Source organism: Haliotis cracherodii, unplaced genomic scaffold, assembly GCF_022045235.1.
Source record: "Haliotis cracherodii isolate W230 unplaced genomic scaffold, xgHalCrac1.p SCAF_7, whole genome shotgun sequence".
Taxonomy (NCBI): Eukaryota; Metazoa; Mollusca; class Gastropoda; order Lepetellida; family Haliotidae; genus Haliotis; species Haliotis cracherodii.
Window position 1 is genome coordinate 37,853,893 of NW_027266330.1, and position 121,505 is coordinate 37,975,397.

Sequence of the window (121,505 nt, forward strand, 5' to 3'; positions counted from 1 at the left end):
GTTGAAGCATGTCATCGTTTCCCAATTGCGTAGATCGATGCTCATGATAAATTCTCAATTACTCTATTGTCTGGTCCAGACTCGATAATTTACGACCCCTGTCATATAGCTGAACTATTGCTGAGTGTCGCGTTAAACAACAAACAAACAAACACACATTTGCTAGTCCATGAACAAGACCGGGGTGATTGAAGGTTTCGTTTTACAATGTGGGGAATCCACGCGGTGACGTGACGACTGAACGATGTATTCAAAAGAAAGAAGCAAACGCCAGCACAATATTTAAATTTTAAATTTAGATTAACCCTATATGTATTGTCTAGCGACTCTGTAATTATATATTAACGTTCGATAGCAATATTAACGTCATCAAACTGTATAAATATAACGTCAACGCCAGGATCCATTTTCTGTCCTGCATGTAAGCATGCCCTGCTCTACTGGCAGAACCCGCCACTCACACAGTTCACACGACAAAGCAAGTGGCTGCTGTGTGTTGCAATACCCACCAGCATGACAGAACAACTATAGTTCTATGAACAAATCGGATGTTTCCTTACTTATTTTGAGAAGTATATTTATTTCCCCGAAAAGAGGAGCCAAACATCTTTCTCGGTCCCAAAACACATTTTTATTTCTCGGCTTGCAGTGAATAGTTTTACTTTCTTTATAAAACTTGAGGCAAGATAATTTTTTCCAGTATTTTCTAATCTGAATTATAATACTGGGCATATCCAACTCATCCCACAATGTCAAATGGTGGTTTACCTCACAAACACTCATTTCAACAGCTCTTAACATCCGTGTCTATCAGCAAATGTCAATAAACGGGTCCTGGGAGATAGCATTATGTGTGTGGAAGTTTTGATCAATAGTAAGTATATACCGACAGGTTTCAGATACTGCGACGACGTTCTGAAGCCGATAGAGTGGTTGTGTGCTAACAAGAAGGGCCGCCTTCTATTCTGAACACATATACAGGTTGGGATGTCCTGCGATTATCAAAATAAAATTCACTCAAATGGTGACGTGTGGATTACGGAAAAGAATGGGGACCCAATACCCAATACATGTCGTTCGTAAAAGTCAACAAATATTGGAATCACACAATGGTAATACGTGACCATAATGGACCTACACGGTTATACAGTTACACGTCACATACAAGGTAATACAGGTACATGTGACATACAAGGTGATACAGGTATATGTGTCCTAGACGGCAATACAGGTACATGTGACATACAAGGTAATACAGGTATATGTGACATACAAGGTAATACAGGTATATGTGACATACAAGGTAATACAGGTACATGTGACATACAAGGTAATACAGGTACATGTGACATACAAGGTAATACAGGTATATGTGACATACAGGGTAATACAGGTACATGTGACATACAAGGTAATACAGGTATATGTGACATAGAAGGTAATACATGTATATGTGTCATAGACGTCAATACAGGTACACGACACATACAAGGTAATAAAGGCATATGTGACATACAATGAAATACAGGTACATCTGACATACAAGGTAGTACATGTATGTGTGACATACAAGGCAATACAGGTACATGTGACATACATGGTAATACAGGTATATGTGACATACAAGGTAATACAGGTATATGTGACATACAAGGTAATACAGGTATATGTGACATACATGGCAAAACAGGTATATGTGTCCTAGACGGCAATACAGGTACATGTGACATACAAGGTAATACAGGTACATGTGACATACAAGGTAATACAGGTACATCTGACATACAAGGTAATACAGGTATATGTGACATACACGGTGATACAGGTATATGTGACATACATGGTAATACAGGTATATGTGACATACATGGTAATACAGGTATATGTGACATACATGGCAAAACATGTATATGTGACATACAAGGTAATGCAGGTACATGTGACATACAGGGTAATACAGGTACATATGGCATACAGGGTAATACAGGTATATGTGACATACATGGTAATACAGGTATATGTGACATACAAGGTAATACAGGTACATGTGACATACAAGGTAATACAGGTATATGTGACATAGAAGGTAATACATGTATATGTGTCATAGACGTCAATACAGGTACACGACACATACAAGGTAATAAAGGCATATGTGACATACAATGAAATACAGGTACATCTGACATACAAGGTAGTACATGTATGTGTGACATACAAGGTAATACAGGTACGTGTGACATACAAGGTAATACAGGTATATGTGACATACAGGGTAATTCAGGTATATGTGACATACAGGGTAATACAGGTACATGTGACATACAAGGTAATACAGGTACGTGTGACATACAAGGTAATACAGGTATATGTGACATACAAGGTAATACAGGTATATGTGTCATAGACGTCAATACAGGTACACGACACATACAAGGTAATAAAGGCATATGTGACATACAATGAAATACAGGTACATCTGACATACAAGGTAGTACATGTATGTGTGACATACAAGGTAATACAGGTACATCTGACATACAAGGTAATAGTGAGTGAGTAAGTGAGTATGGTTTTACGCCGCTTTTAGCAATATTCCAGCAATATCACGGTGGGGGTCACCAGAAATGGGCTTCACACATTGTGCCCACGTCGGGAATCGAACCCGGGTCTTCGGCGTGACGAGCGAACGCTTTAACCACTCGGCTACCCGACTGCCCCTACAAGGTAATATAGTTACATGTGTCATGCAAGGTAATACAGGTATATGTGTCATAGACGGCAATACAGGTACGTCATACACGTCACATACAAGGTAATACAGGCATATGTGACATACAAAGTAATGTAGCAGGGTACATGTTACATACAAGTAAATACAGATACACGTGACATACAAGGTAACGCGGGTACCTGTGACATACAAGGTAATACAGACACACGTGACATACTAGGTAATACAGGTACACGTGACATACAAAGTATATAACACAGGTACATGTGACATACTTTGCATATTTGATATGCTAGGCCCCGTGGGAATGCAGATATGCAGGTTTGTGTAATATTGCGGCAGTGATAAAACAGCAGTATGTGCAATTGCCCTGTCCTTGTGGGAACACAGGTATTCGTGATAGCGCCGTGGCTTTTTATGAACACAGATACCGTGACAGCGCAGTGGCCTTGTGGGAACACAGGTACATGTGACAATGCCTTGGCCTTGAATGATTTGTTTGTCTATTTGTTGTTTAACGCAGCACTCAGCAATATTACAGTTATACGACGGCGGTCTGTATGTAATCGAGTCTGGACCAGACAATCCCATGATTAACAACATGAGCATCGATCCACGCAATTGGGATACGATGACATGCATCAACCAAGTCAGCGAGCCTGAATTTCTGATCTCGTTATTTGCCTCTTACGAAAAACATAGTCGCCTTTTACGGCAAGCATGGGTTACTGAAGACCTATTCTACCCAGGATCTTCGCGGGCCGCCTCGAATGAAGAAATGTAAACGTGACAATGCTGTGGCCTTGTATGAACAAAGGTACACATGAAAACGCCGTGGCCTTGTATCCAGAAAAGTAAACGTGACAACATATGGCCTTGTATGAACAAAGGTACTCATGACAACGCTGTGTCCTTGTGTGCAGAAAAAGTAAGCGTGACAACATGTGGCCTTGTATGAACAAAGGTACACGTGACAACGTCGTGGCCTTGTATCCAGGAAAGTAAACGTGACAACATGTGGCCTTGTATGAACAAAGGTACACGTGACAACGCTGTGTCCTTGTGTGCAGAAAAGTAAACGTGACAACATATGGCCTTGTATGAACAAAGGTACACGTGACAACGTCGTGGCCTTGTATCCAGAAAAGTAAACGTGACAACATGTGGCCTTGTATGAACACAGGTTAACGTGACATTGCGTAATTCTTGTGTGCAATCACGCGGCATAGCTCTGGCCTTGAGTGAAGGCAGCTGCACGTGGGATTCCGATGACCTTGTGTGAATAAGCAGGGTATAAATTGTTACCATAGGCTCGTTATGCGACAAGCACTATGGACAGACGCATTTTGTGTTTAAGACTGTAAATGACCGGTGTATCCCGAGGCAGGGACGACATGTCATTAGTCTTCTCCGAGAGAGACAAGATAACACTTTACGACCGTCCTATGTTCTCATGCGTTAATGTAATTAAGGTTATGTCTGGGGAATGAAATGTAGAGTCACATGCTTGTTGAACAGGAAGAAGTCGTAAAAACGTCTGCATGCGTCATTATTTCCGTCTATTTTAAAAAAAATATTGTACACAAGTGCAAAACGGTCAATTTGAAGTCTTGGTTCACATTGTCCCTACTAAAGCGATCCATAACCTCATTTTTATGTTGAATCGTCAAAACATATTTTTATTTTTCACCAACTTGTTTTAAGTAAATATGTTATAGCTTGTTCCGCGGGTTATGCTGCCCTTCAGTGACATTTATCAAACAATTTTCATCACGTGATACTATGGCTGACGTCACTTTTAACTCACTCACTTATGGCATGGACTAATTTATGTTTTCAATCAACCTCACACACAGAAGGAAATAGGATATCGGTCCCTTTCTCGATAAAACGTGTGGACATGTTGGTCACCGTAGAACTGTTGTTGCAACCATGCCAATGTGTGCATAATGATGTTATCATCGTCGGAACGTGTGAACAACTCTATCGTGGCGTGTGAACAATGACATGGCAGCATTAGTACAATGTTGTCACCATTGTAACGTATTACCAATGTTGTTGTCATTGATTTAGCTTATGAACAATGCTGTTGTCATCATGTTAGCGTATGGACAATGTTGTCATGGTGATAGCGTATTAACAATGCTGTTGTCATGTTAGCATATGGACCCTGTTGTTGACATTGTCTTAGATTTTGGACAATGTTGGTGTCATCATGTTAGTGTATAGACAATGGTGTTGTCATTGTGTTAGCCGGCTAACAACGTTGTGATAGTGAATGTACAATGTCGTTATCATCATGGTAGTGTATGTACAATGTCGTTATCATAATGGTAGTGTATGTACAATGTCGTTATCATCAAAGAAGCGTCTGTACAATGTCGTTGTCATCATGGTAGTTTATGTACAATGTCGTTATCATCATGGTAGTGTATGTACAATGTCGATATCATCATGGTAGTGTAAGTAAAATGTCGTTATCATCAGGGTAGTGTATAACAATGTCGTTATCATCAGGGTAGTGTATGTACAATGTCGTTATCTTCATGGTAATGTATTACAATGTCGTTATCATCATGGTAGTGTATTACAATGTCATTATCATCATGGTAGTGTATGAACAATGTCGATATCATCATGGTAGTGTATGTACAATTTTGTTATCATTACGGTAGTGTATGTACAATGTCGTTATCATCATGGTAGTGTATTACAGTGTCGTTATCATCATGGTAGTGTATGTACAATTTTGTTATCATCACGGTAGTGTATGTACAATGTCGTTATCATCATGGTAGTGTATTACAGTGTCGTTATCATCATGGTAGTGTATGTACAATTTTATTATCATCACGGTAGTGTATTAAAATGTCGTTATCATCATGGTAGTGTATTACAGTGTCGTTATCATCATGGTAGTGTATTACAATGTCGTTATCATCATGGTAGTGCATGTTCCATGTCGATATCATCATGGTAGTGTATGTACAATGTCGTTATCATCATGGTAGTGTATGTACAATGTCGTTGTCATCATGGTAGTGTATGTACAATATCGTTATCATCATGGTAGTGTATGTACAATGTCGTTATCATCATGGTAGTGTAAGTAAAATGTCGTTATCATCAGGGTAGTGTATTACAATGTCGTTATCATCAGGGTAGTGTATGTACAATGTCGTTATCATCATGGTAGTGTATTACAATGGCGTTATCATCATGGTAGTGTATGTACAATGTCGATATCCTCATGATAGCGTATGTACAATGTCATTATCATCATGATAGTGTGAGGAGACTTTTGTTGTCATCATGGAAGCGTATGGGTAATGTTGCTGTCTTTGTGGTAACGTATGAACAAAGTTGTTAAGATAATAACTTTCTTGTCATTGTCAGAATGTTTTTAAACGGGCGAGAAATAAACACACGTGAATTTGAATCGTCAAATAGACAGACCGATTGCATTAAGCCACATTGACTAAGATACACCAACTGATAGTTTAAGGATCAATTAACACTAGACACCAACCATCAAACAGAAGCATTAAGGCTTCAAGTAGGCAACTGGATAGAGAACTCACATAGCGTGAGTACGTATGTACAGGGGGCTATACACAAGCTAGCAGCACTGGTTGTAACTAGTCACCTCTAATGCACAACTGACCCAATCTTAAAGAGCGGAATGTATTACAAATCTGTACAGGAAATAAGTCGCCACGACGCCAGTCTAAACATACGAGCCTCAAAAAGAAACCGTGTGTCGTAAAAAGTAAGTTTCACAATAGAACATTCATCTGTACACAAACGTGAAGAACAGTATATGACGTATGTTTTATGTCAGAATGGCAGTATTACGAAGAGGGTCGGTCACACCTGTAAGTCTTAGACTCGGTATCACGAATGACCATCGGTTGCGTCAACAACAGCTGTGTATCGACGCCTCATAAATGACTCTAGTCTGGCATGAAAAGCTTGTGGGATGTTAACCCCTGCTTCGGGCGCACCGACCCTGCAGTACGAACTCAAGTTCGGGATTTTAACCCCGAGTATATTTAGCATGAAGCTTATATACGTGAGATGCGAACATGCACGGACGTCGGACTAGATAACTGCCGCTAGGTTAGTCTTTCAACCCGAACGTCCAGACAAGACCATTAAGTGTGTTTTGAACAAACTTTAATCCGACACACCAGATTGACAGTTTAACAAAAATAATAATACCATCACAATAAGGTGCAGTGTTTGCACTTTAAAAACAAGTTTATATACAATATAGGCCCAGGTGTTTTTTAGTTACCGTCTAAGAGGTGATCGTAAGTCCCATACTTTAACATAGGTTTACGATCATCGTAGCGCTATGATCGCTTTAAGGAACGGGGCCCATAAGTCGGGTAGACATAATGTTTCCAAAACTACGATATCGAAGCAGAATGATCTTATGTCACTCTCTGACATCTACACATCTCTCGGTGGAACATTTAACTGGCTACAATGAAAATGAACGCTTCCCTCAGCAATGTTCCATCTATATGACGGTGGTCTGTAAGTAATTGAATCTGGACCAGACACTCCAGTGATTGGCACCATGAGCATCGATCCACTCTATTTGGTATGGACAAAGTCACCCGATCCCGTTAGTTGCCTAGCATTGGTTGCTGGAGACCAATTCTAACCCGTATCTTCACGAGCGTAAACTATCAGTCGCTAACGCAGACTATCCACAGCAACTCTTGCGTATGATGATTAAAGAAATTATAAATGATTAATGAATGACATTTGAACACCATACGCTGGACGACCGAGAGTATCTACCACGGTGCCAGTGTTTCTTTTTCTTAGATCAAGTGTATTATAAACTCACTGCGTCATCACCGAAAAGCAGTCATTTAATAAGCTCATAACTTTAGTTGCAGATAGTCTTTCTTCGGAAATAAGCTTGGCCAATTTGTCTTTAAAATGTTCTTGGTGTCACGTAATATATACTAGCTAAGAAACACATATATGTTACTTGATCTGCCAGAAGGAAAATATCACAAAGGCAACGTGAGTATAATTTTATTGCTTCTGAAATGAAGCGGAAATCGAAAGTAATTATATGTCAACAATAATGAAAAGCACTGGATATAATTTTCTGACAAATAAGTGTCGTGTCGTGTCGTTTCAATACTGAATGGTCGCAATGACTGTGAATTGTCGGGCGGTGGGGTAGCCTTGTGCTTCAAGTGTTCGCTCCTCACGACAAAGCCACGGGTTCTATTCCCACATTGATATAACGCGTGAAAGTCCATTTCTAGTGGACCCTGTGCCTTCCTTACGGATATTCAAAATACGTATTGAGAAAAACATTCTCATTCATCGAGTGGAGTGACTTCATTCCAGTGACGATTAGTTGCGTTAATTATATTTGATCGCGTTAGACTTGCCAGTTAAGATTGGTTGACTGAGCTATCAGCGAATATTTCAAACAATGTTTGTGTTAAATCGGCGGCGGTAGTGATGATTGCTTCATGGGACGTACTGTAATTGCTACAGATAAAAAAAATGTTTGTTTGAAGCAGTGATCCATAAAATAATATCCTGTATCTGTCTCCCCTCTACATCCCGACCAGAATATTGAACGATTATGTTTAATCACGTCATCAACAGATTTGCATGTGAATACAGTACAGTAAGTGGTTAATCTGGGATAAAATATTTACCACCTACATTTCTATCAAACTATTGACATTAACGATACATCACGAGACAAAGGTAAAAGGTCGTTGATAAGCCATTGAACCTTTTCTTGTCAATGAAATGCATCCATACAATAGCATCTGCTCTTATCTTGATCCAAAGTCATACAGTGGATGTGTGAGATAATTTACACACAACGAAAGAAAAATAATGCATGCCTGTCTTTTATCTTTAATAAACTAGCGGCCAAAGAAACGCCAACAAATAAATAATTGTCGCCAGTTTTCAATAAGTTTGCCAAACAGCACGAAAACAGTAAGGAACACATATGTGGAATACAACTTACCTATTCCCTGTGAATATTTGCACGTGCTTTACGTGATTTGCGATAAAAGTGAATTTAATCACTAAAAATGCAAAATGTGCATAAAAGTTACTCGTATTAAATTCTGGTATAAAACATGAGCAGGGTTGTACTCTCGCATCACAGGTAACCGTTTAAAACAACGAACATGCCTTGTCTAACCGCAGAACAAATGGAGAGAGCCATGGTAAGCTGCAAATAGGAGCGACGCAGGAACTCGTTGCCAGGATCATGCCGAGGAGTGGAAGACCCAAGGTCACGACCTCACAGGAAGACCGGTATTTACTGATGCTACACCTAAGTTCCAGATTCCTAACTGGGACATCGCCATCCGCAAACAGCCTTGGACATCCAGTCAGCAGAAGGACCGTTGCTAGACGACTCCTCCTGTATGGTCTGCGCGCCTATCGACCTTTCAAGGGCATGACGTTAACGTTTCTACACCGACGTCACAGACTGAGATGGGCCAGGTCTGTACAGCAGTGGCAGCAGAGACATTGTCGAAGAGTGCTCTTCAGAGACGTGAGTGGTGACAGCTCTTCAAGTCTGATCGGCGGGTTCGAATCTACCGACGACGTGGTGAACGAACGGCACGTTGTTGCGTCCAAGAAGTGGAGCCTTATGGAGGTGGTAGTGTCATGGTCTGGGGTGGCATCTGCGGGGACCAGAAGACAGATCTCGTCATCTGACTGCACGTCGTTTCTATTGATGAGGTTTTGCGGCCTGTGGTACTGCCTTTCCTGCAACGACACCCACGGACGCTTTTGCAGCAGGGCAACACCACCCCTCGCACGGCTCGAGTTACTAGCGACTTTCTGACAACGTGACCGTATTACAGTGGCCAGCCAGATCACCGGACCTGTCGCCCATAGAGCACCTCTGAGACCAAATTGGCGGCAAGATGCGGAAACGTGAACAGCCGTCATTGACGAGGGATGCCTTGGCTTCCTGCAGGAAGAATGGGGTAGGATCCCTAATCAGGATGTCAGAAGACTCGTGTACTCTGTTCGACGTCGTGTTAGGCCTGCATCGTTGCTGGATGGGGTCACATCCGACATTAAGCCATGTGGTATCGACGTCGATTCTGCGGGTGTGATCGAATACTGGACAAGTGCACTCAGCATGATAACCGTGTCTGCAGAACTAGAAGGTTCATGTTTTTTTAGCTTGGCATTTTCAAATACTGTTTTTGAATAATTGTCTTTTGATAAGAAAAACAGCAACTGTTACTGAATTTCGTGTCTGTTTTGTTTTAGAACAGAAATCTGTTTGGTGGCGTTTCTTTTGCCTGTTAGTTTATGTAAGCACGTGAACAAGAATAATCTATACGTGTCTTCATCATGTGTCCCCAAGGCGTACCAGAAACAGATCGTCCGCATCGAATCTCAGAGTCGCCTTCATTATACTTCCTTGTAATTAGCACCAAAGCGTAAATGACTGTAGCCTCACTCACTCACTCACTCACTCGCTCTTACTAACTTAACAATGATATGGCCATAAATTGACATACGATAGTTAATATCCACGTCATCCAGGCCGTTATCGACTACGGCCGTTACCGACTGCCAGTATTTTAAAACACGTGCAATGTTTTTTCTCATAAATAACACCCCATCCTTTCATATCTTTTATAGACTTAACACGTAGATATACTTAATCAGGTCTGACTATTCCTATTATATCAACGTCTTTCTATTGTCCGATGATACATCACGACAAAGATACAAAGGTATGGAATCCTAGAAGGGCCACTGTCGCGCGACTATACGACAGCGCTACAATGTCCCTTCTCGGATTCCATGCAAAGTACTTCCGAGGAACTACCGAAATATGAATGTATAAAGTATGACTAATATTCGCTTCGGAATGGGACCACCGCGGCCATGTGATCACAACTCATCAACTGAAAACGTAGCTTCACCAACGTAGCGTTCGTCGAGACACATTAATCAGCGGAATAAATAGATGACGAGATTGCAAGTCGCAGAATTTCGAGGAGGCAGAGTGGTCCTTTATTATCGTACTTTATGATTCCACCCTGGAGAGATATAAAAATTCCATGACATTTTCAAATGCCAAGATCCGACCTTGCAAATGATACCGCTAGTGCTGTAACTAAACGACCTCGACTCAGGCGCCAGGAAGATGATATTCATCTTATAGGAGTTTCAGTGCAAGCACTGTCGGAATCACATTTCTTTTTATTACGTCTGCAGGCGTAAGTAAGAAAGAAGTAATGGTGAAGTGTATTCATGTAAACGTCCAAGGAATCAGCACAATGGATGTGCGTTGAATCATGAAACCTATTCGAAGTGACTTCTGTTAAGTATGATCGAACGTGAATGAGAGCTTAATGATTTCACGACGTAGATGTTTCAATTTGAACAGATTAATAGAAGATGCAATTTTATATCCTGACACCATGGTTGAAAGTTATTTGATATTTATTATATCGCATATGGTGGCCAGATTAGAAATGACTGTTCGCGAATGTCTGTCATTTTACTCTTGGACTACACAGTCAGATCCGATACCATCATGTATATGACGTCATCACGAGGTTTGAGTTGTTAATTATGAATCCTCATCTGTCGTTAAAGGTGTCACGTACGTGACGAACGGCGGAACTAGAAACTAAATTTTGTTTGTTTGCTGTTTAACGCCGCACTCAGCAATATGCCAGCTACATGACGGTGGTCTGTAAATAATCGAACCTGGACTATACAATCCAGTGATTAACACCATGATCATCAATCCACACAGTTGGGATACGATGGCATGCATCAACCAAGTCAGAGAGCCTGACCACCCGATCCCGTTAGTCGTCTTCTACGACAAGCATAATTGCCTTTTAAGGCATGCGTGGGTTGCTGAAGACCTATTATACCCCGGATTTGCAAAGGTTTAGAAACTAAATAACTGAATATGGTTCGGTACGCGTGGAGCACATGTTCACTTTCGGTATATTGTTTTGGAAACGGCTTAACACCTCCAACCAGTGAACTGCCATATTCTGTAGAAAACTCTTAATTTTAGTTAATATCCGTTGGAGTTGATCGTGATCTGTTGTTAGCCGATATATTGTACTACTACCACTAATAATAATAATATGTGCATTTATAATGCGCCAAATTCCATTTGACAAGTGGATGTAAATGTGTATCATTTGTCGACTGTCAGTTTTTCAAGTGTGACTCGTTTGTTGACCGTAAATGTGCTTCTCATTTATCGCCTGTTGCCAGTGACGTATTTGTTGTTATAAAGTGTGTCTTATTTGTTTCACTAATGTGTGTCTCATTTGTTTCATTAAAGTGTGTCTCAGCTATAACATGTGTTCAGTCAGCTATAACAAAGTGTATCTGATCTGTCTTACCTACTAACTGCCCCATGGCCAGAAGCTTCATTTGCTGATTGGCCAAGCTAACACCTATTGTTAAACTGCATGCTTTGATTACACTGCTTACTCTCTCAGCACATAAACTGACAGAACTGCTCAGACCAGCAAAGTGTAAAGAGACAATATTAAATCAGGTGAGTTAAATGGTTATAATCTCTATCCTATGTTGTATTTAAATAATACAGTATGTTTAAAGTGTTATATGAAGTAAACTAAATGTATGTAATGTAACATAAATGTTGATTATGTCTAAATATTTAAATCTGCTTAAGATAAGCTAAACACCCATACTTTATCAATGAAACGTGTGTATTACTTTTTTCAATATATTTAATGTTAAATAGTGTTTTAGTCTATGTATTGTTTATTCAGATAATCTATGGTGTTGCCATACGTGTGGCAGTTGAGACCCACACCCTTGTATCACTCACAGGGTATGCATTGTGTTATTTATATTTGTCTAAGACTTACAATGTAATCTAATTGTGATGTCCACATTTAATGTAAGATCATGTCATTAATTTCTGTCTTAAAGTATTGTATATGTTGATGCAGAATGTGTAAGCGTTATGTGTATATATTATAGTCAAAAGAAAGTCAAGACGTTATCTCCCTTGAATGTCGGTATTGTTGATCATGTATATTACTGTATATGTTCTAGTATAATCGTTTAAGGTTAAGTCTATCTTATTTTTAATGGATGACTGATATATATAAATATTTACTTGTAATAAGCATATGCTATGTATCTAGCATTAATGATAATGTTTTACTCAGTATTTATTATGTAATTATGTGTTTCAGGGTGTATGATATATAGATCCTTATCACACTCAACGCATCGCAATAAAGACCTCAACCCCGTAGTATGTTTTGTTCGATCTAAAAAGACATACACTAAACTGCTACAAAATGGAGCCCCCAGTGAAGATCTTGCAGAAGGATGCTTGTGTGAGCCACTACCTGGGATGTGCACCCATTCATTCTTGGAGGGTCCGGGTCTGTCAGTTCGTCCACTCATCATGTGCTCTACGGTTCACTAAAGTGTGTCTCATTTTTTTCACTAAAGTGTATCTCATTTGTTTCACTGAAGTGTGTCGCATTTGATGACTGTAATGTGTTTCTCATGTGTTTTAATGAAGTGTGTCTCATTTGTTTCACTAAAGTGTGTCTCATTGGTTTCAATAAAGTGTGTCTCATTTGTTTCAATAAAGTGTGTCTCATTTGATGACTATAATGTGTGTCTCATATGATGAGTCATTACCCGATATTACTGCGCTCCATGTGTTTTTTCTGTGCCCCATATTCTTGATTGTCTACACTCACTACATTGATTTTATTGATTTCTATACTCAACCAGTTGATTTCCGAGTTCAGTATGTTGATTGTCTGAGCACCATCTGTTGATTTATATACTCATTCTCTTGATCTGTGTTGATTAATGTGCTCCATCACTTGGTTTCAAGGGCGGTCGGGTAGCCTAGTGGTGAAAGCGTTCGCTCGTCACGCCGAAGACCCGGGTTCGATTCCCGACATGGGTACAATGTGTGAAGCCCTTTCCTGGTGTCCCCCGCCCTGATATTACTGGAATATTGCTAAAAGCGGCGTAAAACCATACTCACTCACTCATTGTGGTCTAGAGGAAACATTGATTCCTTCATTGATTCCTACATTGATTCCTTCATTGATTCCTACATTGAGGGGCAGTTGGTTAGCCTAGTGGTTAAAGCGTTCCCTCGTCACGTTCATTGCCCGGGTTCGATTCCAGTCGATTTCCAAATTAAATCTGCTGATTGTCTGTGCACGATCTGTTTGTGTTCTACACCCCATCTGTTCCCCGCCGTGATATTGCTGGAATATTGCTAAAAGCGGCGTAAAAAGCATACTCACTCACTCACTATAAACCATCTCTTGATTTTCGGTTCCCCACGCGCTGAATTCCTGTACTTAATATTTTGGTGTTCTGTTCGCCTGCCTGTGCCTGCAATGACTGACTGCCATTTAATGTCTGTGTCCAGGTCGTGGCTACAGCATCACTACTTCACTGACGACCTTCTTCCCTACACTGCACCGTGCTGTAGTTCATATTACTAATCATACTGAAATACATCGGGTTAAGTTAACTGGCTCACATTTATGTTAAAAGGATTCAGTGTCAGAGTGAGTCACTGTGCAGAGGAGGACGGTATACATCTATTTTGTACTAGCCACAGACGAGAAACATATCGGGTGGCCTTAAAGCTTGTACACGTTTATCGTTGGTTCTATAAGTGAGTGAGTATGGTTTTACGCCGCTTTTAGCAATATTCCAACAATATCACGGCGGGGGACACCAGAAATGGGCTTCACACATTGTACCCTTGTCGGGAATCAAACCCGGGTCTTCGGCGTAACGAGCGAACGCTTTCACCACTAGGCAAACCCGACCGCTCCTGGTTCTATCATAAACGTATCCTGTATGCACCAATATATATATATATTGTATACAAGGTGCACCAATGTGTGGTAGGGATGGTACAGCACATCTAAACTGCTGGGAAAAGAAAATATACACCCAGATTTGATGATGCCTAATAATGAAACAAGCATGAAATGGTTATTCGAAAGCTAAGTTTTTTTATACGGGTCTCATAGTTGTTGTTTGGACCTAAAGTTTGCAGTGTTTCGGTGACCGTTTTTAGCCTAGCAACGTTTTGATAATTACGTTTTTGGTCAAATCCAGTTTTCCAAAAAAAACTTTCTTTCGTCCGTTTATGCAGTTTATTTAACCCCGAGGGGACTTCTGGTTGGAATGCATCCTAATCAACATACAGTGTATGCTGGTCGTAATATATCAAGTGGTCAAGCACGATGAGGAGGCGCGGGTGGTCCAGTCGCCTAAGGCGCCGCGATTCGCTGTGCAGAGTTGCCTCCCATCGGCACGCGAGAAACCTATGATTGTGGGTTCGAATCCCGGTTCGCCGCGATTTTGTTTCTTGGTTTGTCAGCACCATACCCGTGCTCGTGGGTTTCACCGAAGTGGTAAACGTCTGAGACCTGCCCGTCTGACTTTGGGCTTTCCTCCCACATTAAGCTGACATGCCGCGATATAACTGGAATACTGTTAAAAGCGGCAATAAACCCAGCACACTCACTCACTCAATCACGATGACTTGGTTTATAACGTGTCATCGTACCCAATGGATCGTATCGTTTTTCGAAATTATATCACTTGTTTTCTTGTTCCCTTGAACATGAAGTCCTTTACTGCTCTGGTCAAATCAAGTTTTTTATTCGCTTGAAGGCCACTGAAACATATACAAATAAAGTGCGTATATAAATATTACATTGGTACATGAATTCATAAAAACTTATATCATAGTGTTCTAGTGTCCCATTTCATAACTTTGACATAGATATTTCCATAAGTGCTTAGTAACCTTACATCGTTCGAAGACAGAAGCGTTCTAAATTTATACATATTAGGATAATGGCTATAAATTTGGGGCAGACAGAGGTGTCCTTTGTTCTTATAGGAATTACATATTAATCTTATATCTTCATCTTATATTCGGTCGGTCGGGTAGCCCAGTGGTTAAAGCGTTCGCTCGTCACGCCTAAGACCCGGGTTCGATTCCCGACATGGGTACAATGTGTGAAGCCCACGTCTGGAGACCCCCGCTGATATTGCTGGAATATTGCTAAGAGCGGCGTAACACCATACTCACTAACTCACTCATCTTATATCCCTAGATCAAAAAGAGGACATATACCGAAACTTTAATCAATCCCCAATCATCTGCCTTCGTTAACTTTCAGGCCTATCAACCCCGTTCTCAGTGTTTATCAACACATTATGTTGTTTTCTATCTGTTAAACGGCCGAGGCACTTCTCAGATTCGATTAGGCTTTAAATCATATCATGAAATATGTTCTATAATATTATTCCTTGATTGATGACACATATCAATTGCAACCTTTTAATACAGTCTAAGAAAAGCAAATTTATTTTTAACACTATGAACAATTCAGGCCTATCAACCCCGTCCTCAGTGTTTATCAACACATTATGTTGTTTTCTATCTGTTAAACGGCCGAGGCACTTCTCAGATTCGATTAGGCTTTAAATCATATCATGAAATATGTTCTATAATATTATTCCTTGATTGATGACACATATCAATTGCAACCTTTTAATACAGTCTAAGAAAAGCAAATTTATTTTTAACACTATGAACAATCCAGACAAATCCAAGTCCTTGTGAAAACAATACGCTGCGTGCTGCAAATGCACAGGTGAGTTGAGGTGCAATGGGATTTAACGTAGCGTCGAGGATAACTGCACTTATAAGCATATCATAGACTTTCGTAGACATTCTAGCGTTGTGCATTTCGTTATGTTTAAGCCAATATTTTTATACAACGGCACAGCGCATTAATTAATATAGACGTATATCCGCCACATTCTGCACATGCAATTACATTAGGCTTCTGGGGACCAGCGTTAAGAAATTTCTTTCAAGCAATTAAACGAACAATTTCAGTCTTTTCAAATCTGTTTATACCCCACACCTCAGAGCCATGTAATAGAACACCGTGCATCATTCATGACAAACACGGCTCTCCCCTGCGATGTGCCAAAAACATAATGTTCCCCAAAATTCAATGCTTGTCGTGGGTACCAACGGAAATAAAAAATGGGTAGTTCCAGCTTACGATCTGGGTAACTGAGCAGCATCCTCCACGCCAATCACGGGCTTGTCTGGATTAGACTCGAGGCCGTTAAGAAACAGCTGGAACATTGCTGACTGCGACGCAAAACAACATTCGCTAACCAAACGTGACGTCACTACTTCTATTACTATGGCATAGGGGATACAAAAATATAATCCGAACGAAAAGAATAAAAAGTGACTATGGTTTTAACAAAGAAAGAAGCTTTCCTTTGAAGTATTAAGCAAACAAACGAAACGAAAGCAAGGCGACATTGCTATTGGCGAAAGTTGTGTCATAGGAAAAAGAAAAAGACTTAAGCAAAAAACTCATGCCAGTAATCCAATGGTTAATACATCACGAAAAGTCATCCTGTCTCTGCGGCACCATTAGTTTATTGAAAATGACAGAGTTGTAAGAAATCTTTTCATCACCTGAGGATCCCAGGAAGGCGAGATGGAGATGTACTATTACGTTACGCCATCTTAATGTCAGCTCGGCTTAAAGAGCTATATCTTGGGTGCTGCAATCATCCAGATTAGACCGAGACAATTACACTAGTTCAATAATCAGAATCATACAAATCTAGAAACCAGCAAGTAATTAACCGTATTCTGGATCTTCAGTGCACGGAGACTTGATTTAGATCGATTAGTTTATTGCGAAGTAAAGCAACTTTTAACCACATGCATTACAGTAGTCAGGTTTCGTTCGGCGCGTATCTTACCGACAGTTCATCTAGCGATGGCTCCTCGAGGTAACGCAGATATTATTGCAAGCAATGGAATGTACGGTTTGTTTTGTAAAAATTAAACACGCCTGTCCCGCTTATAGCAAAATGCACTTTCATCATAATTTCAGTGAAGATATATACTTCTTAAGAGGCATTTAGAAGCTGGGAGAACTCCATCGCCTGATATAGGAGCAAGAAATAGCTCTGAAACGTCGTGTCAAAGATTAAAAGAAGTTCCTATCCATAAAAAGTGTCATGTATTCATGATTAAAACATATGTCCTGATAAGAGTGATTGAACTGGATTTTATACCTCTTTTAATGATATTCCAGCACGATCACAGGGGCAGACCCCACACATGGGCTTCACACATTTTACCCATGTGGGATATAAAACCCGGGTCTTCAGCGAGACGAGCGATTGCTTTACCCTTGGCTACCCTGATGAGGCATGGCATGACAGATGTTACTATAGCAGTGTGAAAGAATCGGGTGATCCTTAACCTCTTTTGAGTAGTATATATCAGACAAAGAACGGTTGTGACTAAAGAAAGACTAAATGTCAAAGGATGATAATACAGACATTGTAGCGACGGTTCGTTGTGTGCAGGATGAGGAATATGGGATATTGGATGAGGAATGTGGGATATTGGATGAGGAATATGGGATATTGGATAAGGAATATGGGATAGTGGACGTGGGATTAGGGATATTGGATGAGGAACATGGGATATTGGGTGAGGAATATGGGATATTGGATGAGGAATATGGGATAGTGGACGTGGGATTAAGGATATTAGATGAGGAATATGGGATATTGGATGAGGAATATGGGATATTGGATGAGGAATATGAGAAATATTGGATGAGGAATATGGGATATTGGATGAGGAATATGGGATATTGGATGTGGGATTAGGGATATTGGATGAGGAACATGGGATATTGGGTGAGGAATATGGGATATTGGATGAGGAATATGGGATAGTGGATGTGGGATTAAGGATATTAGATGATGAATTAGGGATATTGGATGAGGAATATGGGATATTGGATGAGGAATATGAGAAATATGGGATATTGGATGAGGAATATGGGATATTGGATGAGGAATATGGGATATTGGATCTGGGATTAGGGATATTGGATGAGGAATATGGGATATTGGATGAGGAATATGGGATATTGGATGAGGAATATGAGGAATATGGGATATTGAATGAGGAATATGGGATATTGGATGTGGGATTATGGATATTGGATGAGGAATATGGAATACTGGATGAGGAATATGGGATATTGGATGAGGGATTAGGGATATTGGATGAGGAATATGGGATATTGGATGAGGAATATGGGATATTGGATGAGGAATATGGGATATTGGATGAGGAATATGGGATGGGGATGTGGGATTAGGGAGGGGGATGTGTTGAACAAGCAAACTATGCACACATGGTTTCTGGGTTCATACATATTATATACGTGATGTATCATGTTTTTTTTCATTGTTTGTTGTTTCAGGCCGCTCTCCTTAAAATTCCAGCTGTATGACGTCTGTCTGCAAATAGTCCAGTCTGGACCAGACAATGCAGTGATTGACATAATGACCATCGACCTACGCAGTTACGATACGATGACGTGCATCAACCGAGTCAGCGAGCCTGACCATCCGATATCGTTAGTTGCCTGTTACAACGAACATTGGTTGATGTAGATCAATTATAACCCAGATCTTCACGGCTATGGAACGGGAAGAAAATAGTGATTAGGTGAATCAGGGAGTGTTGAGTTCACGCTGATATGAATGTGTTGTTCTATGTTTCTGCTTTATTATCTTATTAACAGCAATACGTCATTTCTTTAGGATGAAGAAATGACCAAAAAATACTATCTGTCAGGAATGGATGCCTTGACAAAATGATGACACATCATCAACTATAATTAACTTTTCATGTATGTATATTTTGAAGTTTAAGTAAGATACTCAGCGCCAGAGCTAGCCCTGCACCATGACCGTGGAATATATTTATTTTATGAAAAAAAATAATCTAGAAATGCATACAAAAGCAAGTCTAGCCAGTTCCGAAATCAGCATAGGGAATATTTGTTTGTTTTAGAGCCAAGAAGGATATTGTGTAAATATAAGATTTCAGAGACTAAATGTTAGTCTACGCCAGAGCCAGCATTGTGCTATACGACCGAGGTCAACTGTCGAGTATGGACCTGATATTGTGAGCAACGCTTCAACCATCTGAGAACGCTGTCACGTCATCATCTGAGTCACCTCGCCTGACCACCAATCCATTACATGGCCTCTTAAATGACATATATTGTTAGACATTCTTATATACTGATAAAACATTCTTTATGTGGAGTTCCAGTTCAATTTTCAGAAACCTTGCAATATAGAGATATGTCTAACACATAAATGTATGCACGTACTCTGTACATAAATATATGAAGGCATACCAAAACCAAACATAATTTTGTGGTTTGACCATATACAAGACCACTCAAGTGCTTTTTGTAAAAATAAAATTTTCCTTTGGTCATGTGGCCTCGAAAACGTGTACAAGGAATCTGAACGTTAATCATAACCCGAAATCCCACTTGTTCCTGACCTATTAGCATCTTACTCGGTCTCACAGAGTGCCGGGGACTCATTCTACAAGTTAACTCATACCACTAGCAAATCTCATGTAACATGCCCGAAAACAACATCTTTTGCAATTATATGTACTTAGCAACTCGAGCCTATAACATTTCAGTACGCGAGAGTATCAGATGTTTCTGCAGAGCTCGTCCACTGAGTTCAATCAACAGTAATTATACGGATGCAACCCGACCTTCCCCATTGGGCATCAATCAGCCTCCACGACCAGCTGCAGTGGATATATATCTGATTGTACATCCATGTAACTCTTCAGTCAATGCAGACAACTGCTTTAGCTTTGACCATAAGCAAGAAGTCGTTATGCAGCATTATCACCAAGGGTAGGATTTTCTGCTACCAAACTTTACAACACTTTATGCCTTATTTCTCAAATTCTGACGTCTCTTTTTAGCACTTTTGTTATGAGTAATCGATTTTTCGAAAAAAACATTACAGAACGAGAAAATTCAATCTAGATCCTACGTTAATTTCCGTTGTAGCGGCAAAGAAATATCAAAGTTCATTGCTAGTCTCCTGGTTCATTTTGATGTTGGGAGACGATTACAAGAACACTGCGTCAACATGATCCACGATCCATTACAATCCAGCACTAATGGACATCAGCGCCATCTGTTGCAAATCTTAGAAAACAGGCTTTTAAGGTGTTAGTTTTCCGACTTTGGTATTGTGCCATATACTAATGAATTAATAACGATCACGAAAAATGTTGACAATTTGACCCTTTATTTTTACGAAATCTTAACAATTACGTCACGAGTTGAGTGAAACCAGAGCTAAAAATATTATACAAAACAGGGATTACTGTATGTCAAGACATATGAGAAATAACGTATGAACGTTATCAAGAAGATTCGAATATATTCTGCAACTTGAGAGTTTTGATAATAATCAAATAGATTAAAATATATTGTGAAAAATGAATGATTAGATTTATATCAAGACCATTCGTATTGTCTTGAAGCTACACACGAGATTATAATCAGTAAGATCCTGAAACAAATACGAGTTCAGATTACTATCAAGAATATTTGTACATGCTCTGAAACACAATAGTTTAGATAGTATACTTTATCAGACAGAGATATATATGATAGACTTAATCCGGTATATCCATACATATTCTATAACGTCGTTGTGTGTAGATCACTATAAAAGATTCATTTATGACCTTGGAGAGTTTTTATCCTTGCACTTCTAGCTCTATCAAAAATAAATGAAAGCAATTAGCTCTCAATTGCGATGCATTATGTACTATCCTAAGTCCTTGCTGTGGTGCTCATGCATGTCATGCTACGTTTGAACACTGAACACTGCAGGCTGTTCCATGTATACACTCGATGCCTTGCAATAAAACGTAAATGCCCGGGGAAAGCGACATGTTAATAGGAGAGGATGGATTAAGTTTTATAGCATGTTGTCGGATACTCTTGAAAACCTAACGAGACTAATTGGAAGTGGAAATAACCATGCACATGGAAACGTCAATAACCAGATGTCACAGCTAGAAAATGTATTGATATATTGACATATGCAAAATGGTTTAATATCGACACTGTGGATAACACTGCTCAGAGAAGTGTTGATGTTTTGCATTTGTCAAAGCTCGTTATTCCCGTAGTTCCTTATAAGAAACCCGTGAAGACCCGGGGTAGAATAGGTCTTCAGCAACCCACGCTTGTCGTAAAAGGCAACTATGCTTGTCGTAAAAGGCCGTGAAACCCGTGAAGATCCGCGGTAGAATAGGGCTTCAGCAACCCATGCTTGTCGTAAAAGGCAACTATACTTGTCGTGAAAGGCGACTAATGGGATCTGCTGGTCAGGCTCGCTGACATGATTGATGCATGTCATCAAATCCCAATTGCGTGGATCGATCCTCATGATGTCAATCACTGGGTTGTCTGGTCCAGACTCGATTATTTACAGACCGCCGTCATATCGCTGGAATATTGCTGAGTGCGACTTTAAACAACAAGCAAACAAACAAACCCTATAAGCATATTTACAGCATATATACAGCACATGGATGGGACCAAACAAAACCAAAAACAGTTGGTTATATCCGTCAGTTTGTTACAAGTGTGTTCGTTATAAAGCTAGTTTACTGTATCTTCTACCGTAGTTTGACCGCATGACGATGTACTTGCCATAGGAATGGATTTCGTACTACAATTACACGCTGGCGATTTGGTGATACATCAACATTCATCACATGAACATTCATGGTCAAGACTTCATGATCAGGAGGGCAATTTACGTTTACAGATTCGAATAGTGAGAGAGTGAGTTTTGTCGCCGCCTTGAACATTATTTCAGTTGTATCATGGGTAGAGTTTAATGTGGGAGGAAAGCCTGAGTGATGCAGGTATTTCATGGGGGCGTCCCTGTGGTCACACCGACCAGCATGGTCTGCTGTACTGGAAACATATTGACGGCGAACTCGCTACTTGACCTCTGTTTCTGACATCCTTAAGGGACTCACTCTGCACAGCTAATTGATCACTGACCCATCCACTCCCCTCAACCCCCTTACTCATAGACTAACGCCTCATCTTTGAAACTATATAATTTTGACAGAGACATGCATTTCCATTTAAATTGAAAAGGAAGCCTTGTGAGATTGGATATTTCTCCACCTGAGGATAATCTGTGGTTTCATTGAGGGCTTTTGCATTAAAGTGAGGGCTTGGCAGAAGGGAACATTATATGGTGAGTGGCGGTGACACAGACTATTTCTCTCCCTTTTAGCATGGCATAAACTATCGCAAACAAGCCTACCCCAATTGAGCCTAAACTGTCAGTGATACACACTAACCTGTTCACATGAATGCAACATGCATGCAAGGCATGGTTATATCTGGGCAAAGCCTGTGTACTACACATGGCATAGTGCCAAGAGAACAATTTACAAGAGGAGATTGATCATGATACAGTGTTGGAGAGTGTGACCTGTCTATGTACGTTCCAATGCATTTAGGGTCGTGGTAATTAACAAGCTTGAACCCGGGGCCATTGAAACCAGGTTCTTGTACTATCTCCCTCCCGAGGAACCGTTTGCCAATGAAGCCAGGTCATTGTACTTTCTCCGTCCCGAGGAACCGTTTGTCAATGAAGTCAGATTATTGTACTTTCTCCGTCCCGAGGAACCGTTTGCCATTGAAGTCAGGTTCCTGTATTTTCCCCCTCCCGAGGAACCGTTTGCCAATGAAATCAGGTTCCTGTTTTTTCTCCCTCCCGAGGAACCGTATGCCAGTGAAGCCAGGCCATTGTACAACCTCCCTCCAGAGGAACATTTGCCAATGAAGCCAGATTATTGTACTTTCTCCGTCCCGAGGAACCGTTTGCCAATGAGGTCAGGTTCCTGTTTTTTCTCCCTCCCGAGGAACCGTTTACCAATGAAGCCAGATTGTTGTACTTTCTCTGTCCCGAGGAACCGTTTGCCAATGAAGTCAGGTTCCTGTATTTTCCCCCTCCCGAGGAACCGTTTACCAATGAAGCCAGATTATTGTACTTTCTCCCTCCCGAGGAACCGTTTGCCAATGAAGTCAGGTTCCTGTATTTTCCCCCTCCCGAGGAACCGTTTACCAATGAAGCCAGATTATTGTACTTTCTCCGTCCCGAGGAACCGTTTGCCAATGAAGTCAGGTTCCTGTATTTTCCCCCTCCCGAGGAACCGTTTGCCAATGAAATCAGGTTCCTGTTTTTTCTCCCACCCGAGGAACCGTATGCCAATGAAGCCAGGCCATTGTACAACCTCCCTCCAGAGGAACATTTGCCAATGAAGCCAGATTACACACACACACCAAGAAATCGTTTGACAATAAACCAATAACTACAACATATCTTACGACAAAATTATTCTTAGGCACAGTTTACTTTTTAGGTTAACCTTTCCATTTTGTCTCTTATAATGATGCTTTTATTCCATTAGAGCGGGACGTTTGTATGAAAGGTCACACCTATTCTCAACTCAACATTGTATGTGATCCATGCTTCATTGCCGCTGACGTCAACGTTGCGTGAGGAACACTATGGAAATATACAATTTTAATCACGGAACATTGTATGTATAATCATAAAAGGAACTCTTCTCCATGCCCTGTGATGGGTCTCCTACTATTATCTCCAATGATGGTGGAGCCGGAGCTACTGATCATCTGTGTGATGAGCAGCAGATCGTTTCTTTGTTGTCAACAAAACGTACGCCAGTTTGTATCATATTTTGTAGCCAATAAAGGATATGTGTGGCAACTATTTCAGTTACTTCCATGTATGATAATTAAGTTGCAATATCTTGGGAAGTATCATTAGCAGTGCGGGGTCTATCTGTGTTTCTCCTTGCTTGACGGATGACACATTACTGAAAGATCAACGAGTGATAGAATAACTCTCTCTTTCGATCGATTGAAGAAGTCGATTTTGGCATCGTTGTAGGAATCAATGTAGGATCCAATGTAGGAATCAATATAGGAATCAATATAGGAATCAATGTTGGCATTGGTGTAGGATCCAATGTAAGAATCAATGCAGGAATTAGTGTTGGAATCGATGTTGGATCAATGAGGAAATCAATTTTGACATCGATGTAGGAATCAATGTTGACATCGATGTAGGAATCAATGCAGGATTCAATGTTGGCATCGATGTAGGAATCAATGTAGGTTATGATGTAGGAATAATTATTGGAATCAATGTAGGATCCAATGTAGGATTGAATGTAGGATTCAATGTGGGAATAAATGTAGGAATCAATGTAGGATCCAATGTAGGAATCAATGTTGGAATCGATGTAGGATTCACTGTTGACATCGATGTAGGATTAAATGTAGGATTCAATATAGGAATCAATGTAGGATACAATGTAGGAATCAATGTTGGTTGTTTGGTTGGTTGGTTTGTGAATAATCGAATCTGGATCAGACAATCCAATGATTTACATCATGAACCTCAACCCACGCTATTGGGATCGATGACATGCATCAAAAAGTCAGCGAGCCTGACCACCTGATCCCGTCAGTCGCCTTTTACGACAAGCATAGTCGCCTTTTACGGCAAGCATGGGTTGCTGAAGACCTATTCTACCTCGTATCGTCACGGGTCAGGAATCAATGTAGGAATCAGTGTGGGAATCATTGAAGGATTCAATGTAGGAATCAAAGTAGGAGTCAGTGTAGGAGTGAGTATGGTTTTACGCCGCTTTTAACAATATTCAAGCAATATCACGGCGGGGTAGACCAGAAATGGGCTTCACGCATTGTACCCATGTGGGGAATCGAACCCGGGCGATGAACGTGACGAGGGAACGCTTTAACCACTCGGCTACCCAACTGCCCCTCAATGTAGGAATCAATGAAGGAATCAATGTAGGATTTAATTTAGGAATCAATGTTTCCTCTAGACCACAATGAGTGAGTGAGTATGGTTTTACGCAGCTTTTAGCAATATTCCAGCAATATCACGCCGGGGGACACCAGAAATGGGCTTCACACATTGTACCCATGTCGGGAATCGAACCCGGGTCTCCGGCGTGACGAGCGAACGCTTTAACCACTAGGCTACCCGACCGCCCCTAGACCAAGAGTTGCTGTCAAATGTGCAGCACGAGAGTGATTGGTGTTTTACAAAATACTCTCTATGAATAATTGAGTAAATACGTGTGTAGTTCAAAAGACATAAGAGATAAACCATGTTTTCAGTGTCCGATTACTTCATCAGTCACGTGAGACATTGTCACCACCCGATCCTCATTCAAGTCATCTCAAGAAGGGACACGGGTTGCACAGTCTAAGATGTCGGAATTCGCTGTGCAGACTTTCGTCCCTTGAGCCAAGTGCCAACGGTAATGTTTCTAGGTTAATCCCCCAAATAGCCCCCTCGAGTGTTTCACCGTGGAGTTAGTGTGAGGCCTGCATCACTTCGGGCTTTCCTCCTACATTAATCGGACATGCCGTGATATAACTGGAATACTGTTAAAGTGGCGTTAAACCCAAATCACTCTCACTCAACTGTCGACATGGGAAACAATGCTGCCACAATGGGTCATGACACATCTGAGCACCACGCACAATTTAAGAGCATAGCTGACGTCAGTAGCTGTAGCCACAGGAACTCGGAAAGTCCCCTGAAACAGGTGATGGATGTCACTCGAAACGCAGCACCTAGTAACTGATAATTGATAAATAAGAAATGGTGACCGACATTGCATGCAGACACCCAGTTAACGTCTACAAGCAATCTCAATGCGTGCACATCGTTTGGGTGCTCGTGGACTAAAGATCAGCGAGGTTTCCGGCTGATGCACGTGTTCCTGACGTGGAGCTGTGCATGTATGTACACGTGAAAGATGATACCGTGGATCCTGAGTTTGGCCGTGAAAGAAACAGATAACTGATGTAAAGACGTAGGACGGTAACATCAATCTGGGGACAGGTGATCGATTAGTCAAACAGTCTATTATATGAGTACGAATGTATGCAGATATGACGACCATGCCATCAAATAGTTCAGCGAAAGGTCATCGAACAGAACAGGATTTGTTAGAATATTCGTCAGGCTGAACGTTTTCGGGATTTTGATAAGCGCCTTCGGTGATTAGTCATAGAATGGGTGATCATGATATCCTATAGAACACGTGTAACTAATGTATCGGTCATGTTATAGGTGGTAAACATACCAGTCAAAAAAGCATGGACGATTTCCATAATTTAGATCATGGCGGATCAACATCCTAGGCCAATTATTTGGTAACAAGGGTATCATTTGATTATCAGGATATCATTCTGACCAATGGGGAAAACAATTTCAATTAGACATTATTCATAGCATAATAATTACTGCATCATTATATAACTGCAAACATGCATGTTTAAATATAGCCAACAGAAGTAGATCCATGTGGTTCAGTGTTACTGTTCGATCAACAGATATACGATATATCGATTTATAAATACAGCTAATGCTGCATATTTGAGGCAATGTCAGCAATTCGAAGTTTTTGCTGTAAATTCCTTCAAATTAAATATCAATAGTAGCGTTATTTTGGTAACCACTGAGCGGAACTTTGCATGGTCCATTGGTTTGTTAAACAATATAGGCGATTAGGTAATTCAGTGGTGCTTCAATGATTACTGTAATGAACGGTGTAGAAGTGATCAGGGGGCATACACAATTCATGTGTGGTCATTGGAGTACACTAGGTGTGTGAAAAGCATTGCCCCATAAATAATGAACACAAGATACATGGGATAAACAATGATTGGTTGATAACTATAACAAACGATGCATTTGTAATTTTCTTTTGAAAGGTTCCATAAATGAGCTGTAAGGTAAACGGTGAAAGGTTAACTGTCTAAATATCAGTTCAGGTGAGTACCATGACGTGATGAGGTGAGGTGCGGTAAGGTGAGGTGAGGTGTGGTGTGGTGTGGTGTGGTGTGGTGTGGTGTGGTGTGGTGTGGTGTGGTGTGGTGTGGTGTGGTGTGGTGTGGTATGAGGTGTGGTATGAGGTTAGGTGAGGTGTGAGGTGTGGGGTGTTTGGGGTGAAGTGAGGTGAGGTGAGGTGAGGTGGTGTGGTGTTGTGTGGTGTGAGGTGAGGTGAGGAGATTTGATGTGATGTGATGTGATGTGATGTGATGTGATGTAATGTGATGTGAGGTGAGGTGAGGTGAGGTGAGGTGAGGTGAACTGAGCTGAGGAGATTTGATATGATGTGATGTGATGTGATGTGAGGTGAGGTGAGGTGAGGTGAGGTGATGTGATGTGATGTGATGTGATGTGATGTGATGTGATGTGAGGTGAGGTGAGGTGAGGTGAGGTGAGGTGAATATTAACTTATAACGACGTGCATGCACGTGTGTGTACACGTGATTGCGTGTGACTGCTTGTACTAGTATAGTATACATTTTAGTGCAAGCACAACGTGATACCAAGCTTTGATAAATGAATACCCAACTGATAAACTGTCTTTGAGCCGACCAGTCCTTGTTTTAGGCCCATCAAGCCGAGCGCCAGGCAACATCAGCTTTGAACGTATCTTGGTATGACGCGGCCCGCAATCGCAGCCCCAACCTTCCTATCTCCGGGCAGACGCCTTATCCACTACACCACGGAGGCGATCTTTAGCCCAGATGATTGGTTTATGTATCATACGAATAGTTGATCAGCTCAATGAAGAGTATCATTGCAAACGATGTTTAATTCATAAACAATACGTGTCTAGTTGAACAAGCCGTGCTTGATGGGGAGCTGGTAATGCTGACTGAACGTCAGTAGGTGTGTGAGTCAGTCCCTTACTGTGTGCTGAAGTATCCGGTTTCCGTGAATGTACTGCTTCCACTACCCTAGCTTGGAGTCAGGTTTTACATTATGAATGATGAGCTAGTTAATTTTTCAAAACGACTAGAACACAAACACATACGAAGTAAACAATGTTAGATACTCTTCGGAGAGAGATTGTGGCGTGGTGGCGTGATGGCGTGATGACGTGGTGGTGTGGCGGTGTGGTGGTGTGGTTGCTTGGTGGCGTTGTGACGTGGTGGTGTGGTTGTGTGGTGGTATGATGACGTGGTGGTGTGGCGGTGTGGTGGTGTCGTTGCTTGGTGGAGTGGTGGTGTGGTGGTGTGATGACGTGGTCGTGTCGTTGCTTGGTGGAGTGGTTGTGTGGTGGTGTGATGACGTGGTGGTGTCGTTGCTTGGTGGAGTGATTGTGAGGTCGCGTGATGGCGTGATGGTGTGGTGGATTGGTGGTGTAGCGGTGTGGCGATGTGGTGGTGTGGTGGCTTGTTGGCGTGGTGGGGAGCGGGCGTGGTGAATCTGTGGAGACACATTCATCACCACACCCCCGCATCGACACACCCACACCCACACCGACACCCAAACCCCAACTGCAAATGAGTACTTGGATTTGTTACTCAGAGGCGGATCCAGGATGTTTCAAGGGTGTATGTCATGTACAATAGGGGAGGGGGGGGGGGGGGGATGGGGGGGAGGCTGTTGCATGCTGGCATTTAGCAACAAAGATACTCAGTACATGTTATGTATATTTTTATAAAGGTTCATTTGGGGACAAATGTACTTGAAGTCCTACAATGCTGCCGAATGGGGATTATTTAAAGCAACACTGTGGCATTTGTTGGTAAATATGAAATAGACATTGTGTTTGGCAATTGCGGAACACCCACGTGATCAGGCACCGGAATGAACTGACGATGGGCTCGTTACAGATGCGAATTTTTGTACGAGGTCATTTGGTGCTGGTTTCTGTAATCTTGCGCTGAATCCCGAGCACACTGGGAGATATTTCTTTGATGTATTACGGTTCGTGACCTTCCAGCGTGGGCAAACTGCACCTACTCCGCATCCAGTACAATTACCCCCTGTCCGAGAGGACCGCCTCCGTGGTCTAGTGGATAGAACATCTGTCCGGAGAGTGGAAGGTCAATGGTGCGATCCCCTGGTAGAATCATCAAATATGTTACTTGTTGTTACCCTGCCTGGTCCTCGGCGATATGGGGATAAGGAAGGACTGGTCGGCTGGGAGTCAGTGTTAAGCTTTTGATTGAGGTATCCTTGCTAAACTGCATGGTATTTCAGTAGGCCAGCACTATAAAACCGGTATTAGCCATCGGTGATGGGAAATGGGGTTTAACCTAGCATTCAAGATTATTGCACTTACATAGCGACGTGCATACACACGTGTGTGTGTGTGTGTGTGTGCGTGCGTGCGTGCGTGCGTGCGTGCGTGCGTGCGTGCGTGTGTGTGTGTGTGTATGCGTGCGTGTGTGGCTGCGTGTGCTAGTGCAGACTAATGCCGATTTATAGTGCTAACCCACTGAGATATCATGACACAGTTTACCTTGAATACCCGATTTAGACACAGTATACTGACCCCGAGCCGACCAGTCCATGTTGTACCCATGTAATACCGAGCGCCAGGTAGGGTAAAAACAAGTACTTAGGTATGACGCGGCCCACGGCCTTCCCCAGAAGACGCAATAATAACAATAATAACGATAATAACGATAATGATGACTTGGCGACGTTAAACCCCATTTCAACTTACCTCCCCGTGTTACAACTGAATTGTGTTGTCATGTAGCGTATAATTAAGTTCATGTTATTTGTTCTACAACGCAAACGAGTTATTCCTAAACTGCTTTACAGTGGAGGGGAAGTAACTCTAATGCACTCATGCTAACACTGTTCTGCGGTAGAGCGCGTGTTTGGCCTAACCTTTCATAAAGCCAGAGCGTCTTTGTGTTTCACATGCGTAACAAACCGAATTGTAAGGTAAACATCCGCTGCCAACGACGAAACATTGTTTCTATCATTGACTGTTTTTTACATAATATCAATACATGTGTATCGCCAGCGGGATTCGGTTCCTTGAAGTCCTCACCGAAGGCTATCAGACGTGTGTTTTCATCGAATGCTGTCGCATGTGTGTCATCTAAGGTTATCAGATGTGTGTCCTCACCGACGGCTATCGAATGTGTGTTCACACTGAAGGCTATCGGATGTGTGTTCCACGGAAGGCGATCAGATGTGTGTCCCGCGGAAGGCGATCAGATGTGTGTCCCACCGAAGGTTATCAGATGTGTGATTTCACCGAAGTCTATCGAATGTGTGCTCTCATTGAAGGTTTTCGGATTTGTGTGCCCACCGAAGGCTATCAGATGTGTGTGCCCACCGAAGGCTATCAGATGTGTGTGTCCACCGAAGGCTATCAGATGTGTGTGCCCACCGAAGGCTATCAGATGTGTGTGCCCACCGAAGGCTATCAGATGTGTGTGTCCACCAAAGGCTCTCAGATGTGTGCTCTCGCTGAAGGTTTTCGGATGAGTGTTCTCAGCGAAGGCTATCAGATGTGTGTTCTCAGCGAAGACTACCAGATGTGTGTTCTCAGCGAAGGCTACCAGATGTGTGTTCTCAGCGAAGGTTATCAGATGTGTGTCCTCACCGAAGGTTATCAGATGTATGTTCTCAGCGAAGGCTACCAGATGTGTGTCCTCACCGAAGGCTACCAGATGTGTGTTCTCAGCGAAGGCTATCAGATGTGTGTCCCCACCGACACTACCAGATGTGAGTTCTCAGCGAAGGCTACCAGATGTATGTTCTCAGCGAAGTCTATCAGATGTGTGTCCTCACCGAAGGCTACCAGATGTGTGTTCTCACCGAAGGCTATCAGATGTGTGTCCCCACCGAAGGCTACCAGATGTGAGTTTTCAGCGAAGGTTATCAGATGTGTGTGCCCACCGAAGGCTCTCAGATGTGTGCTCTCACTGGAGGTTTTCGGATGTGTGTTCCACGTAAGGCAATAAGATATGTGTCCGTCCGAAGGTTATCAGATGTGTGACCTCACCGAAGTCTATCGAATGTGTGCTCTCATTAAAGGTTTTACGATTTGTGTCCCCACTGAAGGCTATCAGATGTGTGTGCCCACCGAAGGCTATCAGATGTGTGTGTCCACCGAAGGCTCTCAGATGTGTGCTCTCACTGAAGGTTTTCGGATGAGTGTTCTCAGCGAAGGCTATCAGATGTGTGTCCCCACCGAAAGCTATCAGATGTGTGTTCTCAGCGAATGCTACCAGATGTGTGTTCTCAGCGAAGGCTATCAGATGTGCGTTCTCAGCGAAGGCTACCAGATGTGTGTTCTCTGCGAAGGCTACCAGATGTGTTATCTCACCGAAGGCTATCACATCTGTGACCTCACCGAAGTTTATCGAATATGTGTTCCCACTGAAGGTTTTCGGATGTGGGCTCTCACGGAAGGCTTTCACACGTGTCTCCTCACCGAATGGACCCGTGGAGATCCGAGATAGAATAGGTCTTCAGCAACCCATGCTTGTCGTGAGAGGCGACTAACGGGATCGGACGGTCAGACTCGCTGACTTGGTTGATGCATGTCATCGATCCCAACTGCGTAGATCGAAGATCATGATATTAATCACTGGATTGTCTGGTCCAGACTCGATTATTTACAGACAGCCGTCATGTACATGTAGCTGGAATATTGCTGAGTAAAGCGTTAAACAACAAACCTCACCGAAGGCTATCAGATCGTGTTTTCACCGAAGGCTAATAAGTTCAGTTGGGATGGTAGTCAGACTAGCAAACAATTGAGTTTCAGGAAAGATTGGACCTGTCACTCAACATTATAATTATATACATGTTCATAAGCTGATACAACAATCACATGACTGTTTAGGAGACCCTTGTGATACGTCCACGGCATATACTTTTATCTACTGCGCTGAAGCCATATACACTGAGCGCAGTTGTTGCAAAGTTATGTCGAGCTGTACGTTAATATGAAGTGTATAGGCCTGCCCACAATCCGTAGCGGGGCGCATACAAACCTGCACAAAATAATGCATAGTTATTATTAAATGAAATGGACCACATCCTAAATTATTCTCCTGGTGTAATCATTGTGTAGTGTTGCCACCTGGGCAGACACCACAGTCAAAAATAACCTGCGCGAGCTAGTGCAGTATTATCGTATTATCTGTCGACAGAGCGGGTGACCTATCTTTTAGCAACGCGCCATTGAAGGGCACAGTCTGACACACACGTTGCACCTTCAACTACCTGATTCGGGTCAGTTATTACTTTTGAGAAGGGAGGGTCTCAGTCGAGACAGGTTTATCCAACAGGCAACGCAAGACATCCATATTGATATTATATATTACCGAGAACAGGAAGGGTAAGTTTGCACATGTTTCTAAACCGTGAGTCCCATCCAGGTAAGTTTTGAACAACTGGGTCACACTATGTCTGGACTTTCTATATACGAAATAACGTCTATTGACAGAGTAAGCAGTAATGTAATAATCGATATCGTCTTAAATGTAGGTTGATATAGTTTAGCTTATATGTATTCACTTTATGTAAATGTGTTGTCTTTTCTGTGTCGTTCCAGTGGTTCGTATAGGATCATATATCATGGCGTCTAAAGCTCAGTGTCCGCATTGCTGTGTTTGTAAGAAGCCATACATGTACAAAGGGATAGACCCGTACCTCCTTCCGTGTTTACATGCAGCCTGTGCTGGGTGCATTAGCGTTCAACGTGAAACAATAACATGCCTGTTATGCAGAGAGTCATTTGACAAAGAGCAATTCATTTTCCTAAATGATACCGTCACTCAAGTAGAAACCCTTGCCACTACCCTAAAACATAAGCCCTCGGAGATCAAATGCACCAACAAAGATCATAGCCTGGATGCAGTATCCTGGTGCAGGGATTGCGAGTCCTTCTTCTGTCAATCGTGTCAAGCTGCACACAATCAGGTGAGGAGTTCCAGCACCCATGGGATGGTGTCTCTGAAGGACATGAAGCCAGCGGATGTGCGTTCACAGAAGTCGCTTTGTCCAGACCATGAATCGTATGCTCTGGATCTTTACGATGAAACGTGTGAGATTATCATTTGTTCAAAATGTGCTCGGTCAAATCATAAGCATTGTAAGACTGAGGAGTTAGACGAGGCTGCTGGTGCCGTGGAGGAAGACACAATAGAAGATAAGAGTAAATTGGCAGCCAAATTACAACATTTCAAGGATATGATCGACGAATCAAACACAAAACAGGAGACGATGAAGGAAAGGCACAACGGTTTGAAGGATTTGTTGTCACAAAGATTTAACAGCCTCCGTGACTTGATTACAAAACGAGAAGCGGAATTGAGGAAAACCCTGGAGTTCAGACACCTGTCTGAGATGGATGAGGCTGCGAGGGTCAGTAACAAACTAAGACGGATTGTCAGGTTATGCAAGAACACCCATGATTACACAGAGAAACTGCTGGAGCATGGCAACACGAGCGACATCCTGATGCTGAGGAAGTATGTGAAGTTCAGGACAGAAATGGCTTTATCTGAGGAGGCCGAGATGTTTGAAATTGTACCAGTTCATGTTACATTTTCGAGGGAGAAAATACAGTCACTTGAAAATGTTTTACAAACCGTGTGCGACATTGAGACCAAGGAGGGGGATGATGGCAGCTTTATGAATTTGTATGCCAATTTTGAGGGACCAAACAGTGATACTGAAACTTCTGAGAAAGGTATGGCTTGAATTTTTGTTGAATTGCATTGAAAGCCGTCCCAAAAAGATAACATATGTTTTTTTTTCTGAAATAGCATTGAATAATAATATTTCATATTGATTTGGTCGTGAAATAGCACAGGAGCACTGGAACATATTATGTTGCAAAAGTATCATCAATAGAGCATTACATCAAGATAGTTGTGTGTGATTTAGAAGTAAATACATCAGGGATATTTTACAAATCCCTCAGCATTTCTCTTTTTAGGATACGTGTAAAGTCCCTATATTTAAATACTTGTACATTCTGCATTTTCATAGGTAACAGTTGTCAGTATTACCTTTCCGATTCATGTCATATGGTAGAGAAATGCTTTAACATCGAGTTGCAAAAACAACATGTAGTTTTTGTTCCAGTCATGAACAATCCGCAATCATGTTTATGGGTTTTTGAGAACATTTGTGATTTATGTTAACAGCTGTCGCTTACAGGAGGAGGACCCAGACACGTGAAAGTTGATAATATTTTATGAAAGCAACGATGATGACATCCTTTAAGATTTACCTTGAAATGAAAACATAATACATATATAAATGTCTGTGTGCGCTTTCGCATCATTGACATGCACAATGTTTCAGATCCCCAAGCACAGGGAAACTATCTTCCAATGTTTTCAACGGTGGACGAGAGTAAGCTTTCAGACATGATATCAGGTACTGACACATCGACAGAATCTGGACTGATTTATTGAACTTTTGTTTTTTCAAACCTCGTGCTGATTTGGGAAAGGATAATTTCAACAATATGAATTGTGCATTAAAGAAATGCAAATAACTGATATTTAATATGACAAGGATGCGCACCTAAGTATCACAAAACGTTCTCTGAATTGGTTTACATAACATAAAACATTTTGATGATGCAGAAACGGAGCCCCTTGACATGGATCCAGACATCGAAGAAGAAACGAAAAGAGAACACAGCAAAGAAAACGTAGAGGACAACGGTGAAGAGTTGATCACTGGCATTCCTGCTTTGTCATGTAAGTAGATGCGCAGATGATCAACAATGGTTATCACAATATTACCTTCATCTCAGTAGAGAATGATTAATAAATAATATAAATGTAAAGATAAGAGACTACAGTTTAGAAAACAATAATGATACTCAATGATCTACAAAATCAAGGTGTTCTACAGAAACAAGGTCTTGGTATATTGCAGATCCTGCTTTGTCGTTTGACGTGGAAAGAATCAACAACAATAAGGTCCATGTCAACAACAAAGGGTTCCTGGTTAATAGTAAAGTCTCCCAAGAAAGGAAACTAGGTCAGTATGTTGGAACAACGACTATTACACCTCTACCCAAAGACAAAGTCAGCTATTGGGAGGTGGAGTCGGACTTCAACGTGGCCTCTGAAATGCAACAACATGGCCTACTTATGGAAATAGGTGTGGCTAGGGGAGCATGCCTGGACAACAGCTACTGCATGAGCGGGCAGAAAGGATCCATGTGTCTCGCCATCGCACACTGCTCTACACACAAAGGAGTCTGTGCAAAGATCTGGAGCAATGGCCGGAAGATGAGATGCTACGAAAACGTTTTGTCGACCAGTCCAGGAACATCTGACACACTACGACATGGGTTTCTGTTTGACGGTACCAGGAACACCCTCACTATATTTGACCTCAACACCATAGCTGAACTTATGACACTAGACACAGAAGAACAGGCAGATGACCTCTGGCCCGTGTTCGGAGCATACAACTCTTCCCTTGCTGCTGTTCAGATGAAGCTGGTGTCGGGAAAAGAAATCCATATTTTAAAATCAAAGACAAAAATGCTGAAGGGAGCAATGGAGTGATTTGTAGCTTATATTGCTATTGAACATTTTCGTGGGAGTAGAAGATGATAAATAATCAGTGAGGTGTTTCTTACGGCTGTTTCTTTGACTGATTGATAACATCACTAACTACATTCGCATATTGTTTTCTTAAAACAGTCCATTTAAAAAAGTATATATGCATACCAATTATTGTACAGTTACAAATTAGATGTACCTAAACGTTCTTACCAACATAGTGCCAAGGCATGTGTTAATGCAGCAGCTTAATCTGTTGAACAGCCAAGCAGATGTGTGTGTTGTCTTTTTCGTGCCAAGAATTGTACTTGTGCATTATTTTACCATTTACCCGTTTTGCCATTGTTAATTCAATTCGTAACTGTGAAAATCTAAAAGTTTATTCCAAGCCACAAGATACATGATAAACATACCGTATATGCAAGTAATGTACACCACATATACAGTTTTCTTATCTTCACATTTATCAAACATTTCCCCATCTTCATCATAATGACTGTACAAACTGTCATGATTTCTCTCTGTGCCTAAACTATGGATATGAAGTTAAAATGACAAAATTGGTGTGTGTGTACACTACTGCCTAAAAGTTCATTCCCCTAACACGCGTTGAGAACGCGTGTAACACGCATGTGACACGGGTGCTCAACGGGTTGCACACGGGGTGAGCACCCGTTGGACACGGGTGTGCAACGGGTGTGCATCGCGTGTGCAACCCGTTGCACACGCGTGTGCCACGCGTGTAACACGGGACCGGGTTCCAGTTGAAGTTGACAAATTTATCAAATGAATAGTGAGATAAAACAAAACAGTGAGATGTGAAATTTGAGTTAATGAGCGGCCATTGAGCTGTGTTCACCAGACCGTAAATACAAGGTCGGCCCATCTTAATTAGTGTTCGGTTGCTAGACTTTTATGGCATGAACCATTCCACTAGGGTCCAGTCTAGCCATTGTGGCTAGCCGACAGTAGAACAGTAGTGAATTTAGATGCGAGTTTATTGCTAGGGGAACCCCCGTGTTGACACGATTGTCGCGGGTTGGTAAATGTTCGCCATTAATAAAATGATTGTTTGTGGATTGCGAACATATTCATTTGCCCACACGAGTCATTCCATTTGATTGCAAATATAACGTTTTTCGTTTGCCAAATTTATGCGTTAGACAGTACAATTATGATATAGCCGTCACCACTACTAATGTCTCATTATTTCACCTAGGAATATGTCCCATTTCCCCACACCCCACTTTCTGTGTTGTAGTTTGAAAGAATAAATAAAAGAAGGTTTTGTGTGGGACACTTTTATACTAATTATAAGAGGATGTTGTAAATGAATATGAACAGCCATGCTGTCTGACAGTTGATAGAATTTGAGATCTTCACAATCACCGGGTGTGACCATGTAGACAGAATCTCGTTAGGGTTTGTGATTTTTACATTGCCCAATGACCATAGTGAGTATTGCTGGGGATACCAAACGTAACAGTTTATTATTAGAGGTTGTGAGTACCTATACCACGTAGATAGGATATCTTTAGGATTTTAATCCTTCTTTGAGAGGTATTTAGAAGTTGGAGTACTACGTTAGAAGAAGATTTTGGGGTGACTTTAATCCTTTCTTTCTCTGTGGGTAATCCTTTCACGTTGATTGGAGGAAGTCACTCAACCAGGTCATGACAGGTCGTGCGTTTACTCACTAACTACTGTGAGCGTTTTCGGCATGACATTTTTTCTTGTATAAACATAGAAACGATGCTCACTCACTCACTGTTAATCTTCTGCAGTTTGCTGGCAAAGTGGGGATAAACCTCAGTGTCAAAGACGATCAAACTTAGTTCGAATCCTTGTTTATATGTGACATCTCCCAAATGGGGACATTTTCATAAACTTGGCAAGTGATGATGAATTTTAATATTAATATTATTATAGTTTATGAAATTGTTAATAAAACTTTAATAAAATTGTGCTTCACTCTCACGAAAAATATATTGTCTGTGGGTAAATTTATATGTCACGTTACATCGGCATTTTTCAGTGATATTGGGACTACATGAAACATGGCTGGTTTTACATTTCTGATACAGGTGCTTGACTGACTGAGTAGTTCATGATCAATAAGATATGTTTAAATCAGTCAAGTTTGCAACAACAGATGAATAAGTTGATACATTTGGACCGCAGTTACCGATTAACAACTAAAGACATAGAGACAGGGAGGAGATATATAACCAAACCTATGATCCTGTTGAGACAGTTGACAGTTAGAACGTTGGATTAAATGACAGTAACTAATTTGAACATTCCCCAGTTATATCATAAAATACATCATAACTCATAACAGTCCGAGAGACAGCTTCCAGACATATACTAGTATTGAAGGGACAATCGCTTTTGACAGTTTAAAAATAAACTCACCTTACAGTGCTTGGCAAGTCAAAACTTACCTCCCTGAGTATGTTTTTTAGGTTTGACTATGCTTGTGGATTTCAGAGATAGACATGATTGGTTAGCTACAATGTTATTACAATAAGCGAAAATGTCTTAAAAGTCCACGGTTTGTTTAAAAGTACAAAAAGTGTGTTATAGATCTATCAACGTTTTCTTTTATTGAACATAATATTTGCACTATATTGCTGTAAGCTGTAAATAATCTAGCCTCCCCATGTACGTAACTTACATATATTTATGTATGACCAGAACAGCAAATAAAGTTCTGGTAGATAGGTACCTCGGAGATTTAACGTGCGCTTTCCGACTTAAGCCTATCTCGCACACGGGGAAGCACTTATACTATGAGGGTAAAAAAGCGTAATGATTAAATAAAGAAGTGCACACACACACACACACACACACACACACACACACACACGCACACACACACACACACACACACACACACACACACACACACACACACACAAAATTAAGTTTAGTCCTTGTAGTAGTCTCTTGGTCAGCTTCTCATCCTGGGGGTCGGGATTCTCGTAGAGACTCTTGGCAAGGAGGGCGGCGGTATTGGCGACGAAGTGGTTTGAGGTCGGTACGCCACTACTCTGGAAGAAGTGGTACAAGTCAGTATAGTTTGTGATGTCGTACTCGATGTCCTGTCCCCCCTTCTTGTGCACCATGACGAAAGGGACTCCTTGTTTGGCGTAGAGATATTCCTTTGGGGTGTTGATCTGGTCAATCTTGAGATCCGGCCGGGGATTGTAGTGGTTGATCGGAATGTCTGATTTTTCCACTAGTAAATAAAGTTCTTTGGAATGACATCTTTTATCCCTGCTGACGTTATCCTAATGTTCAATTTCAGTCTGCCTCACCAAGCGTAAGAAAGCATTGTACATGTTCTGATAAACCACACTGATGCAATTAAGCAAATGAATATTTGCTGTGGGCAAATATCTATTTTCTATACATATTTGTAGATATGAAGCATTCTAGTTAATTGTGGATACACTGGGCAGACAGAATTGTGTTTATTTCCAGGCCATCCTGATCGTCGTTTACTACTATAAGGTGTATGGCTGGAGGCAAGATCAAAGGCGCCGCACAGCATTTATTAGACGGGGTCGTCCGTTTCGCTTTGAACAACCCCCCCACCTGTCTGTAGGAGTTATATAATCGGTGCGCAAATAACTGTGTCAAGTCCACTGCCGGGCTGATGCGGTGTCAGTGTCAGTGAACATGAATGCTCAAATCATAGACCTGTAGCACTCACAAGTTGCTTAGCCAAAATATTTGAAAAGTGTATATTCAATTCTCTGATAACAGCAAATATAACCTTAGAAAAAGATTCAACATACAAACAATCAAATGTAGAACACAGACCTATGCTTATTATCATTTCTTCTGGATATGATCAACCTACAGAACCCTCTATCCGATGAAGTAACTAATGCTCGCTCATTAAAAGAAATCAAATCCTTAATTAATCGTTCTGATGCAATTATTAATAATTTTGACTTCAAATATTTTCATAGATCATGCTAAATTGTCCACTGTCGCCTTAGGCTCGGCTGAAGTGACTTAAACGCTGATAAGTTTAGACGACATGTATCAGACATACCAGACTGCACTTGTGGATATCACCTTGAAGATGCAATTCACTTTTTCTATAACTGTTAAAAAATACGATAATATCAGAAATACTGTGTATTTCTACACACATGGGTATGGTCTAAATATGATATTACATGGCAGTAGTTAAGCAGTTCTACAAACATGACTCTTCTTAAATCAGTTCATGACATCATTGTCAAAAGCAAAAGGTTTGAGTAGCTTAATTTTATGCATGTAGTAAAGGAAAACTGCATTACCTTATTTCACAGACACCACTTGCTTCAGTGTATTGGCTTTGTGTATTTCATTTGTGCATTTTGTATGTTTATGTTCATCACTCTCTTATATATATATATCCAGCTGTTGTTAAGTTGTTACCTGGAGAGATATTACATAAGCAAGTTTTGCTTGTTTACCGATCCAGATTTCTTTTGAAATAAAAATACGTTTAAGCCAACACAGCTAACCCCAAAACACATGATTGTAAACTATTCAAAAAGGAGCACTAATCTCTGGCTTCTTCTCGGGTGTCGGACTCAAACTCATTTATTCTTAGAATAACATGACATACAATTATCTACAATTTTTAGTATGTACAATTTAATAAAAATAATAAAAATAGGATACGTGGATACTAATACAATTTACCAATTGTATTGTACACATTGTTAAGGAATTTAGATAGGCCTTTTAGATTTCTTAGACTGTTAGTGGTCATAATTTTCTTAAATGTTTGGAAACTTAAGATATTGCTTATTTAAGAGTTCATATCGCCGTTGGTGTAAAGCTTCACATCGGAATGAATAATGCAATTCATCTCCCACAGCGATAGAATCACAGAGTGGACACTGGCTGTCTTCCCTGGGAATGTTCAGCCATCGACCAGTTTCAACTGGTAATCCTTGGTTAGAAAATTCTGAATTTTAGTATTGGGAGAAATATTGATTTCGAGAGCAGTAGATATTTCGCAAATGAAGGTTGATTCTTCAGGTAAAACGACCTTTGGATTTCCGCTTGGGCTTACTAGCTGCCGTGAGTCAAATTGCTCGTTAACGCAACCGAGCGTGACAAGAGACTGGGCTACCAGTCTGCAAGGACAGCTAAATAAACTTACGCATTTTTGAAAACTGCTTGGTTACCCGTGATCTATGAAGATTTCAACAAAGGGCACATGGTAATTAATTTCTTCAGCCTAAACAAACAGACAAATAACGGCGAAAGCTCATCGTATGTCGTTATTTGGAAATACCCCTGATTGTTACAGTTTGATAATAAAAAAGTATCCCTGAGTGAAAGCATTTGCGGATTTCGGATTGTGTGGATGATACAATTACTACTCCCTTGTTGTCATCCACATTTTCTGGCATAACCCTATACTTCTGTATTTGTCGTAATTCACTTGCTGCTCAGTTAATGAATTTATAACATGTATACTTAGTTGTAGCACCACTCAGATTACCGGATAAAGGTTCAAATTTGGTCTTTCTTGTACCTGGGGTAATTATTTAATCTAAATCCAGGTTTGAAGTGAGGTGGAATGTGAGTTATGCACGTGGCAGCCCAGCAAGAGATGTATGATCATTTGCTTTACTTTTTTTGTTAATCAACCTGATCATTCCCAGACATCAAAGGATCAACAGGAAATGCGTTGATTGATTAATTACTGTTATCTTGCACACTGGATATGTCAAAAGTAAGTGTTTACATGTGAAGGTAGGGTTACTGAACCTAGGGAATACACTCATATCATGGCGTGAAGTACAGATGTAAAAACAACATACTTTGTTCAAAGGGTAACCGATAATACACTGACTGGTTGTTCATTGTTATCTAACTCAATGTATGTTTTTAAGAACCGTGGACATTATAAAAATAGTTGTCACGTGGGCTTTCTCAGCTAACTTGGCACCTATGTGAAACAATTGAAACAAACTAAGTGATCAGTTAAGAAACAAACACGGGTTATAATATTCGATACATTTAAATAACGTTTAAAAACGATATATTTAAATATTTTAATATATTTCATATATATTCCAAATATTGTTTCCAAATAATTATTATTAAAGTATTTGATTCTCACATAGACATTTGACATCGAATAAATATTTTTGTACAGCTGCAGACGCAATGGATATTGTTTCTTTATGTTGATATTCCCGGATACATTATAACTTTGGTAGGTTGTAATAATGATGTTTGCATTTTGTTTTCATTCATTCGTTGCAGCTTTGAACAGAATCATTCTTGTTCCTTTCCGTTTGGTTGGGAAGTTTTTCGATGCGCGATAGACGTTGTTTTCACAAGTATTTTCTTTTTTAAGCGTGTATATGTTACAGTCAATGTGTAAAATATGATTCACTCAGGCAATTTATTAAATATCTAAATATTTCAGTCATTTTACAAATTGACTGATTAATCCATTCATTTATTTAACCGACTGGCTAAAAATGATAAAGACGACCAAAAGAGCTTAAACACATCACAATATATTAATTATGCTAAGAAAAGAAGCCAAACAATACAGAACTGTACTTGGTGATGATATTAAACATAAACAAATATTTGGAATTCGTTATCATATTCATTATAAATATGGACATATTTTTCAGTTAATTTGTAAAATAAACTGAATATTTAGGCGTTTAATACATTTCCTTAGTTAAATCTGTTTACATTTTGAATGTAAACATATACACACGGTAAAATAAGCAATGTTCAGATGAAATATTTACTTTGTGTTGCAAGTCAAAATAGTGTACACGAAGATCGCACAATTACCAAGCAAGTGACTTATCAAAACTGCATCACCATTACCGATGCTCCCCACAGATATACCTACATTTCAAAAACTGTATTTCATTTTTGTTGATCAGTGTGACCATACGTCCTTCTACTTTCAATAAAAATGTGCTTACGAATGGCGAGCACAGGTCGCGAACAAGTCTAGATTTCTGCTATATCATCAGGGTACTCACTGGAAAAATACAGTAATGCACAGGTAACAACTACTCCCGCGGAATTGCTTTAGATCAGTGCTCTTTTGTACGTTGAAATACTATATATTGTGAATGCCAAAATGATGTATCAAGGATCAAGTAGAAGATACACTGACCGTTGCACTGGGAGTTTATTCAACAGACCGTGAAAATAACACTGCTGTATCTTATTATTTATTTTAGATGACGCAGTCAAAGCTCACTTCTCCTGGCGGCCATTATCGAACGGCCAGCTAAAACACAACCCCGCGCTTACGTCTACAGGTCTCTTCCTGTAGTACGGTAATTAGTATTCTCTCCCTCAAGTGTATCCTCAATGATATAACCCACCCTCATTAATTACATGCTGCTCTTTTCCAGCCTCACGGCTATGGAGCTGTGTTAAAGAGTCCAAGTCATCATAAAGTAATTAGGGTCCAATAAAAACAATGCGCCGCCAAACCTCATACATATTATCACTGAAAGTCGTACTACAGACGGTTAATGTCAAATCACAATAAAAGCATTTCAATTGCAATAACATGTTCCAGGACCATGTATTCTCTTAACACCATCGGATTTAGAAGCAATGGTCGTATAAAACAAAACAGATCTATTTAATCACAACAGTATTCATGTTATTCCCACAAAATCACATAAAGAAAGGAGACATTAGGAAATACATGTGTATTATCATTTTTCGTCAGGATAACAAAATTTTCTCTCCTTGTTACCACCTCCAGGTTCAGCTTAACACGGGTCCTCCTTTGGTCAAAAGTTTGTTCCCCCTCTAATGAGTGTGTCACGCGTTGCACACGAGTGGCGGACGGGGTGCACACCCGTGTGCAACGCGTTGCACACGGGTCTCACACGCGTGACCAACCCGATGCACACTGGTTGCGTAACGCGTTGCCCATGCGTGTAAGGGGAATGAACTTCCAGGCAGTAGTGTATATATACAAGGTGTAAAATACATTATTTGTACCTGTGTTATGTTGATGGTTATACATACATGATAAATACATGTTCAAAGTTATGTGCAAGGATATGTTTATATTGTTTTGCTGCATGTATATCATACAAAGAATAATAAAAAGCGCTTCTCATGACTTTGGAAAGGGTGTTGTCGCTTTTTTGTCAGCTCTTCTCCAAACAGGGAGCAAAAACTAGCCAGATATGAACTCATAATACTTTTGAAACTAATCTTAATGATTTAATCATCCCAGTTGAGTTTCATTTGAACCAACTCTCATCCTGCCGCTCACACATACACACATACTCTATCAGATTACGCACAAATCACTAAAACTCCTTCATGACTATTACCGCCTCTGTGGTCGAGTGGATAGGGCGCCTTCACAGAAAGCGGAAGATCCGGGGTTCATTCCCCGGCCGCGTCATACCAAAAGGAGCTAAAAGATGATATTTGCCAGGCGCTAGGCATGATGGGGATAAAACAAGGACTGGACTGCCCGGAGACAATTAATAAGTTGGGTATCCAAGTGAAATTTTTCACCTCACCTCACCTCACCTCACCTCACCTCACCTCACCTCACCGCAACTAAGGGGCGGTCAGGTAGCCTAGTGGTTAAAGCATTCGCTCGTCACGCCGAAGACCCGGGTTCGATTCCCGACATGGGTAAAATATGTGAAGCCCATTTCTTGTGTCCCCCGCCGTGATATTGCTGGAATATTGCTAAAAGCGGCGTAAAACCAAACTCACTCACTCACTCACCTCACCTCACCTCACCTCACCTCACCTCACCTCACCTCACCTCACCTCACCTCACCTCACCTCACCGCCTCCGTGATCGATTAGAAAGAGCGTCTGCGGAGCGGAATGTCGTGGGTTCGATCCCCGGACGCGTCATAACAAAGGTACTTGATGTTACCCTGCCTGGCGCTCGTCATTAAGGGGATAAAACAAGGGCAAGTCGGCTTGGAGTCAGTATACCGTGTTTGAGTGGGGTAGACATGTCGATCGATCGATATTTGGAGATTTTACGAGCGCTTCAGCCTCTGGCTATTTCGCACTCGGGGCAGACGGTTCTAATAAAATATGGAATAGTGGGAATAAGTGTAAACGTCTAGCCCAAAAAACTGTAAGTGAAGGGGGATAAAGTAATGAGAAGAGCGGTTGGGGTTTTAGTGGCCATAGAGAGCCGAAGAGGTATAAAAGTTTTACGTTAGCCAGGTTTATTTGGGGTATGATAACTAGGATAGATAGAGTGATAGAAGTAATCAGTTAAGCTGATGTATAACTACTACTAATAAGCGTATTAATTTAATGGGGGAAAAGATAATGGATAATGTAGGTAACCTAGGTTAAAAACAGGGGCCTAGCGCGGGGGGTGGGTGGTGGGGGCAAGGCTGTGTGTCAGCGTGATTGGTGGTAAGCTTGTTTTTGTCGGCTATGGGTGGATGGCTGGTTAAACGGCTATAAAGGTACTATGTATGGATATGTGGGTTTGAAGCGCGGACGTCGGAGTAAACAATCCGCGCTTCGGGTTGAGTGCGCGGACGTCACTGGGGACAACCCGCTATAGAATTTTGGGGCGCGGACGTCGTAGAAGACAGCCCGCGCTGAGAATTTCGATCCCGATCCGAATCTAGAGTTTTGCTATTAATGTTAGAGTTACCAGCTGAGTTTGTTTGGGAGGGTCTAAATTTTTTCTATTAAGTTGGTGTCCTTGAGAAAGGTGGCTATTTGTAGGTAAATGGGTGGTGGATTGTCGGGTTTGAATAGCATAGTGATATTGTTGTTGTATTTGGGTGGGAGTGAGTTATATAGTGTTAGCTGTTGTTGTTTATATTTAATGCAGGTGGTGAATATGTGTTTTATGTCTTCTATAGTATTGCAGTGAATGCAGTTTGGGCTTGTATGTCTGTTTTGCTTAAATAGTGTTACGTTTAAATTGGTTTGATTACTTTGTATTCTGTTTATTACTTTGTCTGCTAAAATGGAGTTTGTGTAGTTTTTGTTTTTTGTTGTTGGTTTAGTGAATAGTATTTTGATCCATTGAGACTTACATTTTTGGATGTTATTGTTAAAGTTTTGTTGTATTATATTGTGTTTTATTAATGTTTTTGTTTCGGTTTTGCTTGTGTGAAATTGTAAAGTGGGTATTTGGTCAGTTGTAGCTATTTTTGCTGTTTGGTCTGCAATTTGGTTTCCTGGTATGCCTGTATGACTGGGTATCCATACTAATATTATTGTTTTGTTTGCTGTTTTGAGTTTTTTGTGAGTATTTATTATTTGTTTGATTAAGTCGGGTCTGCATTTGGAGGATTTGTCAGCTATTTGTTTTATTGAGTTTAGTGAGTCAGATATGATGATGTTTTTGTTGTGGTCTGATGTTTCTGTTTGTTTATAAGCTTGGAGAATGGCTAGTAGCTCTGCTGTGTTTGTATGTGTATAGTTTGCATATTGGTATTTCTTTGTACTTTGTGTGGGCTGTGTTGTATGGATACCCAGCCCTGTTATTTGGTTTTTATTGTTGTATGATGAATCTGTATAGATGTGTGTATGTTCCGGCCAGTTGTCTTGGATATAATTAAGTGATATTGTTCCCTTTTCTATGTTTGTGAGTTTGTTATGCTTGTTGAATATTTTGGTTAGTGATGTGTCTGTTTCGGGGGGGGGAGGTCAAAAATGTATGAGTTGTCTGGGGGTGAGTGAGTTATGTGTTCTAGATGATGTGTTTTAATGAGATTTTGTAGGTGGGTTATGAAGGGTGCTATGTTTGTCTTGTTTTTGAACTTTTTTAGGGTAGCTGGTCTTGAGTTTTTGTATTTATGGAGTATTTCATTGTAAATGGGGTTTTGTTGTGCCCCAGCCCAGTAATTAAGTATAGATTGATGTCGTCTAAGTTGTATCGATGTAGTGCCTGTCATGATTTGGAGTGTATTGAGGGGGGTGCCATTTCTAGTCCCCAGGGCTATCTTGAGGGCCTTATATTGTAGTTAATTGAGCTTTTTTTCCAGTTTATCTGTTAAAGAGTGGAGAACTGGAGCGGCATAATCTATTTTTGCTTGAATAAGAGTTTTGTATATGTTTAATCGTGTTTGTTTGTCAGCTCCCCAGTGAGTGCCGCTGATGGCTCTCATTAGATTCATATCTTTTTGGCATGTCAAACTGAGGCCTGGTATATCAGTGAGCATACACACATACGCTATGTAAGGGAAATAATCTTGAACGCGAAGTTAAACCCCATTTCACCTCACCTCACCTCCTCTCACCCGAGACGTTTACGGGACTCGATCGTCATCTGATATACGAACATTATGTACTCCAATACATACACACCGCTTCACATTACCATTCAACTTACATTGAGCGTGAATACACATACTCAAAACTGTTAATCTTCCATCAACTATCCAACATACAGTCAAGCATGTGAGCACACTCAGAATAGCTATAAATACACAGTTATTCATCATACAAACGACTATGAACATACGCAGAATAATCATTAGAACACCTGGCCCAGAAGTGTTTGCACAATGATGTATACTACACATGACTTTCTGCAATAATGGTTGTGATTTGACATATACATGTACGTACAATGACGACTGCCAAAACACTATCTATAACTTCGTGTCATATCATTTACACATATACCACACATAGTTCAATTGTGAGAGGAATCGTAGTTGTCATACTTATTCGATGTATATATCTATCTATGTACATATCTATATATCTATATCTATCTCTCTATCTATCTACATACATATATCTATCTATCTATCTATCTGTATGTATGTATATATATATATATATATATATATATATATATATAATGAATATATATAATGTATATGTATATACTGTGAAGATCCGGGTTAGAATTGACCTTCAGTAACCCGTGTGTGTGTAATAAATATATATGCTAGAAAAATAATGTGTTACAGTGAATGTGCAACTTACCAAAACTATGCAGATATTTACTAAAACATATTGGGAAAACTTCACAACAGCCTTATCGACCGAAGCTGCGTGAAAATTACCACAGGCTATCCTGATAATCAGGTCACTTTCTGTTGTACCCCACGCACTCCTGGCAAACAACAAGCCACTTACATAATGTACACACATTACAGACTATGCACAGTCCAATCACTCTCTCGTGACTCCATTCAAATCAAGATAAAAAGATAATGCAGTGTTGAGTCTTTACTCAAGCATTTGGCCCATATATGGATGAGCACAGGTCTGCATAATAGATCTCACGACTTGCAGCGACGTGCAGTGCTCATGAGTCAATATGTACAGCATGAAGATTGAGGGCTTATCTCGAAAGACATATACGGTACAACTGTCCAGGAAGTGTAAAGTTTTGAAGCACAAAGTGTGTGATTGAGTAAGTTGTTTTTAACGCCGCGTTGAACGGTATATCAGTTATGTCAGAACTTAATGCGAGACCAGAGACCAAAATGGTGCGGATCATAGATGTTTTCTTTAACGTAAGCCCATAAGAAAGAGTATAATGCGGATGAAGGATTCATTCTGGTGTTCTCCGGCAGAGGTTTTGAAGCACTCTGACAATTTACTGTATTTTGAAAACACTTATACACATACTAAAATCTGGGGCAGTGATAGGAGTGAAGGTAATTTGAGGACAAGCTAACGTTTGAAAGAACTTGGTGTAATTTTGTCAGCTTGGTGGGTAGGTCTAAAACGTTTATCACTTTGGTGAAATCCACAAACACTGTAATAGTGTTGACAAACCCAGAAACATAATCAGGGCATACAAGGATTCGAATTGACGAGAAGTACAAATGTGGAATAATTCGTGTAATTGGTTGACGCATATTAAAGTGCGACATCAACCACCTGGCATATCGAAGCAGTGAGTGGCAGGGCTCAGGTAAGGCTGACAGCAGTACAAAGAGCGGAAGCACTTCGGGAGGTGGAAAGTAGGGAAGCACTGCCAAGGGAAAAAGTGGAAGCAAACGGATCTACTCAGGAAGTGTAAATAGTGGAAGCAGTCGGGTTATACCTAGGACGTGAAAAAAGTGAAGGCAAACGGATCTACTTAGGAAGCGTAAATAGTGGAAGCAGTCGGGTTATACTCAGGACGTGGAAAACGTGAAGACAATCGGATCTACTTAGGAAGCGTAAATAGTGGAAGCAGTGAGGTTATACTTAGGACGTGGAAAAAGTGGAAGCAATCGGATCTACTAAGAAGCGTAAATAGTGGAAGCAGTCGGGTTATACTTAGGACGTGGAAAAAAGTTAAAGCAATCGGATCTACTTAGAAAGTATAATAGTGGAAGCAGTCGGGTTATACTAAGGACGTTGAAAAAGTGAAAGCAATCGGATCTGCTACGGAAGCATAAATAGTGGAAGCATTCGGGTTATACTTAGGACGTGGAAAGAGTGGCGGCAATTGGATCTACTTAGGAACTGTAAATAGTGAAAGCAGTAGTGTCATACGTAGGACGTGGAAAGAGTGAAATAAATCGGATCTACGTAGGAAGTGTTAAAGTGGAAGCAGTCGGGTTATACTTAGGACGTGGAAAGAGTGACGGCAATCGGATCTACTTAGGAACTCTAAATAGTGAAAGCAGTCGGGTTATATGTAGGACGTGGAAAGATTGAAATAAATCAGATCTACGTAGGAAGTGTAAAATGCTGAAGCAGTCGGGTTAAACTTGGAAAGTGGGAAGAGCAGAGGTACAACCTATTGTGGAGGAGCAGCGCCAATGATGACCTTAATAATATCTGTACTTAACTATAATTCATGTTGTATGTTGTAGTAAACCTGGATGCAGAAATACACGACATTAACACACACACCGCAAGTGGACATCTACAAGTTCCACTCGTTGTAAACGATTTGATCACAAATATCCATTAATTCTTGTCTTGTTGACTCGCACTTGTGCTGGCTTACAAAACAAAAAATATTTGGATATCTTAGGTAATAATGTTACAAAAATATTTTCCGAAGCAGTGGCTTGAGATGATACTGTCTCAAAAACAATCCAGGAGACATCACTCCCCTCCAACCCACACTGACACCGCCACAATCCCCGCCATCCCTACTACCCCAAGAAAAATACATGGTCAGAACCTTGACGACATACAGTTGTTTTGCAGGTTAAGAAATAATATTTTTCATGGTATCTAAAACCACTGCAATGTCTCCATTAAAACCTAAAATGTGTCAGATTTAGACAAGTACAGCCTTCATTAAGTATACATATATAGTTGGGTAGTCAGTACGGTACTCGTGATTGAATGAGGGTACAGGAGATATATTTAGAGAGATGATTAAATTTAGTTCGATAATAATGATCATGTTACAGTCCTTAGCTATACATTTACTGTAGATAAAAAAACACTTTTGCATTGCATATCAGCTTAGTCGGTCAGAGTGTGTCACCTATCATGTGACACACGGCCATCAACTACAGCTTATCACAGTGTCGGCTGTCATTTTGTGGTTCGAAGTTTACAAACGCCCCCAGTCATATACGTCCGTGGATGGTGTCTCCACGACGGTAGCTAACGGGGTCTAATGTCTGAATTTCTAAGCGAAAGCCTTTGAACAACATCATCCAAACATCGCAATACGAACATCGAAGCTGAATCATACTGGTAAGGAGAATATCGCCTTAAAAATTATATATGAATAATAATCTCCACATCAGGTTAAGTGACGTCCTGCAGGTACATTATTTTAATTACCTGTTATAATCTTAGACATACTGATTTTGTACATATACCTAATTTTCGTTTATAAGGTTTCCAACATCATGGCCACCAAAATCACAGTTAGAATCCCACAATGCAGTGCTTGTGAGACGCCATTCAGATACAAAGGAGCCGAGCCATACCTTCTCCCTTGTTTACATCCTGTGTGTGCTGATTGTATCGGAGCTGAATGCGAAACGGTACAGTGTTCATTCTGTAGATATTCTTTCGACAAAAGAACGATCGTTTTGCCAAAGGACCATGTCACTGAAATGGATATACTATCCTCAACCCTCAAATTGAAGCCATCAGAGGTCACATGCACCAATAAAGACCACGGTAATTCAGCAAAGACTGCCAGGTCATGGTGTAGGAACTGCCAGGCCATGTTTTGTAGGTCATGTGAATCTGCTCACAACCAAGTTAAGACGTCCAGGACCCATCAGATGTTGCCAGTGGGAGATATGAAAGCAGGTGGACTGACGCCCCCCAGTGCCCTCTGTACTGATCACGATGTGTACATTCTTGACCTTTACGATGAAACTTGTGAGACTCTCATTTGTTCTAAATGCGTACGGTCAGAACATAAGCATTGTGTTGTGCAGGAACTGGAAGATGCAGCTAATGTGGGGAAAAGCACGACGGAACAACGCAAAGCTAAATTAGAAGAAAAGTTACAAGAAATCCGGAAAGCGATGACAGAAACCAAAACAACGCGAGAGAATTCGGAAGCAAGTTACAACGACTCAAAGACACTCCTGTCAAATAGATTCCATCATCTAAAGGAGTGTCTCACTAAACGTGAAGCAGAACTACAAGAAGAATTAGACTCCAAGCATAGACTTAACCTGGTGGACATTTCAAGGATTAACTTGGGATTGCAAAACGTTCTACGTAAATGTGAGGACACACATGACTTTACTGAAAAACTGCTGAGATATGGGCCTCCCAGTGATATCCTGATGCTGGAGAAATGCATGAAAATACAGACGGAAAACTGTTTAGCTGAGGATGTTGCGAGGGCTGAGGTTGAAGCCATGCAACTGTCCTTCACGGAGAAACAGATGGAACATCTTGAAGAAGTTATTTCATCCATTGGAACAACCAAGTCTGACATTCCCAGCCAAGACAAGGAAAACGACAAGAAGGGCTCAGGTTAGAAATAAGTGAAAGAAAATTTAGATAATTGTATTTTGAAACAATTCAAAAGAGATTTAATGTAAAAACAAATATGTAACTTATGTGACGGCCGAACAAGAGCAGAGATATGATTGAAATCTCATTGTCTAAAACGATATCATTGTTGTGCTATGATAACATTGAAACTGTATAATGCCAAACGAAATGAACACACCTTTACACGATTGCTTGGATTATATTTGCATTAACTTCTTCTTCAGCCGAGAAACATCACCTTGAGCCAGTAGAAGAGAGATTGTGTAAGTGAAATCATTCCACACCAAACGTGTTTCGTTTTTTCGCTCATTTGAAGCAAACGGAGCAACGTGGAAAACACATCAACAACTTGTTTGTTCTGAATTCAATGTTGTTAACATGTCATAATAATGAAGGCAATAGCTTTAATAATTAACCATTTTAAAACAAAAAAATATTGTCCTTAGATTTTCCTGGTCTATATCTAATGTCCGAATTCGCCTTTTTGATTTTGAAAGGATTAAAACGAATAAGGTTTATGTAAAAAGACATCAGGTTTACCAAGGTTTCTCCAGAGAGGAATCCCACAATGTATGAACAATTTGATCTGCATGCATGCATTGAATGTTTATTTGACCTTTTCCGGTTTCATGAGTATCCTTGATAATTTATCTAATGTAGATTGAGTATTAATTCCGGTAAATTCCGTTTTGTGAAGAAACATTTATCCCGATTACATAGCATGTATATGGGTTTGTTGAAAACATTTATATTGTATGTTAGAATCTTTCTTTGAAGATGATAGTAGTGAAAGCGTTCGCTCTTTACGCAAATGGCTGAAGCTTATTTCTTGTGTCCCCACCGTGATATTGCCGAACTCACACACACTTATTTACCACATATCTTGGTGTTTGTCATCACTGAGAATATGCAAATGTTGTTTCAGTATGTTTGTTATTATTTTGAATTTGGTGTAGAAAATACGAGAATCTGCCTCTGTGAAATCTGGTTCAGAATCAGCTGCAACATCAAAAGCATGACGCCAAGCTAATAGTTTAAAAACTGTGCATTACAGACAAATCAATAACTGTTATAAACTTAAATGATACGCATGGGAAACTGAATCAAACAAAACATGCACTGGAATCTTTTTTATTACACTGAACGTATCTTTATGCAGACACGGAAACACTAATGTCAGCATAGAAACATTAATTATGATTAGAAAGTATTACAGTGAGTGGGAATATTCCAGCAATATCACTGCGGGGGACATTAGAAATGGGCTTCACACATTGTACCCATGTGGGGATCGAACCCGGGTCTTCGGCGAGACGGGTGAACGCTTTAACCACCAGACTAACCACAGACCAAGTAAATAGTGCGAGCGTAAAAAATTCAGAGATTACAATTTAGTCAAAAATAATGATAACAAATGATATGCAGAAACAAGGTGTTGGTACATTGCAGATCCTGCTTTGTCGTTTGACGTGGAAAGAATCAACAACAATAAGGTCCATGTCAACAACAAAGGGTTCTTGGTCAATAGAAAAGTCTCCCAAGAAAGGAAACTAGGTCAGTATGTTGGGACAACGGCTATTACACCTCTACCCAAAGACAAAGTCAGCTATTGGGAGGTGGAGTCAGACTTCAACATGGCCTCTGAAATGCAACAACATGGCCTACTTATGGAAATAGGTGTGGCTAGGGGAGCATGCCTGGACAACAGCTACTGTATGAGTGGACAGAAAGGATCCATGTGTCTCGCCATCTCACACTGCTCTACACACAAAGGTGTCTGTGCAAAGATCTGGAGCAATGGCCAGAAGATGAGATGCTACGAAAACGTTTTGTCGACCAGTCCAGGAATATCTGACACACTGCGACATGGGCTTCTGTTTGACGGTACCAGGAACACCCTCACTATATTTGACCTCAACACCATAGCTGAACTTATGACACTGGACACAGAAGAACAGGCAGATGACCTCTGGCCCGTGTTCGGAGCATACAACTCTTGCCTAGCTGCTGTTCAGATGAAGCTGGTGTCGGGAAAAGACATACAATTATCACTGTGGAAGAACTCGTTTTTGGAGAGAGCCATGGCTTTTTCGGTAGCTAGACAGTAGTCCAACATAATTAGCAATACTGCGTATAACGCAGATGTTTATCATCGGTGATCATCTTTGAGTTATCTGTCCTAATACGTGACACTGTTTTAGGAATATCAACTTCCTTTATTCTAACTCTATTCATGAACGAAATTCCTTTGAATCGTCTTGACAAAGAATGAAAGACGTTGCTATCCATAAAATGTGTCATGTATTCATGTTCTTCAAACTTCTAAATGCCTATTAATGACTTTGTACTAAGTATACCATTCTGTGATTATCGTAATGTATACTGACACACAATGAAAACGCATCATCACCTTTATTTCGAATGACGTGATAATGATTTTTGTAACATGACAAAGTATAATGACTTTGTGACAAAATGGCATAAATTGTGTGTTTGATTATCTTATGCCTAAATACCAGGAACAACTTAATTTTATTTTGATGTCCATTTGATCAAATATTACAAAACGGTCGAATTCTAGCATGCTCTTCAAGGTGTATCAGTGTATTATTCAACGGATTACAAGCAGCATGGATGAATTCAACCATGTTCATGGATTTCGTTGCCTTCCACGATACGGTATATGTGTAGACATGTGTATAAACACGCGCGCTGCATAAAAAAACTGATAGTCGATCATATATATTTCCAATGTATATGTATATAACAAGTTATTTCTTCAGATGTATAAGCATTAAATATACATTCTACTATGTATCTGGGAAGTACCGTTTGGAATATTTAAATAACTTTATGTATAATTACAAGCTACAAAATGCATACTGCGGTTACTTCAATATTCCATGGATGTGTGACAAAACATATTGTGCAGACAACACGATAAAAATCAACAAAGAAAATGTACTTAAAGTTTTAAGGATAACGGAGATCTTGCTATTTGGCGCTTTTCTATGCACGATTATGACGTCACAATGGGCGGTAAACGAAAAGTAAAGTGCTTCGTTAGCCAATTAAATGCCAAGGAATCACTTTCAATTAATGTATTGATGAATCATGTAAATTACTTTGATTAAAGTATTGTTCAATGTATATGTTCATGTGCTCAATGATTTGAAGCAATTTATTTCACTATGACCACTAAAAAATAAACGTCCTCGTCTCACCTTGTATTATGTGTTTGACTGTCATTCTGGGAACTTTGCCCATGATATACTCACCGACAAAAGAAACGTGAATACCATACATGTTGGTTAATATGTGAAGAATTATTCCTATTCACGAGTCATTAGATTGGTGGATGCACAAACCAACATACTGTTCGTTGTGTAAACCGACGCTCGTGAACGCATCACGTCAGAGATCCATGACTGGAGGTGCACCATTTGTTTCGTGCAGGATTAGCTTGTAAAGTAATCGAGTATCGTTATATTATTTTACTTGTTTGAAAAATATTTTGCTCAGGTAACTCGACATTGTAAGGATACGGAAGCGTAGTAGGGCCAATGTGATTTTTTTGGTCTAAGTATCTCCTACGTAGGACTCAGTATATTCTACATAGGACTTAGTATCTCCTACGTAGGACTTAATATCTCCTACGTAGGACTCAGTATATTCTACATAGGACTTAGTATCTCATACGTAGGACTTAATATCTCCTACGTAGGAGTTAGTGATTCTAGGCTAAACTAAGCCCTACGTAAGAGAAATTAAGTAAGTCCTACGTATGAGACAGTATGTCCTACGTATGAGATAGTAAGTCCTACGTAGGAGATACTAAGTCCTATGTAGGAGAAAGTAAGTCCTACATAGGAGATAGTAAGTCCTACGTAGGAAATAGTAAGTCCTACTTAGGAGATACTAAGTCCTATGTAGAAGATATTGAGTCCTACGTAGGAGATAATAAGTCCTACGTAGGAGAAAGTAAGTCTTAAGTAGGAGATAATAAGTCCTACGTAGGAGATACTTAAACAAAACAAAATTCACCGTGGCCCGACTTCGCTTCCGTAGAAGGAAGACATGTAGTTTAAGTTTGTGAAAAATACATCGATATAAAAACAAGAATGCATGGTTAATTCTGCCAACTTTACTTTTTTACGTATTCCATTATATTTAATTGGCCAAAATGTTTTTAGTTTTACTATATACATAATAATCAGATGGCATGGAAGTATTTGACGATGTAATTAGAAATTGATTAGAAATACAAAATAATATTTTGCTGTCATTAGATATTGCACGGTAAAAATATAATAAAATCACAATAAAATTTCCAAAGTGGTACCTTAACATGACAAACATTTTTTTGTCATTCATAAATCAACATTATACTGTCTGTGTATTTGACCAATTTATGTTATTTAACTCCTCATAACTATTTTGTTTGTCGGAGACTTTAAATTGGATATTTAATGTTAGATCTGTTTTGACAGTTTCTTGTTCGTAAAACATTGGACAAAATGTCATCCCCGTCACTAGCCTACACGCGAAAAATCCATATTGTAACTTCAATGAACGAGTGAGTGAGTGGGTATTGTTTTACGCCGCTTTTAGCAATATTCCAGCAATATCACGACGGGGGACATCAGAAATGGGCTTCACGGTCATTGAACGAAAACATAAAACGTTGACTCAATGCTGACAGTACAGATAATATATCAAATACTTTATCAAAAGATACTGAGATGTGCATTCTACATCCATTAATTACTAACTTAATATATTGAGATTCCATTTTCTGAGGAAATTAATAAGGTCAATGAGAAATACTACTTGAGGTAAAAAGGAATGCATCCATATACATGTATGGCTGCGGGACAGATGGGGAAGGAAGATCTCAGACATGGCCAGACAACCCATGGTTGAAAGCAATAACGTTTCATGAAGACGACGTTTAAGCCCATTTCAGCCCACGTCCAACTCCCCTCTTATCGTATAGTGTATTAAAATAGCATTTACCTTTGCACCTCAACCCGGAAGTGACCTAGCTACACATACATGACGTGGTCTGTGTCAGGTAAGTGCGTTGTGGATCGTCTCTGATAGCCTAACAGTATAATCAAATAAGATAATATTGTTTTGTATGATAAATTACCTGTGTTTAACTAAATCACTAGAATGCATTTCAATTGGTACATTGCATATCTTAAGCATATCTTATCTTGAATCATGAAACACTCGTCTAAAGTCTATACATTAGTGTGAGGTGACAACTAAACAGTTCTACTTTCGTTTTCAAGCGCCGACATGTTCTAGGACAAGACACACTTGCCTGCCCTATGTGGTCTGCGATTACAATCTCGCCTTTTCTATGCCGCTATTCATAAGTATCATGGCGTCCTCGCGCGTATCGTCCTTTTGCACACAGATATCATACCTCCAGTGCAGAATGAACTACTCATTGTTATCGGATCGATCGAATACACAGATAGTGCAGTATTAAAGTCCTTAAAGGCCATTAACTGACATGTAAATGTGAATATACAGGGGTGAGTTTGATATTAGTTTGACTAACCATTATTATTATTTTCTGTGAGACGAATGGTCAAATTGAGCAATATATTTGAAACTAACGGGCGATTTGGAAGCGTAGTAGCTACGTGGGCAGTTACGTTGAATTGACGTAAGGGCGAATTTGATATATCTTGTTATGCATGTTTTATCGGTGATGGCCTGATTCACATTATTTATTCAATATTAAATTATTTTTTTCTGTGTTTTTTTCTCTAATCGGCATTAATATTATTTTAGCATTTTGCAGTTTCCATGCAAACGTCACCCTTAAAATGTATCAAATAGTATTATGTCAACAGACATGAAAAAAAAAAATTAAAACATAATAATAGAATGAAACATGAGCACACATGAAAACTTCCGATGTCAGTACATGTGAAATGTATGTTGTGGTTAAGATAATGATGCTGTACAGTTGTATGTATTTGTTGCTGCACTGTCGTATATAATGTGTTGGTATCTGAAGAACATAATATTCTTTTTATTTTGTTATAAGGCTGATACTAACTATATTTGAGGCAAGGTGGAATAGTGTTCAACGTCGCGTTCAAGATTATTGCACTTATATAGCGACGTGCATGCAAGTGTGTGGGTGGCTGCTGTGGGTCCGGACTAATGCCGATTTTCTAGTGATACCCCCCTGAAATACCATGTCGCGGTTTAACATGTGTACCCCACTCAGGCACACTATACTCCGAGTGGCCCTCAATTCCGGGCCACAGGCAGGGTAACAACTAGTCTCCTCTTTTAGTTTTTGGTATGACGTGGCCGGGGATCCAACCCCCGACTTTTCGCTCTCCGGGCAGATGTTCAAACACTAGACCACGGTGGCAGTCTACTAATTATTATGTGAATAGTATTTTACTTAGAACATACCATGCATTAATCTATGTAAATGTCATACCCTGAACCAAGACCTCATATATACAATACAAGTACACGTATTGTCCGCTGATGTGGCAATGCTGTTCAACATCAAGAATAAGCTGTCTACAATGTAAGCCATTATAAAATATTGTTTCCGACATGGCTGAGATACATCATATCTCTAAGTAATATTTTTCAAAAAAACTTTCAATCAGGGCGCACGTTGTCATCTGATATCTCAGACATTATGTTATCTCAATGTATATTTCTCTATTTTCTATTTGCATGTATGATTTCCCATACTTCGAATCTTCCAGAACTGTGCACAACTTGGACATCATAACACTAAACAGGACAATGGCGACTGCATTGAAGCTACCCCAGTGTAGAGTGTGTCACACCTCGTACAAGTATGGTGGACCTGATCCGCACCTCCTACCATGTCTCCACTCGGTGTGTCAGACATGCCTAGACACTGACACCCCTGATACACTGACGTGTGACATCTGCCAGGAAACTTTTGACAAAGAACAAACTGATTTTCCTCCCGATGTCGTTGTCATTAAAGATATCTTCCACCAAACTGCTGAAAACGATGGTTCCGCCGTGCTTTGTACCAATAGAGATGACGGCAACCAAGCCATGTCTTGGTGTGATGAATGTGAAGCCTTCTTGTGTGAGCACTGTCAGGCCAGTCATGAATATATGAAGTTGACAAGATCCCATGCAGTTGTGACATTGGCAAACCTGAAGTCATCTGACGGAGAACCTACTCCTAAGACTGTCTACTGCACAGAACATGCTGATCATCCTCTCCAGCTCTATGACGAAACATGTGAGCAAAGAATATGTTTCAAATGTAAGGAGAATCATAGCGACTGCAAGGTGAATGACATAGCCACAGCATTTCAACATCTAAAGGAGACGGTACTGGAGGAAGGACAGAAAGGCCTCTCTCAGAAGATAGAAACAATCAGAGCCATCAGGGACCAGGTACAAGAAGTTGTCAAGATGTCAGAGGTGAAAGAGGAGGAAGGGAAGGAGTTCTTAAAGCATACGTTTTCTGAGCTGAGAAATACTTTAAATCAGCGAGAAGAAGGGGTTTCGCTACAACTGGATCAAAGTTTCAGAGCTGTATATGATATAAATAACTCACGGCTATCAAAGTTGGAAATGGAGGAAGCCAAATGTGACACGGCACTTGGTTATTGTCAGAAATTCGCTGCTATGTCTAGTGTTGACGCACTCTTCAGGGCCAGAAAGACAGTAGTATCCAGAACCAATGGGTGTATTACAACTGAGCTTCCCCAAGTGAGAGATACAGAGGCTGCAGTCACTCTATCTAGACAGGACTTTACTGACCTGAAGCAATCGATTTCTTCCTTTGGAGGGTACTATGTACCCATGGACCCTCAGTCAGAACAGAACCCAGGTAAGATTTGATTATTTCTTGGATGATGAAACAATAAATTGATATTAAAACGAGCTAAAGAAAGGCTAAGTGTTAAGTATCCTGTACATTGAGCTGTTCCATTACACTACATACAGTTTATTAGGAATGTTGAGTTAAATACGAATAATGCCAGTGTCCTTGAGTGAGTGAATGTGGTTTTACGCTGCTTTTAGCAATATTCCAGTGATATCATGGCGGGGTACAACAGAAATTGTGCTTCACACAATGTACCGATGTAGGGAATCGAACCCGGGTGTATTGCGTGACCTGCCGATGCTTTAACCACAAGGCTACCCCACTCAGTGTCCATGAGCATTGGCCATCATATAGAGCTCATTGCTAGTTACCTCTGTTCCCTGGAGATGATAATCTAGGTAACCAAGTCTACTAGGAGAAACTGCAGACATACACATCAGCATCACTATAGCTAGTTTTACATGAAGCTTACCATTTTCAGTCATATTCTATGTATTATTTTTGGAAAGAATTTTTGATACTGGACACCTTCCGCCATATTCTGTTATGCGCGAACTTCTTCCTTGGCAACCAAGGCATTCTCCATTTTCCTGCCGCTTCAGTTAATTTCCTTAGCCCTTGGGTTCTTTATACTGACATATTTTACCCTTGGGCCTCCGTTATAACTGAATTAGGGTTAGTAGTAGTTGTTGGGTTTAGGGTTTTCAATAAACATATCAGTAAGTACTTAACATCAAGAGCGAAGTCGTCCAAACTGTCATTTTTATCAATAGTAGCGCGTGTAGGGCTGGGTCTGACAATATCATTATCTTTTCCATGGGGATTGTTTGCTCGCTTAATGAGAGGTAAGAAGGCAGTGATCTTGTCCGAGACGTCTGAATCTTTTTACAAAATTCCTCGACATAGGTGTACATGTCTTCGTGGAAGTGAAGTTTTTTTGGTTTATTGCAAATAGCGACGTTTCAATGTCGATTCTGGAGTGACAACTACCAAGTGAATGAGAGGTATAGGTACAGGACATGTTCTGATAAGCAGCAGATTAACACTGAGAACAGGTAACAAATAATAAATAGCACACATGTAATTTGGTTGAGCCAAATGTACAGTAAGAATAACAAATAGCACATGGTAATAAAACACACGGGTAATAAAGCCAAATGTACAGATAGCATAAGTATAAAAAGGATTAAACATTGATGACAAGCTGATTGGATGTTAATTAATTAGTCTATTGCTTGATTAGATCTTCAAAGGCAGCCGAGATGTAATGCCCCTGATCTCTGTTGATCAAAGTTTTGTGACGTCACGCAGAAATTGACAAATCAGGAACCACTTACCTTTCAGATGTCTCTCACGCTCCGATGTTCCACACCTCAAAAATCCATAGGCAGAAAAAATAACGAGCCATTACAAGTTTAGTTTGATTCGATTTGAACAAAGATAAAGTACTAAGTCTAGTTTTACGAGACTGGAAGTGATGCATAGAACTCACATTTAATGTTAATTTCTATCTAAATGTCCCCGTTGTCGTTTCCATCACGCGCTAGTCTCGTGTTATATGAACGTCACGTGACCTTTATGGTAGGTAGGTGTCCGGTGTAATGCATGTGTACCTTATTTTTATGCGCGTTGCAATTGTTAAACATTTCATTTACTCATATATTACATGTGTTTGTTATTACAGAAGGATCTACTATGACTGCTATGAAAACGAAGATAAACACGCTTGAAGCTGATAACATGTTACATCTGCAGGTACAGTTTGTTGACACCTGCTATATAACTTGAAATGTTCAATATAATGTAATTCACCTTACTCAATCCGTTCTAAAACCAGAAAACCACATGTTCAAAGTATATATCTATTTTGAGATCTGTAAATTATTATACAATATGGTGGAATTAAGAGGATTAGACCTCTTGTTTGTGGTGTGATTAGATAATCTGTTACCCAAAAGGCTACCTTACGAAGCCTTCCTCATTACATGCAAATGATGTACATTGTATACATTATACTTATTAATTGTGTTTAAGGTTATAAAGAATCGCGATCAACAGATCGAACAGCTATCGACAACAATGAAGTCTTTAGGTGAGCATCACTTCAATAGTGCTTACACGGCATACGCGAATATGAGCTAGTATGACAAACATAGTTGTAAAAATGAAGGAGATGGGAGCAAATAACATATTTTGCCAAATATGCTCGTGTTCTGTAATTCACGGTGCACTCTTCAAAGTTGGGCACCTGAGCTGTGACGGGGTATGCTCATTTGGGGATCGAATCTCAAAGTATGATTTGATTATACACATTATTGTTGCCTGTGCATAGTGGTCAACGTCCACAATCTACCCCACTTTCCTCTCCTTAACTTCACTGAACGTTAAGCTGACACACCAGGATGTAAGTGAAATGCTGTTTGCTGTTTGCTGCGTGAACAGTTCATTATATCACAATACCATATAACATTAGCATATATTTGACATTTTGTTTTGTAGATTGCGTATCTAATGTAGCTGTTCACTTTCTGACTGCCTCAGATGCCCATTTTCCAGTTCCTCTTCTCTGTAAGTATGTTTGCACCAGGGAGAGTGTTATGACAACGTTGATAAATAAAACTGATTGACTCTACTAAATCCATACTTGTCTGACGAGTAGAATGAGATTAGCTATATGCAATGCGTGAAGTGCCTGACTGTGCAGATCATATATTGATAGTGTTCACAGTAGTTCATCCAGTCACCCCGAGATTTGTCAAATCCACACTCGTTGATGTACATGTCCTAATGCTATTAGGGGGCACGGCTGGCCCAGTCGTCTAAGGCGCCGCGATTCGTTGTGCAGAATTACGTCCCTTGGGCACGTCAGAAACCTGTGATTGTGGGCTCGAATCCTGGTTATGCTTTATGCATTATGTCAGCACCATACCCGTGCTCGTTGGTTTCTCCGAAGTGGTAAACGTCTGAGACCTGCATCACTTCGGGCTTTCCTCCCACATTAAGCTGACACGCCGAGATATAACTGTAATACTGTCAAAAGCGGCGTTAAACCCAACTCACTCACCCTAATGTTGTTAACTTGTGCTATAGTGTGTGCACACAAAACTCCCCTCATTAACATATTATTACAGGCTTTGACGAATTTGCAGTTGCTTCACACTCACATGTCCCTCGTATTTGATAACACATCAGTAACATTGCTTATACTGTATGGGGTTTGCACTACAGTGTTTGTTGGACGCATTCAGCATGACGTTACATACTCAATGCTGCAAACTCTAATTTCCAATTATTCAGCACATATAAACCAGTTCAACATGCCCAATCGACTTACTATATACACATTTATTAAGAGTACCTAGATGTCTGACCGTGACCCCTACTTCAAATATATTACGGGGGGCACGGGTTGCCCAGTCGTCTTAGGCGCCGCGATTCGCTGTGCAGAGTTGCGTCCCTTGGGCACGCCATAAACATATGATTGTGGGTTCGAATCCCAGTTCGCCCCGATTATGTTTCTAGGTTTGTCAGCACCATAGCCGTGCTCGTGGGTTTCACCGAAGTGGTACACGTCTGAGACCTGCATCACTTCGGGCTTTCCTCCCACATTAAGCTGACACGCTGCGATATAACTGTAATACTGTTAAAAGCGGCGTTAAACTCAACTCACTCACTCACTCAAATATATTACATTTATTGTTAGCACACCTGCAGTTTCTAATTAATCATTACTCTAGATGTATCAAGACAATCTTTATTCAACGACTATAGCTATGTGATATAAAAGTTCGGTTTGCATACTAATATTTGAGTTAATGAGCTGGTTTTAACGATGCTTTGACGCGTATTCCAGTCATAACATGGCGGGTTAACTACAAATAAAACGTGGAATGAAAACTTTCTAAATTGACAAAAAAACTCCAAACGTATGTATTCTCGAGTCAAAGCTGACAGTTTCAGATATTACCAATTAAAGAAAAGATCGTATCAGTCTTTTCGGATAATTTGAACTGGGTGTTTAAAAGGGCAAATCAGGAAATTAGGTAAGACATGATGATGCGGCAGAGATACAATGTATTTGTGTTGGAAAGATTACTTTATTCATATTTTTTAGGTATACATCTAAAATATGACAAAGACAGAGTCAATCTCGACAGCGTCCACATCAACACAGAAGGAGGCCTGGTCAACAGGAATTCGTACACCAGACCTGCATGGAAGGGGAGACTAAAGAAGTACTATGGCACATGTAGCGCTGCCCCCCTCTCCCGGGCTGGCTGTCCCCAGTACTGGGAGATGAAATCCAGGGTCAGTCTGACCAAACCACTCACAGAAGGCCTCCTCATCCTGGAGGTGGGTGTATGCAGGGAGGAGCAGAGGGACGTGTATCATTCTGTCAGTGGAGAACCCAGCTCCTGCAGCATGGCGGTCTCCCACTGTCCTACACACGGCGGGATATGCAGGAAGACATGTAAGGAGGTGAAGCGTGTGCTGTGTCTGCCTGACACTCTCCCCAACACAGCAGGGGCATCACACACACTACATTACGGTGTTGTCTATGATGACGCCAGGAAGAAGATTGTCTTCATTGATGTGAAGGAGAACAAAGTGATATCGACGTTAGACAATGCATACTCCAATCAGCCACTGTGGCCAATTTTCGGGGTGTATAACCCAGAGTATGTCTTTGTCAGAATGACACTTGTAGTGGGAAGCGACATCAACATGACAGAGGAGAAGAAAGCAGTGATTGTTAAGGCCCTTTCGTGATGGTGACAATGATTGTCAAGGCTTTGTCCTTAAAGAGAGAGAGAGAGAGAGAGAGAGAGAGAGAGAGAGAGAGAGAGAGAGAGAGAGAGAGAGAGGGCAGTGTGTGTTCAAGGAACTTACAAATGAATGATAGTAAGGCTGTATTCCGTATGACTGTGCCGAAATGGTGATGAAATGTATACCTGTCTGCAATATTCTGTCTATATCAAGACCAGTCTAGGTCAGTCTATGCTACATGTATCGTGGAGAGAAGACACCCAATCATTCAATGTAACCACCCGATCCTCATAATTCGCCTCTGATAACAAACTCGAGTTTAAGACAGTGTATTGAGGACATGTTCTGCCCTGGAAATCCTGCTTAGTAACTGCTTCGTCATGATCAGTTGTTGGAATATATCAACTGTTTTAATCAAGTATTCATGAAAGGTAACCAATTTCAATTTTGAGGTTAACTTCACTGTATTTTCGTGACTCCATTAAGGGTTTCATGAGGAACATTTGATCTCAACGTTTGGCGACAGATTTGTTTCTGTCTGTCAAGATGAATGATATGTATGAAAATTCATGTTTTACTTGCAGTATCCCCCGTGTCATTCTCTCCCCTACCGCATCACACACCACTCCGTTACTTGACGTGTCTGTATCTCCCACCATACACATGGACGTAAGCATCGATCATGTCTGTATTTGATGGAACGAATCTAAGATCACGTGTACCATCTTCAAAACATATATATCCAATGAAACAATATTCGAAATGACATTCTTCAGTGTTAAAATTAAAAGTACATTTACTTCTGAAGCTTTCACGAAATGGCTTAATCATTGGAGGCAATTCCTGTTTTACCGTGATTAATTTGGTTTATGTGCTCAACCAACACGTGTATTGATGACATTTTTCCTTTATTTTCACGATAACATGGACTTGATTAATTTCAAATATAGGGACGGCGGCAACATGGTAATGTCATCTATTCTTTTGATCTCGATTCTATGAATTGCAAAACATAAGGTGTCGGACAATGTCATGTGTTAGATCACTTTCGTCAGCTCACTGTTATCAACGTTGCTGGTGAAAAGTGTATGTTTCAGGGGACGCAACTCATGTTTTACTATAATTTTATATATTTCATGAATTCGAATCCTATGGATTGCATTCTCGTTCGAGCCTGAAAGACGTAAATGTCCTAATCTGTCAAGCTGCATAGTTTTGTATAGCGGTATAGGTTTTTTTTACTTGGAATTCAGCTGATTTGACGACCACATTACCTTTGAAAAAATATTGTCAGAATATCTCAAATCTTCTTAACCATTGTTGATAGGCATTTTAGGGTGATGACATGTACATTATACAACACATAGAGTTTCAGTTACTTCAGTGTTCAAAGTCTGGGTCGCCATCAATGCTGAAATGATACAGATACAGATCGACTTATGCCCGAGTCACATATCCACCGATACCGGGAAAAATTAGTTGACGATGCCTGAAAAGACTGAAAATCGGCAAAATTGAGGGATACCGGACGGGGTGCCGGACGATGATCTGTGGTCATTGGCCATGTTTTTGACATCGTGATGACCCGGTGGACACATCGGAAGGAAATAACTCGGAGTTATTTTCTTGCAGCGACCGGTGGTCCTCACCCCCATCGGTAATGGATCCGTTACGCATCTTCCGGCTGCCCACCAGTGACCCCCCAGGCACCTGCCAGACCGCGAGGGAATCGGACAAGGTCATCTGCCGGGAATCGGTCAATACTCGGAATGTTCCCCTCCGGTGACCGGACGATTAAGCCAAGTATCGTAGGCAGTTTGGCAGGGTATAGGTTTTAACAGGGAGTATATATATGTCCCATTGTGAGGGCCGTTGTTGTTCTCTCCGCCCGTGCCTCTCTCCACCCGCTGACCACCCAAGTGTCCAGCCACCATCTCGCGTCAGCTTCACAACCCTCCCGATGCCTTTGTTCGACGGATATGATCCCCGCTCCGCACCTTCATTGCTGGGTAGATTTCAGAAATTTACGTCAATTCAAAATTACACCAGTGAAGAAATTATTGACGTTTTCCCCCTCTATTTATCAAAAACTGCATTAATTTGGTATGAAGGACTTCCATGCAAGGACAACATGACATGGCCCGAGCTTCAACAATCCTTTGTGCAATGGTATGGCCCCACGTCTATTCAGGTTATAGACCACAAGAATGATCTGATAGACAGAAAACAAAAAGAACATGAAGGTTTTTGCGATTTCCTTTATTTCCATTCGTTATGAGGCATCTCTTTTGAACTGTAACACTGATCAATTTATAAAGGACCTCATTTTCAGAAATGCCCTCCCTCACATCATCCAGTTTATTCTCACCCGGCGCCATGCCACGTTATCAGATATGGTAGCGAGTGCCCAGGTAAAAGAGAACACACGCAAAGAAGCTGACAAGGAGGGTGTCATGTCTGTCATTACATCCCTCAAAGTTAAGTTGGAAAGAATACACAAGGAGCGACACAACTCAACAAATTATTTCCAACCCTCCCAAAACAAGGCTTTCCCCGAACACAACCCTTCCCTCCCACTCGACTCCCCCACCCCTTTCCATTCCACCACCTCCCATCGTCCCACCCCCAGTGTATCATGCTCACATACACCCATACAAGTGCCTCTACTGTTGGTTATACCACCTAAGTCCCCAGGAATGTCGCCTAAATCAACCCCCCCCCCCCCCCCCCCCGTTAATTACTTTCCGTCACAACTTAACGCTTTCTTTGTACACACATTTGTATACAATTTTCTGTCCCTTTTCATTTCTCTCTCATTTGTAGCATACACCTCTAAATAATGTCCCGTCAACTTGTCAGCCTGTGCCCCTTACCGACATTTACTAATATGCACTGACATATCTAAATTTGATTTGGGCGTTGTTTCACTGCTATGTGATGTATGAATGTGTGTTTCAAGTACGTCTGAAATCGGCTCGTAAAGTTTGTCATGAGTAGTAGTGTAAGAGAAATATCATTCGCCTGAATTTGAAAATGATGTTTATGATAAATGTAATGATGTTTATGATATATATTTATGATGTGTATGAGGATCCTCGTGAACTGGATATGATGCGTTTATAAGTTCAGAGAGAGAAAGAGAAAAAAAACACGAGCATTTACATGTATGACTGCTAATCTACCATCAGAATGATAGAAAGAATGGAATGAAATGATGTGATGTGTTACCTGTGAGCAACTGTGTGTATTATTAGTGACGGTGAATTGGTACATGGCACCTTACCATGATTCCTGTAAAGCTCTATTTCTAAAAAGACTTTCTATCTCAGCGCTCAATGGAAACGTATTTGTGTAAACATGTTATTGATACCTGTTGTTTTTTTTCTTTGTAATCCATGTACTTGACGTAATCTGGTGTTAGATAACACATTGTAATGTGCCGTCTGCTGGAGCAAAAAGAAAACTGGGTTCCACAACATATATCTCAGTCTGCTTTCTTATTGTAAAAATAGTGCTATTATTATACACTTTGATGGATTAATAATATACAGCTTACTGCGGACGTTGGTAAAGTTAGAATGAATTTATCATTTAAACTGTGAATCAACCATGGTTGATGGTATTACTGGATAATTTGTCACATCAGTACAATCTGAATGGTGTGTCTATGCTATCTCTTCTCTACTGTATTGATTCTATAACGTTTCGTGTTTTAGTATTTAACTTGTATTAGGTATAGTATGTTAATTGCTACCTCATTCACAATGCTTTTAAGAAAGGGCGTATATCATGGCAGTTTGGCAAGGTTTTAAGAGGGAGTATACATATATATATATATATATATATATATATATATATATATATATATATATATATATATATATATATATATATATATATATTCCCTGAGTTAAATAAGTTAAATATATGTAGATAAATATTCACAGCGGTGCCCAATACATATCATAACAGCAGCTCGGTTATTATTACTCTGGCTAACTGCACGGAGTCATGTGCAGATCAGTGGCTCCTAATTAGCGCTAGAGAATGGCCGGTTGGCCACGTGAGGTATCGTACTCCATACGTGGCAGCTGGTCAGTGGTTTCACTGGTTAAAATTAGAATACTTTCTTAGAATATGTTAGTCGAGGCTTGACTCTTGGACAGCGGCTAGGCAGGTTGGCCCTCTGATGCCTCTTATATGGTGCCTGGCCATGTATGTCCCATTACCAAAATCGTGATAATACAGATGCTGTAATTATAATATCACAAATAAAGTGCTATTTACCCACGGATGGACTCCTGTGTTTGAAGAAGAACAGATATCAATGACATAACAGCCCGGGATACAAGTCGAAAGGTGACCAACAGGAGTCCGAGCAAGCATCGAGCAGGCGCCGAGCGGGTGTCATTCGTCGGACACCTGGAATGTTGAAGTGCCTGTTCCGGAGTGTATATAATGGTCTGATTTGGGTGAGCAGCATAGAATGTCTTCAGGATGCCTGTCCCTCTACACACACTGAGACTGGCCTGGCTCCGTATGCAGTACGCGAGAGCCCGACACCGTCACAACGTGATCCTGGCAGTGATGGTACAAAAACACGCTACAAGAACGGCGAACACGAACTATGATCGGTCGGGCACTGAGCGGGCTCCTTTTATAGTGAGCAACCATTTTTTTCCACAATCCTTCGGGTATCTACCGATCACCTTTGGCTTCATGACTACTGCACCAATGTGTCACAGATGTGGGCAAAAATCTGTGTCACGCCGGGGCATCGGTGTAACCCACTGATGACCCCACATCGCCCGGCGACCGTTGTATATATGTAGCTGAGGCACAGACATTAGAGAGTTTTGGGGACAACGGTAAGAGTGAAGTTTATTACCTATTGTGTAGCCGACTGTGATGTCATAGCATTTACGTCGCAATGAACACTTCGATGTCATCATAGAGACGTTATGCTTGGAAATAAACCTTCAAGTTTTGCTTCGTTTTATTAAGGGGTGGTTACTGTATGTATGGAAGGGTTTGTATTGGCTTGTGTCCTGGTTGTCTTAATTCAGGTGAAAAATACTCTCTCAAAACACTGCACTCAACCATGCTGCTTTACTCATTAACGTTTATAAGACTAATGCGATTGCGTTCAGGTTTGTCATGGTAAAATGTAGCTATTGAAATATGTGGAACCTCAGGCAGCGATTTTGATTCCAAATTCTATTTACCGTGGTTAAATCTACAGGTAACCGATCTCTACGCTGACTGGACAGTCTGTCTCCTTCAAACACATACAGGAAATCAGGCAGCAGGTTAAATGAACAAAGCCGTATCATTCCAACCTGCATCTCCACACACTCTGCCACCGCCTTCACACACCATTCTTACTGGTCTTTTTCCGCATCTCCCCCCGAAATATACCTGTGTGTAAGCGCCTATCATGTGTGTATTTGATGATAGCTGTAAGAACACATGTTAATGACAGTAAACATATAGCATTTTCTCTTTAAAAAAACCAAAGCAAAACGGATATTTTGTCCATAAAAGCATAATAAGCGGACCAAGAGGTGCAGAATGAAGAGGTTTAATGTGTTATAGTGTCAGTGACAAGTTTCCAATATGAAAATTATCACTGTAAGGACATTCAAACCATCAGTCGGGAAACACATACGATTCGGAAAAACGCACCCAGTGCATTGACAAAAGGGCCATGAAGCTGCACGTACTGCACTTGCAGCAGCAGCATGAACGGTATTAGAATGAAGGGTTTTTGACTGACTGACATCTGCGTCAATCGAACAGTGATAGTTCAACAACATGCCAAGATTAATAGAAGTGCAAAGAAATAACGTCATAGGCCGCTTGCAGGCAAGGGAGTCCCGATCAGTCGAGTTTTCAATTAAGCGCCCAGCACCATCACAAGGCTGTGGGATACGTTCATACAGCATAGGTGAACACGTGGTCACAAGGTCGGGACGACCAAGAGTAACCACCCCTGCCCAGGATCGCTACATCCGACTGCGCCACCAACGTGAAAGGACGACTACTGCCACCTCAACAGCATCTAAAATACATGCATACATTAAGTGGCCAGGTTTTTATGGGGTAGCTTTATGACGTAGCGGTTATTTCTCATCATGGCAGGACAGGTTTGGTCCATATCCAGGGCAATCTCACGGCTCAATGATACATCAACGAAATTCTCCTACCGCACGTCCTCTCAATTGCAGCCAACAGCAACGGTGTATTCCATCAGCACAACGCACGATTCGCATACAGCAGGGATCACAAGAGCCTGTCTACACAACAAGAACATTCATGTTCTCCCTTAGCCCTCCAGATCCCCAGACCTGAACCCGATAGAGCATGTTCGGGATGAATTGGATAGACGGCTACGCCGACGTCAACCACAACCCCAGACGTTGCAGTAGCTGGCGTTTGCGTTGCAGGCCGAGTGGGCCACCATTCCCCAGGAGGTGATTCGCATACCCGTCTCTACCATGGACAGATGTCAGGCCGCTATTAATTCCAGCGGGGGACATACGCGTTATTGATGGTAGCTGACCTTCACCTTGGACTTTTCCTATGTCTTTGTACCTGAGATAACTACATTTACCAAGTGTTCTTTCCAGAACGTTTTGGCTCAATACCTTGTACCTTGTTAATGTAAATTTTTATTTTCCTACCTCACACAAATCAAGCTTCGCGTTTCCTTTTGTAAAGAGTCTAGATAACACGTATGTTCTTCCATAGAAACTATGCACACTATTCCCTGCATCAGCTATTATGACTACTGAGGACCGATTTTGATTAGTTCACCTGTTGCATGGTACGGGGAATGGAATTGTTCACCCTTTTTTCAGATGCATTCAGGTCTTCCGTATCGTTATGACGCTTGACTGTAAGACTGACACTTATCCATATATTTATCATAGAAAGTGCACACTTAATTGACATGTTCTCTCCATTTGCATTGGTCAAACTTGTATATGTTAACATGAAACTGGGTGATATTTCCGCGCGTTTATCTCAATGAGGTTTGTCCTTCCCTGTTCCCTGTGGAATGTCCCTTGAAATGAAAACAATAATTACACACATGTAGTGGAAACTGCATTGGGGTAAATCATTTGTTAATGCCTTGGTGAGGGATTATCCCAGCTATATCATAAAATAGTTGAGCACTGACCGTAGAATATAACACAAGCACGACCATGGCCCACACCATCAAGGCCAAGGACATGTCCTCAACCAGGTTTGTTATGTGTCTGTGGATTTACAGGACGCCACCATGTAGCTGGAATATTGCTTACTGCGGCATTAAATAACAAATGAACAGTCAAAACATCTCCACACATATACACAACAACAACAACAACAACAAAAGTTCCTGTGACATCAGTATTTTAGTGTATTTTTCAAACGAGTAAAGTTTGGTTTTCAATATTGTAGTACATATATGGAATCAAGTCACAAAAACGCAACTGCTACAGAAAAGCATGCATTCCATGCAAAAGTTGACTTTTATGCAAGCCCCATGCATTGCACCAAGAATGGGTATGAAAACGTGCGTTAAAGGGATTCCATATGCATTGTTTTTTGCATCGTGCTGACAACAACCACTCAGAAAAACAGCAAAATTACACAATTATTCGACATTACGAAATGCCACGCCTGTCCGACAATGAGCGTCTGCGAGCCATTGGTATGCTTAAAGCAGGATCGAGTCAACGTAATGTTGCAAGACAATTTAACGCCCACAGAAGCACCATGTATTGCCCAGAAAGACAACGTGATAACAAACCCGACTCCATTTTTCCACAGATTGCAACTCGTAATTATATCAGTATTGACATGTGCACTTTTCGGACTTTTGTCATAACGTTTTGATAATTCTGCCAATAGGGTAGCAATTTAGAGTAAACAAGTACAATTTAAAGATAGTTTATGACATTCGCCCAGTTTGTGTTTCTGGGTTGGTGAGCTCCCTGTCCTTGGTGTCTGGGTTTCAACAAATGGAAAATGTGTGCTTTCCGTCCAAATTAAGCTGACGCTCCTTGGTGTACCTTAATTGCAGCTTTAATTGATACTCCCTAACTGACAATATACTGAGGATTTCAGGATATATTTGATAAAAAAATATCAAATATTGTCAAATAAACATTTAAACAATTAATAGTCTCATCATATGGTACCGATGTCTCTATGTATATATACGTATTGTCACGGAGCTCCTGCGATCATGATGTTATTGAATAAGAAAAAAGCAATTATGAAGAAATGTTTTGCTGGGGGTTTTTTTATCGGGCAATTGCAACTAAAGAGCGGCAATCTTAGGGATCCCGACCCCAATTGACACTGATAAAATCACTGATTAATAAGCCATGAACAAATAAATAAGCTGGTTAGCTAAGCAATTGTATTACAGCTATTACCAAAGATAAATAAAACAACATGCTGACAAGACGAGACGCACATACAGCAAACTAAGCCGTATAGCTTGTATACATGAGATAACATATATCATATCACTACGTGATACAAGTATGCTGGAAAATAAAAATTCAAAGACAACAAGTTTTCTAACAATACCACAGTGAGCATAAAGACACCGATCCAGATCGGCTCCCGGACAGCGAAGTGTAGAGGTCGCTGCGGTCACTAGACTGTGGCGAGCTTGTTTTTACGACCCGGTCACACGCACTAACTTGAAGAATGACACGATTAACAGATAATCAATTCATTCTGTATAAAATGTCATATTAGACGTTACACATATATAAACATATGTGTTAGTGATATATACATGTTCATTACCTATGCATGGAATTACCACATACAATGATTTGCAGCTCAATTCCCAAGTTCCAGTATTGCTTCATTTTCACAGGAAATTAAGAGTGCAATCACATAGTAACAAACAGGCTGAATCAAAGAAGAAGGTTGGTCTGTTTCTGACCTGCTTGGGTATTAATGGTCTCAGGTAAGTGTAAGCTGCCATATATGGATATCTGACACTCACATTTTTAACATTAGGATATTATAAATGTACATTTAAGTTTAGATATTATTACTTTAAATGTAATTTCATTCTAAACTATATCATCATGAATGACCGCCTCCTGGTACAGCATCTGCCCGGAGAGAGGTAGGTCCGTGGTTCGATGCCCGGACACGTCATACCAGTAGGTATTCAAAGATTGTACTTGTTGTTATCCTGCCTGGCTCGGCATTAAGAAGCAAACACAAGGACTGGTCGGTTCAGAGTCAGTATTGTGTTCATTCGTGTTCAAACACAGTATGATGCTTTTACACTAAATGCATTATCCTATAAACAGTGAAGTGATGAATGTTACACGGGGATCTTCCCCTAATGTGACCTACATGCATTTGAATTTCAGTTCCTGGACATGTACTTTAAAAGTAAAGCTGACGGTTTTATCGGTTCGTGATTTGGGAAGCTCAATAACAAAAGGTAAAAGCTTGAGTGCTTGCTTCTGAGCAAGCCTAGTTTCAGTTAGTCAACAATAATGAAAGGTATTTAGAAGCGATACACATGAGGAAGAGAATGTCTGGGTGTCAACTACTTCATTATGAGGAACACAAAGTTTCGTAGTAGTTTGCCTCCATTTACCCATTGCTATGTCCATTGCCAATAACCAATTAAAAATCAGAGATAATTTAACGCCTGGCTTCCAGTTGTAAGACCCGCCGATGAGAATAACACCATGAACCCACCTCCTCATTGACTGTACGAGACGTTCAGTTTGACGCTTAGGTAATTGGTGCAGGGATTGGTCCAATTCATGAAGACATTGCTTCCTCCGACGCTCTTCGTGACCAATGATGTCCCGAACATAATCAATTGGATTAAGATCTGGAGCCCTGGCAGGCCAGGGAAACGTTGATATTGCCTCCTCTCGACAATGGCACGTGTACGGTGTGTTCCGCTTTGTCGCCCATGAAAACTGGTTTTGTCAAAGTCGTGACCAAAATATGGTACAACAACCCTGTCTAAATTGTCTGTAAGGTATTCAAATATTGTCTCACTGTCAAGCTCGTATTTACAGTCACATGTCATGTATCCCGATGCCATGAATGAGCTTCCGTTATACGGAACGTGCTCTAAAATGTTTTGAAAACTTAGGGTGGCTTGATAACAATCAGGTCGCTTGGCTTCATACGCCGCTGAATTGAATCAGGGTCACACCGTTTGGTCAGACAGGAGACGATGTGGTGACCACTGTGGTTTCAACTGGCCTCTTGGTGTGATTGGATGACGTCTGGTTAGTCTCTGAAGAACTGCAGAAGCAGTCGGGTGTTTCCTGACCAATTGGCAAAAGGTGGATGGGTGATGGACGACATCTATTGCAATCACTCGGAGAGACATATCTGCATTCCGCATTCAAATACTCCGCATCTTTCTGCTTATGTCGGGAAGCATCCAAGTGAAATATCAAGACAGAAATCAGTTGGTTTTTGAACTTTTCAAAATGTAAGGACTCTAATCATGGCACGTTGAGGTCTGAACTGTATGTATGATGTGCAGGAAAAAACTCAAAATGACCCTTCAAACAGATATCATTAATGTATCAATATTAAAGTGCAAATGGGCTAAAAATAATGGATGTTGCGATACTTATTTCCATGTGTGGGAAGAATGTGGGATTAATAGTTTGACTCTCTCGCTCTGCGAGTAGTTACATTTGAATTTTAAAAAATCGTTTGAACGAGATAACATCAATTATCCCTTTTATCCAGAACCGTTCATACTTCAGAACGACACGAGGAAGGCCACCCTCACTGTCACACGACGTCCGTAGATATATGAGTGGTGTCTTACTAAATTTCCTATAATCGAAACTTTAAGTTGCTTTTAGTTGGGCCAAACTAATTCCTGTCAAAACGTGATAATTGCGATACTTATGTTGGAAATATTTATATTTTTGTATTTTTGGTACTACAGGATATACTCATACTTTTACCGAAGATGACAAGAACTGGGGTTTCCAGGACTTCATATCAACGGAGGTATGTTATATCTGTATATCAGGACCGCCTGTTTGGTCTAGTGGAAAGAACGTGTTCCCTGAGAGGAGATAGTCGTGGGTTCGATCCCCGGGCGCATCATACCAACATACCTTAAAAGAAGGTACTTGTTGTTACCCTGCCTGACGCTCGGCATTAAGGGGATAACACAAGGAATGGTCGGCTCGGAGTCAGTTTACTGTGTCGAGTGTACAAGCAAGTAAACACAAACACACACACACACACACACACACACACACACACACACACACACACAAGAACAAACACACACACACACACACAAGAACACACACACACACACACACACACACACACACACACACACACACACACACACACACACACACACACACACACACACACACCAGAGGCAGACTAGACACGTATCGGTATTGGCTCTCAGCAAAACAATTGTTACATCAAAGACTGATCGAGTCGGTAAACTGTGCCTGAGTGGGTGTGTTAGCACTATGTGTGAAAGGACCATTAACTTTGTAGCGATAAACGATTATTTTCTCTTTTTCATAATGTGAAACGTAAACTTTATGTTTTTTCTTTTGTGGTTCTTTCCCTGAGCAGATCTAAACCGTCCCCTAAATATTCCTTTGTGGAATTGTGACATATAGCAAACATTTCGTGAACTGGCGACATTGTTCTTAATATTTTTGACATCTATGGGAAACATGTTGGACTTCAATGAACTAACTAAAGCTAAAACATTTTCAGCAGTTGTTAACGAAAATCTGCAAGCACTGCAACTGGATGGTGAAACTGCCTATTGCAAGATTGTATACATGGGTCAGTGGGTTAATCCACGTTAATCCATTCATGCTCGTCACTAATGATATAAACTTAAGAGTGAGTGAGTGAGTGAGTTGGGTCTAACGCCACTTTTAACGGTATTCCAGTGATATCACGGCGTGTCAGCTTAATGTGGGGGGAAAGCCCTAAGTGATGCAGGTTTCAGACGTTTACCACTTCGGTGATACACACGAGCATGGGCATGGTGTTGACAAACCTAGAAACATAATCGGGGAGAACCAGAATTCGAACCCACAATCATAGGTTTCTGCGTGCCCAAGGGACGCAATTCTGCACAGCGAATCGCGGCGCCTTAGACGACTAGGCCACCCGTGACCCCATAAACTTAAGAGAGTCATAGTTTGATTTGCCTTATAATATATTTACATATTCAGTTGTCATATAACAACGAAGCAATCATTAAATTAAAACATTTTCCTCAAATCAAAATAAATGCATATTTGTATTTTCACAGATATATGGGCATAGCTAGTCGCAGTGTTTTTTGCGTCGAGTCTGACGCGTGAGATGGCTACTTCAACTTCCGTTTCATTCGACTGTACATATGGCTTTTTGTTGATTTGGGGTTGAATTTTGTCATGCCATCTGCCGATCGTACTTGCGTCACATTTGGCTTGCCATCTTTGGGCCATAGAGATATTGATTTTTTTTCTGTCTCTAGTTTGCTGGAGGGAATATGCTGTATCTCCACTTTGTCCTTGTCGATCTCCGTCAACGTGTTTCCCCGTTTTATCTCCATGAATGTCTATGTGAAACAGGATTGAACATAGCTCCACCTGTTTCCTTGATCCGATTGTTTTGTATATTCGTATGTAAAGAATAATATCGACTGCAATTGGTCTGATGGCTATTAGTGTACACATCGAGATGACTGCCTTTGCTACCAGCATTTCCAGTGGGAGTTTTAGTGCGTGATGACTTTCCTCATCTCAGAGGAAATGCAGCATCTTTCATCCCCAAAGCAGTAAGCCAAGGCTATTATGTGTATTTCTTAAGAAACTGTTGCCACGGATTGGCATTTCAACTAACAGCATGATAAGGTTCACTATTTGCTCTTTACGGATATGGTTTATATACAATAAAGACACAAGTGGTTACTCAGTTACCGCTTAAAAGGTAACACAAAACCCCCAAGGGAATTCAATCTGAACCTCGTCACACCTGTACTGTAAGCATGTGAACTATTCCATATATTTTACACCAAACGTGAGAGAAACGGGTGCACTGTATAATGCATTTGTGTTTTGTTTTTTTTAAAACAAGGAGTTGCTCGACCCTGACAATGGCTATGTAGACAAGAACAAAGTGACATTTGAAGCCACTATTCAAGAAGTATAGCATAAAGTCAGGTAAGAAAACTATTTTGAAAGTCTTTCAAAGGTGTATATTTCCAATATTTTAATCATTGTAAGAGAAACGAAATATTATCTGCCTGCTATCATGGAAGGGGGTTGTGGCTGAATATATTATCTTCACCAGAAACAATTGTACTGACTAAATGTCATTCAATATCAATATTCGTTTCATATCGTTTGATTCCTTCATGTTAATATCATATTTCAGGTTTCTTAAGCAGTGCAGAAACATTGGTACAAGTGTCTGCTTTTGTTTTAGAAAGCATCTAGCAAAGCAGAACAAAACGTGTGGGTTTCGATGAACCCATGTAACTTCATATGCAAGAGGATTTGAGTCAGCATATAAAATAGATAGTCATCGACTTGAATCAAGTATGTCAGGATTGACGATTTACCTCAGCCATGGTAATTCCGGGTGGGATTCCCAGCAACCTATGCTTGAAAAATGATACCAAACGGATCGGGTGACATCGAACACCGGCGGCGAAGATGTTGTGTGCAATGTAAATTACTGGATTTACTGACAGCCGTTATCTATGTGGAAGACTGTTGAGTGCGTCGGTAAGCAAGAAACACGTGATGGAGGGACATTAATTTAACATTAAACTTTCCAGATGCTCCATTGGGGTTTATAAAGCGAATAATTTTTGTTTATGATTCAAAAGAGGACACTGTGACATTCACCAACTGGTCAATAACTCATGACCACGGTTTTATATCTGTGTTCTCCTTTGTGCTTGTCTACTTGGGCACATACTTATCATTGTATGTTTGTATTTGGCTATAGTAGCATTCTAGTTCTTGTATTTAATTCATTTGTCTTCCATTTGTCTTATTACGTACTTTGATTTTACACATATATACATGTATGTGTGCTATCTGCATCTTAGAAGTCATTAAAATGATAAAGGATAAACATATACTCTGAACCGTTATGTAACTGGCGATAAACAAGTTAACTCAAATAAACTATCTCTCTTATGTGTATAACTTCTTATTGTCATTCAAAGACTAAAGTACAGAACTGTTGTATAGAAGAAAGAAAATACATACCTATATAACATCTTCACGAGTGACAGTGTACTCAAAGAATAAGCCATCGGTATGAAACATCAAGAAGCAGCGCATGGCCCTGTCGCAAGGAGTTGTTGGCTATAGCGGAATGACAGTCAGCAGGCTGATAGTCCGTTACAGACACATTTGATGGACAGGAGACAGGTGATACTTAATCGACATTGTTTGTGAGGCAGCGGCCTTGAGCAACGCCACAACTAGCCGTGTACCATAACAATACCCATGAAGGTCGTTGAAGGTCCATTTTACTGCATTTACTGCATTTAACTGTGTAATTACACAGTAACATGCAGTTCTCCAATCACAAAGATCAGATTTCAGTCTTAGATTGGTCCGGACGCCCTCACTTACAGATAATTAAGAAAACCTTGCAACGGTTTTGCTCTACACCGCACGTCACTATTATGACGTCATACCGCTCATTGTGACGCAAAAGATATGACGCCACAGTCGTACATGGAAAAACGCAAAGCATCAAGCTCGCCGTTGTCATTAAACCTTTGAATACATTCTCTTTGAATAAACTCAAAGATCCGACTGAATATAGTGTCAATCCCGAGTTGCGTCCCTTAGACCACACACCGCTTCAGTAACATTGCAATGGTTGATGTAAACCTGATCAATGTGCCTTTTCATTGTCAGACAGAAAATGTTTTGTTGAATCGTTAATAGATGTATCACAGCCCCCCTACCCCAGGCTGGCTGTCCCCAGTACTGAGAGATGGAGTCTAGGGTCAGCCTGAACAAACCACTCACAGGGGACGACCTCATCCTGGCGGTGGGTGTATGCAGGGAGGAGCAGAGGGACGTGTATCATTATATGGGTGGCGAACCCGGCTCCTGCAGCATGGCCGCCACCCACTGTCCTACACACGGCGGGATATGCAGGAAGGCATGGAAGGAGGGGAAGCATGTGCTGTGTCTGCCTGACACTCTCCCCAACACAGCAGGTGCATCACACACACTACATTACGGTCTTGTCTATGATGACGCCAGGAAGAAGATTGTCTTCATTTATGTGAAGGAGAATGTTCGGGGTGTATATGCCCTCATAGGGTAATGTCAGCTTGACACTTGTAGTGGGCAGCGACATCAACATGAGAGAGGAGAAGAAGGGAATGATTATCAGAGCCTTATCTCGAGAGAGAGAGAGAGAGAGAGAGAGAGAGAGAGAGAGAGAGAGAGAGAGAGAGAGAGAGAGAGAGAGAGAGAGAGAGAGAGAGAGAGAGAGATTGATTTGTTAGTTATGTTACACAGTTATTGCATTGTTTCTTAGTTGTGAGATTTGATGTAGCTATTGCATGTCGGAGATAGTATCCGATCAGGACCCAAAGGTTGATTAAAATGGAACATATTGAGCTTGTCAGCCATAGGTTTTTCCTTATGTCATGTTATGTTTAATCCTTCATTTAATCTGTGGAGGGGAACTGACAGATGAATGATAGTGAGGATATTTTCCCAATGACTGTGCTGAAACAGGGACAGAGTGACAAGGCGAGGAGTGAGAGAGTTGGGTTTAACGCCGCTTTTAACAGTATTTCAGTCATATCACAGCATATCAGCTTTATGTTTACCGCCCAAGGGACGCAACTCTGCACAGCGCATCGCGGCGCCCAAAACGACTGGTCCACCCGTGCCCCGACCAGGCGGGGAAATGGATAGCTGTATGCAATATATATCTATTTCAGGACGGCCGGCATGTACTCCAGTCTAGGTCAGTCAAATAGGACTGTGCTACATGTATCCCATGACACCCAATCATTCGATGTAACCACCCGATCCTCATAATAACCAACTCGCGCTTAAGACAGTGTACTGCGGACATGTTCTGCCCTTGAAATCCTGCTGCGTAACAACTTCGTCATGATCAGTTGTTTGGATGTCTTAACTGTTTTAATCAGGTATTCATGTCAGGTAACCAATTTCAGTTTTGAGTTTAACTTCACTGTATTTCCGTCCCACAATTTCTGTGACTCCATTAAGGGTCTCATAAGGAACATTTGCTGACACCCTTTTTCAATATATACTGGCCTTCACAATAACACGACAAAAATACTGTAAACACACACGTTTCACGTAAATAAATCATATTAAAGAAAGAAAGTCAATTTCGACTATGATTTTAAGAACCCTTAACACTTCGCTGAAACCAACGAGCACGGGTATGGTGCTGACAAACCTAGAAACATAATCGGGGTTTCTGGCGTGCCCAAGGGACGCAACTCTGCACAACGAATCGCGGCGCCCTAGATACCCGAGGAGAATTGACTTTCTCTGATGAAAGTAATATTATATTCTGATATTTAAAATACATGTTTCCCTTGCATTATTACATTATTGCACACACACACACACACACACACACACACACACACACACACACACACACACACACACACACACACACACACACATATATATATATATATATATATATATATATATATATATATATATATATATATGTGTGTTAACATTTCCCGATAATAAAACACAGATGGCCTCTGTCACATGTCTATAACGCAGCTTAACAATCCTGATCCAGCCACAGTAAGCTAATCGACCTGAGGCACTTTCGTGGTTCTTTTGATAATGCAAGATATAATTAAAGGGACATTACCCTTAAGAAATTATTCAGTAATGCGGAAATTATATAATCTGGAAACTGTATCGTGGGGATTAACGTGTCCTTACTGTATATAGGTATAATGGCAAGATTGCAGTATTCAAGGCTGCCATATCAAGACATACACGAGATATATACGGGTGTCATATGTATGCTGGATCCATGTATATGTTTCACTACTCATCATTTCAAGTTTACAAAGACAGAATATATATTTACAACTCACACATAGCTGCCACTCTGGGACTGAACATCTGTGTACGTGTGTTGTCACACTGCTGTTGATATACGAAGTTACTTCCCCTGACAAGAGCGATCTGTGTACACATGTGTCCGACTACAGCAAAAGTGTGGCGTGGCCTATGAAGTTACCTCCCTGACAAGGATGCGTCTTCCTTTGCGGAGAGCCATCTGTGTACCCGTGTAGCCCACTACAGCAAAAGTGTGGCGTGTCTAAAAGCAAGGTATGTCGCGTGTTGTGACTGAACATCTATTGGTAAATATAAACATCCAAATTAAAAGTATGATAACATAGAGGGACAGACAATTTCAGAAATAGAATGTTCCTAGTAACCACATGTGCGTTGTACTTTCGGTTTCGCCTTGAGGCATGTATAGCCATCCTTGGGTTGTACATGTAGTAGATCCAGAGCGTTCTATTGAAACTGATCATCAACCTTTGCTTACCCCTCTCCTGTCCCATACAAGCCCTCTCCACCTATTTACAAACCACATACTACCTTTACAAACCGCCCTGCAGCATGGCTTCCTTCAGCACACACATGGACACTCATATTTGTCTGTCTGTGAACCGTAACAAGGATATGCCATCGTGTTATCTATTCACGATTTAACAAAAAATTATCTGTCCGACAATGAGCACTCCCATTGATCAGCTTTATATCAACCATTGCAATGTCACTGAAGCGGTGTGTGGACTAAGGGACGCAACTCGCGATCGTGTTTGACATTATATTTCCCATGCAGTGGGATCTTTGAGTTTATTTTCCTGCTCGACCATCAAACAACGCGATGGGATATGTCATATCATGTCAAGATACTGGATTCTTAATACAAGGAAAAACTTAATGTTATTTTGTTGGCCATTTAATCAAATATTAAAAAAAGGTAGAACACAAGTATGTTCTTCATTGTGTGTCAGTGTATTATTCAACAGATTACAAGCAGCATGGATGAATTAAATCATGTTCATGGATTTCGTTGCCTTAAATGGAACGGTATATGTGAAGACGCGTTTATAAACACGCACGTGGTATCAAAAAACTATCTAATAGTCGTTCATATATATTTCCGACGTATATGTATATAACAAGTTATATCAGATGTATACGCCATGAAACACATTCTACTATGTATTTGGGAAATATCGTTAGGCACATGTAAATAATTTTATTTTTAATTATAGGCTACAGAAAGCATACTGCGGGTACTTCAATATTCCATGGATATACATATTGTGCAGAAAACACGATAAAATCAACAAAGAGAATGTATTTAAAGTTTTAACCCTCATGGTGCCTGGACGTCAGTCAGCCCGCATACCGCTCAGTGCCGCACTGTGATGATGTCACGGTTTCAAAAACATATACATTGTATCAAAAGTGTTACAGTGTTCTTATTTCTTCACACAGTGTAACCAAATTTGTATAACATGCAACACGAGTTGATTGTCTTTCCTAAGTCACGAAATTCAAAAGATCTATGCACTGCCTAGCCTAGCCATCGATAAAAGCGCTGGTATTATAAGTTACCTACTTTTCTACATTAATCGAAGCACCCGAATATGGCAAGTAAAGACAAGTTAGCGCCTTTGTTAGAAATCTAAATGTCTAATAATTCATATCATAGGCAAGTACATATCCTAACAGTGATAGACATATGACATTTATGTTGAAGTACACATTCACTGAGAATGTTCCGTAAGTTATATTTACCGACAAAAAAATCCCGATGAAATTGTCCGATCGCTAAACAGCCCTAACAATACTCAAATTGACAGCTCAATACCGGACATCATTATTATTCCTTAAGAATTAACAAGATTATACTAACGTCATACCATCCAAGAGTAATCAAAATCGTTGAAACGTTTTCATGCGCAGCAAATCTTTTCAACAAACCTATCACTCGCAACTCGGGCTCCATATGTCATTTCTTTGTTGTGAAATCAGACAGGCCGCTCATTGATACTTAGGGTGCCATGATGTGTTGTTAATGGTTTAAATCTAACTTATGAAAAGCTTGAAACGAAATGTAATTGGACAATTTTAATACTTGAATTTGAAAGCTCAAGAAGAGCAGAGTAGACTATATTTAATACAAGGAAACGATAACTGGCACAGTACAAGAGAAAGAAGGCAATTTTATTGTTTTACGGTAGATATACAGTTATAAATAATATCTAGATTAAGTGAAAGAGAAAATATCGAAAATATGCATTACTTCGATTAGAGTAGTGTTCAATGTTTATACAGTTCATGTACTCAAAACTCTGAACAAATTTGTTTCACTATGATCACTAGAAAACATACATCCTCGTCTCATGATCAGCTAGTATTTCACACTTGGCTGCAATACTCTTAGACCATTGCTCAAAATATACTTGTATGGCAAGCCCATGAAATACCACCGTCATATAACTGGACTATCGCTGAGTGCGGCGCAAAACAGCAAACAAACCCAAACCATGAAATACAACTTTTTCTTTCAAATTGTTTTACAAATAGAACTTTACCTAGGTATGTATATATGTACATTTAAGGACAGACATGAAAGTTTATTTCCTGTAGTTTCCCATTTCATCCCATTTTACTAAAGGAACAGTTTGAAATAGATAATGATCGTAGGGATATGAAAGTAATGGACTTATTTGTCATAAAAGGAAAAATATATTATTGGTATTGAACTTCGATAATTTAACCAGCAAAATGTTTAATTTAAATGGTTTTCAGTTATTATGTCTTTCCGTTTTTCCCTAGCTAAACAACAGCTTTGAGGGAAGATGTACAAATTAAAATGGCGAAAAGAGAACTACAAGAATGCTTTGATGTTTTTGCTCTTAGACAAATAATTATCTTTAAAAAATCAATTCTATGCTAAGGATACAAAACAAAGTAATTACGACTTTATCACTGATGGAAGTATTTGATAATTTAGATAATGCAAAGTGAAAAAAAACCCGTTTCAACCCACCTCTACCCCCCGTAGCTTCGTATACGTGTGTTGAAATAGAATTCACCTTTGCATCTTAACCCGGAAGTGATCTAGATGCACATACAGGACGTGGTCTGTGTCAGGTAGGTGCGTTGTGGATAATCTCTGATATCCTAACAGTATAATCAAATAAGATAATATTGTTCTGTATGAGAAATAAGTTTTGTTTAACTAAATCACTAGAATGCATTCATCTGTTACATTGCATATCTTAAGCATAACTTAACTTATCTTAATCATAAAACACTCGTCTAAAGTCTTCACATTTGTGTCAGTCCTACTTTCGTTTTCAAGCGCCGACATGTTCTAGGACAGGACACACTTCCCTGCCCTATGTTGTCTGCGGTTATGATCTCGCCTTTTCTATGCCGCTATACATGAGTATGATGGCGTCCTCGCGTGGATCCTCCTTGTGCACACAGATATCATACCTCCCGTGCAGAATGAACAGCTCATTGTTATCGATTCGATCGAATACACGGATCGTGCAGCATTAAAGTGCTTGAAAGGCAATTTATTGACATGTAAATGTAACACGTTCAAGATTATTGCACTTATATATCGACGTGCAAGCAAGGGTGCGTGTGGCTACTGGGGGTCCGGACTAATGCCGATTTTATAGTGCTAGCTCACTGAAATACCAAGCCGCAGGTTAACATGAATACCCCACTCAGGCACACTATACTCCGACCCGACCAGTCCTTGTTTTAGCCCCTTAATTCCGGGCGACAGGCAGGGTAACAACAAGTCTCCTCTTTTTTATTTATTGGTATAACGCGGCCAGGGATCGAACACCCGATTTGCCGCTCCTCGGGCAGATGTTCAACTACTAGACAACGGAGGCGATCTACTAATTATTAATAATTTTACTTCGAATATGCCATGCATTAATCTATGTAAATGTCATACCCGTAACCAAGACCTCAGATATACTATACAAGTACACATATTGTCCGCTGATGTGGCAATGCTGTTCAACATCAAGATTAAGCTGGCTACAATATAAGCCATTATAGATTATTGTTTCCGACATGGATGAGATACATCATATTTCTAAGTCATATTTAAAAAAAAATAACGTTTAATCAGGGCGCACGTTCGTCATTTGATATCTCAGACATTATGTTATCTCAATGTTTATTTTTCTATTTTCTATTTGCATATATATTATACCATACTTCGTATCTTCCAGAACTGTGCACAACTTGGACATCATTACACTAAACAGGAAAATGGCGACTGCAGTGAAGCTACCCCAGTGTAGAGTGTGTCACACCTCGCACACGTATGGTTGACCTGATCCACATCTCCTACCTTGTCTCCAATCGGTATGTCAGACATGCCTAGACACTGACATCCCTGATACACTGACGTGTGACATCTGCCAGGAAACATTTGACAAAGAACAAACTGATTTTCCTCCCGATGTCGTTGTCATCCAAGATATCTTCCACCAAACTGCTGAAAACGATGGTTCCGCCGTGCTTTGTACCAATAGAGATGATGGAAACCAAGCCATGTCTTGGTGTGATGAATGTGAAGCCTTCTTGTGTGAGCACTGTCAGGCCAGTCATGAATATATGAAGTTGACAAGATCCCATGCAGTTGTGACATTGGCAAACCTGAAGTCATCTGACGCAGAACCTACTCCTAAGACTGTCTACTGCACAGAACATGCTGATCATCCTCTCCAGCTCTATGACGAAACATGTGAGCAAAGAATATGTTTCAGATGTAAAGAGAATCATAGCGACTGCAAAGTGAATGACATAGCCACAGCATTTCAACATCTAAAGGAGACGGTACTGGAGGAAGGACAGAAAGGCCTCTCTAAGAAGATAGAAACAATCAGAGCCATCAGGGACCAGGTACAAGAAGTTGTCAAGATGTCAGAGGTGAAAGAGGAGGAAGGGAAGGAGTTCTTAAAGCATACATTTTCTGACCTGAGAAATACTTTAAATCAGCGAGAAGAAGGGGTTTCGCTACAGCTGGATCAAAGTTTCAGAGCTGTATATGATATAAATAACTCACGGCTCTCCAAGTTGGAAATGGAGGAAGCCAAATGTGACACAGCACTTGGTTATTGTCAGAAATTCGCTGCTATGTCTAGTGTTGATGCACTGTTCAGGGCCAGAAAGACAGTAGTATCCAGAACCAATGGGTGTATTACATCCAAGCTTCCCCAAGTGAGAGATACAGAGGCTGCAGTCACTCTATCTAGACAGGACTTTAGCGACCTGAAGCAATCGATTTCTTCCTTTGGAGGGTACTACGTACCCATGGACCCTCAGTCCGAAAGTAACCCAGGTAGGATTTGATTATTTCTTGGATGATGAAACAATACATTGATATTGTAACGAGCTAAAGAAAAGCTAAGTGTTTAGTATCCTGTTCATGGAGCTGTTCCATTATACTACATACAGTTTATTAGGAATGTTGAGTTAAATACGAATAATGTCAGTGTCCCTGAGTGAGTAAATGTGGTTTTACGCTGCTTTTAACAATATTCCAGTGATATCACTGCGGGGCACAACAGCAAATGTGCTTCACACAATGAACCCATGTAGGGAATCGAACCCGGGTCTATGGCTTGACCTGCCGATGCTTTAACCACAAGACTACCCCACTTAGTGTCCATGAGCATTGGCAAACATAATAGAGCTCGTTGCTAGTTGCCTCTGTTCCCTGGAGATGATATACTTGTAATCTAGGTAACCAAGTCTGCTGGGAGAAACTGCAGACATACACATCAGCATCACTATAGCTAGTTTTACATAAAGCTTACCATTTTCAGTCATATTCTATGTACTATTTTTGGAAAGAATGTTTGATACCAGACACCTTCCGCCATATTCTGTTATGTGCGAACTACTTCCTTGGCAACCAAGGCATTCGCCATTTTCCTGCCGCTTCAGTTAATTTCCTTAGCCCTTGGGCTCGTTATACCGACATATTTAACCCTTGGCTTCCGTTATGACTGAATTAGGGTTAGTAGTAGTTGTTGGGTTTAGGGTTTTCAATAAACATATCAGTAAGTACATATCAGTCCAAACTGTCATTTTTTTTTAATAGTAGCGAGTGGAGGGCTGGGTTTGACAATATCAATGTCTTTCCCATGGGGATTGTTTGCTCGCACAGTGAGAGGCAAGAAGGCAGTGAACTTGTCCGAGACGTCTGAACATTTTTACAAAATTCCTCCAAATAGGTGTACATGTCTTTTGTTAACGTTGTCCCCCTTCGTTTCGTTGTTGATTCTGGAGTGACAACAACCAAGTGAATGATAGGTATAGATACAAGACATGTTCTGATAAGCAGCAGATTAACATTGAGAACAGGTAACAAATAATAAGTAGCACACATGTAATAGGGATGAGCCAAATGTACGGTAAGAATAACAAATAGCACAAGGTAATTAAGCACACAGGTAATAAAGCCAAATGTACAGTAAGTATTAGGATAAAAAGAATTAAACAGTTGTGAGAATCTGATTGGATCTTGATTAAAATAGTCTATTGCTTGATTAGATCTTCAAAGGCAGACGAGATGTAATGCCCCTGATCTCTGTTGATCAAAGTTTTGTGACGTCACGCAGAAATGGACAAATCAGGAACCACTTACCTTTCAGAGGTCTCTCACGCTCCGATGTTCCACACCTCATAAATCCATAGGCAGAAAAATAACGAGCCATTACAAGTTTAGTTTTATTCGATTTGTACAAAAATAAAGTAGTAAGTCTAGTTTTACGAGACCGGAAGTGATGCATAGAACTCACATTTAATGTTAATTTCTATCTAAATGTCCCCGTTTTCGTTTCCATCACGCGCGAGTCTCGTGTTATATGAACGTCACGTGACCTATATGGTAGGTAGGTGTCCGGTGTAATGCACATGTACCTTATTTTTATGTGCGTTGGAAGTGTTAAATATTCCATTTACTCATATATTACATGTGTTTGTTGTTACAGAGGGATCCACTATGAATGCTATAAAAACGATGATAAACAAGCTTGGGGCTGATAACATGTTACATCTGCAGGTTCAGTTTGTTGACACCTGCAATAAAACTTTTAAATGTTCAATATAAATGTAATTCAACTTACTCAATCCGTTCTAAAACCAGAAAACCACAAGTTCAAAGTATAGATTTATTTTGAGATCTGTAAATTATCATACAATATGGTTGAATTAAGAGGATTGGACCTCTCGTTTTTGGTGTGGTCAGGTAACCTGTTACCCAAAAGGCTACCTTACCAAGCCTTCCTTATGACATGCGAATGATTATTCTTATTAATTATGTTTTAAGGTTATAAAGAATCGCGATCAACAGATCGAACAGCTGTCGTCAACAATGAAGTCTTTAGGTGAGCATCATTTCAATATTGCATACATGGCAAATACAAATTTGAGCTAGTATGATAAATATAGTTGTAAAAATGAAGGAGATGTGAGCAAATAACATATTTTGACAAATGAACTCATGTTCTGTAATTCACTGTGCAATCTTCAAAGTTGGGCACCTGAGCTGTGAAAGGGTATGCTCATTTGGGAATCGAATCTCAAAGTATGATTTGATTATACACAATATTGTTGCCTGTGCATAGTGGTAAACGTCCACAATCTACCCCACTTTCCTCTCCTTAACTTCACTCAATTTTAAGCTGACACACCAGGATGTAAGTGAAATGCTGTGGAAGTCGGCGTGAACAGTTCATTATACCACAATACCATATAACATTGGCATATATTTGACATTTTGTTTTGTAGAGTGCGTGTCCAGTGTAGCTGTCCACTTTCTGCCTGCCTCAGATGCCCCTTTTCCTGTTCCTCTTCTCTGTAAGTACGTTTGCACCAGGGAGAGTGTTATGACAACGTTGATAAATTGAACTGATCGACTCTACAAAATCCATACTTGTCTGATGTGACGAGAAGAATGAGATTAGCTATATGCAATGTGTGAAGTGCCTGACTGTGCAGATCATATATTAATAGGGTTCACAGTTATTCGTCCAGTCACCCGAAGATTTGATGTCCTACTGCTATTAGGGGGCACGGGTGGCCCGGCCGTCTAAGGCCCCGCGATTCGTTGTGAATTGTGTCCCTTGGGCACGCCAGAAACCTGTGATTATGGGTTCGAATCCCGGTTGGACCCGATTATGTTTCTAGGTTTGTCAGCACCATACCCGTGCTCGTGGGTTTCTCCGAATGTGGTAAACGTCAGAGACCTGCATCACTTCGGGCTTTCCTCCCACATTAAGCTGACACGCCGAGATATAACTGTAATACTGTTAAAACCGGCGTTAAACCAAACTCACTCACCCTAATGTTGTTAACTTGTGCTATAGTGTGTGCACACAAAACTTCCCTCATTAACATATAATTACAGGCTTTGACGAATTTGCAGTTGCTTCACACTCACATGTCCCTCGTATTTGATAACACCATCAGTACCATTGCTTATACTCTATGGGGTTTGAACTACAGTGTTTGTTGGACGCATTCAGCATGACGTTACATACTCAATGCTGGAAATTCTAAATTCCAATTATTCACCACATATAAACCAGTTCAACATGCCCAATCGACTTACTATATACACATTTATTGTGAGTACCTAGATGTGTGACCGTGACCCCTACTTCAAATATATTACGGGGAGCACGGGTGGCCCAGTCATCTAAGGCGCCGCGATTCGCTGTGCAGAGTTGCGTCCCTTGGCCACGCCAGACACCTATGATTGTGGGTTCGAATGCCGGTTCGCCCCGATTATGTTTCTAGGTTTGTCAGCACCATAGCCGTGCTCGTGGGTTTCACCGAAGTGGTAAACGTCTGAGACCTGCATCACTTCGGGCTTTCCTCCCACATTAAGCTGACACGCTGCGATATAACTGTAATACTGTTAAAAGCGGCGTTAAACCCAACTTACTCACTCACTCACTCACTCACTCAAGTATATGACATTTATTGTTAGGACACCTGCAGTTTCTAATTAATCATTACTCTAGATGTATCAAGACAATCTTTATTCAACGACTATAGCTATGTGATATAGAAGTTCGGTTTACATTCTAATATTTGAGTGAATGAGCTGGTTGTAACGATGCTTTGATGCGTATTCCAGTCATAACATGGCGGGTTAACTACAAATAAAACGTGGAATGAAAACTTTCTAAATTGACAAAAAACCTCAAAACTTATGTATTCTCGAGTCAAAGCTGACAGTTTCAGATATTACCAATTAAAGAAAACATCGTATCAGTCTTTTCGGATAATTTGAACTGGGTGTTTAAAAGGGCAAATCAGGAAATTAGGTAAGACATGATGATGCGGCAGAGATACAATGTATTTGTGTTGGAAGTTTACTTTATTTATATTTTGTAGGTATACATCTGAAGTATGACAAAGACAGAGTCAATCTCGACTACGTCCACATCAACACAGAAGCAGACCTGGTCAACAGGAAGTCGGACACGAGACCTGCAGGGGAGGGGAGACTGAAGAAGTACATTGGCACATGTAGCACTGCCCCCCTCCCCCGGGCTGGCTGTCCCCAGTACTGGGAGGTGGTGAACAGGGTCGGTCTGGACAAACCACTCACACGGAACAACCTCATCCTGGAGGTGGGTGTATGCAGGGAGGATCAAAGGGACGTGTCTCATTGTGTTACTCGACAATCCAGCTCCTACTGCATGGTGGTCGCCAAGTGTCCTACACACGGCGGGATATGCAGGCGGACATGGAAGGAGGGGAAGCATGTGCTGTGTCTGCCTGACACTCTCCCCAACACAGCAGGGGCATCACACACACTACATTACGGTGTTGTCTATGATGACGTCAGGAAGAAGATTGTCTTCATTGATGTGAAGGAGAACAAAGTGATGTCGACGTTAGACAATGTAGACTCTAGTCAGCCACTGTGGCCGATGTTCGGGGTGTATAACCCAGATTTTGTCACTATCAACATGACACTTGTAGTGGGCAGCGACATCAACATGACAGAGGAGAAGGAAGCAATGATTGTCAAGGCGCTGTCGTGATGGTGACAATGATTGTCAAGGCTTTGTCCTTAACGTGAGAAGGAGAGAGAGAGAGAGCGCAGTGTGTGTTCATCTAAACTATGGTGAGGGACTTACATATGAATGGCCTATGCTACATGTATCGGGGAGCGATGACACCCAATCATTCAATGTAACCACCTGATCCTCATAATTCACCTCTGATAACAAATTCGAGTTTAAGACAGTGTATTGAGGCCATGTTCTGCCCTGGAAATCCTGCTAAGTAACTGCTTCGTCATGATCAGTTGTTGGAATATATCAATTGTTTTAATCAAGTATTCATGTAAGGTAACAATTTCAATTTTGAGGTTAACTTCACTGTATTTTCGTGACTCCATTAAGGGTTTCATCAGGAACATTTGATCTCAACGTTTGGCGACAGATTTGTTTTTTGTCTGTCAAGATCAATAATATGTATCAAAATACATGTTTTACTTGCAGTATTAACATAGTTTATTCGGATTTAAATTTTGTATCAAAGGGATCGCCAACATGTGTGTGCTCATGTAAATTTTGACATTAAATAATCGGCACAATCATCAAAATGAAGAATCAGTTAAATCAATTTCCTATTCTTAATGAATACATTAGAATGAAACGAGGGCCAATGTTGGGCATGCCAGAAACCTATGATTGTGGGTTCGAATCCCGGTTCGCCCCGATTATGTTTCTAAGTTTGTCAGCACCATACCCGTGCTCTTGGGATTCACTGAAGTGGTAAACGTCTGAGACCTGCATCACTTTGGGCTTTCCTCCCACATTAAGCTGACACGCCGAGATATAACTGGAATAGTGTTAAAAGCGGCGTTAAACCCAACTCACTCACGCACACTCACTCAAAATGTATTGTAGGTGTGTACCTTGACATGCCATTGTGTCATTTATTGTATCAAGGTTTAGCCTTGACCTTTATCCTAATGTTTTGATTTTGGATTGTCACATGTACACTTCCTGATCACCACATCCCCCGTGTCATTCCCTTCCCTACCGCATCACACACCACTCCATTACTTGACGTGTCTGTTTCTCCCACCATACACATGGACGTAAGCATCGGTCATGTCTGTATTTGATGGAAGGAATCTCAGATCACGTGTACCATCTTCAAAACATATATATCCAATGAAACAATATTCAAAATGACATTCTTCAGTGTTGAATAAAAAAAAATGTAATACATTTATTTCTGAAGCTTTCACGAAATGGCTAAATCATTGGAGGCAATTCCTGCTTTACCGTGATTAATTTAGTTTTGTGCTCAACCAACACGTGTATTGATGACATATTTCCTTTATTTTCATGATAACATGGACTTGATTAATTTCAAATACAGGGACGGCAGCAACATGGTAATGTCATCTATTCTTTTGATTTCGATTCTCTGAATTGCAAAACATAAGGCGTCGGATAATGTCATGTGTTAGATCACATTCGCCAGCTCACTGTTGTCAACGTTGCTGCTGAAAAGTGTGTGGTTCAGGGGACACAACTCGTGTTTTACTATATATATTCCATGAATTCGAATCCTATGGATTGCTTTCTCGTTCGAGCCTGAAACTAGCACAGACGTAAATGTCCTAATCTGTCAAGCTGCATAGTTTTGTATGGGGGTATTGGGTTTTTACTTGGAATTCAGCTGATTTGACGACCACATTACCTTGGAACAAATATTGTTAGAATATCTCAGATCTTCTTAACCATTGTTGATAGGCATTTTGGGGTGATGACATGGGACATTTACATGTATGCCTGCTAATCTACCATCAGAATGATAGAAAGAATGGAATGAAATGATGTGATGTGTTACCCGTGAGCAACTGTGTGCATTATTAGTGACGGTGAATTGGTACATGGCACCTTACCATGATTCCTGTTAAGGTCTATTTTTAGTAAGACTTTCTACCTCAGTGCTCAATGGAAACGTATTTGAGTAAGAATGAATTTATCATTTAAACTGTGAATCAACCATGGTTGATGGTATGACTGGATAATTTGTCACATCAGTACAATCTGAATGGTGTGTCTTTGTTATCTCTACTCTACTGTATTAATTTTATAACGTTTCATGTTTTAGTATTTAACTCGCATTAGGTATAGTAATTTAATCGCTACCTCATTCACAATGCTTTACAGAAAGGGTGTATATTGTAGGCAGTTTGGCAGGGTATAGGTTTTAACAGGGAGTATATATATGTCTTATATATTCCCTGAGTTAAATAAGTTATTTTAAATATATGTAGATAAATATTCACATCGCTGCCCAATATATATTATAACAGCAGCTAGGCTATTATTACTATGGCCAATAGCACGGAGTCATGTGCAGGTCAGTGACTCCTAATTAGCGCTAGAGAATGGCCGGTTGGCCACTGAAGCTTGACATTGTGGATGAGGTGCGGGAGGGATACTGCAGGCTGACCAGAGAGGTATCGTATTCGATACGTGGCAGCTGGTCAGTGGTTTCACTAGTTAAAATTAGAAAACTTTCTGTTACTCGAGGCTTGATCCTCGGACAGCGGCTAGGCAGGTTGGCCCTCTGATTCCTCTGATATGCTCCCGGCCATGTATGTCCCAGTATCACGTGCACAATCGTAATTATACAGATGCTGTAATTATTATATTACAAATAAAGTGTTGTGGACCCACGGATGGACTCCTGTGTTTGAAGAAGAACAAATATCCATAACATAACAGCTCGGGATACAAGTCGAAAGGTGACCAACCGGAGTCCGAGCAAGCATCGTGCAGGCGCCTAGCGGGTGTCATTCGTCGGACACTGGGAATGTTGACGAGTCTGTTCCGGAGTGTATATTATGGGCTGAATGGGATGAGCAGCATAGAATGTCTTCAGAATACCTGTCCCTCTACACACACTGAGACTGGCCTGGCTCCGTATGCAGTACGCGAGAGCCCGACACCGTCACAAAGTGATCCTGGCAGCGATGGTACAAAAACACGGTACAAGAACGGCGAACACGAACTATGATCGGTCGGGCACTGAGCGGGCTCCTTTTATAGCGAGCAACCATTTTTTTCCAAAATCCTTCGGGTATCTTCCGATCATCTTTGGTTTCATGACCACTGCACCTATGTGTCACAGATGTGGGCAAAAATCTGTGTCACGCCGGGGCATCGGTGAAACTCAACGATGCCCCCACATCGTCCGGAGACCGTTGTATATATGTGACTGAGGCACAGGCATTAGAGAGTTTTGGGGACAGCGGTAAGAGTGAAGTTTTTTAACCTATTGTGTAGCTTACTGCGATGTCATAGCATTTACGTCACAATGAGCACTTCGGTGTCATCATAAAGACGTTCTGCTTGGAAATAAACCTTCAAAGTTTTGCTTCGTTTTATTAAGGGGTGGTTACTGTATGTATGCAAGGGTTTGTTTATTTGCTGGTGTCCTGGTTGTCTTAATTCAGGTCGAATACTCTCTCAAAACACTGCACTCAACCATGCTGCTTTACTCATTAGCGTCTATAAGACTAATGCGTTTGCGTTCAGGTTTGTCATGGAAGAATGTAGCTTTTATAATATCTATTATGCAGTAGCACTATGAACGGTATTAAAGTGCAGGGCTTTTGATTGTCTGGCATCTACGTCAGCCGAACAGTGACAGGTCAAAACGTCATAGGCCGCTTGCAGGCAGGTGAATAGCGAGCCACCGTAGCCATGGTTTTCAATGTAGCGCCCAGCACAATCACAGGGATATGGGTTCTTTTTCAGCAGCATGGGTCAACACGTTAAAGAGTAGCAGGTCTACTAGCAAGGACTGCATTGGAGTCGTCAACACAGGGTATGGTCTCAACAGCGATGGAGAGATGTCTGATTCTGCGACGAATCAAGATTTCTCCTTCATCGAGGGGATGGAAGAGCTCGGGTCTACAGACGTCGGGGAGAACGTAACGCTGGAAACTGCGTACAGGTTTGGCGGAGGTAGCGTTATGATGTGGGCGGGTATTTCTCATCATGGCAGGGCAGGTTTTGTCCATATCCAGGGCATTCTTACGGCTCAACGATAAATCAACGAAATTCTCCTATTGTAGCCACGTCCTCTCAATTGCAGCCAACGACAAACGTGTATTCCAGCAGGAGAACGCTCGACCGCATACAGCACGGTTCACAAGTGCCTTTCTACACAACAACAATGTTGATGGTCTCCCCTGGCCTCCAGATCCCCGGACTTGAGCCCGATAAAGCACCTGCGGGATGAATTGGATAGACAGCTACGCTGACGTCAACCACAACCCCAGACGTTGCAGACGTTGGCTTTTGCGTTGCAGGCTGAGTGGGCTACCATTCCCCAGGATGTGATTCGCATACATTTCCATGGGTAGGAGATGTCAGACCGCTATCGATTCCAACGGGGGACAAACGCGTTATTGATGGTAGCTGACCTTCACCTTGGACGTTTCCTATGTACCGATAACTGAGATGACTACAATCACCAAGTGTTCTCTCCACCACATTTTGGTATTTTCTCACATCACTCAAATCTGGCGTTGCGTTTATTTCTTTAAAGAGTATACATATATATCCAATATCATAAATCTTCCCTTTGTAAGAACACACGAATTCGCCATAAAGACATTGATTATTTAATGATAAGTAAATAATGAAGTGATTAATATACGTTTACTTTAAATTGCTTTAAGCTTATAGTAGGTGAGTGAGTAAGCGAGTGCGGTTATACGCTAATCTGGCAATATTCCACCAAGACGAAACTGGGGCAAGTCAGAAATGGGTTTCCCACACTGTACCCAATGAAACTAATACGAGGCCGCATATGTCCCACACACATAGCTGTAAATATGTACATGTAACCACGATATATTACAAGTGTCAGGGCTCGTCTCTGCACCATTACTGGAATAAGTTGGAAATGTTATAAACAATTGATGATCCTCAAATTAACGGTATGCCTTCAAAATAACTTCCTCCATGGTTGGTTGGTTTCCATTTTTATCAAATATTCCGTAGTCAAGTTGAAACTCTCTGCATGGATATGTTTATGCATGGTTTCCCTTTATAACCTTTTCCAGACATTGCATCATCCAATTGGACAGGTTTCCGGAAAACCGATTGTCATATATACACAAATGAGCAAAAAGGATAGACCAATAACACAAGTGAATTTGAAATTTGCATGTCTTTTATTGTCAAGCAAGGTTAAACTATGTGGCAGAATGTGTTTGCACGAAGACAGTATCCGTTGTGCCAATCGTTTACGTATATATATATATATATATGCCACACGTGATGAGAACAGTGTTTTACTTTCGCCATTTGTTCACATCTAGAGTTGGCAAGTCGCAACAGGATAGTAGGGGATTTCTGAAAATGAATAAAAGGTGATGATGAAAATGTAAGGTTCAGCCTCGCTTTTAATAATATTGAAATATTACTAAGTTAATTACAATTTAACCACTGAACAACAAGCTTACATTGCCAGAAATACGTAAGAATGTTTTGTCAGTTGATTGTCGGAGTATTGTGAACTAATTATTACAAAGATTATCGCATATGTAGTACAGGAAGGAGGTGTTTGTATGACCTCTAAAACACGTGATATTAATGAGTCATATAATTTTAATTTAAATGTTCAGATAGATCTGAATTTTACCTTTTCTTGGATTCCACATTGAATGCGTCCATCTGTATTTTGTTAATTCCGGAGTTTAAGCACAGAATCTTCGACAGCTTAACCCGTTTTATCTCCACCAGTTGTTCTGAAAAGAAGTAAGGAGGATGCAATACCATCTATAGTTTATCATTTCCCAAATTTCTACCTTTTCTTATGGCGGAGAAGTGATATGAGATGAAATGGGCTTTGCAACGTAACGTAAATACATCCCACTCAGCCTATTTGGCAGGGTAACAAGTACCTTCTTGACATTGTTTCGTTTAACGCTGCATTGGATCGGACCTCCGACCTTCTGCTCTCCGAACAGACGCCCTAGATGGGTGGCATCGATGAAGCTTTCATATTATTAAGGTATGAAGTTAAATATTAAATAGAAATAAAACTAATTTTGAACATCTTTTCGATGCACTATGTGTGCATAGACGGAAACGTGTCGTGTCATTTACCTGGAGTGAAGCCCTTGTTAGAGTTGGTAGTTTCATACCAAAAGGAATCACCAAACTTTATATCGTGAAACTGTTGACCAATAAGACAAGCCAGCAGAGGTCCCATTGACCCGCCCTTCACTGGAATCTCCGACACGGCGCCGCTGAACACGTCAACATCACGCGGGTGACTAGAAAAATAATGGACACACATCATGTAACATCATCATGAGGAAAACGCTAAAATTACTTACATTTGTGAAAGTTGTTTGTGGAGATTTGTGTATAATCCATAGACACGAGGGCAGTGACATGTTTATACAATCAAACAATATCATGAACCGTTCATGTTTGTAAATGCAGCAAAGAGATTTAAAAGGTGTACACATGCTGAACATATGATATATTCGACTTAAGGATTTTTGCAAAATTTCTACCTGTAGGTTCTCGTTAAAGCTGATGTAGCATTTCCAAAAACGGCAGTTTCGAAAGTGTCCAACTGTTTGAGGTTGCAAGCCTGACGGAAGTCGTTGTAGGAAGGAAGACCATGATCACGACCCCTCTGGATGTTTAGTGACACGACGTCATGGCTGTTCTTGCCTGATGTTTCAAACAGATGGTCTGTCATCATGTTTGTGACAAAGCGGTCCACATTCTGTCTCTTCTTCTCCAGGATAGCCTCCAGGACTGCATCCAGGTCCCGTATCACTTCCGTCGGACTGTTAAACAACTTGGATATGGGCATCTTCCGACCATCTATGGTCAGGAAGGTTGGGATTGTGGAGTGTCCGTATCTGAATGCAGCTGTCGCGAAGACATTAGCGATGGTCGGGTTTTTGGTGATGTCGTAGCTGTATGTGTCAGGTGTCAGTTTGAAGGTCTCCATTGCCTCAGATCCTAGGATGATTGGCAACCATTCGGTATATGTGATGTGTTGTAACATGGCAGATACTATTTTCTTGGCCTCTTGAAACAGGATCTCATCAGGTGTGCCAGTAGGAAGAATAGAGGACAATTCTCTGACGAGTCGATTGTGTTCCCTCATGAATATAGTGTGGAGGACGGTCAGGCCAGGAAATACATTGACGCGATCGTCACCTAACATTAGAAATATGAACATATATCATCTATATGTCATCACATTTCATCCAATAAATAATATTGTTATCAGTCCAAGTCGTTTGTAATATATTTCTAACCGCGACCTGACCAAGTATAACTATGAAACATATTGGGGTTTTTTTCAGATGACAATTCCCGTGAAAATAAATCATATATCAATCAACATTATCGCCATACAAATATCATAATATCTAAACGTAGTTGTTGTTAAAAAAAAACAGCAGTAAGTATTTACCTGCAGCAAAACACCAGTCAGTGGAATGTTCAAGACGGCAAATAGTTTCATTTGATTCGGGAAGAAGATCATCTCCCTTGGTCTTGAGGAAAGCTGTTTATATGAAGAGAGGTTAGAGTCAATAAATCTGATTAAGAAAGAGTTCTGACAAGAAAGATCTTTTTCAAACACGAAGAAGGCATTTTTTTATATTTTATGGTCAGAGTCACTTTATCTGCAATTGTCACTGAAATGTTACTGTCACTGTGGTGAAATACCCGAGCAGGAATATGACGCTGACCACCTTTAACAAATTCTGGCATTGGAACCCACGATCCTATGTTTCTGGCACGGCAAGATACACGGCAATAATACAATTTTCCATCTATTCGGACACAATGCCTTATCAGTGTCTATCCATCTAATCGCGTTCATAAGTATCCTCCGTGTTGGTTTCCAAAATTTAATTAATGTTTACTTAGTAAAGGGATGCTATTGATGAAGGTCCACTTACGGCCATGTCTGAGGTGGTTCAGATGTTCTGTTTTTAATCCATACACATTGGAAGCATCCAGAAAAGCTGTCAGTAGGTTGATCTGTTCCCGAGGATCTGTAAAACATATATAAAAGCAACGTTATATAGGATATAATAATACGCTTCACGAATACCCGTTGTCGCGATGACATTGTACAATGTGTTTTTGTTGTTGTTTTTCTGCATGTTCTGACTTATTCACTCACAAAGATACCCTCAAGTGGGAATCGAACTCCACATACTGTTCCCATGTGGGCAATCAAATCTAGATCTTTCGTGTGACAAGCGAACGCTTTAACCATCGGGATACACGCCGCCCCAATATTTTTATTAAGACACTAAGGTACTATTAAACATGGGCTTTCCCAATTAAAGTGACTCTGTAATAATAATGTTGTGTTTGATCAAAGAGCAAACATGCAACATTCAAACAGCACACTTCCGCATCGTTAAGGGGTAATATCACTCACTGATTCCTGGGGCGGCTGCTGATCTGATGAACTCCATGCAGCTCTTGTTGAAGTGACGGTCATTATTAGGGATTCTAATAGGAAAGCAGGGGCCGCTGAAAGGAGTACATGTAAGTTTAACAACTAATGTCGCGATAGATTGTTTTGATGAGGCGTTTTATGTGCTCATATTGAGTGTGTCTGAGAGTTGGGTTTAACGATTTGAGCCGATATTATCCACTGATGCAAACTGGATACATATATCGAACATTGAATTTTAGATTGTTCTTGTTACATTCATTATGACTTATAAATTGAATAGTTTGTGTGTGACAAGTGTGACTAATTAACGATATGTGCGTCGTAACTTGTATATAAAGGAGTTGGTCATTCACAATATGTTGTCATCAGTTATAATACGTTTCTACGATCTACAGATTTTGTAAATATGTTCTTTTCTTGCCTAAGATGTCACAGTATAATTTGCACCATATAAATGAAGCCCGTGAATATCCGGGGTAGAATAGGTCTTCAGCAATCCGTGCTTGTCGTAAAAAGGCGATTATACTTGTCGTAGGAGGGGACTAACGGGATCGCGTGGTCAGGCATGCTGACTTGGTTGATGCATGTCATCGTGTCCCAATTACGTGGATCGATGCACATGGTGTCAATCAATAGACTGAGTGGTCCAGACTCGATAATTTACAGACCGCCGCCATATAGCTGGGATATTGCTGAGTGCGGCTTTAAACAACAACGACAAAAAAAAACACATATGAATGACACCATTTGTAAATTGTTCTACAGATTCTACACAGTTCCATTTCAATGTACTCACCCAGTTTCCACATCAGGGTGTTGAACACCTGGTTCCAGACCTTCACAGCACTTTGTGGCCAGGTCATCTGGCGGGACAAAGAGAAGGCAACACTTAAATAGCACTCGTCTCCATATATAAATTAAGATGCAATGTAGTTGAATCAGCACGATGACCTTAATACATGTACTATTAGTTTAAAGTTAATTTGCGATAAGTGAAAATACATAAGTATAGCATCTTACCTGAATGGACGGGAGTTCCGGTCAAGTCGTGGTCAATAAACTGACCCCATTGCATCACTAACAGTGTGTTGTCACTTGACTTTCGGCTGATGCTCCTGTGGACCCTTGTGCTGATCAGGCGAGGACTGGGGAGACGCTTGCCTTCTGAGTCGGTAAGTCGTGGTACAAAGGTTCCTGGGGGGCGAGAATTATAGTTTAGACTGATCAGTTATGGAGCTACTAAATCAACATCGGATATAACGACATCAAAGGGATATTCAGACGCTATATATACATGTTCCAATGTATACCAGTATTTTTAGTTTACCACATCTTGTCTGTTTATCATTTATGTCATCGCAATCGGCGTTAGCTCAGTGTTGACAAAGTAGTCATAATTCCAAACATAGATTGTCCACGTCAACAGGGGACACCAATAATGTAATGAAACATTGGGGTTTACAGTGTGACGAGCCAGCACAATAACCACTCGGCTTACCCACCCAAACCATCAGTCTGAGCATCGTTTGGAGGCTTTCCTGTTTGAGACTATTTCTGTGGGTTGATTTGGGTTGAGGAGTTACCCTACCATATTTGAAGACACTGTGTTTTAACCCGTTTACACATACCATCTTCATAGGCAGAAGCAAGGATTCTCTTAAAGGGCTGTTCCGTTGAACCCCATTGAGGCTCCCGTTCGTTGTTACAACTTCCATCAATTTGGCGGTAGCGAGAGTTGTGTTCGCAGAGAGTGGAACGTCGTCTGCCAAAGATAAATAAAAAGATATTAGAATGAACAATATCATCAATAATATTAATTAGGAGAAACGCATACTGTGTTTTCCATGTAGAGCAAGGTTACCTGTAAATTTCACAGCGCTAATTGAATTTGGACCCGAACGCGCCACCATGACTGAATTAAACCCGAACCCTTTAGTGTTAGCAAACATATTGAGTGAAGCGGCATGGATTGAGTCTAGTGTTTTGAGTGGGTTGTCGAACTGGAATACGGAATCACTGACGACAGATACAAATCATGGCGCTTTATGTGCTCAAGTAGTTTGTTTTCTTTATGATCAAGTAGTTTGTTTACACAGTAATATTTCCATCGAATATTTGACAGGCATTGAAGCCATATGACTACGGTAATTTAACATGAAGTGGGCACCACCAAATGAAAACTAAGCAAATCTTGTAAAGCTTTCGCCCATTGAGACGCAAAAGATATGACGTCACAGTCGCATGTTGGTGGTGAGGGAAGCGCTAATTCCAAGCTCTCTCTTGTCCGCAAAACTTAAAATGCATTCTCTTTGCAGATTTCTGTCGTGTTTTATGCACGATATGTATTCCACACATCCTTTGAATGTTGTTGTGACCGCAACTTTGCAGTTTGTTGCCTATAAGCTATTTATTTAGATATGCCTACCAACAAAGACTGAAAAAAGTACTTTTCTGTGAATATCAGCTTCCGCGGTCATGTCACCGTCAATTCGGGGGGTTTATAGTGATTTGACAACCTCCGATTGACCAATCAGAATCGATTATTTTCCAAATTCATGGTAGAATAATATTTATGTGCATGTTTTTAAGTTAATCAATATGTCTACAATTTGTCTTATCAGTCTTCCATTTTGCTATTTCTTGTTTTACTTAAAATCGTATACTGCCACAATATCTTAGATATACGAAATATACAACAGTGTGGAATTTGTTGATCGAATATTCCACTGGAGTGAGTGGATGCATAGACTGCCAGACGGAAGCTTGGAAAATATCTGCGTGGACCGAAATTTGCAGTGGATACTCTATGCTCCTAAAGGAAAGCAGGTGGTCGGTACCAACCTTCTAGTCGGTCCATTGTTTTTCTTCTTTGACTTTTTGTTGACGCTGATCTGACCTGTTTCACTCGAGTCAGCAAGCGTGCACGTTACAAGGTCTGTTGTGTCGTGATCTAGAAAAGGAAGGATAACAAATTACGCTAATAAAATAGAGCTCCACACAGGTATGGTTGATACATACTTTCCATTCCTTCCAAAAAAAAATAAAACAAACAAGAAACTAGTTCAACCGTGATATGGGTGACGGGGCGGCCTAATGAGTTAATTGTCTGTTTCCCCCGACCATGATCTTTACACGGGAATAAATGTGTGATCCATACTGTGTGTGTTGGTGTTGCTGAAGTATTGGCGAAAATGGCGTAGAACGTTACGTGAGTTTCATGCTCTATACAGAAACGTGGCCAATATTACAGCATTACTCCAATATAAATATTGCTATCCGAATGGTTGCAACATGTTTTTCGATGAAATTGAATTGGAAATCTTCTGGATTTTTCATTGCGTTCAAATCTGTTTTCTGTATAAGTATTTTTTATAAGTACGCTGTACACTGTTTACCTGCTGTCCCCCTGACAGTCTTGGCCTCAGTACCTCGTATCTGTGTCGGCAGCTCTGTCACAACATTACCCCCTCTCTTCTCATCCATCCCCCTTTCCTCCGGGGCTTCACCCGAAGAGGCTGCACTCACTGCAATAGAAACAACACGATAGGATTCATCATGATCAATGCTGGTGACAAAGGCGACGTCAATCCCACAAGGTTAATGTGTATGAAGTTGGAAATCTTAAAAATGTATCCCCCCCCCCCCCCCCCCAAAAAAAAAAAAGGTTACCAAAGTGAAGATACATCTGCCCCTTTGTTTATTTTTTTATATAGATATATAGTGTCGCAATGGAACTAACATCCCCGTGTACAGGAAACACATATGCGAATATAAGAGTCCATGGTAAGTACTTACGTTCGTTCAGCAAGCGCTCAAATAAAGATACCTGTAAAATAATAGAAACAAAGTGAATTATATAACACATAAACTACTTTCTGCTGCCAGCATTTTCCATCAATTTTGTGTATTGCCTATACAAGCAATATGGTAGCGAGTAACTTTGGACTTATGAAGTGTTTTTTTAAATATATTTAATAGCATTGAAAGTGACATTATATACAACGTGTAATGCTAGATCAATCATCAACTCGGGCAATTCCACCCAGGTATACATAAACTCTATATACGGGTTGGGCAGTCGGGTGGCCTTGTGGTTAAAGTGTTCGCTCGTCACGCCGAAAACCCGGGCTCGAATCCCGACATGGTTACAATGTGTGAAACCCATTTCTGGTGTCCCCCACCGTGATATTGCTTGAATATTGCTAAAAGCGGCGTAAAACCGAACTCACTCACTATATACGGATAGAGAAAACTATCAATGGTATGGAATAATCTCAGTATGGAATAATTGAGTATATTCAGAAAAAAACAAGAACGTCAAAATGCCCATGGCATTATTATATACCTACTAAATCATCAAACAGTGATGCGTTATTACTGTTTCAAGCTCCCTATATTCATACCTGTAGTTGACAATATGTCCTGGTTGCATTGTATGCATACCTGGAATATGTAAACATCGATACGTAAAATAACCATGTATACAAGAAACATGCATGTTACCTTCCCATGATCGTATCCGCCATACGTTAAAGAAAAGAAACAAGCAATAAGCAGCCAAGTCCCTTTCATGGTGTATGTTCCGTGTAATAGTGATCTCATGAAGTTCAACTTCCACTCGTTGTTACCCAAATTCGGTGACGGAATGGTGTTCGAAGAAAATGCATCGGCCTTTATATCTACATCGACGATAATCCTTTAATCAGTGAATAATAAGATAAGCCATTTAGTCTTAAATGTCCGAAATTAAATGGTTCAATCTAATTAAGTCATGGACTCTGTTTAAGTTAAACCGAGTTACTAAGGAACAAACTTAAGCGTGAGCATTTGTGCGAGTGGGTATACAATAGCGGCCCAATTAGGTACTTGCATCTATATGAGTTTTCAAAGGGTGATCATTATGGTAATTTCAATCTGTTTTGTAGGTGATCATTTAATCCCCCGAAATCAGCATTAAACGCTTATTCTCTCAGCCTATGCGTCTCATTTATTTCTATGTAGCTGCATTTCCTAAAACAATGTCTTTGTTAATTGCATATTTCAGATGCAAGCTGTTCATTTCTCCACGTTAAAATGTGTGTGCTTAGTTTAAAAATGTATCAATCATGAGATAGAGGAGGATTGTTTTTTGAAAATGTATTAAGTATTTAAGTGTATTCGACAATTGTGTAAAATGTTAATATTGCGTTTTCCGTGAATTTATTTATTCCTGAAGCATGGACACCGATTATTTATGTCAATAATACATATCATGAGGCGAACACATGTTTTGAGAAATCATGTGAGATTTTGTTTCTAACCTACGTCGGAACAGAGAAGCTGAAATATTGCATTCAGTCATTGCTGACGAATGGGTTGATGAACAAAGAGGTAGATTTAACCTCGGATCTGAATAGACACTACCACTGTTATCCTGAAAAGTGTTTTGAATATCAGTATGCATATTGACTCAAAGCTGTGTATGCCTTCCATGTTTTAACTTTAATCATCAGCTCAGCTTAGTATGCGCATAGCCTTACACGAGTTTGAATCTTTTCTACATTCGGAGTCATCGATAATGATAGTATCTGAAGAAGCTTATATGTGTGTAGTATTTTGTCAGGTAACAAGACAGGTCTGTGGTATTGATTCCTTACATAACGTCATAGATACTGTGAATGCCTTTTGAAAATAAATACACGTCTTCATAATTGGTCATGGTACGATCTATGATATATTCTGCGAATTATCTTTGAAAAAGGTATCAGAGCAAAAGTGCAGGATAAAACAGGTGGTCATGAATATGTTTTACGATCGTAACATAAATTTACTCAAACCCGAAGTAAGTGTGATCATATATGTTCAGTGGCATTTGATCATTACTATCATGATGTGTCGACCATATCGTGCACATTGATATTTCTACCAACTGTCAACTCAACTAACGACGGACTAGTATATCAGGAAACTATTATAATTCGTATGTACAATTAAAAATGAATTAACACAAACCTTAGCTGAACCAAAAATAAAATATATAGAAAAGATATCCTTTTTAGAAACCAATACCGCCAGTCCTATTACTAACTCACAATAAAAAGCCAGAATGTTATTATATGGATCGGGTTGTTTGTGTCAACTTTAAATCTGCAACATATGTAAAATCTTCTGTAGAGAAGTTCGCTTTATATACTTGACTCGAATAATCACCCTGTTTGCACCCGGTCCCTTAAACATACAGACAAGGCGGGATAACACGTTATCAGGATATGACATCTCAAAGCTCAGGATACTATGTTTATTATACAAAATACAAACACACTTAGACAACAGTCCAGGAACATCTGACACACTGCGACATGGGCTTCTGTTTGACTGTACCAGGAACACCCTCACTATATTTGACCTCAACACCATAGCTGACACTAGACACAGAAGAACAGACAGATGGTCACTGGCCCGTGTTTGGAGCATACAACTCTTCCCTTGCTGCTGTTCAGATGAAGCTGGTGTCGGGAAAAGAAATACATATTTTAAAATCAAAGACAAAAATGCTGAAGGGAGCAATGGAGTGATCTGTAGCTCATATTGCTATTGTACATTTTCGCTGGAGTAGATGATGGTAAATAATCAGTGAGTTGTTTCTTACGGCTGTTTCTTTGACTGATTGATAACATCACTAACTACATTCGCATATTGTTTTCTTAAAACAGTCCATTTAAAAAAATTAAATATGCATACCAATTATTAAATAGTTACAAATTAGATGTACCTAAACGTTCTTACCAACAAAGTGCCAAGGCATGTGTTAATGCAGCAGCTTAATCTTCTGAACAGCCAAGCAGATGTGTGTTGTCTGTTTCGTCCCAAGAATTGTACTTGTGTATTATTTTTTCCATTTACCCTTTTCTCCATTGTTAATTCAATTCGTAACTGTGAAAATCTAAAAGTAAATTCCAAGCCACAAGATACATGATAAACAAACCGTATCTGTAAGTAATGTACACCACATATACAGTTTTTTATCTACACATTTATCAAAATTGTACCAATCGTTATCATAATGATGGTACAAACTGTCATAATTTCTCTCTGTGGCTGAGGGGAGCACGGGTAGCCCAGTCGTCAAAGGCGCCGCGATTCGCTGTGCAGAGCTGCGTCCCTTGGGCACGCTAGAAACCTTTGATTGATTATTCGAATCCAGGTTCGCCCCGATTATGTTTCTAAGTTTGTCAGCACCATACCCGTGCTCGTGGGTTTCACCGAAGTGGTAAACGTCTGAGACCTGCATCACTTCGGGCACTCCTCCCACATTAAGCTGACACGGCGTGAAATAACTGGAATACTTTTAAAAGCGGTGTTAAATTGAACTCATTCACTCTGTGGCTGAACTTTTGATATGAAGTTAAAATGACAAAATTGGTGTGTGTATATATACAAGGTGTAAAATACATTATTTGTACCCGGGTTAATGGTTAAAGATAAATATATGTTCAAAGTTATGTTGAAGGATATGTTTATATTGTTTTGCTGCTTGTATATGATACAAAGAATAAAAAAAGCGCTTCTTATGACTTTGGAAAGGGTATGCTCGCTTCTTTGTCAGGTATTCTCCAAACAGGGAGCAAAGACTAGCCAGATATGAACTCATAATACTTTTAAAGCTAATCTTAATGATTTAATCATCCCAATTGAGTTTCATTTGAACCAACTCTCATCCTGCCGCTCACACATACATACATACTCTATCAGGTTACGCACAAATCAATAAAACTCCTTCCTGACTATCACCGCCTCCGTGGTCGAGTGGATTGGGCGCCTTCACAGAAAGCAGAAGAGACGGGGTTCATTCCCCGCCGAGTCATACCAAAAAGGAGTTAAAAGATGATATTTGCCTGGCGCTCGGTATGAAGGGGTATAAAACAAGGATTGGTCTGCACAGAGACAGTTAATAAATCGGGTATCCAAGTGAAATTTTGCACCTCACCTCACCTCACCTCACCTCACCTCACCTCACATAGCTGTGAGACAGTTAATAAGTCGGGTATCCAAATGAAATTTTGCACCTCACCTCACCTCACCTCACCTCACCTCACCTCACCTCACCTCACATAGCTACATGACCACCTCCGTGATCGAGTGGCTAGAGCGTCTGCCCGGGGAGCGGAATGTCGTGGGTTCGATCCCCGGACGCGTCATAACAAAGGTACTTGATGTTACCCTGCCTGGCGCTCGTCATTAAGGGGATAAAACAAGGGCAAGTCGGCTCGGAGTCAGTTTACCGTGTTCGAGTGGGGCAGACATGTCAAACTGAGGCATGGTATATCAGTGAGCATACACACATACGCTATGTAAGGGAAATAATCTGGAACGCGAAGTTAAACCCCATTTTACCTCACCTCCTCTCACACGAGACGTTTACTGGACTCGGTCGCCGCTACACTTTACCATTCAACTTACATTGAGCGTGAATACACATACTCGAAACTGTTAATCTTCCATGAATTATCCAACATACAGTCAAGCATGAGAGCACACTTAGAACAGCTATAAATACACAGTTATTCACCATACAAACGACTATGAACATACGCAGAATAATCACTCGGGCTTACAATTTCTTTTCACAAGTTAGAATATCTTGCCCAGAGGTGTATGCACAATGATTCATACTACACATGACTTTGTGCAATGTTGGTGGTGATTTGACATATACATGTACGTACAATGACGACTGCCAAAACACTATCTATAACTTCGTGTCATATCATTTACACATATACCATATTATTTTTCTAGCATACATATTTACTACACACACACGGGTTGCTGAAGGTCAATTCTAACCCGGATCTTCACAGTATATACATATACACTATATATATATTCATTATATATATATATATATATATATATATATATATATATATATATATATATATATATATATATATATATATATATATATATATATATATGTATAATGAATATATATAATATATATATATATATATATATATATATATATATATATATATATATATATATATATATATATAATGAATATATATATAGTGTATATGTATATACTGTGAAGATCCGGGTTAGAATTGACCTTCAGCAACCCGTGTGTGTGTAATAAATATGTATGCTAGAAAAATAATGTGTTACAGTGAATGTGCAATTTACCAGAACTATGCAGATATTTACTAAAACATATTGGGAAAACTTCACAACAGCCTTATCGACCGAAGCTGCGTGAAAATTACCACAGGCTATCCTGATAATCAGGTCACTTTCTGTTGTACACCACGCACTCCTGGCAAACAACATGCCACTTACATAATGTACACACATTACAGACTATGCACAGTCCAATCACTCTCTCGTGACTCCATTCAAATCAAGATAAAAAGATAATGCAGTGTTGAGTCTTTACTCAAGCATTTGGCCCATATATGGATGAGCACAGGTCTGCATAATAGAGCTCACGACTTGCAGCGACGTGCAGTGCTCATGAGTCAATATGTACAGCATGATGATTGAGGGCTTATCTCGAAAGACATATAAGGTACAACTGTCCAGGAAGTGTAAAGTTTTGAATCACAAAGTGTGTGATTGAGTAAGTTGTTTTAACGCCGCGTTGAACGGTATATCAGTTATGTCAGAGCTTAATGCGAGACCAGAGCACAACATGGTGCGGATCATAGATGTTTTCTTTAACGTAAACCCATAAGAGTGAGTGAGTGAGTGAGTTGGGTTTAACGCCGCTTTTAACAGTATTCCAGTTACATCGCGGCGTGTCAGCTTAATGTGGGAGGAAAGCCCGAAGTGATGCAGGTCTCAGACGTTTACCACTTCGGTGAAACCCACGAGCACGGGTATGGTGCTGACAAACCTAGAAACATAATCGGGGCGAACCTGGATTCGAACCCACAATCATAGGTTTCTGGCGTGCCCAAGGGACGCAACTCTGCACAGCGAATCGCGGCGCCTTAGACGACTGGGCCACCCGTGCCCCCGTAAACCCATAAGATAGAGTATAATGCAGATGAAGGATTCATTCTTGTATTCTCCGTCAGAGGTTTTGAAGCACTCTGACAATTCACTTTATTTTGAAAACACTTATACACATGCTAAAATCTGGGGCAGTGATAGGAGTGAAGGTAATTTGAGGACAAGCTAACGTTTGAAAGAACTTGGTGTAATTTTGTTAGCTTGGTGGGTAGGTCTAAAACGTTTACCACTTTGGTGAAATCCACAAACACTGTAATAGTGTTGACAAACCCAGAAACATAATCAGGGCATACAAGGATTCGAATTGACGAGAAGTACAAATGTGGAATTCGTGTAATTGGTTGAAGCATATTAAAGTGCGACATCAACCACCTGGCATATCGAAGCAGTGAGTGGCAGGACTCAGGTAAGGCTGACAGCAGTACAAAGAGCGGAAGCACTTCGGGTGGTGGAAAGTAGGGAAGCACTGCCAAGAGTTAAAGCACTGAAGAAGCAGTGTACAGAGCGAGAGTGGAAAGTGTAAATAGTGGAAGCAGTCAGGTTATACTTAGGACGTGGAAAAAGTGAAAGCAATCGGATCTACAAAGGAAGTGTATATAGTGGAAGCAGTCGGGTTATACTTAGGACGTGGAAAAAGTGAAAGCAATCGGATCTACTTAGGAAGTGTATATCGTGGAAGCAGTCGGGTTATACTTAGGACGTGGAAAAAGTGAAAGCAATCGGATCTACTTAGGAAGTGTATATAGTGGAAGCAGTCGGGTTATACTTAGGACGGGAAAAAGTGAAGTTAATCGGATCTACTTAGGAAGTGTAAATAGTGGAAGCAGTCGGGTTATACTTAGGACGTGGAAAAAGTAGAAGCAATCGGATCTACTTAGGAAGTGTAAATAGTGGAAGCAGCCGGGTTATACTTAGGACGTGGAAAAAGTGAAAACAATCGGATCTACTTAGGAATTTTAAATAGTGGTAGCAGACGGATTTTACTCAGGACGGGAAAAAGTGAAGGTAATCGGATCTACTTAGGAATTATAATAGTGGCAGCAGTCGGGTTATACTTAGGTCGTGGAAAAAGTGAAAGCAATCGGATTTGCTTAGGAAAAATAAATACAGCAAACATTCGGGTTATACTTAGGATGTGGAAGGAGTGACGGCAATCGGATCTACTTAGGAACTGTTAATAGTGAAATCAGTCGTGTTATACGTAGGACGTTGAAAGAGTGAAATACGTCGGAACTACGTAGGAAGTGTTAATAGTGAAAGCAGTCGGGTTATACTTAGGACGTGGAGAGAGTGAAGGCAATCGGATCTACTTAGGAAGTGTAAATAGTGGAAGCAGTCTGGTTATACTTGTGAAGCGTAAAATGCTGAAACAGTCGGGTTAAACATGGGAAGTGGAAAGAAAGTTGAAGCAGTAGGGTTATACTTAGGAGGTGGAAAGTGCGGAAACAGTCGGGTTAAATTTGGAAAGTGGGAAGAGCGGAGGTACAACCTATTTTGGAGGAGCAGCGCCAATGATGACCTTAATAATATCTGTACTTAACTATACTTAATGTTGTATGTTGTAGTAAACCTGGATGCAGAGTTACACGACATTAACACACACACCGCAAGTGGACATCTACAAGTTCCACTCGTTGTAAACGATTTGATCACAAATATCCATTAATTCTTGTCTTGTTGACTTGTGCTGTCTTACAAAACCAACAGTATTTGGATATCTTAGGCAATAATGTTTAGAAAAATATTTTCAGAAGCAGTGGCTGGAGATGATACTGTCTCAAAAACAATCCAGGAGACATCACCCCCCCTCCAACCCACACTGACACCGCCACAATCCCCGCCATCCCTACTACCCCAAGAAAAATACATGGTCAGAACTTTGACGACATACAGTTGTTTTGCAGGTTAAGAAATAATATTTTTCATGGTATCTAAAACCACTGCAATGTCTCCATTAATACCTAAAATGTGTCAGATTTAGACAAGTACAGCCTTCATTAAGTATACATATATAGTTGGGTAGTCAGTACAGTACTCGTGATTGAATGAGGGTACAGGAGATATATTAAGAGAGATGATTAAATTTAGTTCGATAATAATGATCATGTTACAGTCCTTAGCTATACATTTACTGTAGATAAAAAAACACACTTTTGCATTGCATATCAGCTTAGTCGGTCAGAGTGTGTCACCTATCATGTGACACACGGCCATCTACTACAGCTTATCACAGTGTCGGCTGTCATTTTGTGGTTCGAAGTTTACAAACGCCCCCAGTCATACACGTCCTGTGGATGGTGTCTCCACGACGGTAGCTAACAGAGTCTAATGTCTGAATTTCTAAGCGAAAGCCTTTGAACAACATCATCCAAACATCACAATACGAACGTCGAAGCTGAATTATACTGGTAAGAAGAATATCGCCTTAAAAATTCTATATGAATAATAATCTCCACATCAGGTTAAATGACGTCCTGCTGGTACATTATTTTAATTACCTGTTATAATCTTAGACATACTGATTTTGTACATATACCTGATTTTCGTTTATAAGGTTTCCAACATCATGGCCACCAAAATCACAGTTAGAATCCCACAATGCAGTGCTTGTGAGACGCCATTCAGATACAAAGGAGCCGAGCCATACCTTCTCCCTTGTTTACATCCTGTGTGTGCTGATTGCATCGGAGCTGAATGCGAAACGGTACAGTGTTCATTCTGTAGATATTCTTTCGACAAAAGAACGATCGTTTTGCCAAAGGACCATGTCACTGAAATGGATATACTATCCTCAACCCTCAAATTGAAGCCATCAGAGGTCACATGCACCAATAAAAACCACGGTAATTCAGCAAAGACGGCCAGGTCATGGTGTAGGAACTGCCAGGCCATGTTTTGTAGGTCATGTGAATCTGCTCACAACCAAGTTAAGACGTCCAGGACCCATCAGATGTTGCCAGTGCGAGATATGAAAGCAGGTGGACTGACGCCCCCCAGTGCCCTCTGTACTGATCACGATCAGTACTTTCTTGACCTTTACGATGAAACTTGTGAGACTCTCATTTGTTCTAAATGCGTACGGTCAGAACATAAGCATTGTGTTGTGCAGGAACTGGAAGATGCAGTTAATGTGGGGAAAAGCACGACGAAACAACGCAAAGCTAAGTTAGAAGAAAAGTTACAAGAAATCCGGAAAGCGATGACAGAAACCAAAACAACGCGAGAGAATTCGGAATCAAGTTACAATGACTTAAAGACACTCCTGTCAAATAGATTCCATCATATACAAGAGTGTCTCACCAAACGTGAGGCAGAACTACAAGAAGAATTAGACTCCAAGCATAGGCTTAACCTGGTGGACATTTCAAAGATTAACTTGGGATTGCAAAACGTTCTACGTAAATGTGAGGACACGCATGACTTTACTGAAAAACTGCTGAAATATGGGCCTCCCAGTGATATCCTGATGCTGGAGAAATGCATGAAAATACAGACGGAAAACTGTTTAACTGAGGATGTTGCGGGGGCTGAGGTTGAAGCCATGCAACTGTCCTTCTCGAAGGAACAGATGGAACATCTTGAAGAAGTTATTTCATCCATTGGAACAACTAAGTCTGACATTCCCAGCCAAGACAAGGAAAACGACAAGAAGGGCTCAGGTTAGAAATAAATGAAAGAAATTTTTGATTATGGTATTTTTAAACAATTAAAAAGAGATTTAATGTCAAGTCAAATATGTAACTTATGTGACGCCCGAACAACAGCAGCGATATGATTGAAATATCATTGTCTAAAACGACAAAATTGTTGTGCTATGATAACATTGAAACTGTATAATGCCAAACGAAATGAACATACCTTTACACGTTTGCTTGGATCATATTTGCATTAATTTCTTCTTCAGCCGAGAAACGTCACCTTGAGCCAGTAGAAGAGAGATTGTGTAAGTGAAATCATTCCACACCAAACGTGTTTCGTTTTTTCGCACATTTGAAGCAAACGGAGCAACGTGGAAAACACATCAAGAACGTGTTTGTTCTGAATTCAATGTTGTTAACATGTCATAATAATGAAGGCAATAGATTTAATAACTAAACATTTTAAAGTAACATGCATGATAATCTCCTTGACTCAAACATTGTCCTCAGATTGTCCTGGTCTATATCTAAAGTCCGAATTCGGCATTTGATTTTGAAGGGATTAAAACGAATAAGGTTTATGTAAATACACATCAGGTTTACCAGGGTTTCTCCAGAGAGGAATGCCACAATGTATGAACAATTTGATCTGCATGCATGCATTGTACATTTATTTGACCTTTTCCGGTTTCATGAGTATCCTTGATAATTTATCTAATGTAGATTGCGTTTTAATTCAGGTAATTTCTGTACAGTGAAGAAACATTTATCCCGATTACATAGCATGTATATTTGTTTGTTGAAAACATTTATATTGTATGTTAGAAGCTTTCTTTGAAGATGATGGTGGTGAAAGCGTTCGCTCTTTACGCGAATGGCTGAAGCTTATTTCTTGTGTCCCCACCGTGATATTGCCGAACTCACACACTCTTATTTACCACATATCTTGGTGTTTGTCATCACTGACAATATGCAAATGTTGTTTCAGTATGTTTGTTATTATTTTGAATTTGGTGTAGAAAATACGAGAATCTGCCTCTGTGAAATCTGGTTCAGAACCAGCTGCAACATCAAAAGCGTGACGCCAAGCTAATATTTTAAAGACTGTGCATTACAGACAAATCAATAACTGTAATAAAACGAAATAATACGCATGGGAAACTGAATGAAACAAAACATGCACTGGAATCTTTTTTATTACACTGAACGTATCTTTATGCAGACACGGAAACACTAATGTCAGTATAGAAACATTAATTATGATTAGAAAATATTACAGTGAGTGGGAATATTCCAGCAATATTACGGCGGGGTCATTAGAAATGGGCTTCTTATATTGTACCCATGTGGGGATTGAACCAGGGTCTTCGGCGTGACGAGTGAACGCTTTAACCCTTAGGCTACCCACAGACCCAGTAAATAGTGCGTGCGTAAAGAATACAGAGATTACAATTTAGAAAAAAATAATGATACCAAATGATATGCAGAATGAACGTGTTGGTACATTGCAGATCCTGCTTTGTCGTTTGACGTGGAAAGAATCAACAACAATAAGGTCCATGTCAACAACAAAGGGTTCCTGGTTAATAGTAAAGTCTCACAAGAAAGGAAACTAAGTCAGTATGTTGGGACAACGACTATTACACCTCTACCCAAAGACACAGTCAGCTATTGGGAGGTTGAGTCAGACTTCAACGTGGCCTCTGAAATGCAACAACATGGCCTACTTATGGAAATAGGTGTGGCTAGGGGAGCATGCCTGGACAACAGCTACTGTATGAGTGGACAGAAAGGATCCATGTGTCTCGCTATTGCACACTGCTATACACACAAAGGAGTCTGTGCAAAGATCTGGAGCAATGGCCGGAAGATGAGATGCTACGAAAACGTTTTGTCGACCAGTCCAGGAACATCTGACACACTGCGACATGGGCTTCTGTTTGACGGTACCAGGAACACCCTCACTATATTTGACCTCAACACCATAGCTGAACTTGTGACACTAGACACAGAAGAACAGGCAGATGACCTCTGGCCAGTGTTCGGAGCATACAACTCTTCCCTTGCTGCTGTTCAGATGAAGCTGGTATCGGGAAAAGAAATACATATTTTAAAATCAAAGACAAAAATGCTGAAGGGAGCAATGGAGTGATTTGTAGCTTATATTGCTATTGAACATTTTCGTGGGAGTAGATGATGATAAATAATCAGTGAGGTGTTTCTTACGGCTGTTTCTATGACTGATTGATAACATTCGCATATTGTTTTTTTAAAACAGTCCATTTAAAAAAGTATATATGCATACCAATTATTGTACAGTTACATATTAGATGTACCTAAACGTTCTAAGCAACATAGTGCCAAGGCATGTGTTAATGCAGCAGCTTAATCTGCTGAACAGCCAAGCAGATGTGTGTGTTGTCTTTTTCGAGATGCTACGAAAACGCTTTGTCGACCAGTCCAGGAACATCTGACACACTGCAGCATGGGCTTCTGTTTGACGGTACCAGGAACACCCTCACTATATTTGACCTGAACACCATAGCTGAACTGGTGACACTAGACACAGAAGAACAGGCAGATGACCTCTGGCCCGTGTTTGGAGCATACAACTCTTGCCTAGCTGCTGTTCAGATGAAGCTGGTGTCGGGAAAAGACATACAATTACCACTGTGGAAGAAATCGTTATTGGAGAGAGCCATGGCTTTTTCGGTAGCTAGACAGTAGCACAACAGAATTAGGAACACTGCTTATAACGCAGATGTTTATCATCGGTGATCATCTTTGAGTTGTCTGTACTAATACATGACACTGTTTTAGGAATATCAACTTCCTTTATTCCAACTCTATTCATGAACGAAATACCTTTGAATCGTCTTGACAAAGAATAAAAGAAGTTGATATCCATAAAATGTGTCATGTATTCATGTTCTTCAAACTTCTAAATGCCTATTAAAGACTTTGTACTAAGTTTAGCATACACATAATTGCATGCTTCCATCATCACCATTGTAAATTATTTAATGTCGTTATCAAGTGTGGAAATAGTAGTAATCACATTATCGATGTTTTATTTCTTATTTTTAAAAACCAATCTGTGATTATCGTAATGTACACTGACACACAATGAAATCGCATCATCAGCTTTATTTCGAATGACGTGAAAACGATTTTTGTAACATGACAAAGTATAATGACTTTGTGACATAATGGCATAAATTGTGTGTTTGATTATCTTATGCCTAAATACCACGAACAACTTAATTTTATTTTGATGTCCATTTGATCAAATATTACAAAACGGTCGAATACTAGCATGCTTCTCAATGTGTGTCAGTGTATTATTCAACGGATTACAAGCAGCATGAATGAATTAAACCATGTTCATGGATTTCGTTGCCTTCAATGGAACGATATATGTGTAGACATGTTTATAGACACGCGCTGCATCAACAAATCAATAGTCGATCATATAAATTTCCAATGTATATGTATATTAACAAGTTGTTTCTTCAGATGTATAAGCATTAAATATACATTCTACTATGTATTTGGGAAATACCGTTAGGTGATTAAGTGAGTGAGTTGGGTTTTACGCCACCTTTAACAGTATTCCAGTTATATCACGGCGTGTCAGCTTAATGTGGGAGGAAAGCCCGAAGTGATGCAGGTCTCAGACGTTTACCACTTCGGTGAAACCCACGAGCACGGGTATGGTGCTGACAAACCTAAAAACATAACCTGGATTCGAACCCACAATCATAGGTTTCTGGCGTGCCCAAGGGACGAAACTCTGCACAGCGAATCGCGGCGCCTTAGACGACTGGTCTACCCGTGCCCCCAAATGCCGTTAGCCATATTTAAATAACTTTATGTATAAGTATAGGCTACAGAAAGCATACTGCGGTTACTTTGATATTCCATGGATGTGTGACAATACATGTTGTGCAGAAAACACGATAAAATCACCAAAGAAAGCGTATATAAAATTTTAAGGATAATGGAGATCTTGCTATTTGGCGCTTTTCTATGGACTACTGTGACGTCATATCTTTTGCGTCACAATGGGCGGAAAACGAAAAGTAAAGTGCTTTGTTAGCCAATTAAATGCCAAGGGATCACATTCAATGAATGTATTGATGAATCATGTAAATTACTTTGATTAAAGTATTGTTCAATGCATGTGTTCATGTGCTCAGTGATTTGAAGAAATATATTTCACTATGACCACTAAAAAATAAACATCCTCGTCTCACCTTGTATTGTGTGCTTCACTGCCATTCTGGGAACTTTGCTCCTGATATACTCACCGACAAAAGAAACGCGAATACCATACATGTTGGTTAATATATGAAGAATTATTCCTACTCACGAGTCATAAGATTTGTCGATACACAAACCAACATACTGTTCGTTGTGTAAACCGACGCTCGTGAACGCATCACGTCATAGATCCATGACTCGAGGTGCAGCATTTGTTTCGTGCAGGATCAGCTTGTAAAGTAATCGAGTATCATTATATATTTTTACTAAATTTTCGTTTTGTCTCAGTATCTCCTACGGATTGGTTGGTTGGTTTGTTGTTTAACGCAGCACGCAGCAATATTCCAGCTATATGACGGCGATCCGTAAATAATCGAGTATGGACCAGACAATCCATTGGTTGATATCATGGTCGATCCACGCATTTGGGATCGATGACATGCATCAACCAAGTCAGCGAGCCTGACCAACCGATCCCGTTAGTCGCCTTTTACGACAAGCATAGTCACCTTTTACGGCAAGCATGGGTTGCTGAAGACCTATTCTACCCCGGAATCTTCACGGGTGATCTCCTACGGATGACTTAGTATATTCTACGTAGGACTTAGTATCTCCTACGTAAGTCCTATACATGGGCGATACTAAGTCCTACGTAGGACTTAGTGATTCTAGGCCATACTAAGTCCTACGTAAGAGAAAGTAAGTCCAACGTAGGAGATAGTAAGTGCTACGTCGGAGATAGTAAGTTCTATGTAGGAGATACTAAGTCCTCTGTAGAAGATACAGAGTCCTACGTAAGAGATAATAAGTCCTACGTAGGAGATACTTAGACAAAACAATTCACCGTGGCCCGACAACGCTTCCGTAGAAGGAAGACATATACTTTAAGATTGTGAAAAAATAACTATATAAACACAAGAATGCATGATTAATTTTGCCTTCTTTATTTTTTTACGTATTCTAGTGTATCTAATGAGTCAAAATGTTTTTGTTTTACTATATACATGTATAACCAGATGGCATTAAAGTATTTGACAATGTAATTAGAAATTGAATAGAAATAGAAAATAATATTTTGCTGGCACTAGATATTGCACGGTAAAAATATAATAAAATCACAATAAAATTTCCAAAGTGGTACCTTAAGATGACAAACACTTTTTTTTGTCATTCATAAATCAATAATGTACTGTCTGTGTATTTCACCAATTTATGGAATTGAACTTTTCATAACTAATTTGTTTGTTGGAGACTTTGAATTGGATATTTAATGTTAGATCTGTTTTGACAGTTTCTTGTTCGTAAAACATTGGATAAAATGTCATCCCCGTCACTAGCCTACACGCGGAAAATCCATATTGTAACTTCAATGAACGAGTGAGTGAGTGAGTATGGTTTTACGCCGCTTTTGGCAATATTCCAGCAATATCACGTCGGGGGACACCAGAAATGGGCTTCACAGTCATTGAACGAAAACAGAAAACGTTTACTCATTGCTGACACTACAGATAATATATAAAATACTTTATCAAAATATACTGAAATGTGCATTCTACATCCATTAAGAACTAACTTAATATATTGAGATTCCATTTTCCGAGGACATTTATAAGGTCAATGAGAAATACTACTTGAGGTAAAAAGGAATGCATTCATAGACATGTTTGGCTACGGGACAGATGGGGAAGTAAGATCTCAGACATGGCCAGCCAACCCATGGTTGAACGCAATAACGTTTCATGATGACGGCGTTTAAGCCCGTTTCAACCCACCTCTACCTCCCGTAGCTTCGTATACGTGTGTTAAAATAGAATTCACCTTTGCACCTAAACCTGGAAGTGATCTAGATACACATACAGGACGTGGTTTGTGTCAGGTAGGTGCGTTGTAGATCGTCTCTGATATTATAACAGTATGATCAAATAAGATAATATTGTTCTGTATGAGAAATTACATGTGTTTTTTTTTATCACTGGAAGCATTTCATCTGTTACATTGCATATCTTCAGCATAGCTTAGCTTCAATCATAAAACATAGTCTTGTTTGACAACGGTAGAAGGATCTACACCGAAACGTCGCCTTTACAGTATTAAAGAAGTTTTTATCCATAAATTGTGTCCACTTAGTCATTCGTCAACTGCTAAGTAATGCCACACAATTAATAAAACACACGTCTTAAGTCTACACATTTGTGTCGGGTGACAACTAAACAGTCCTACTTTCGTTTTCAAGCGCCGGCATATTCTGGAACACGACACACTTTCCTGCCCTGTGTGGTCTGCTGATAGAATCTAGCCTTTTCTTTGCCGCTATTCATGAATAGTATGACGACCTCGCGTGTATCGTCCTTCGGCACACAGAAATCACACCTCCCGTGCAGTATGAACAGCTCATTGTTATCGAATTGGTCGAATACACTTAATACACGAATACAAGTGCTTGAAAGGCCATTTATTGACATGTTAATGTAACACGAAATGTGTCAGGTGAATATACAGGTGTGTGTTTGAGATACGTTTGGCTAATCATTCGGTTTTTTTTATTTGAGACGAATGGGCAATATATTTGAAACTAATGAGCGATTTGGAAGCGTAGTAGCTGCGTGTGTAGTTACGTTGAATTGGCGAAATTGCGAATTTGATATGTCTTGTTATGCATGTCTTATCATTGATGGCATGATGCACATTTGTTTGATATTATTTTTTATTGTTTAGTGTGTTATTTTCTTTAATTTGCATTTATATTTATTGCATGCTGCAGTTTCTATGTAAACGTCACCCTTTAAATGCATCAAATAGTATTGTGTCAACAGACATGAGAAAAACAAAATTAAAAAATAATATTAGTATGTAACATGGGCACATATGAAAACCGCCGATGTCAGTACATGTGAAATGAATGTTGTGGTTAAGATAATGATGCTGTACAGTTGTATGTATTTATTGCTGTACTGTCGTATATAATGTGTTGGTATCTGAAGGACATGGTGTTTTCTAATTTGTTTGGCAAATACTCATTATATGTGAGGCGATGTGAAAGAGGGGTTAACGTCGCGTCACAAGATTATTACATGTATGTAGCGACGTGCATGCACTGAAATACCATACCGCAGGTTAACATGAATACCCAACTCAGACACAGTGTACCCCGAGCCGACCAGTTCTTGTTTTAGCCCCTTAATTCCGCGTGACATGCAGGGTAACATCAAGTCTCCTCTTTTTGTTATGACGTGGCCGATC

At 40.3% G+C, this 121,505-nt stretch overlaps 6 protein-coding genes and 1 pseudogene across 6 annotated transcripts; 5 read left to right on the forward strand and 2 right to left on the reverse strand.

Moving 5' to 3' along the window:
• Nucleotides 1–28,666: 28,666 nt before the first annotated feature.
• Nucleotides 28,667–29,098, reverse strand: LOC139448860 (mucin-1-like). The gene has a single exon (XM_071230384.1). It carries the CDS (start codon nucleotides 29,096–29,098, stop codon nucleotides 28,667–28,669), a length of 432 nt encoding a protein of 143 aa, XP_071086485.1.
• A 3,702-nt stretch (nucleotides 29,099–32,800) lies between these two features.
• On the forward strand, nucleotides 32,801–38,062 carry LOC139447565 (E3 ubiquitin-protein ligase TRIM45-like). The gene is made up of 5 exons (XM_071228968.1): nucleotides 32,801–32,972; nucleotides 33,189–34,328; nucleotides 34,949–35,023; nucleotides 35,236–35,352; nucleotides 35,534–38,062. Exons 2-5 carry the CDS (start codon nucleotides 33,212–33,214, stop codon nucleotides 36,172–36,174), a joined length of 1,950 nt encoding a protein of 649 aa, XP_071085069.1. The 5' UTR covers nucleotides 32,801–32,972; nucleotides 33,189–33,211; the 3' UTR covers nucleotides 36,175–38,062.
• A 12,675-nt stretch (nucleotides 38,063–50,737) lies between these two features.
• Nucleotides 50,738–55,304, forward strand: LOC139447969 (E3 ubiquitin-protein ligase TRIM45-like). The gene is made up of 4 exons (XM_071229470.1): nucleotides 50,738–50,820; nucleotides 50,967–52,071; nucleotides 52,317–52,355; nucleotides 53,542–55,304. Exons 2-4 carry the CDS (start codon nucleotides 50,979–50,981, stop codon nucleotides 54,198–54,200), a joined length of 1,791 nt encoding a protein of 596 aa, XP_071085571.1. The 5' UTR covers nucleotides 50,738–50,820; nucleotides 50,967–50,978; the 3' UTR covers nucleotides 54,201–55,304.
• Nucleotides 55,305–58,854: 3,550 nt separating this feature from the next.
• On the forward strand, nucleotides 58,855–64,729 carry LOC139448079 (uncharacterized). Its single transcript, XM_071229590.1, has 5 exons — nucleotides 58,855–59,962; nucleotides 61,644–61,714; nucleotides 61,994–62,051; nucleotides 62,459–62,527; nucleotides 64,074–64,729. The coding sequence occupies exons 1-5, from the start codon at nucleotides 58,888–58,890 to the stop codon at nucleotides 64,727–64,729; spliced, it is 1,929 nt and encodes a 642-aa protein (XP_071085691.1). The 5' UTR covers nucleotides 58,855–58,887.
• Nucleotides 64,730–86,112: 21,383 nt separating this feature from the next.
• On the forward strand, nucleotides 86,113–92,034 carry LOC139447584 (transcription intermediary factor 1-alpha-like; annotated as a pseudogene).
• A 5,176-nt stretch (nucleotides 92,035–97,210) lies between these two features.
• Nucleotides 97,211–107,262, reverse strand: LOC139448861 (myeloperoxidase-like). Its single transcript, XM_071230385.1, has 14 exons — nucleotides 107,251–107,262; nucleotides 104,164–104,194; nucleotides 103,764–103,892; nucleotides 103,210–103,318; nucleotides 101,997–102,130; nucleotides 101,389–101,562; nucleotides 101,165–101,231; nucleotides 100,348–100,442; nucleotides 99,857–99,952; nucleotides 99,364–99,456; nucleotides 98,444–99,104; nucleotides 98,028–98,197; nucleotides 97,561–97,666; nucleotides 97,211–97,271 (listed from the first exon to the last, which is right to left on the reverse strand). The coding sequence occupies exons 1-14, from the start codon at nucleotides 107,260–107,262 to the stop codon at nucleotides 97,211–97,213; spliced, it is 1,938 nt and encodes a 645-aa protein (XP_071086486.1).
• A 5,668-nt stretch (nucleotides 107,263–112,930) lies between these two features.
• On the forward strand, nucleotides 112,931–116,224 carry LOC139448862 (E3 ubiquitin-protein ligase TRIM33-like). Its single transcript, XM_071230386.1, has 2 exons — nucleotides 112,931–114,023; nucleotides 115,514–116,224. The coding sequence occupies exons 1-2, from the start codon at nucleotides 112,931–112,933 to the stop codon at nucleotides 116,152–116,154; spliced, it is 1,734 nt and encodes a 577-aa protein (XP_071086487.1). The 3' UTR covers nucleotides 116,155–116,224.
• Nucleotides 116,225–121,505: the final 5,281 nt, after the last annotated feature.

Bases quoted from the DNA above. Each gene is read 5' to 3' on its own strand.
- LOC139447969 (XM_071229470.1), top strand. From the start codon at position 50,979: ATGGCCACCAAAATCACAGTTAGAATCCCACAATGCAGTGCTTGTGAG. The intron at 52,072-52,316 runs GTTAGAAATAAG...CTTCTTCTTCAG, and splicing joins AAACGACAAGAAGGGCTCAG to CCGAGAAACATCACCTTGAG. The intron at 52,356-53,541 runs GTAAGTGAAATC...GGTACATTGCAG, and splicing joins GCCAGTAGAAGAGAGATTGT to ATCCTGCTTTGTCGTTTGAC.
- LOC139448860 (XM_071230384.1), bottom strand. From the start codon at position 29,098: ATGAATGTGTCTCCACAGATTCACCACGCCCGCTCCCCACCACGCCAA.
- LOC139448862 (XM_071230386.1), top strand. From the start codon at position 112,931: ATGGCCACCAAAATCACAGTTAGAATCCCACAATGCAGTGCTTGTGAG. The intron at 114,024-115,513 runs GTTAGAAATAAA...GGTACATTGCAG, and splicing joins AAACGACAAGAAGGGCTCAG to ATCCTGCTTTGTCGTTTGAC.
- LOC139447565 (XM_071228968.1), top strand. From the start codon at position 33,212: ATGGCGTCTAAAGCTCAGTGTCCGCATTGCTGTGTTTGTAAGAAGCCA. The intron at 34,329-34,948 runs GTATGGCTTGAA...ACAATGTTTCAG, and splicing joins TACTGAAACTTCTGAGAAAG to ATCCCCAAGCACAGGGAAAC. The intron at 35,353-35,533 runs GTAAGTAGATGC...GGTATATTGCAG, and splicing joins TGGCATTCCTGCTTTGTCAT to ATCCTGCTTTGTCGTTTGAC.
- LOC139448861 (XM_071230385.1), bottom strand. The intron at 101,563-101,996 runs GTATGTGTAAAC...CTCGCCCCCCAG, and splicing joins TGCTTCTGCCTATGAAGATG to GAACCTTTGTACCACGACTT. The intron at 100,443-101,164 runs GTGAGTACATTG...TACTCCTTTCAG, and splicing joins CACCCTGATGTGGAAACTGG to CGGCCCCTGCTTTCCTATTA.
- LOC139448079 (XM_071229590.1), top strand. From the start codon at position 58,888: ATGGCGACTGCATTGAAGCTACCCCAGTGTAGAGTGTGTCACACCTCG. The intron at 62,052-62,458 runs GTGAGCATCACT...TTTGTTTTGTAG, and splicing joins GACAACAATGAAGTCTTTAG to ATTGCGTATCTAATGTAGCT. The intron at 62,528-64,073 runs GTAAGTATGTTT...CATATTTTTTAG, and splicing joins TTTTCCAGTTCCTCTTCTCT to GTATACATCTAAAATATGAC.